The 142,476-nt window shown below is 32.9% G+C and overlaps 17 protein-coding genes and 2 pseudogenes across 23 annotated transcripts in view; 8 read left to right on the top strand and 11 right to left on the bottom strand.

Annotated features, from left to right (window-relative positions):
• The window catches only part of LOC130806279 (60S ribosomal protein L11-2-like), a 7,315-nt gene extending 1,078 nt beyond the window's left edge, over nucleotides 1-6,237 (top strand). Inside the window, exons 2-7 of the mRNA XM_057671287.1 lie at nucleotides 420-490; nucleotides 2,057-2,140; nucleotides 3,710-3,817; nucleotides 3,902-3,942; nucleotides 5,183-5,380; nucleotides 5,805-6,237. Of these exons, the coding sequence (XP_057527270.1) occupies nucleotides 461-490; nucleotides 2,057-2,140; nucleotides 3,710-3,817; nucleotides 3,902-3,942; nucleotides 5,183-5,380; nucleotides 5,805-5,994 (651 nt within the window). The 5' untranslated portion in view covers nucleotides 420-460 and the 3' untranslated portion in view covers nucleotides 5,995-6,237. The remainder of the gene's footprint in view (nucleotides 1-419; nucleotides 491-2,056; nucleotides 2,141-3,709; nucleotides 3,818-3,901; nucleotides 3,943-5,182; nucleotides 5,381-5,804) is intronic.
• A 10,340-nt stretch (nucleotides 6,238-16,577) lies between these two features.
• On the top strand, nucleotides 16,578-22,431 carry LOC130806864 (probable WRKY transcription factor 69). 2 transcript variants are annotated; one of them, XM_057672091.1, is made up of 3 exons: nucleotides 16,578-17,678; nucleotides 18,085-18,228; nucleotides 21,449-22,431. In XM_057672091.1, exons 1-3 carry the CDS (start codon nucleotides 17,518-17,520, stop codon nucleotides 22,041-22,043), a joined length of 900 nt encoding a protein of 299 aa, XP_057528074.1. In that variant the 5' UTR covers nucleotides 16,578-17,517; the 3' UTR covers nucleotides 22,044-22,431. The 2 variants fall into 2 exon arrangements, with proteins under 2 accessions (XP_057528074.1, XP_057528073.1); XM_057672090.1 differs by having other exon boundaries at nucleotides 16,584-17,678; nucleotides 18,082-18,228.
• Nucleotides 22,432-23,345: 914 nt separating this feature from the next.
• Nucleotides 23,346-27,742, bottom strand: LOC130806313 (cleavage and polyadenylation specificity factor subunit 3-I-like; annotated as a pseudogene).
• Nucleotides 27,743-34,024: 6,282 nt separating this feature from the next.
• Nucleotides 34,025-39,297, bottom strand: LOC130805298 (ras-related protein YPT3-like; annotated as a pseudogene).
• A 3,582-nt stretch (nucleotides 39,298-42,879) lies between these two features.
• On the bottom strand, nucleotides 42,880-47,774 carry LOC130805297 (uncharacterized). Of its 3 annotated transcripts, none has more exons than XR_009040181.1 (3): nucleotides 47,309-47,774; nucleotides 46,408-47,096; nucleotides 42,880-46,338 (listed from the first exon to the last, which is right to left on the bottom strand). XR_009040181.1 is itself a non-coding variant. In XM_057669997.1 (2 exons), exon 2 carries the CDS (start codon nucleotides 46,336-46,338, stop codon nucleotides 45,586-45,588), a length of 753 nt encoding a protein of 250 aa, XP_057525980.1. In that variant the 5' UTR covers nucleotides 46,408-47,096; the 3' UTR covers nucleotides 42,880-45,585. The 3 variants fall into 3 exon arrangements, 1 of the variants encoding a protein (XP_057525980.1); XR_009040180.1 differs by having other exon boundaries at nucleotides 46,408-47,064; nucleotides 47,309-47,767; XM_057669997.1 differs by lacking the exon at nucleotides 47,309-47,774.
• LOC130805780 (uncharacterized) lies at nucleotides 43,592-45,344 on the top strand. Its single transcript, XM_057670566.1, has 5 exons — nucleotides 43,592-43,909; nucleotides 43,979-44,562; nucleotides 44,629-44,679; nucleotides 44,759-44,942; nucleotides 45,030-45,344. Exons 1-5 carry the CDS (start codon nucleotides 43,592-43,594, stop codon nucleotides 45,342-45,344), a joined length of 1,452 nt encoding a protein of 483 aa, XP_057526549.1.
• A 4,428-nt stretch (nucleotides 47,775-52,202) lies between the features above and the next one.
• On the top strand, nucleotides 52,203-57,541 carry LOC130803207 (probable alpha,alpha-trehalose-phosphate synthase [UDP-forming] 7). Of its 3 annotated transcripts, none has more exons than XM_057667379.1 (4): nucleotides 52,203-52,613; nucleotides 53,215-55,264; nucleotides 56,198-56,471; nucleotides 57,231-57,541. In XM_057667379.1, the coding sequence occupies exons 2-4, from the start codon at nucleotides 53,277-53,279 to the stop codon at nucleotides 57,513-57,515; spliced, it is 2,547 nt and encodes an 848-aa protein (XP_057523362.1). In that variant the 5' UTR covers nucleotides 52,203-52,613; nucleotides 53,215-53,276; the 3' UTR covers nucleotides 57,516-57,541. The 3 variants fall into 3 exon arrangements, with proteins under 3 accessions (XP_057523362.1, XP_057523377.1, XP_057523368.1); XM_057667394.1 differs by having other exon boundaries at nucleotides 52,309-52,405; XM_057667385.1 differs by having other exon boundaries at nucleotides 52,312-55,264.
• Nucleotides 57,542-64,538: 6,997 nt separating this feature from the next.
• Nucleotides 64,539-67,161, bottom strand: LOC130803228 (pentatricopeptide repeat-containing protein At2g41080-like). The gene is given in 2 exon segments (XM_057667405.1): nucleotides 64,539-65,092; nucleotides 65,094-67,161. Coding segments are annotated over 2 exon segments (2,007 nt in total). The 5' UTR covers nucleotides 66,878-67,161; the 3' UTR covers nucleotides 64,539-64,869.
• A 1,604-nt stretch (nucleotides 67,162-68,765) lies between these two features.
• Nucleotides 68,766-76,672, bottom strand: LOC130807047 (protein SYM1). 2 transcript variants are annotated; one of them, XM_057672328.1, is made up of 7 exons: nucleotides 75,878-76,672; nucleotides 74,533-74,688; nucleotides 73,591-73,723; nucleotides 73,443-73,482; nucleotides 70,273-72,965; nucleotides 70,114-70,193; nucleotides 68,766-69,604 (listed from the first exon to the last, which is right to left on the bottom strand). In XM_057672328.1, exons 1-5 carry the CDS (start codon nucleotides 76,154-76,156, stop codon nucleotides 72,878-72,880), a joined length of 696 nt encoding a protein of 231 aa, XP_057528311.1. In that variant the 5' UTR covers nucleotides 76,157-76,672; the 3' UTR covers nucleotides 68,766-69,604; nucleotides 70,114-70,193; nucleotides 70,273-72,877. The 2 variants fall into 2 exon arrangements, with proteins under 2 accessions (XP_057528311.1, XP_057528310.1); XM_057672327.1 differs by lacking the exons at nucleotides 73,443-73,482; nucleotides 73,591-73,723; nucleotides 74,533-74,688; nucleotides 75,878-76,672 and having other exon boundaries at nucleotides 70,273-70,982.
• Nucleotides 76,673-76,809: 137 nt separating this feature from the next.
• LOC130807046 (vacuolar protein sorting-associated protein 41 homolog) lies at nucleotides 76,810-89,874 on the bottom strand. Its single transcript, XM_057672326.1, has 19 exons — nucleotides 89,498-89,874; nucleotides 87,397-87,666; nucleotides 87,125-87,304; nucleotides 86,296-86,556; nucleotides 84,833-84,965; nucleotides 84,518-84,608; nucleotides 83,259-83,361; nucleotides 81,758-81,861; nucleotides 81,589-81,682; nucleotides 81,350-81,505; nucleotides 81,192-81,254; nucleotides 81,003-81,068; nucleotides 80,580-80,780; nucleotides 79,618-79,695; nucleotides 79,418-79,537; nucleotides 79,151-79,231; nucleotides 78,965-79,050; nucleotides 77,581-77,662; nucleotides 76,810-77,484 (listed from the first exon to the last, which is right to left on the bottom strand). Exons 1-19 carry the CDS (start codon nucleotides 89,753-89,755, stop codon nucleotides 77,062-77,064), a joined length of 2,850 nt encoding a protein of 949 aa, XP_057528309.1. The 5' UTR covers nucleotides 89,756-89,874; the 3' UTR covers nucleotides 76,810-77,061.
• A 1,934-nt stretch (nucleotides 89,875-91,808) lies between these two features.
• Nucleotides 91,809-93,480, top strand: LOC130805781 (uncharacterized). The gene is made up of 3 exons (XM_057670567.1): nucleotides 91,809-91,892; nucleotides 92,454-93,139; nucleotides 93,327-93,480. Exons 2-3 carry the CDS (start codon nucleotides 92,457-92,459, stop codon nucleotides 93,478-93,480), a joined length of 837 nt encoding a protein of 278 aa, XP_057526550.1. The 5' UTR covers nucleotides 91,809-91,892; nucleotides 92,454-92,456.
• A 229-nt stretch (nucleotides 93,481-93,709) lies between these two features.
• On the top strand, nucleotides 93,710-94,591 carry LOC130806830 (uncharacterized). The gene is made up of 3 exons (XM_057672048.1): nucleotides 93,710-93,827; nucleotides 93,915-94,334; nucleotides 94,411-94,591. Exons 1-3 carry the CDS (start codon nucleotides 93,720-93,722, stop codon nucleotides 94,564-94,566), a joined length of 684 nt encoding a protein of 227 aa, XP_057528031.1. The 5' UTR covers nucleotides 93,710-93,719; the 3' UTR covers nucleotides 94,567-94,591.
• Nucleotides 94,582-98,164, bottom strand: LOC130805782 (PKS-NRPS hybrid synthetase cheA-like). Its single transcript, XM_057670568.1, has 4 exons — nucleotides 97,900-98,164; nucleotides 96,566-97,517; nucleotides 95,419-96,483; nucleotides 94,582-95,341 (listed from the first exon to the last, which is right to left on the bottom strand). Exons 1-4 carry the CDS (start codon nucleotides 97,930-97,932, stop codon nucleotides 94,668-94,670), a joined length of 2,724 nt encoding a protein of 907 aa, XP_057526551.1. The 5' UTR covers nucleotides 97,933-98,164; the 3' UTR covers nucleotides 94,582-94,667.
• A 361-nt stretch (nucleotides 98,165-98,525) lies between these two features.
• LOC130805783 (acyltransferase GLAUCE-like) lies at nucleotides 98,526-101,759 on the bottom strand. Its single transcript, XM_057670569.1, has 2 exons — nucleotides 101,313-101,759; nucleotides 98,526-99,884 (listed from the first exon to the last, which is right to left on the bottom strand). Exons 1-2 carry the CDS (start codon nucleotides 101,757-101,759, stop codon nucleotides 98,826-98,828), a joined length of 1,506 nt encoding a protein of 501 aa, XP_057526552.1. The 3' UTR covers nucleotides 98,526-98,825.
• Nucleotides 101,760-106,940: 5,181 nt separating this feature from the next.
• On the bottom strand, nucleotides 106,941-108,092 carry LOC130805916 (uncharacterized). Its single transcript, XM_057670754.1, has one exon. It carries the CDS (start codon nucleotides 107,892-107,894, stop codon nucleotides 107,058-107,060), a length of 837 nt encoding a protein of 278 aa, XP_057526737.1. The 5' UTR covers nucleotides 107,895-108,092; the 3' UTR covers nucleotides 106,941-107,057.
• Nucleotides 108,093-115,436: 7,344 nt separating this feature from the next.
• Nucleotides 115,437-117,495, top strand: LOC130806147 (uncharacterized). Its single transcript, XM_057671095.1, has 2 exons — nucleotides 115,437-115,728; nucleotides 116,449-117,495. The coding sequence occupies exons 1-2, from the start codon at nucleotides 115,451-115,453 to the stop codon at nucleotides 116,858-116,860; spliced, it is 690 nt and encodes a 229-aa protein (XP_057527078.1). The 5' UTR covers nucleotides 115,437-115,450; the 3' UTR covers nucleotides 116,861-117,495.
• Nucleotides 117,496-120,179: 2,684 nt separating this feature from the next.
• On the top strand, nucleotides 120,180-121,449 carry LOC130805956 (RING-H2 finger protein ATL57-like). Its single transcript, XM_057670817.1, has one exon. It carries the CDS (start codon nucleotides 120,454-120,456, stop codon nucleotides 121,300-121,302), a length of 849 nt encoding a protein of 282 aa, XP_057526800.1. The 5' UTR covers nucleotides 120,180-120,453; the 3' UTR covers nucleotides 121,303-121,449.
• A 3,782-nt stretch (nucleotides 121,450-125,231) lies between these two features.
• Nucleotides 125,232-131,628, bottom strand: LOC130806343 (3-isopropylmalate dehydrogenase, chloroplastic-like). The gene is made up of 11 exons (XM_057671373.1): nucleotides 131,334-131,628; nucleotides 129,855-129,984; nucleotides 129,633-129,744; nucleotides 129,275-129,350; nucleotides 129,086-129,174; nucleotides 128,139-128,225; nucleotides 127,275-127,391; nucleotides 127,053-127,160; nucleotides 126,901-126,954; nucleotides 126,673-126,825; nucleotides 125,232-125,798 (listed from the first exon to the last, which is right to left on the bottom strand). Exons 1-11 carry the CDS (start codon nucleotides 131,563-131,565, stop codon nucleotides 125,724-125,726), a joined length of 1,233 nt encoding a protein of 410 aa, XP_057527356.1. The 5' UTR covers nucleotides 131,566-131,628; the 3' UTR covers nucleotides 125,232-125,723.
• Nucleotides 131,629-132,649: 1,021 nt separating this feature from the next.
• Nucleotides 132,650-134,993, bottom strand: LOC130806283 (cytochrome P450 71A1-like). The gene is made up of 3 exons (XM_057671293.1): nucleotides 134,394-134,993; nucleotides 133,608-133,917; nucleotides 132,650-133,344 (listed from the first exon to the last, which is right to left on the bottom strand). Exons 1-3 carry the CDS (start codon nucleotides 134,963-134,965, stop codon nucleotides 132,736-132,738), a joined length of 1,491 nt encoding a protein of 496 aa, XP_057527276.1. The 5' UTR covers nucleotides 134,966-134,993; the 3' UTR covers nucleotides 132,650-132,735.
• Nucleotides 134,994-142,476: the final 7,483 nt, after the last annotated feature.

Consider the following 142,476-nt stretch of genomic DNA (forward strand, 5'->3'; position numbering starts at 1 on the left):
CTCACCTAGTCCTTCTTTCCCTCAGCCTACCTTGTAATCCAACATATATACCCAATACAAATTAAGTCATAGAGTGAGAATAAATACACAAGTTTTGTATGGAAGAAATTGTATAATAACTTTGTTTTTGTGAAAAGCTGCAATGAGGTGACAACTAATTTTGTCCATGGACGAGGTAGAAGTTTGGTTTCTTTTCTTCCTTGGAAAATATAGGTATCATTAGTTCATTTTTTTCATGTGAAATCTTGTTCATGCATTGCGAAACTGTTAATGTTAATACAATATACATTTATGTTCTATTATTGCTTGAGAAGTCCGTGCAATGTGTAGTCCCACTAGAATAGTACGATGTTGTGAAGGTTGTCAACTTCAAAATCATTATTCAGACAGTTTCTCACTGGACCTTTGATTTATTGCAGATCACCATGGGCCACCTAAGGTAAACCACTGGCAAGAACCAATGAATCCTGGTAGCTGGAAGGAAGAACAAGTAAGTTTTCAATATGGATCATTATTTATTGTTTTGTGTAGACATGTTACAGAGCCTGCTTTGGTGATCTGTTCATATTGAATTGTAATGATTTTAGAAACTATTTTATATTCTATGATGTTGGTTTCTTTTCTATTGTAGACTGTTTGATACGCAAATATGTGATTGAGTCTACATCTGTTAGCTATAAGCTTTCTTCAAAAACAAAATGTGGCATCAATATGTGTACATTTTGGAGAGTAAATATGTTGCTGCATAAACAGGCACGGTGCAATGGCTGGTGAGGTGTTCAAATGAAAGGGATAGGTTGAAGATTGGGTTTGGAGCATGCTTACATTTTCGGGACCTTGTAGAACTTTTTGTGTTGGATCTTGAATACCTCGTTATTTGATCAAATACCCCTGCACGAATGTCTGCTCATCACTTCCAATAAGTAGCCATAAACTATTCTTGGGACTTTTATGTGAATATGTGATCGCCTGATCGTTATACCAATTGCCATCTATTAATAATATTCTGATTAGGCTGACAGATTGTTTGTAAGATGTTATGTACAAAAAATATTGATGTTTCCTACTTCCTGCCATGATGCTTTCTTCTTTCATGTCACCAGTTTAGGCCCAAATTCCTCTTATAATCTTTTAAAAGAACTTTTTTGATAATCTAAGATAGTTCTGTTTCCATTTTTAAAAGCAATTGCCGTTTATTATGTGAAGGGTGTAAGTATTGCTGACCAAGAAGCGTTTACTATGTTGGATGTAGCATGATGCTGCATCGATATGCACCTAACAGTCTCAAAAGTGAAGTTGTGTGGTTTAAGGATGCCGAAGATTTGAATATTACCGTCATAGACATGCCTAAGTTGCACAATTTGGTGTTTTAAGTTGTGTTCAGTTTCACAAGATTAGCTGTTTTTGGCATACAAATACAATCCAATTGGTAGAGATGATTTGGATATAAAAGAAATGGAAGTGCAATGAAAAAGTAGACCTTCCTATGTTTGGTTAAAACAAAAGTTATATTAGACATCCATTCCAAAAGAAAACAAAGGGAGTAAGGGGAGAGGAAGTGTAATTTGATTTTGATTTTTTGGCAACAACTTTAATTTGCTTGCATCTCATTTCATTGTCAAAAAGAATTTGTGAACATGGTAGGTCAATTTCACAGACTAATGATATATTTGACATTTCATTGAATTTTTTGATGACTATTTGGTCGAGCATTCTTCCAAAGGGAACAACACATGGAACTGCCAAAAATGAAAAATGAGAACATCAAATAGCAACGTTGGGAGTATACTAGATATCAAACGTTTAATTTTGATATATAGCCCAAAGGGCTATGAGCTTCCAGTTATATATGCTTATCTTATATGACCATGGGTCAGAATTCAAGCTGAAATCTTGTATGTCTGCTGGAGAAAGTTTTTGATTGGTTTTTAGTTTTTTTACCATATCTTTTGGTTGATAAGGTTTTTGTTTTCTCCTCAATCACTTTTCTATTGCTAATTAGCATTTAGTTATTAGACTAAAGAGGAGCTACTAACTCGAGAATATGTTTATGTAGTTTGTTATCGTCTCCCTCTCTGGATGGGGTTTGCTTATATTTGGAGGCTACAAGTTCTTTGCTGGGGGAAAAGACAAGAAAGAGGTATTTATATCTTTAATCTATATAGTCTACAAGGAAACTTGGCAGAATTATAAGAACCATCTTGGCCTATTATGCTGGCACGTCAAACATCTTTTTCATTGCATAAAGGAAACTTGAAAATTTTGAAATGACTATGTAGAGCAGAACCCCTTTCATCTCTATATAATATTAGTAACGTTGGTACATTACTATATGGGATTAGCCCAGCAAATTAGTCATTATTTGTATTGAGTAAGTTAGACTTGCAGCTTCAATATAACACTTTATGAATAACTTATCAGTTATCACCAAGTAATTAAGTATAATTTATCTCAAGAAGGAGAAGAAAATTTTGTAAATCATGAAAGACAGTTGCTATCAAGGGTCTGTAGGAAACATCTTTGTTTTTACAAGGGTAAAGTTGTGTTTTTGTGTACATCTAACCTTGCTTAGGTGCAAGCCTAGGTGGAAGCCACAAAATAATATTCGGGTAAATAAATGTTAGATGAAAGATAACTCAAGTTTTTTACTACTTTTTAAAAAAATGAACACAAATTATGTGTTTCTTTTTGGTTTTGTTCCTAGCAATAACTACTATCTGGCTAACTGTTTTTGCTTTTCTTTTGTTTTTACCGATAGTATATTTCAATATGTAATAGTTTTTAATCACTAAATTATCATATACTATAACTCAATTAAAGCAGAAAGATACGCTTTTTCCTTTTTTAAATAGTAATAAAGTAAAAAAATTAGACAAGTAAATTTCATTTATCATGTAAGCCAATATTAATCAATAAAGTTGTTCCATTTGGAGGGGCTCTACTAATAATGACATTTAAAATTTGAACTATTCTTGTGAGAGACTATCTTTTGGTGAGACGACGTCAAATAAGAAGTCTATATTCTCATAATATATATGAGATGTGCTATTCAACTCATGTATGAAGTACATCTTTTTGTGAGACCGTCTCATACAACAATTTGTGAAACAACTAGTCTCTTGAGAGACGTATCTCAAGCCCAATCCGTTAAAGATTAATGTCTACTTACCGTATTCTTAATGCCTACTTACATTATCTTTAATGCGTACTTAGCGTATTTTTAATGCATACTTTTAACATCTTAAATGTCTACTTACATTATTCTTAATTTCTACTTACAATATTTTAAAATATATATGATGGGTCGGTCCAATTAGAGACGATCTCTCACGAGAATTTGTATTTGTAAAATCCATTTACAAAAAAAATGGGCCACGCCGATATAAACAAAGTAGAGAACTCAAAGAAATGATTGATACAAAGTCCAATATCACGTACCAGCCCAAAAAAAAAAAAAAACGAAACCCACCTTCTCACACCCACATGAAACCCTAGATTGCGCATTGCTTCACATTAGGGTTTTTTATTCTCCTTGGCTAACCTCACTCTCTCCCCCTCTTTACGGTCGGCTGCAACCTCAAACTCACAAAAATGGTGGATCTTCAATCCAAACATTTTCAATTTCTCAATTAGATTTGATTTTCTTGGTTTATTGCTATTATTATTGGGGTTTATTTTAATAATTTGTGTTTGTAATTGAAAAATGCAGGCACCAGAGAAGAAGTTATCGAATCGCATGAGAGACATCAAGGTGCAGAAGCTTGTCCTTAGTATCTCTGTTGGTGAGAGTGGTGATCGTCTTACTAGAGCTGCTAAGGTATATTTTTTCAAATCATTTCACCTAAATTTGAGTCTTTTACTTTTCAGTCTATGATTCGATTTGTGGGTTTTGATGTTAAAGGTGTTGGAGCAACTCAGTGGCCAAACCCCTGTTTACTCCAAAGTTAAGAATGTTATGTAGATTATGGTTTATAATAATTCCGTTTTGATTTGAACAAATGCTAGATTGGACATATTGTTATTTGAGGGTTATGATTGATTTGTTGCGTTTGTTGGATTTATTTATATGTTGGTTGTCTTGGAGTTCAGCCTATAATTAATAAATTAATTGGAAATGGGCTGAGCTTAATAAAGTCAATCACTTAGATTTTAAGTTTAATTGTACCAGGAATCAGAATCACCCATTCGTTGCAGAGCTCTGTTCTTCAATGATTTAGTTCTTGAAGATAGTTTACCCGTAGTTGACAATTGGTACTTGGATTATTATAAAACTATTATAAATTTTGTGGGTAAGTTAATAACTAGCAGTACATATTTGGGGATGCAATTTGGAGATGTTTTTGTAGTTAAGACTAAACTACTAATGATTCTATGTATGAAACTGCAGCATTTGATTGAAAGTAAAGATCTGGAAAGTTTTTTCAGAATCAGTATTGTTTGTTTTCGTTCATTCACTTGGCACTAAAATGATTAATTGAATGATTACTTGTGTAGTAGAAAGGTATGTTAGTGCTGTTTGCTATCTTTTTTTATAGTGTTTTCCACTCATGTTTATGTTTTCAAGTATGTTTTGATCTTTAGTTTAGAAACTATTTGTTAATATGAGTATCGATTTGCTTTGAGTTGTTAAGTTCTAGGTGGTCATTCTTGACAAGCTTATTTGTGTAAAAAGCATGTTGATGTATTCTATGTAGCTGTAGTAGTCTATAGTTTACCGTTCTCATTTACTTGTGTAGTTGTGTTTAGTTGTGTTTGAGTACAAATTGTGATTGTTAGTGATGCCTGTTTTTTACTTTTTAAAGTTCTATAAATGAATTCCCCATCTCACTTGACTACACCTGTGTTTTTTTGCTTTCCCTCTATACTAGTACTTTTAGCAATCAATTATAATTTGTTTATAGCATTTGCATCACATTGTCAAAATAAGGCTGCATCATATTTTATCTGCCAAGTTGATTAGATCTTTAAAACTAGTAAGCTGATACAATCTGCAACTTAAGGTGTAAAAACTGTGTTTGAGGTTGGACTATGGATATTTCATAGTTATAGCAAATATTTGGCATGCACTTTATGTATACCCGTTTCCAAATCATCGTGACTGCAATCAAAACCACAATTCTGAAATCTGAACTTTGAATATGTTGATGTGCAATTTATCGATCATGGTTTGTTTATGATCTACAGCCAGGTACACTGTCCGATCATTCGGTATCAGACATAATGAAAAAATTGCTTGCTACGTGACCGTCAGAGGAGAGAAGGCAATGCAACTTCTTGAAAGTGGCTTGAAGGTCAAGGAATACGAATTGCTTAGGAGGAACTTCAGTGACACTGGATGTTTTGGCTTTGGTATCCAAGAGCATATTGATCTTGGAATTAAGTAAGTAGTTTTTTGTTATGGGTATAATATCTTCTGCTTATATCGATTTTCGAGTGTTTTTTTGATTGGTCATTCTTAATCCTGTTTAATCATGCTGTACAAATCATAATAACAGTGTTAGCTTTGGCCTTCGAGACTGTAGCTTTTGATTGCGATAATTGCTGATGTGTCACATAGCTGTGGTTTCCGTACTTGTATCGCATGACAAAATATAGCTACTACTTACTAGTGGGTATAATGAATGTTGTTTATGATCAAATCTTGTAATTATGTTACATTGTTATGAATGTTATTGCAAATTTGGATAATTACAGCACACGTTGTGACCTTGTAATTGTTTTACTCGTGTGCGATCATTCGTTTGTCTTAATAATATTTGCCGACTTAGTCTAAGTTTCTGATTGTTTTGTTTTCCTCGCATCAGATATGATCCATCTACTGGTATTTATGGGATGGACTTCTACGTTGTGCTTGAGCTCCCTGGTTACCGTGTTGCTCGTCGCAGAACCCGTGTTGGAATTCAGCACAGGGTCACTAAGGAAGATGCCATGAAATGGTTCCAGGTGAAATACGAGGGAGCTGTTTTGAACTATGCCCAAAATATCGATTCTTAAAAAAATGTTTATTATATTTCGCATTTAAATTTTATGTTTTTACCCACTTAGAAATTATTAGCACAAAGATCTTACAGTAAATTTTAAGAAATATTACAAGAATAATATATTGGACTAACCTTATATCATTAGCATTCTAACCATGATACGGAGATCTATTTTTTTTTCCTGTAATTTGGTGAATTTTTGAGTGTTGTAGCAAAATTTATGAGTTATAACCTATTATTATTTTGTTTGTTTTTATTATTTGAGTAACTACTGCACATGTTTGTCTTTGGGAAAACACTTTAAATTTTAAGAAAAAAGTTTGCACAATATATTTAGCTATTTTATATCGATAAATTTGTGATCTTTTGGGTAATCCGGCCGACCTGACCTGACTTGACCAATCTAATAGTTTCAGAGTATATCTTAATCCCATTAAGATTGATACAATTAAACTCAAAAGGTTTCATATTTGTTTGTGCTCGACAACAATCTCAATGAGATAGAGGAGTAACAACTATTATCAATCAATATTATTTCACTTACATAAAGAATATGATGAAATAAAATTGTTTTTAATTCATTTTAATGCATATTTTTACGATATCAATTTTTATAAATGTCTAGTTTTATATGCAACTAAAAATATAAATAATCAACAACTTAATTGAATGACATAAAAATATAAAATATACTCTATCAATTAATTTCAATGTAAGGAAGCGAATGAAAGTATGAAACAAAGTACGAGGATCACTCAAATGAAAATGAAAAAGAAGCTTATGCAATTCTTGTCAATGAAAATGATTTTAGGGTAGAACATTGTTTGGTCTAAAACTCTAAAGTGCAAATTAAATTGAATTATACTGTAATTTTAGTATTTGGTCTACTCTACGGTATAAAAGATTTGGTTTGATTTTTCAAAATCAATTACGGTTTTCGGTCTGTCTCGATTTTTTTTAATTTTTTAGATTAGACCAGACTGCAAACCATTTTATGATTCAAAACTATAGTTTTTGTTTTAAATAATTCGCTATCTTGAATGATGTTGCAATGAACGAACTACAAATTATTTATTTGGTGATTGTAGGCATGAAATATTTGTATAATCACATCTATATATTTAGAAAAATATAAAATCAAAAAATCGTAAACCAGACCAGACCGTTGACCAAAGCGTTGTAGAACGGTCTGATCCAGTTCGATTTGATCTGGTTTGAAAAAAAGTTTTAATCAAAATTTTTTATTTAGTCTAATATTAATATCAGATCAAACCAAATTAGACTCCATGCATCTCTAATCTTTCCATAGCAATTAGCAAATATGATACAGAATGTATGATAATGATGAATTGAGCATAGAAATGTAAGTGTACCTCCACTTATTACTTATTATAGGAAGCGAAGGGACCGGCTCTCGCTCCGTTCTTTGCGGCAAAAACGTTCACGTCGGACTGCTATTGCCCATTAGGAGAGATCTTGTCTAGAACTAAAATCTCCTCCATCTTATAAAATAATTTAAATATGTTTTTATTTTTTATTAATTTTTTTAAATATTTTTTTTACTCTTTTGTTACTATTTTCCCTATTTTTTACATCCTATATTTTCATTCTCTTTAATGTGTAAGAGTATTTTTATTTTTAATTTTATGCTTTCCTTAAAAATTGTTTCCTTCTATTTTTTATTAAGTTAATGCATAATCTATGATTGTAAATTTAGGTGCACATCACACTTTAAGAGAATTTTTATACATGTTTGGTTATGTACGGACAAGATGGTGTCAAAAACAAAATTATTAATGTCAATGATATAAACAAAAAAATTTAAACTCATCAACATTTTAACTACGATAATTATCCACGTCGATCACTGAGTTTTTATATTCTGAAAGCGAAGCATAATATCATCATAAAATAGGGAAGTATTATTTTGAAACTAAAAAAATATGTACACTAAAGTTTGAACTTGTGTCAATGCTATTAAATAGAAAGCTCAATCCAACTTAACTAGCACACATCTATAGATCATAATTTTATACATAATTTAAATATTGTCGGTTGACAGCATTGATTTACAATATATCCACCCCTGTTTATGGGGATCACTTCAATGTAATTACAAAAAAGGTTATGAGCATATGCAAAATGTCCAACCGCACATGACCTCCTAAATTCAAAGGCCTTAAATTTAATTTACATTAATTTTGCTTTAATTTAATTTAGAAGTGTTTATATCTCAAAATTCAAAATCAATCTCTAATAAATATGTTTCTATTTAAGTTTGAAGAATTTGAGTTTTGAAAAAAATATAACATATAGATCTCGTGCAACGCCAATGGTAGATGATATCTTGCTCAGTTCTTATTGATGTTTGTACACTTGAGGTGCTCGTTCTAATCAATCGAGCAAATGAAAGAAATGGGAATAAGTTGAAGAAGAGACCCGATGCTCGTTCGAGCACTTGAGGTGCTCATTCGAGCAAGCTTAGTCTGATGCTTGTATTTAAAAAAATATTACTTTGAATTAATATATATGTTTACGAAAACATATTTGGTGACAATGAATGAGTGCCACTTACTGTATAAGCAATGGGCATTGGCTTTCATTTTTTGTCGATTGATCAATACATAAAAAATATACATAAATATTAATCTTGTAATTTTAAATTCAAGATTCTAACAATTTTTCGAATTATGTTTTTGATTTCCTTATACGCTTAGAACTCATACTGTTTGTGCAACATTCTTTGTGTTGAGATCACTGCGTGAAAGTTTGTATCTTTTGGTGCATTTTATTGCAGTTATTAATATAAAAACCAATTTAGTTATGGATTGGGATTAGAGGTGATTAAATTCAATATGGACCAATCTAAACAAACCTACATAATAAAAAATTATGAAATAATGTGTCAAGTTTAACATGATTTACCGGAAAGAGGAAACTTCATAAGTATAAAGTTATGGATCGGGATTAGAAATAAATAAACAAACCTACATAAAAAATTAAAAGTCCAAACTGATCAAAAAATTTCGTAAGTTCAACTCAAACAAGCCAAAATGACATCAGTTTTTAATATGCAGAATCTGAAAAGCTACGGTTAAAATTTCTTATTTTTTCATTATATTTTATCTATAAAAGATTTCCATTTGATTGAACAATTCTTTTTACTAACAAAATATGACTATAATATAAAAGGACCAATTCATACAATAAAAAATATTGACAAATTAAACTGAAAAATAGAAGAAATCATTTTCTTGAAGATTTGTGATCTTACAATATCAAAATGTCTTCATCAGGTAAACAAGAGAACAAGTCATTCATAGAAGCATTATATATTTGAGTTGGGCTTAAATGAAGAGAATTGGTCATGCTAAAGAATGAGTACATTATTTTGTCACATTGGAATAATAATACATACCTCCTCTATCTCACAAAATTTGTCCTATCCATTTTTTTAATTTATTCCATTAAATTTATATTTTTTACTTTTTGATTATAGCTCACGTTATTTTTTAGTTTTCATCTATATATATAATTTATTTTTTATCTCATCAATATATTTCTTTTATTTTACAATATACTCTCTCTGTTTCTTTTTAAATGTCTCATTTGTTTTTGGGTTACTATTCATCAATCGCTTTTAATTTGTATTTTATTCTTAATCCACGCATTAAAACATAGTTTAATAAATGAAATCTTGTTTGATTCGTCTCAACATACGGTTTATTAATATATGATTTTATAATTTTAAATTATACACATTTATTATTATTGACAATAGTGCAAAAAGCAAATGAAATATTTAAAATAAAACAGAAGAAGTAATATTATTAATTTAGATAATTTTTAAAATTTTAAATTTAACAGGACAGAGAAAATATTAAAAAAAAATTAATAGGTTAGTTTAAAAAAATGGTGACCAACCAAAAATTAATATTAGTTGAGGATTTATTAATATGGTTTTATTTAAGTATAAGTTAGAGAAGAAGATGCTTGCAATCAGAAAGAATACAGTGGTATTGGTTTCCCCACCACTTACATCATTGGATAAGCTTCATTATTTCGGACTTATTTTATTTTATACATTTAATCCATCTCTTAAAATAATCTTTGTTTTTTCAGTTCCCTCCGTTTCCTATTTCATTAGACTTAAGAAAAATTGAATTTTTTAAATAGTGGTTATTTTATTTTGTTGAATAATAAAGTTAATAGAGAAAAAGTAAAGATCATCAATATTAAAAAATATTAAAATAAACTTAGTGAATAAAAATTTAGAAACTATATTTATTGAAAAAAATGTTTAAAAGTGTTGAAAATAAGTTAGTGAAAAATATATGACACTATAGTCATTAATAAATACAGAAAATTAGGATAAATAGGATTAATTATATTAAAATTGTGATATAAATATTAGATTATGTAGGGTAACAATAAATAGAACGACTCAAAATGACAAATGAGAATATTATTTATGAACGGAGAAAGAACTTTCTAGTAGATTTCTAGTAGAGTGACAATCTTAGTAGTTCATGGTTTTATTATACTTGCTAAGTTTCACTTTTTACACGGTTTATGTATTATTTTAATCATTTATAATATGAATTACGTATAATTAAAAGTTATAAAATGATAAATATATAGTTTTTTTTCATATTATTCGCAATATATAAAATAAACTTGAACGATAAACAACACAAAAACATCCAATTTCGTATGTAAAATACTCACACTAGAAATCATGCTCTTTATATCGACTTGTCCTGCAGTTAGGCTTTCTCATACAAGAGTTGCTTTTGTTTTAAACAACATGGGGTAGAGTCTAAGTCTGACTTAAAAGAAATTTATGCTTGAAATTGTCACATTTAAATTCCTAAACAATAAAAATATTATCACAGAAGTTAATGACAGATTACCAATGATATTAGTATAAATTATAAAATCCTAGCTAGCTTACATGATTGGTTGTTTTAGTACTAATTTTAAAGCCAAAATAATACTTTATTAATTTCAATTTCTTTGTTACACTTTTCGATAAAAACTCTTGCAGTTTTAATTAAAGCGTAGTAACAAAATAAAACAAAAAAAATCGTATTTTACTATATCGATATATTGTTAGTTGTCATTAATAAACCTAGACCAACCAAAATAAGTTATATCAGCAAATACAAATATACGTTAGTAAAAAAATATTAATGACCTTTTATTATTTTTAAATCGTCAAATAGGTTAAATTTTCAAACTTTGAGCACATGAATATTATTAAGCTGGTAAAGATCCAACAAAAAATATTACTAGGGGAGGAACTACATCTTCTTGTTAACACAATTGAAAATACAATACAAATTATAAGCATATGAAAACGTTTTTTCAGTGATATTTGTTCCTTAACAATTCAAAGAAAAGAATAAATTTCAAAAATAGATACAAACAATCTCACTGCACACTTATTGCTTAATATGTAGTATTAATGAATATGTGTTTATAAAGAATAAAGAAAACATAACATGAGCTTGCAATATTTTCATTAATTTCATGTGTTAGGGAAAAAAATAAAAGGGTATATTTTTTCTTGTGACTTGTGCACAAAATATATGACTATTTATAAATCACATGCTTTCATCCCATCTTTTTATGCCCATCAATTGTGCAAAAGATCACTTGAAAATGAAACTACAAAAACATATGAAACAAAGCGTTGTAGTGCATACAAACGCACAATTAGATGGAAGTTTTTAAACGAGCACTGTATTACTCCTGAATTTTCAACCCCATAAACAAAACTAAAATTATAAAGGACGGATGGAAATTCAAGTGTTACATAAAAAGAAAAGAAAAATAATTTAAATAAACGTTAAAGATTAACTTTACGGAAAAGGTGAGTAAAAATTTCGACAGCAAGTCTACTAAAATTGAGGATGTGATAATGATCAGTAAATAAATAGCACAACTAACTAATCTAAGGCCTCAATGCCTCCCAAAAAATGTCACGACGGAATGAATCATCGTTGATTCCTCAAAACATCAACTCCAATACGGATCGTGATTCCAGTATCAATGCATCGGTTTGACGACTACAAAAGAAGTATTCTTACGATCATACATTCAAAAAAAAACTACACAGCGGAACTATAAACCATACAAGGAGTCTCGTGGCTCCCTGCAAAGGAATTATACAACCTAAAAACTTTACAAGCAATATAAGAGCTACAAAACATCAGGCTACTTCTATAACAACTGCTACGATCTTATTCCACTTTTTCCCCAGTATAATGCAAAAGAAGCTCCCATACATGTTATGTCAAACTATGATCCTCCTGCTGTTCAACATGATGACCATAGCCAAATGTATCATAGCAGGAACATCATAGAGAGTCATGAACAGAAAACAAGGAACAAACACATACACGTCAGTAATCAATGAACTTACAACAATTAGAATCATAGAACAGGGGATAGACGACGACATAGCACAACAATAAAGATCCTACTCATCTGTCTAAACACTTCTATTTACTCACGATTTCTCATTCAAACTTCAAATCCCTAGAAGTATATTCAAAAGTAGTGGATCTTTAATCTATTAATGGCATAGTGGCACGGCCAAGGGCGTTATCGGTCATCGGGCCCCCATGGCTAAGTATCAGCTCATACCCCCTCCAGCTAACCCTTTCAGGTCCTATCTTCGGGAAAAACTAACACATTGGGGCACCAATCCAGTGAAGAGGCCACCATATTGGGGTTTGCAAGGCCTGCATGGTAACACCTCGGTCAAGGGGCGGTACCGGTCCTTTGACGCCCAATGACAAAAGTATGCTCATACCCGCGGTACGGTGATCCCGTCGGATCTCACCTAGGGGACTACTAAATCAACTGGACATAAATCCAGTTGAGTCACGCCGACTAATCATAATCAAGGCTCAGTAACTAGGGAATCACTTCGATACCACACTCAACCATAATGTGTTCTTTACTATTTAGGAATTTGTTCTCATAGGCTTCTAATGCTTTCATTCTACTTGCCTATACCTCTATTATGACCTTTCGGTGGCATAGTTTACTTTCTGGCGCTCTATAATTCTAATACAATGCATATAATCACGAAATGTTGATAATACTTTGAAACAATGAATATGATAGTTAATTATTGCGTGTACGTACTTGCAAGCATCACTGCATGACCAAAAGTCACAAAAATCACCCAATTAAAGTTCTACCTTCCTCTTATGAAATGGGAACCTATACAAGTTTGAAGTAGAACTAATAAGCCTACTTTTCTCCATTTAAGAGGGACTAAAAGCTAAAACAAGCTATCATTCACCTATTTTCAGTAACTTTCAATTGTTCTAATACACACTTAATCAATTCACGTTACTCAATCTACACTTATTCATAAGTTATGACATTAACTCAACAATTAAATAAGCTTTCACATTCGCTACACCAACAATCATATAAGCTTTAACAACAATAAAGTGTACGTTATGACCATTTCTTTAAACTAATGAGACTCAAGTTATAAAACCACATCACCATGTAATTTCATAGACTACTAACACTTACTCGTATCACGAAACATTAATGGTAACTTATAATTTGGCTACAATTGTACCTTTTACAACAACTGACGAATTAACCATGTCAAACATCCTTAACATGCCAACAATCACTCTAATAACTACGATTATACCACAATTAACTAACAATAATACTTAATATTATAAACAATATCACCATCATCTTTATAAAGCAAGTGACAATTCACAACCACTTTTAGTGACTAATAATCTTAACCATTTATAAATACTATTATCACCATTCACAATATAATTACATATTCAAAGTTTATACCATTCTATTTAATTTTACCAAACATTTTCAACCCAAAAGTAGTACCATCATCATCTTTTTCATTCATACTTCAAACTCTAATTAATAATTATATTCAAATCATCAATCAAACTCTTACCCATAATAAATTAAAATTTAATGTACATAACACAAAATCAACATCAAACTTATAAACTTACCAAAATTCCAATTAGAAACTAAAAACTTAATTAGGGAGAAAAAAAATAGCTTACAAAGGTGAAACTACTAAAGGGGTGAAGAACAAGTGGTTGATGTGGTGGTGTTGACCCAAGGACCGTGTGGGATGGTGGAGGAACCACCACGTGCGGTTGCTGTTCTTGCTGGCGGCACACAAAGCAGTCGGCTGCTGCGGAGGGGAAAAAAAGCACGCTGCTGCTTTGGGCGGCTCATGGAGAACGGATGGTGTGGTGGCTACTCGTTGGGAGGCACAACCGTGGCTGGTAATGGTAAGGGCGAACCGATTTCACAGGGAGAAGAGGAAGAAAGAGAAAAGAGAGAAGGGAGAAGGGTTGAGCCGTTTTTTTTTTTTTTGTTTGTGAGGAGTAAGGAGTGGTCTCACGTAAAACCCTAGCTCATCTTTTATTAGGGTGAATCTTCTAACAAGGCCCTACTAAGACAACCCACCTTTATGTGCCTACAATTAAAAAAAAATAAATTAATTCGAATCTCTTTATTTTAGTAATCGCAAATCTATTTTTGATATTATATGTTAATATTTAAATTCTTATATGAAAGATATTTATTAAAACTAATTTAAAAATAATTTAAAATAATTATAAAATCTCCAAATGTTATTAAAATATTAAATATTGACGTTATAAAAATCTTGGGGTGTTAAAAGCATACCCTCCAGAATAATAACCAAAAATTTTTGCCTCGTGAAAAATCTAATTAAGTGCTCAAACGAGCACTAGGTGATCAAACGAGCGCCCTAATGCTCGAACGAGCAAACAAGCACAACTATTCTGACCTAGTTTTCGTTTTGTAACTTCTTTGATTATTTAAAGCACTTGGACACTTAAACATGTTCCACTAATTGTTGTAATACCCTAGATTTAGCTTAAGAAGGATTGATAGATTACTTATATCAACAAGGTGCATTTTCTTTTCATGGAAGCCCTTTTGTTAGAACCCCACAGTTAAACGTACTTAGTGGGGAGCAATTTTAGGATGGGGGACCTCTTGGGAAGTTTTCCTAAGTGCACACAAGTGAGGGCAAAGTGCGCTGGAAAGACTTGTGTTGGTCTGTGAGGCCAATCTACAGTCTCCATGAGTAGTTACCGACGGTCGGAGGGGCCAGAGTGTTACAAACGATATAAAAGCAACCCTGCGACCGTGGTTGATTGTATTCAGTGCACCTAGCGGGGGAAAAGATCCTGAAATTACGGTCTAACGAGGACGTTGTATTCCTAAGTGGGGGTGAGTGTAATACCCCAAATTTAGCTTGAAAAAGGATTGATAGACTACTCATATCAACAAGGTGCATCTTCTTTTCCTGGAAGCCCATTTGCTAAGAACTCCAAAGTTAAGCGTGCTTGGTGGGGAGCAACCTTAGGATGGGTGATTTCTTGGAAAGTTTTCCTAGGTGCTCACGGGTGAGGCCAAAGTGCGCTGGAAAGATTTTTGTTGGTCTGTGAGGCCAGTCTACAGTCTCTATGAGTAGTCACCGGCGGTCCGAAGAGCCGGAGTGTTACAATTGTAGTGTTTAGGATAATCCTAACATACTCTAATGACTTAAATAAGTAATATCTTTTTTAAGTTCTACGGTGCATCCTTAGAAGAATAGAGAAAACACAAAATAAGAATTGTCTTGAATTAATGACATGTTTGGTATGTTGTAATAAACGGTGGTAATGAGAATAAAAACTATTGTAATTATGGTTGAAATATCTCTTGGCTATTTTGATGGTCATATTTGTCCAACTTTAATCATCTCATTTTTCTTCATAAAATTTATTCCAATGCATTACCATTATGAGAGGTGGTATTAAATGGTAATAAAAATTTATAAACATAGAACTTTGGATGAAATTTTACATTATAAATTATTCTCATTACCACTATTTACTACCACTAATCAAATGAGCCGTAAAAATACTACACAAGGTTATAAAATAAAACAAATAACTCAAAATATGAATAAAATTTTCTCGGTAGTTTCGTGTTTTAATTCAACAAAAAAAATATCTTAAATTCAAATCGAAATATATATTTATGATTCTAAATTCACTACTAAACATGATCAAACATAGAACATCAAAACATAATTATAACATTAAGTACAAGAGGGAATAAAATTTGTTCATAATATATTATAACATTTAGTACAAGAGGGAAAATAATTTTTTTTTAGATCAAATAATTGGTATATAAGTATGAAAAATAGAATAAAAATATAGGGGCTATGATCTAACTTCTAAGTCCATAATTCCTCAAATTAATCAATGATTTACTTGATTCCTCCACGATGAGAGCAACAACAACCCTTTAGTTGAATATTGAATGAAAAAACTTTTAAATAAACCAACAGCCTAAGAATATGTCTACTTCTCAACTATATGTCAGCCAATTTAACATTTAAATATAACAATTAAATAAAAAAATAAAATGTCCAAAATTATCTAAAAAGCTGTCATAAAAAGATGAATAACAAATATTTAAATGATACTGGTTAAATCATTTCTATTGAATTAATCTCTATATATATATATATATTTAGTGAGTTAAAGTCATTATTTATAATTTTAAAGTGATAAATTAGATAAATAAACTAATTATATAGATTTGTCTTATGATGAAACGATCATATAAGACAAGCTCAAGATAAGTTAATTAATAAATTCATTCAACAACCACGCAACGCCAAAGCTTTTTATCCCGAAAGATTAAATTCAACTTCATGAATCAATAAATCAATTTCGGTGGTTCGTTGTCCATATAAACTCGTTTTCTCTATTCACTTTGATTTTCTACAATTTTAATATGTTTGTCTGAATCTTTGATATTTTTTTACTCTTGCTCGCGAGGTTATTTTCTTAGTTAATTAATATTTTTTTCATTTTGAAATATTCAGTACCTTTTTGTAATCGACTATTCTTGTGAGAGACCGTCTCTCAGAGAGACGACCTCAAAACATAAAGCTTAGATTCTTATTTTCTCTTTAAGTTGTATTAATTGGACTATTTAGCCTATATATATAATGCGTCTCTCATAATAATTTGTGTATTGTAATATGTTGTATAAATATATGTCGCTATCAATAACAAGTATAAGATGTAGTAAGTGATTAATGAAAAACTATCATATGATTGCGTATTTGCTCGCACGACTCAAAATAATTAAAAAATTGAACAATTGCCAATCTGTAAACATGACCACTAACCTTAGCTTATTTATAATAATAATTATTATAACATAATTAATTGATTAATTAATTAAACCTTCTCTTTTTTTTCTATCTCCCACCATCTCCATGAACTCTCACCTTTATACACTTCCTCATATGATATAAATCTTCTTCATTCTCCCTTTTTTTTTTTGTATTTTTAACCCAGAAATATCATACCTTTACTTTTAAGGACACCCCTTTTATTATTTTAGGAGCACCAAATATTTTTTTTTTGGTATTATTGGCTTTTTTGGGTGATCCAAATATTTATAATTAACCATGGTTATGCAAAATAAACATCATAAGAGTAGAGTAAGTTCATATCTTACTAATGAACAAGATGATCCTCAAACCTCATCGGAAAATGCACTCGATTCGCCACTTTCCGGTGACGAAATAAGAACCACCGCTGCCGCCGCCGCCCCTTCTCCGAAGAAAAGGTTAGTTCAAAAATATAATATTTGTTTTTTATGGGTTGATTAGCTCGTCATAATTCCTCTGTGTTTTGTCATGCAAAACACGAGGGAATTAATGGCCAGCTTATCAACCCACCTCATAATAAGTTCTTCTCTATAAAATAATTAAATTAAAACTTAAATATAGCAAATAAAAGACAAAAAATATTCAAAAACTTTTGATATTTTTAAAAGTGAATCTAAAAATCGAGTTTGATTCTTTTATCCTTTTCGCTCTTATCTGTGTGTAATTATCCTTATCCTGAAAAAAATAAACCCAAAAAATTTAGGGTTATTTTTACAATTTATATTAATTTTTTTTTTTATAAATTATATTTTGGAAATGAGAAATATAATTAATTAATGATGAAATTGGTGGGGAGAACAGCAGAAAAGGTGTACAGAAAAGAGTTGTATCAGTTCCCATAGGAGATAGTGATGGATCAAGAAATAAAAGTGAAGCATATCCACCGTCTGATTCATGGGCTTGGAGAAAATACGGCCAAAAACCCATTAAGGGTTCTCCATATCCAAGGTGTGTATCATTTTATGGTGCTCTCTGCTGTACTGGACCAAATCTCTTTTTCTTTCACCTATAAATGTCAATTAAATTTTTAAACAGTGGAAAAAATATATAAATGCGACGAGTATAATATAATAAGTAGATGAGAATTAAAAAAAAAAACTAAATAATGATCAAAAATAATAAAATAAAATAAAATGATTTCAAAAAAAATAAAAAATAAAATTACAACAACAGATTAAAAAGATAATGAGACAAATTTCGTAAAATAGATAGTATTAAGATCTTTTTCATTACTTTTCTATTATTCATGCTAGAATTTTTACACCTACTTTAGAATAAAAAATAAATTGATAAAATCATCCATATTAAAATTCCATCAAACAATTTTAGCTATTAAATTGAGTAAAAAATCCTCAATTATATTTTAAATAATGAAAAAGATCCTAACTCAAACAGATAAATAGGATGTCGTATTTTAGAGTAGAATAGAGGTGGGTTTGCTAATCTACGCCCTCCCAATGGAGTGGTTGGAAACTAATCATGGGAGATTGTCACGTTCCTTTTCATGTGCGTGTATTGCTCGCTTAATTTTCTTTTGAACAATTGTCTAATTTTAAAAATAGCGTTATATTCGAGGTGTATGATAAATCACATTTTTATTATATTGATATTGAGTATTAAATTATAAAAAATTATCTCTTGGTAAAATATATCTCTAATTTTAATTTATAATAACCTTAATAGAATTACAATATTTTTATATGTTTTAAAAAACTTTTTACAAATATTTTCATTGTCTCTTAAGATTTATACCATTTATATTAAAATTCTTGAGATCTAATTTTATTTCTATTATAAGTCGGTTCCATTAAAAATAAAATTTAAAAATCATTTGTAAATAATTTTACATTGTTCATTAAAACATAAGAATATGATAGTTGAGAGAACATAAGAATATTGTATAACATGTTGCGTATGCCGTTTTGTCTATTGAAATGATAGGATTATAAAATATTGCTTCAAATGTATAAAACCATAATCCATAGGTTATCCAAGGGTTAAGGAAAATTAATAAATAAAAATCCTTGAGATAAATTATGAGAATTGGTAAAATTAAAATACGAAATAGTGAGAATATGATAAATGATAAAGAAGAAAATAATCCTATAATAAACGCAGACATTTTTAAATGAAAAAAAAAAGATAAATGAAAAGATAAAAAGGGAAGTAGCTACCTAATGGCCACAATGAACTTGTTAATATATCTATTTTAGATTGATTTATTGAATTTGTTATATTTTTTTATTAACATATTTTCTTTATAAATTTTATCTACATAGTCAATTTCTCTTTAAATTGTTTATGTATATCTATTTTCCATCTTATTCTTCCATCAACAAAAATCAAAATTTTATAAGCTACATTTCTTCAAAATTACTAATGTATCGAAACATAAAAGTATTCTACAAATTTAAGCCACCAAAAATAAGAAATAAATAGAATCAATTACTTCAATATGCTTTAGGTAGTAATTTTTATTTAACTGGAATAATTATTCAAAACACTAGTAATATAAGTATGAAATAAACATTAAAAAAAATAACTTACAAAAAAATACTCAACCACTAAATACTACCTGAAAAATTACTTTACCTAATAATCTAATTATGTATTACAAGTATCATTTAACTCTATAAAATACCAAGAACTATTCAAAAAACTATGGCATATATATATATATATATATATATATATATATTCAGTCAGGATTATTTTTTATCCTATTTTTCTACAAAAGAAAAAAAATTTACTTTTTGATATAAAAAATTTATAAATGACTTATTTGGCAGATGATTGTTAATTGAAATTGTTGGCTAGAGGTTAAAGCTATTGGTTGGTTTGATCAATTGAAAGTTTTGACTGATTTACTAATTGTCAAGTCAGTTATGGAGATGTTTATTACTCCCTTCATTCCGCTGAAAATGTTTCATTTACTTTTTAATAATATTCACTCATTACTCTTAATTTGTATTTTTATTCTTCATCTAAAAACATAGTCAAATGAGATCTTGTTGATTCATCTCAATGCAAAGATTATTAATATTCATTTTTTATAATATTTCGTTATGTATAATAAGTTAATAACGGATATTAAGCATTGAATAAGTGCATTAGATATTGTGAAAAAGTAAATGTTGATTTTTTACTATTTTTTAGGTGGTCAAATGAGACCACATGTGAAAGAAAAAAATGTAGTGTTTTTAAATTTTAATAGAGGTAAAGTGAGATTAGTAAGTGTAAAGGTGTGAAAAATTAAATTTAGTAAGGATAAATTGATAAAGTTAACTTATCAAAAATAAAAATAAAACATTTAGAGTGACTTAATTCAATAAACAAATGAGACATTTACGTTGAATTTCAGTGAGTATGAAATATTTGCAACCTTCTAAGTCAAATATTCATAATTCTTCCATTTCAAATTACTTGTAGCATTTAGAATTATTACAATATTCATTTATTATTTTTAATTTGCAATTAGTTTTTAATCTATAAATTAAAATATGGTCAAGTGAAATCTTGTTTGATTTGTCTCAATGCAAAGATTATTAATATTTAATTTTTATAATTTTTTATTATATATAATTTAAAATATTAAAAATTAAATTATTACATTAAACTGTATGAAAAAGCAAACTACTTAAAGTATTGTGTATTCTGCAAACATTAATGTACTTCTATCAAATCAATTACTTGATATGCCCAATGCCGACCGTTATCCTAAAAGCTAGGAAAAACAACATTCAAGCATCACACGCGCGGTTATGCAAATCTCTAGATTATTATTTTTTTTTTAATTTCTTTAAAGCAAATTTGATGATTTGATATTTACTCAATTTTGTAATCGAATTCAATTCAATTCGACTTTAAAAATTAGTTTATAATTATGTAAAATGTAACATGAATACAAGATCAGACTTTAAACGAACCTAAAATCAATCCGATAATCCGAATAAACACCTCTATAATTTCTTTTCAATGTACCACAAATAAATTCATAAAAGTATAGCATTAATTCATCATGATTTATGAATGTACCCCCAATTACTAATTGATAAATAAAATATATATGTAATTGGTGAATTAGATTCCACTATTTATTGATATTTACAAAACAATGTGCTTATTATGATGCAATTTTTCTTATATTTATGAATTTTGTTTAATTCAGGGGATATTATCGATGTAGTAGCTCTAAAGGATGCCCGGCTAGAAAACAAGTCGAAAGAAGTCGTTTGGATCCCTCTATGCTAATCATCACCTATGCTTGTGAACACAACCATTCAATCCCTACAACCAAGTACCACTACCATCACCACCATAACAACCACCATCAATCATTAGAATCCACCCCGAATGTTGCCTCTCCGACAACTTCTCCACCACCAACAAGCCCTCCTAATTGTGCCACCCAACCAAGCTCTGTCGAGGATGATGGTGACGACGAACCATCACCGTCTCCATCATCCCCATTACATGTTAACCCATTTGGTGATCCACCAAAATTAGAGTTTGTTGGGGACACATTGATGCTAGGAAATTTGGGGGTTGAGTATAATTGGATTTCTGATTTGTCATTTGATACACCTGCTCTTGTTGGACCTAAATGTGAAGATATTGAATTAGCAACATTTTCTATGAAGGAGGAAGATGAATCGTTATTTGGAGATTTAGACGAGCTTCCAGAATGCTCTTTAGTTTTTCGTCGCGATCATAGAAAAATCGAAAGGTGTACAAATGCTACTCCGATATGTGGTAGTACGTAATTTATAGAAAAATGTTGATTTTAAAACCTTTCCTTTTTGTTTTTTTACTGCTTTCTCCGAATCAAAATAATTGATATGCTTTCAAATATTATAGAGAAATGAGTTTTAACAAAATTTAAAATTATATGGCATCGACCATTTTAAAGCCGAGAAAATAATAGTTGATTTCTAACATATTTATTTTTCTTTTTAAAATTATGGTGATTGTTTATTTATTCATCACCACAAAGATGTGTTGTCATATACTAGAAAGAGTTAAAGAATTCACAAATTATTTTCTTCTCTTGATTGTTGATTTAGAATTTTGGTTGATGAACATACAAGTTTTTTCTTGTAATCTTTTGTGAATTAGACTTTTGAAATAAGAACTAGTTATATTTTTATCAAATTATCATCTAATGTTAATATTTTGTTCACCATAAACAAGCATCGATGTAAACGAAAAGCAGACTCCAAATTAGAGAAATACGATTTACACTTAGAAATTACTAAGATAGCGCAAGAAGAATTTCTATTTCGTATAGTCAAAAAAAAGATTATTCTTCTCTATCGAAAAAAACATTTTCTTCGAATTAAAAAATACAAAGTAATATATTATTTAAATTATTTAAATTGATTGAGACTTAAAACTAGACATATACAAACTTCATAAATAGTCTCAAATCTAACAAAATAATGGCAATGGAATTACACCTTTGCATAGTAATTCTTTCAATTTCCCTATCAATTCTAATTAAGAAAGATCGAAACAAATAAGCAAATTTAACAAAATAAAAAATTGAGATTCGAATAAACTTAATTCCACAAATAAGTGTCTTTATGTCCGAGTCTATGGTTAGGTATGTTCGCAGTTACCAACAGCGAACAGAAAAATTAGTCAAGAAAAGTCAAAATTGTTCGTTCGCAGTTAATAACTACGAATAAAGGGAGACAATGTCATAACGTTAGAGGGACAAAAAAATGGAAATCATGTTTGTTGCAATTACTAACTGGGAACAAACCATTTTTTTGTTATTTTTGCCCCTTCTAACGGTATAACATTGTCTCCCTTTTGTTCGCATTTATTAATTGCAAACAAATAATTTTGACTTTTTTGACCAATTTTTTTATTCGCTGTTAATAACTACGAACATACCTAACCTTAGCCTCGAACATGAAGACGCTTATTTTTAAAATTAAGTTTAACCAAAGCTCACTTTTCTTTTTTTTTTTTATTAAATTGCTTATTTATTTCAAATTTTCTCTAATTAATTCGTCAAGTCAATTTGATTAGATGATTAATCAAGTCAATAGTTCATAGGGTATGTGTACCATCATCATCAATTAATCATTGTCATACTCAGTATACACCGCTCGTTAAAGCTATAATTGAAATACAACATACCATGGTATGAGTTAATCATCAATTTAGAGACACATATACAATAAAGACACTAAATTTAACTAGATTACACTATACGTATCCAAACCAAGATAATACTTGTATTTAGTAGTGATTATTGACTATGCAGCAGGAAGAGAAATTGGGTTAACAGCACAATGGATACGTTTGAATGCTGTCCTTACTCTTTCCTCGAGCCCTTCATTTTCACACTCAACATCTCCACTCTGTTTGTCGAGATAAGCTACATTCGCATCAACCGTAATGACCAATCTCCCGTCTTCACCTACCTTCACATCTCCGAACAGCGATACCAGAAGCGCATGCATGGCTTTCTCCACCTTTCGATGATTTTCTTCTTCGGTTTCTAGAGACTCCGATTCAATCACCTTTGGCATATCCTTGGTTATATTTAGAACCATCACCACTATAGAATCCAAAACCATGTCACTAATTGGATCAGATTTCCAATGTAGCGATACGTGCTTTTCAGATTTTTGCTTTACAGTAACTGAATCCTGCACTACGAGTGCAGGAATATCAGAATCTTTATCGACTACATATTCAACTTTATTGTACATTTGTTTGAGTCGATGCATCAAAACAACAAAACCACCGGAGTAAGGAATTGTAATCCGTTGGTTCACATTATTTGTGCAGAATTGTGAGAAGACTTGAAGATCTTGTGGGGCCATGATCTGGTAAGTGAAACCTTTTTTAACTAATAACCCACTTACAGTGTCACCAACTACCGGGGGGGGGGGGGGGTTCAGCGAGCCTTCCGATTGTTTTAGCCATTTTTTCAGACGTGAAATACATCTCCACAGACTGACAGTTCTTCGGAGAGAAAATTCTTGTGTTCCCGTCAGAAAACATGCTGATCAGGTTCTGATTTAGCCTTTCCATTTCATTAGCTGTGCCATGGACGAGTATAATGTTAGGGGGTTTAATCTCCAAGAGGAAAGCACTCGTTTGAGCAGAATCAGCGTGGGCAGAGAAGGATATGTAATGCACCTGCATGTTGAGCGGAGCCATGAGACCGTTCATCAGGGTAACTTCCTTTGGTTCATTTATGATCGTTTTTGCTAGCTTCCCATCAATTACATATCCAGGAAGGATACATGCATTTTTCTTGTCAGAACACCACTTATCGAAAAGCTATCTCGACAGCCCACTTTGAAGACCACCGGGGCTTGCCATCACTACTGACGGACCAACATCATCGAAGTTGTCAATGCTCTTTAGTGGAGATATGTGCTTGAAGTCGAAGGGAGTGGAGGTAGCAAATTGACTACGAATTCTATCATTCATAGAGTTTATGTAGGTCTGATACACAGCCATACATCGTTTCGTAAGAGGAGAAGCATAGTATATGGGGATGTTGTGAAGTTCAGGGTGATTCGACCAATACTCATCGAGAATTAGTAATAGTTCCTGGGCACGACCAAGCGCATACGCTGGAATAAGGACTCGACCCCCTTGGGTAACAGTTGAGTGAATGACATCAGTGAAGCACTTCTCTCTAACGTGCCTAGGCTGATGAAGTTGGATTCCATAAGTGGATTCAATTATACATATATCAGGAGACAGAGGAATCTCAGCAGAATGTAAATGCCTGTCTTCTTCTCGGGAATAGTCTCTGGTATAAAGCACTCTTACTCCAGCAATGTCCACCATGAACATGGCTGCACCAAGGACATGACCAGCAGTATAACACCAGAAACGAATTCCATTTACTTCTACAGTTTGATGGAAATCAACAACCTATGGATGATAGAAACAGATATTAAAAAAACAACCTATGGATGATTGTAACATTTATTAAAAAACAAACACAAAAACTTGTATGAGGCCGCCTCACGCGTGCGACCAAAAAAAATTTATACTTGCCGAATTCAAGCCTTAAAACACCCATTTCAAGACTTAAAAAGCCAAATCTAACACTTAAAACCCTTACGCCAAGCCTCAAGCTTCCTTCTCCAAAGGCTTAATTTAATTTTTTAGCTATCGACTTCAACCCTTAAAACACCAATTCCACCAATTAAAATTCCAATTCTAACTTTTAAAATCCCTACTTCAACCCTTAATTTTATATTTTACTTGCCTACTCCAACTGTAAAAAAGTTTGTCAAATTCAAGACTTAAAATGCCTATTTCAAGGTCCAAAATGTCCAATTCAAACTTTAAAATGACAACTTTAATATTATGGGCTGGACCTATAAGTGTTCGCACGTACGCAGCCGTCTCACGGGAAGGAAGTATTAAAAACTAGTAGACCGTTTGTTTTTAAGATGACTAAGATCTCTATTCTCTGCCATGTAGAATGCAATGTGACAGTTGCAATAAAGATAGTGAAGACGAAAAACGATAACTTTTAGAGCAAAATAAATTCCAATCATCATATTTTTCGAAGATTTTTATTAATTATATGGCTGGATTAGTGTTTAGGAAAACTTTTGTTTTGATTTTGATCAAAATAACAGATTACTCTCTAGAGATACTGTCAATTCAAGAACTAAATCCTCCAAAGAGAATTCTTATGCATTGATGGGTGAAGACCCAAGTGATAAATTTGTTAACGCACTTGTACACAACAAGACCCGTTAAGAGGAGAGCTGACTGCTCATAAACCCGATCATCCTAAAACCAATTGGTCTTAGGAGAAGCTTGGAGAAGTTGAAATTGACTCATTCTACCCAATTTAAAACTTCACTAAGTGAGCATGTTCAAGGGATAACTGAGAATGACGGATTGGTTGAATTTGATGTGGGAAGATACCCAAATGATGGAGACATTGTATATAAGAGGATGGTGCAAAGAGATGGCCAGAACACACAATGCAGAGCTGATTGAACGAGCAGACATACTGCTCGGACAAGTAGTGTGGAAGGCAGCAGAGCTTGTTAATCGAACGAGCAATACCAGTACTCGAACGATCAGTCTTGTGAGGGAGCTAGCAAAGTGAAACGAGCAGGTTTAAGAAAAGTATGGGGAGGCTAGTGAAAGCTGCTCGGACAAGGATGAAGCTTGCTCAAAGGAGCACATGAGGTGCTTGAACAAGCAACTCTCGTGCTCAAACAAGCAAAGAGTTTCAAACCTCGTTTTTGGAAATTTGCATGCATATGACTTCGGGGAAGAGTATTGGGGGAGACACACATCTTCATCTAGGTAGTTGAACCATAGATAGATAGGGGACTGGGGAGGGCATGGGTTCTTTGGTTAGTGGTTGAGAAATTTAGCCTTACCAATTACCTCAGACAGAGCAAGCCACAAACGAGGCACCCAAAAAGCCAAAGAGCACAAACCAACCACAAGAACAAAGGCAATATAAAAAATACCCTAAACAAAACAGCCAAAAGGCCTACATGCTATCCATTCAAAGACACAGAAGAACAAATGCAAGCTTGCACACAATATCTTCATTACAGAACTCAAAACATAAACTAAATTAAGAGGCAAGGATATGAGGAAAGAGATGTCGGCATAATATAACGATTCCTTTACACTTTGAATAGATGACAAACCTCAATCCTTTCCATGGAGTGAAGTATATCTTGCTCATCAAACAACATATCTTCAACTGAAACCTTGCTGACTTCAACATAATCAGACAAAAGTAATCGGTAAATAGCTTTAGTAGCATGAGTCATGAAAACTCTGCCTTTGAATGTTGTCTGATAAGAAATCCAGAAAAAAGAAATCAATACGAGCAAGTGGTCATCTATAGTTAAAACATTGCATTTTTTAGAGCATGAACCTTTTCCAAGAAATCTGGAAGAGATACAGTATGATCCAAGTGAAAGCTGCAGGCATAGAGCAACATCATTGAGAATGACGTAAATCAATGATAAAGCACCTCAAATCAAGAAACAACCACATGAGTTGGAGTAAACATAAAAGGAATTTGTTTACAAATGCCCAAATGCTACCACTAGAAATAAAGTAACTGCAGAATAGACGAAGAAAATATTGTGTAACTAGAAGAACATCGATTGTTGAAGGGTCAATCTCATCAAAGTAAGGCAAAGCAGCCATGCCAGAATATGCGGGGTGGATTCCACAATCAAACTGGGAATGATAAATGGAAGTTCTTAAGATCCATAAGAAAAGGCAAAGACACTTTAATTTCATTGGTGATACTAGGACAAAACTGTGAAAATGTGCATACCAATACAGTCTTCCCCTTGTAGGACATATAAACACAAGATCGACCCACTTCATTGCCAGCACCTAACGGAGTAATGGAAAGTTGATCCCCTCCTTTTGTGACCGAAGCATCTCTTCTCTTCAGTGACGATGGTTGACCAGTTGAAGCCATATATGAACGTAAACAAATCCTTTAAAAGCAAACAGGTGGTCTCTTAAACAATGGATTTTCAAAATTATCATATGATAAAACATAAAAAAAAATGTTTAAACATTCCGTTCAAAATCAATACGAACCAGGGACAGGCAAAGTGACAAAATCTTTAATAATGCCTCTCAGCTCTCTATACAGAAAACGAGCGACAACTGAGGTGTGTTTTTGGTCTTGTGATACAGGAGCATTCGACTTATTCAAAACCAAATCAATGGCCAACCTTTTTAGTGTATGGATATGGTTTATATTAAATTTCAAGTAAACTTTTGGGCAATTTCATGTTCATAACCTTAAAATAAAAGATTCTAAGTTGATCCAGGATTTTGACGTGCTTAACTTGGGATCACAAATAATATCATGGTAAAAAATCATTAAGGGCGGCGCATTGTTAGTCCAAAAATCAGCTATTTTATTTTTGTGTTTTATTTAAGTTTATGTAATATAAGAGCAAGAAAAAACAAGGCTACATACATGCATGCTGATTGAAAATTTTGAACATAGGGGCTGAATTTTTATTTTTCTTAAAATCAGCAAAATACATTGTATTAAGTTAGCTTAAGGGGGCTGAATTATTCTTCTTAGAATCAGCAAAAACATTGTATTAAGTTAATGTAGGGGCTGAATTTTCTTTCAAAAAATCAGCACATACATTGCTTTTATTATGAAGACTTTTTGGTGCATAAAACTTTGTTCATTCATGTATGCGTTGGCCAAAAATAGGTGATGTATCTAAGGCTTTTAGATTCTTGTATTAGAGCTATAAATAGGAGTCTTGATGTAATGTTAAATTCAAAATGTTTTTAAGCCTATTATGAACTTTGAGTTTATTTCTCTTGTTCATCTTTTTATGTCCAAAGAATCAAAATTTTCATTAATACTTTGAGTTTGTCTTGAGTGTTAATCTAGTTTAGATTGAGTGTGTTCTTGTCTTTAGCTTAAATCTCATTTCATTGAGTTCGTCTTGTGAGTTGGTTCTTAAAATTTTGTCCCTTTTCTTTCTATTCAAAATATAATTTATCTAAGTATTTTCTCTTGATCACACTAACGGTGAGCTCCTTCGATCAAGCATCAAAAAGGGCATTGGCAGGCTGTATAGTGTCACATAATTCACTAATCTTCTCGTGATTCGGAAATCGTAGAAAGCGAATTATGGTTAGTTTTGGGCTATTTTTGAGCCATTTTGAGTGAATCATGAATTCAAAAAACAAATTGGCTAGCGAATTATGTTATACTCTACTTTGAATACACTCTACTGCGAATTCAAACGAGCAAGGTGACAGCAAGCCACGAGGTGGGCAGCAAATTGGAACTTTGAGGTACCAAGTGCTTGAAAGGGAACCATATATGTTTAAATGAGCACTTTGATAGAGCAAAGAGAAATTTAGTGCCGGCATGGAAAACAAAACAGAATGTACAGGAATGCATAGGTAAATCTAGCATGGGTGAGCCTAGTGAAGGTGTGCCTGATTTTGCTCAGACGTGGGAAGGGGGGCTTGAATGAGCACTCTTTGGATTTATGTGTATTGTACGCATTCTGACTTTGGGGAACTTAAGGAATGATTATATGTACACCTAATAAAGCACACCGATCTCCAAGCGAAATTCTAGAGTAGATTGAGAAGGAAACACCACCTTTGAGGGGAAGAGCTCTTGTTGAAGATTTCTCAATTGTTGTAGAGTGAAGGTAGCTCAAGCGAAAGGATTGTTGAAGCTAAGATTGAGTATCCAAAAACATGTGACGGAGTGCACTAACACTATGTTTAGATAACATTTTTTGGAAGCAAAGAAAAGGGAGGGGAGATTGGTGTGTTTTCCTTCCAAGTATTTTCTATGTTAAAATGATTTGTTTTGTAATAAATGTGAAGGATGTCTTCCTTCCAATTTCCCCCCTCCCCCCTCTAGTTCCCTCCCTTTCCTATTGTTGGTATTTAAATGAGAGAAATGAAAATTCTCCATTTTCCTCCCTTCCCTATTGTTATCTAAATGAGGGAAATGCAATCCCTCCATATCCCTCTCCTTCCATTCTCTTTATTTCCTCCTATCCAAACATAGTGTATAAGAGAGTAAAACAGAGAGCTAAGAATGTTTGTACTTAAATGTGTGAGCAAACACCATTGAAGGTGTTTGAGCTTATAAGGCAAACATTTACAAAGTGTTTATATGCGTTGTATTTAGTTGTAATTGAGGGTAATTACATTTAACAAAAACAATTTGATGATTGAAACCATACGTCTTCCCTATTTCTTTTAGATAGAATATGTTTTGTTGTTTGCTCATGAACACATTGCCATTGCTTATTCAATCATGGGATTGCAACCCATGTACACAAGCTATACAAAGATTGTTTACATAAATACACAAATCATAGAATATTAAATTATACCAAATATTCATAATATGCTAATACACCTCCCTTATTTTGATAGGGCTAAAGATTTATACTTCTTTGGTTTTAAAATATACTCCCTCCTATTCCTGCTACTAGTCTCATTTACTTATTGGTTAATATTCACTTATCACTCTAAATTTGTATTTTATTCTTAATTTATAAGTTCAAATATATTCAAGTGAAATCTTCTTTTATTCATCTCAATACAAGGATAATTAATATTAATTTTCATAATTTATAATTATGCACAATTAGAGATATTAGGGTTAAAATATTATCTCGGCGAGTATTAAAAAGGTAAACAAGACTTCTAGGAAAAATAAAAGGAGAAATGAACTACACTAAAATGCCCCATTAAATCATGTGAACCGAAAGAACCTCTTCATCATCACTGTATAGCAATGGTAAGGTTGCTTACATCTGAACCCAAATCCAAATCCAAATTGTAAATCCAAATCCAAATACAAACCCAAACACCACCGTGGGAGCCACTTAATGGAGGTAATGGAATGTTGATATCATTCATAATATGCTAATATACACCAAAACAAAAGCACAGTGGTAATCCTAACCAACAAACAGAACTTTTGAGCAAATTTCAAGGGAAGTGTTGAGTCTTAACTATACAGCAATAATTACAGAGCACAAATAGAAGTATTTAATATCATCAAAATTCACAATAAACTATAATATTCAGATTATAATGAAAACCCTATGTAAAATACATACTTGGGGGATAAAAAACTTCAAAAAAACGGTTAAATTGAGCAAATATAATGAATTTTTAAGGGCTGATTAAGAAAAAGACAAGTAGGAACAGAAAAGAGAAGAGGTTACCAGAATAATCAAGTCCAGAAATGGCTAACTACAAGCTGATCATTTCCGACCTTTGACATTCCAGTAATCGTCTGGCTGCCGTTTGCCGTTTGCCGTCTGCCGTCTGCCGTCTGTCGTCTGTCGTCTGTCGTCTACCGTCTGCCGTCTGCCGTCTGTCGTCTGTCGTCTACCGTCTGCCGTCTGTCGTCTGTCGTCTACCGTCTGCCGTCTGCCGTCTGCCGATAACTTATCTACTGACTCGAGTCGTTCAACAAACATCCAAATTTACTTTTTGAAAGTGTATGCCCATTTCAAATTGACTAATGGAAAAATTACTAAATAATTGTACTCCCTCCCTGTTTTTTTTTTTTGAAAAATTACCATAGTAATTCAACTTTTTTACGATTTTTCTATAATAATCTCACCTGTTAATTAATTATAAATAATTTCAATTGTTGAGGTACTTACCAAATAAATATTGTTCATTAATATTTTATCTGTTTTTAGAGGTAAACTTAAAAAAAAAGATAAAATAAAATTACAAAAATATTAACAAAAAAAATCAAATAACAACCATCCATCCACCCCACCCCGACCACCCAACCTCAGCCGATTTCCTACTCCGGCCGGCCACCACAATCCCTCCCCACCCTCCCTGCCATCCACCCCTCCCCATGCCTTACCTTTGCTGCTTTATGTTGTGTATATGTGCACTAGTTTTCATTACCTCCTCCGCTCTAGCCATCTTTTCTCCTTCACTCCCCAACTACTACCAACCCTCCCCCTCCCCCTCCCCCTCCCCCTCCCCCTCCCCCTCCCCCTCCTCCCCTTCTCCACTCCCTCTCACCACAGTCACTAATTTCCCTCTCCTCTGCTACCCAATTTCTGAAAATCTTCTCACTTCTCCTTCTCCTAACCCGCAAACAACCGGCCATTACCTTCACCTAGCCGTCATTAACCCAACACCTCTCGAACCACCACCTAGCTAAGTCAAATCCTAATTTTTTTGATTAAAATCTAAAAATTAGGTGGGGATGTAGATAGAGTTTTGCGATTTTGTGGGTGGGTAAAATTATGCGGTTGTGTGCCACTAAAAGAAAAGGGTTGTGGTGGTGGTGTTGGCGGCTGTGTAGTGGTGTCTCCGATGAGAGGGAGATGGTGGCAGTGGGGCTGAGTTGTTAAGGGGTTTAATTTTTTTAAAATTTTTTGTAATATGTTTGTAATTTATCTTTCGTTTTATATTCAAAATGACTTGCTAGGAGCAGGTCACCCGAGCGTACCCAAGACCAAAACCCTCCTAAGTTCGGATTATTCATGGTTAATCGATAGGTGGGATTATTGTAGGAAACTCGGGAAAAGATTGAATTACTTAGGGTAATTTTCCATTTTTTTTTTCTTCCCATTTGAAATAAGTGAAGAACCATGAAAAGTAAAATGAATAATAATATTTTATTAAAAGACATTACTAATTGAAATAAATAATATTCAGCTGGTCTTGGCCGAGATCGTCTCAAATGAGACCAAGGGTGAGCCGGTCCAATTCGTGTATTTATCAACCTTATATGCTTTCTCTCGTTTTTTTCCATTTTTTAGGCATTTTTCAATTTTAATCTTAAAGGTATCAATTTTAACCTTAAAGGGTATCAATTTCAACTTAAAGTAAACTTTAAACAGATCAATTAACATAAAAAATTTCAATTTTGAGCTATTTGTGATCAATTTTGATGTTAAATTGATCAATTTCTACCTAAATATGGTTCTGTTTTACAATTTAAGAACGAGGTTAATAAAATGGTATTTCTTTATCATTCTATGGATGAATTTTAAACAACGAATGAATAGTTAATAATACTATCAATAATAGTGTTAAAATATTGTACAATACAAGTACTTTTATTTAATGCACCATGATGGTTCTAATGGAACATAAGAGTACTTGTACTCTTTAATCATCGATCAATAATAGTGATATTACTCTTTCCGCAACACGTTTATATATATTTGTAAATAGTTCAAATTAAATATGTTCATAGTTAAATTATGACACATAAATTGACAATTGATGTTTTATGATCTAACTCAATTTTGAACGTATAAGCTTCAATTATCGTTTTCAAAATAAGTATTTCAAAGTCTATAAAGATATTGTATAGATTTTAGTTCAAATTGAATATGTTAATAGTTAAATTATTACATATACTTTGACAACGATATTTTATAATCTAACTCAATTTTGAACTTCTAATCTTCAATTGTCATTTTACCAGTCAACCATTATATTTAACGGTTAACTGAAGGAAAATGTTAAATGGTACTCTTTAGAAAAGAAAAAATTTTGTTAGGTATTTTTTGACAAAACTTTTTTTATTAGGTACTTTTTGAAAAAAAATAATTTATTAGGTATTTTTTTTACACTTTTTCCATAATATTAATATAGTTCAAAATTAAATAGAAGAAATATTTAATAAAAAGAGAAAATAGTTGTATTGAGGAGAAAAGTTTTATTGTATGAAAAAAATCAAGTAATTTTTTAGCATTAAAAATTTATAAAAAATATGATGACTTTTAGAAAAATATATCAGACAAATGAGATTAATTTTATCCATAAAGTTGCTCCAAATAAAAAAAATTCATAATGAAAAGAATTTTGTAAAATTTTTTTTTAAGGAAATTGAGAAGAAATAAGAACGAAGAGAATATATTAAGAAATTGATAATTTATTTAAGCTTTTGATGATTTTAATTCGTTGAAAATTGATATGATATTAAGAATTTAGGTTACGGATTTAAATCTCATCTATTTTTTTAAAATGTCTTCAATTTCAAGTTCATGAAAATTTGTTACATTCGCGAAAAAGTAGAATACATCTTTAACGCCAACTATCAAATTAAGTTTTCAGTTGAAGTGAATTATATGTATACAAGTTTCCAATAACGTTCAATTAAGTTTGTGATTAAAGTTGTCTCAAGTTCTCTATAATAATTGTAACATAAGTTAAGCCATGTATTTGACATTCATCAATATTTCGTTGCAGCTAAAGATTTGTAGTTCTTTGGTTTCGGATTATAATGAACCATATTAAAACGACTCATTAAAACCAAGTGCACTTTGTGGATGATGCTTTCTACCAAATGTCAATGGGAAAAAACCACGCACTCTGTTATCATTACCACGAGTAAAATTGCGTACATCCGACCCTCAAAATCTACTTTCGATCAGAGTCTGTTAATTCACAAAGTAATGAAACTTTGTTTTGACGTATTGTTTTCCAACCAACAGCCAGCACACATAAGGGATTGTGGTATGATAAACTTAGCAATAAGGGATGCAAAATTCTTTTGAAACAAGTGTTACAGAGATCTGCATCATCTAAAGAATCCCAAATATAGCTATAAAACAATTTTGAAGCCAAATCTTGCAGAAAAAATATTTGCAATTCGCTTCTAGTAATATGTGTAAACGTCTAGGGGTTACTACTAATCTACTACTATATCGGTACATAGACGATGAAGACGCCTACTTATCTTTCTGTTTTGTCGAGGGAAGGGGTGGCGGGTCACTGTTCCTGCTGAACTTCGACCTGTAAAAAACTTTCCTGGGAAAGCAAAAAGTTATAGCAAAGACGACTAACTATAATCTTCAACTAGTTAGTTTGAGCAGCAACCTATGTTCTTCCAAGTTGAGCCCTCGTTTTTTAAGTTTATACTTTCTCCCTGGGACGGTACAGCCGATGAAGAGGCATCACCAGCCTCGACTGCCTTCTTGCACACAATACGACGAATCTGAGCAAGAACCTCGGTAAATGCAAGTTCAACATCGGTTGCTTCAAGAGCGGAAGTCTCCATGAAGAAGAGTCCTTCCTGCTCCGCAAAAGCCTTTCCGTCGTCTATAGAAATGGCCACAAGATGCCGAAGATCTGACTTGTTACCAATGAGCATGACTACCATATTCGGATCCGTGTGTTCTCGGAGCTCTCTGAGCCACCTTATAGAATTCTCAAATGTAGCTTTTCGGGTAATATCATACACGAGCAAAGCACCAACAGCTCCTTTGTAGTAGGCACTCGTGATGGCACGGTACCTATACACAAATTGGAATAATGATCTACAATCAACAGGAGAATACACAAATGGGAAAGAAAAGTACTTGGTGAGCTTTCATCAGGGATGATCACGGGTCCAGGACCCTATTGAATCTGCCCCAGATTCGTCCCCTTTTTAAAGGTCTGGATCTTATTTTTTGAAACCCATCGGATCCGGATACAGGTACATACCCAAAATTCTCACTCTACAACCTCCTTTTTATGATTCCCATTATACTGTCCACGTAGGATCGAAAAGTAATTTCTTTTCTCACAGTGTCGACAAATCAATTTAATGAACTATTTAATGAGCTGTATACATTGCCAATGATTCAACAAGCACTCACAACATCGGCGAGTCTTAGCTGACTAAAAATACAGGATTTTACCCTTCTTCATTTCTCCGTTTCGATCTCTTCGTTTTCCATCTCAAATTCTCTCCCAAAATTCACCCCTCCTCCATCAATTTCTCCCATTCTCAGAGACTATTCAAGGATCCATGCACAGTGGATCGACCTATGGTTTCAGATCGAGGGGCTGGTTGTTCACCATATACCACCAACAGGTGATCTAGGCAGCTACTTTAGGTAGTATCAAATGTATCACTCAGCTACTCATCACACTTCTCGAGCAGGCGGCTCCTTCTAGTTACCAGCTGACTCAAAACACTATACTGGTATGTTTCCTTTTTATGTCATTTGATTATGCGTTTGTATATTTATTTAACGCCATTTTTATTTAGCACAGACATAGGTTATGGCTGTGGCTGAGTTCCATAGGAGGCTGCCACAAGACCTGAGTACAGTCCTAAGACCTGAGGTTGCACTTACTGTGGCACAGGAGTGCATGAGTGGCGCTTCTGCCTCCTTGGCCATACGGATGGTGCCTCAAGATTGTGTGCCATCTGCTTAAACTATCTCAAAATGTGCTTCAAACTACTATAAAAGGAAAATACAAACATAATACCATGATAAAACAGCAAGCCAAGACTGTGCTAGATGTTTCAAGGCCTATATGAACAGACATCCTTTGAAACAATCAACATATTAAAAATCAGTTGATAATTCCCTTCACGAGCTACATACGCACACGTGCAAAGCAATTGCTAGTACGGGCAGAGTGCAGACATGAAAACAGGATGAGTTAGCTTATCTTAGCACAAAACTGCTGATTTCATACTGGTGGGCAAAGAGTAATTTCATACTGGTTACAGAGCATGCGTGAATATAATTAGTTATGGGACGATTGTGCCAGAAATCAGAGGACACACAAGGTGGGCTCAGGTGTACCAGCTACCACGTACGTAACAATGGTGGGCAAGAAATGCAAGTGAATAGAAACAGCAAATGATTGACAAAGTATCTAATAGAAGACCTGAAGCTGTTTGTAACCTATAAGCTCAAATAAGATCGAGGGCAAAAACAAGCCATAAATGAGAACAGTTGAACACCTTCCTTCGGCTCTTTCAAAGTCGCAGTTAAAAGATCCAAGCAAGAAAGTATTCACTATGTACTTTATTCAGCGTAGATTTCTTTCAGACCTTGTCACCGATCAAGTTTCTAATATATCCACTAAAAAGCAAATCTGCAAAGTACTAGAATGCCTTCCCTAGCCCAACATAACGCAAAAAAGGTCGGATTGCATAGTATTGATCGAGTTGCAAACGTTGTCAAATTTATCGACCAATACCACCCATTGTAAAGGTGTGAAAGACTGCATTTTGGGCTGCCTCAATGCATATCTCATTGTATCAAGTATCAACTGTTATTTTAGCAAGCCGGCAACTGCATCAGCCATCACCCTTGTTGTCGCACCACGGTACCGTTATTGAAATCGCAGCTAAAATTGCACTTTTGCACTATGCGTCCCAATTATACCCGACATTCAACACTCGTGTAATATGGAAATCAATTAGGTGAGTAAAACTTTAGAAGCAAAATCATTTATGTGGGAGTTTGCATCTTATTTTTTAACTTCACATAAAATAAAGGGAAGATACCCCTAACAATCAACTGAAAAGTAAAAGTGAAGAGCACACACCACAAATGAAACTCTAGACATCCATCAATGGGTCACTGGTCACCCCACATCACATATTGTAATACTGATATACCCTAACACCTATTTTAATCTTGCATTTTTTTTCACAAAGCCCTCTCAAATAATACGATTGAGTTATTTGAGAGTTCCTTTCAACATTCACTACCCCAAGAAAATGTCAAATTAAACTTGTTTTCCATGCACTTGAATCTCTACCCCTTCATAAAAAGCACTCAAAACTCAGAAGTCAATCAACCAGTCTTTCGTAAATTGGTAATCAAAACGTTTTAAGTCACAAAGGAGAGGAAAAAATGCACATTTAACGATTTCCTAACGACATTTGTATAACACAAGGAACATCGAAATGTAGTTCATATTTGTTTCTCAAAAACATTAGTTCAAGACTCCAGGTTTAAGGTATGGTTGCATCTACAGTCAATAAACGGAAAAACAAAGGAAGTGAAAAGAAGACAAAGGACCTAAGGTGAATCCAAATAGAGAAACTTCAATCATTTCAATTTGTTTTGAAACAATAAAAATATATATCACGTAAATTCAAAGATAAAAGAATATTGCGAGATCCCTATCTCATTGCCTTAGCCGACCATGCTAAATGAATCGTTTCTCTTAAGAGTATAAGGAGCACTTCGAAGAATCTCTGACGCTCGACGCTTGAGCAAACAAGAATACAGGGACTGCCAATAATAGATAGTAATGCTCATAGAAGCTCCTGTTGTCACCTTTTGTCAATGCTATGGCATTCTGTAGTTGTGTTAGTTAAGGTTAGAAATAAAGGCCAAACAAATTTCGAAAAGATGAACATATCCCCCTAAGAGCAGTGGTCAAAATGCAGAGAAACACAACACAAAATAGTCTTTTATTAATTCTTCCCCAACATTTTGCACCATCCTTGCACAAGGGACTAGTGGTGTTATTCTTCTCAATACCATTCCAAATTTACAACATGTCTACAAGTGACATAAGAACCTCCAATGATTGCTCCATGAGAACCAAAACAAACCCCAGAACACGACTAAGGCAAACAATTATTCATTTCAGTCAGCAAAACCGATAAAGTTAGAGTATATAAGATATCCTACGGCTTCAACTATTAGCTTAAGCTTTTGGATTAGTTGGTTCCTTGACATTGTATCATAGCCAACATGGCATAAGGGTTACGGATTCAAATTTCATCCTACCCTCATTACAAATGAAATATTCAGCACCATGTATGCGCGGAGGGCATGTGTTGCATTGTGTGAGGAGGCATGATAGAGTATACTTCCTTCGTTCTGAAATACTCGCTACATAATCGTTTCTTACACTATTCATCGTTCAAGCTTATTTTATGTATTACGGCTAATGTGTAAGGAAAAAATATAGTCAAGTGGGGTCATGTTTGAATTGTCTAAACCAATACTTTCATAATATTAAGTTTTTATAACTTTTAGATATGTATAGTTGCATATATAAAAGATCAAAATAACACATTGGATTAAGTAAAAAGTCAAATATAGCAAGTATAGTGGAACGGAGGAAGTAAGATATTTTGAAGCTTCAATCACCAACTCAAGCTTTTAGCATAGTTGATTCTTGACAATAACTCAGTAATAAGAGTAATCATTATATCAAAATGTTGATGTAGTCAGCAATGAAGGCACTAATGAAATGTTATTGTAGTTAGCAATGAAGGCAATAACAAAAAGGTACACCACCAAACAATCATTAATCACAAATTGTAATCACACTTTCGTCATCCAATTTTCAGCCCAATAAAGAAACACCCATTTCATAAAACATAACACCAAAAAACTTTTACAAAGAATTCTCAACAAAAATCCATCTTAAACTACTCCCAAATCAAAGTAAATAAATTAATAAGCCAAGCAAGATATATACATATATAGAAAGAGAAAGAACAATAAAAAGTACCTCTCTTAACCAGCAGTATCCCAAATCTGCGCTTTGATAACCTTCCCTTCAATACTCAAACTATGAGTAGCAAATTCAACCCCAATAGTAGACTTAGGCATGCTTGGATTGGGGTAAATATTTAAGGCGTGAAAAAAAGTTAAAAGTGAGAAAATAAAGTTAATAAATGAGAAATTAGTGAAATTTAGTTGTTGTAGAGGTGGAAAAATGGTTGCAAAGTGATGAAAAACGAAAAAAAACTTTCAATTTTGTGGCCTAAGGGAGGGTGGGGAATATATTACCTCTATAATAATGGAAGTATTTTTTTTCCTTTATTATTTTTATTTCATATTCATTTTACCTTCTTCACTGTTATTGGGTCAACCAACCCTTCTCTGATGAGCCAAGCCATGAAGCCCAATAAGCCAGATAACCAATCAAATTACCGGAGGGCCCACCCTGAAGGATAGAATTACCGAAATGCCCCTGGTCAGTTCTCCAAGGTCATTTATTGCCTTATAAATACCCAAATTTATGACCATTTAAGGTAGGTGATCTCTCTAAAAAAAACATCACCAACTTATATTCATTTCTCGTTTCATAATACCGACCACTGACTAGAGCGTCGGAGGAGCTTTCCGGGAAACTCCCCCCGGACAAGTAACTCTGTTCGTTTTGCAGGTCACCCTCCGAATTGGACTCACATCACTCGGATCTTTCAACAGCTGAGTTCATCGTAAGTTTGTCAAATCAAATTGACTCAAGAAGAGGGAGAAACATTTGGCGCCGTCTGTGGGGACTTCGATAAATACACCTAACAATTTAACTCGGATAGAAAAGCCATGAATTCGAAGCGCAACACTCGAGCGAATACGCGGTAGTCGGAACACCATTCGGTCCATAATCAGGAGTCGAGTCCGAAGAATGTCCCACCGCCGAACTTCATCACTCGGCAAGATCTGGACGCTTTTGCTGCTACTATTACCACTCGTTTTCAGGAATCATTACAGCAGGCAGTTCGAACCCTGTCGAATATTCTGCAACCCCAGCAGCCCAGCGTTCGACACTCTGCTCGCCGACAAACAGAACAAGTCCCTACTTTCAACCAACAGAATCAAGACTTTTGGATCGAGGATGTGGCAGAGAGCCAGGAGTCCCCTCACCAAGGGACGATGGGGAGTTAGCCTCCAAGGAGTTCTCCTGCACCAGATCCTAACCGGATCCCTATAGAGATAACTGACCAGGACCCTAACCGGGCTCCTAAAAGTTCAAGATTTGATGTCCGCCACATTATCAACAGAAGAAAGTTGAAAGGGCAAGACGCAAGGACTTACCTCAACTCAAAGAGGGAGGGAAAAGAGATACTAGATGAATCTTATCACAAACCCCTTTGGCAAGGAAAGCATATGAGGGGGGGACCCTATTCTGCCCTCGTCATTTTCAAAACGCCGCTGTCACCGCGAATCCTGTCCGTTCCTAACCTAAACAAGGTCAAGGTACCGGCCATCAAACCTTTTGATGGGTCGGATGATCCTGAAGAACACATCGCATCGTACCGCGTCCACATGGCGGTTAGTACGACATGCGAAGCCATGTTATGCAAGTTTTTTCCTACTACCCTTTCGGGACTAGCCCTCAACTGGTACACGGCCCTACCCCCAGGGAGTGTTGACGGTTTCGCAATGTTGGAGTCCCTTTTCCTCGACCATTTTGTTGCTGCCAAAAGGCAAAGAAAATTCAACCTCTATTTGATGTTTGTGATACAAAGGGAAGGGGAATCCGTTACATCCTACATTCAGAGGTTTCACGAGGAAGTCCTATCAATACCAGGAGCTAATGATGCAACCACGGTCCCTGCCCTAATGAATGGCGTCTGAACGCCAAAGCTGAAATGGAAACTCTTGGAACACGACCTTTTCCACCTACACGGAAGCGATGGAGATAGTTCAGAGATTTATCCGTGCGCCTGACATCTGCACACCCCTAGATTCCAAGAAGAAAAAGGATAAGGCGAGACTACGGGAAAGAGAGGTTTCGCTCGCCGATGGGGCCTTCTCGGGGCGAAGGCAGGAGACCAACACAAACACAAGCTTATCCGACTTATGAAGCCAGAGAAAGTGGAGAATCCCGTTTCAATAGGAGTCAGAAGGACATGTTCTATTCTGTCAGAGAACAGTTGCCCATCCCTCCTAAGGTGTCAACATCTCGAAATAGAAGGAATATGGATTTGTGGTGCGAATATCACCTAGAGCACGACCACACTCTATCTCAATGCCGTGAACTAAAGAAAATTCTCGACAGGTTGGCCGATGAAGGAAAGTTAGATGGGTATTTAAAACGTGACAACAACCGACCACGAGGTCGGCGAGAAGATAATCGTCAAAGTAAAAGGAGATCGAGTGGAAATGATCAACAATCCGAGACCACTGAAGGTATAATTCATATGATATCAGGGGGATATTCAGAATACTATCCCAGTAATCGTTCAATCAAAGATAGCGTTCATACTCTGAAATCTATGACCGCCGAAGACAAGCGAGCAGTAGACGGACCAAAGATGATAATTCGGGGAAACCAGTCATCCAATTCAACATCCTCACTCGGACCCCATTGTACTCACCATCAAGGTGGGTCTGATGAACGTTCGGAGGGTCCTGATAGACACCGGCAACACGGCAGATCTGATTACTATGGATTGCTTGAAACAGCTCAAATACGACCCAGAACACTTAGAAAAGCTAGAACATCCGCTGATCGATTTGGTGGGAGTAGGGTCTGCCCGTCCGGTACTATAGTCCTGCCAGTAAGATTTGGAGAGAAGGGAAATGGCCGAACCTTGCCGGTTCGCTTCACTGTGGTAGATATCCCTTTCACTTACAATATTATCATGGGTCTTCCCCTAATCAACAAAGTCAAAGTCGTTATATCCACGCACCAGTTGCTGATCCAGTATGAAAAGGACGACGGCGAGGTTGGAATTTTGTATGGGAATCAGAAGATCTCAAGAGAATGTCAGGTCAATTCGCTTAAGATGAGAATTGAGAGCAGTGACTTCGAAAACGAAAGTCGGAAGAGAAAGGCAGAGCAGGTGGAGTCGATCTTGCATGTGATCGATGATGATACCCGTAAAACGACTCAACCCGAGCCTGTAGAAGGATATGAAGAAGTTGCAATCTGGGGTGCAGAAAAGATACGTCTTGGCAAGAACTTAGTCGGACCCCTGAGGGAGGACCTACCAGGAGGTGTTTGCCTACTCCGTCGAAGAAATGCCTGGAATACCAGCCGAGGTAGCCTCCCATCACCTCGACATCAAACCTGGCTATAAGCCAGTTAAGCAGAAGTTACAACATCAAGGTGCTGAGAGAGCACGAGCCGCCAAAAAAGAGGTTGACCGGCTGCTGAAGGCGGGATTCATCAAAGAATGCAAGTACTCGGACTGGTTAGCTAATGTGGTCCTCGTGAAGAAGCCATCCGGAAAGTGGAGAATTTGTGTGGACTTCACGGATTTGAACAAAGCCTGCCCGAAAGATGATTATCCACTACCCAAGATAGATAAATTGGTTGACTCTACTGCCGGCCACGCGCTGTTGAGTTTTATGGACACCAACGCCGGATACCACCAAATCCCGCTAGCCGTGGGAGACAGGCCGCACACCGCCTTTATCACCCCGACGAGGGTCTATTGCTATATGGTAATGCCTTTCGGCCTAAAAAATGCGGGGGCAACTTACCAACGGATGGTTAATAAGATATTTAAGGACCAAATCGGCCGGAATTTGGAAGTGTACGTTGATGACATGATAACCAAGAGCAAAAGGGTCGAGGATCATGTCGAACACCTACTTGAGACGTTTGAAACCCTCCTCACCTACAGAATGCGCCTTAATCCGGAGAAATATATTTTTGGGGTCACCGGCGGGAAATGCCTCGGCTTCCTCGTTGATAAAAGAGGCATCGAGGCTAACCCGGACAAGATACAAGCCATCTTGGCAATGAAGTCTCCTAGAACTATCAAGGAGGTGCAACGCCTCACCGGCTGCATCGCAGCTTTAAGCCGTTTTATGTCAAAATCAGCTGACCGTTGTTCAACATTCTTTCGCGTTTTGAAGCAAACCAATTTCAAATGGGATGAAGAGGCCGAAAAAGCTTTTATTGAGCTGAAGAGATTCCTTGCCGAAGTCCCTAAGCTCGTTTCACCCTTGCCGGACGAAACCTTGTATCTCTATATATCCGTCTCGGACTATTCGTTGAGTGCGCTACTGGTGGCGGAAAGACACAAACAGCAATGTCCCATTTATTACATCAGCCACGCTTTCCACGGCTCCGAGTCCCGCTATAGTCCAGTTGAAAAATCACTTTTCGCTTTAGTCATGGCCAGTCGGAAGCTTAAGCCATACTTCTAGTCGCACCCATTGTTGTGCGAACCTCTCAGCCATTGAGAAAGCTGCTAGAAGGAAAAAATCAATCGGCCCGTGTTGCGGACTGGGCCAATCAAATGGCCGACTACGGAATTGAATATGAACCTAGAACAGCCATCAAGGCGCAAGCTCTGGCAGACTTCATCGCATAGATGATAGGATCAATGGAAGAAATCCGCTCGGAAGAAGCATGGATATTATACGTGGATGGATCCTCTAGCCGGACCTGTTCAGGTGCAGGGCTATTAATTATGTCTCCTAACGGTGCTAGGCTCGAACATGCGGTACGATTCAACTTCATGGCCACCAACAATGAAGCCGAATACGAAGCTCTGCTGTTAGGATTAGGAATATGCCTCGCATCCGGTTCGAAAAAAGTTATCGCACACACCTATTCGCAGTTGATCGTCGGACATGTGAATGGCGATTATGAAGCAAAAGATGATAGCATGAAGATGTACCTCGTCAAGGTACGGGAAGCAGTAGCAAAATTCGACTCGGTTGCAATTCTCCATATACCTAGATCTGAGAATGCATAGGCCGATGCCCTATCAAGATTGGCAAGTTCGGCCATAAGTGACGAGCCACAGAATATAATTTGGGAAGTACTACCAAGCCCTAGCATCAACGCCTTCATCGAGGGAGTGAATCAGACTGATTCTTGGATGGATCCTTACATAGTGTTTCTGAGAGACGGACAGCTACAAGAGGACCCTGAGCTAGGGCCGATCATCATGAAAAAGGCGAAATGGTTCGAGTGGTATGATGGAGCGCTGTATAAGATGTCTTACACTCACCCCCTCCTCAAGTGCGTAACCCCGACCGAGGGGAATTACATTCTACGCGAGATACATGAAGGAGCGTGTGAGACACATCAAGGGATACGGACCCTGATCGTGAAGACTCTGAGGAATGGGTACTATTGGCCCAGTCTCAAGGCCGACGCTGAAAAGTTAGTCAAGACTTGTGAAAAGTGCCATTTTTTTGGAGAAGTGCCTCGCCGACCCACCAATTATCCACCAATTATCTTTCCTCGATGTAAGCCGTTCTCCCCTTCGACTGGTGGGGAATTGACCTTCTCGGTCCTTTCCCACCGGCCAGCGGACAGCGAAGATATGTCCTGGTTGCCGTAGACTACTTCACAAAGTATTTTGAGGCTGAGGCCCTTAGCACAATATAATATAAACAGGTATGCCAGTTCATATGGAGGAATATCATCACTAGGTATGGCGTCCCACAAGTCATAATCTCCGACAATGGCCGCAATTCAACAGCGCCGAGACCAAATAATATTGCGGCCGTTTTAACATACAAATCAGGTTCACGTCGGTCTCCCGCCCCCAGACGAATGGGCAAGTAGAGTTCGAAAATAAAATAATACTCAATGGCATTAAGAAAAAGCTAGAAGGGAGCCGTGATAATTGGGTAGAAGAGCTACCCGGAGTGCTCTGGGCCAGTCGAACAACTATCAAAGAAGCCACTAGTCATACACCTTTCTCTCTGGTATTTGGAACCGAAGCAGTCCTCCGGGTTTAAGTTGGCATCCCCTCTACCCGAGTAACTTATTACGATCAATACAACAATGATCAGGATAAGCCGATCAACCTCGACCTACTCCCGGAAACAAGAGGGAACGCCCTCCTCAGAGCCATCGCACAAAAACAAAGAATGACGAGGCAATTTAACAGAAGAGTAAAACCAAGGGAGTTTCTAGCCGGTGACTTCGTGCTCAGAAAAATCGAGGCCACGGGGAAGATTATGGAAAAGGGAAAACTCGGAAGGACATGGGACGGACCTTTCAAGATCGCCCGAGTACTTAGGTGGGGAACTTACGAGTTAGAAGACAACGGCAAACCCCTGCCCAGGTCATGGAATACGGATCACTTGAAGAAATTCTATGTTTAAGTTCAAGTAATCAAGTGTTTAATTTTTAGCGACTGACTTCTTTGTCTACCTATCCGGACCCTATGTTGCTAAGTAAGTCAAAAGCAACGATGAAAATTTCAAACCAGAATTCGGCAAAGCATGGAACAAAACAGGCATTAACCTGACATAAATTGTCATGTAAATAGGCCGTGGCCGAAAAAATTGTTTTTAAAATGGGTACAAGAGGACCGTAGTCCACCAATCTAACAACCTAAACAAATCATTCAGAAAATAACTCCTCCATGCTAAACAGCGGCTCCAACTGCTCCTCATCGAGGGCCAACCCCTCACCCCCAGAAGCTGCCGGCGAAGCCGGGGAATCCGAAGAGGGGGGGAGCAAGGGAACGGCGGCGATAGGAGAAGAGGATGGGGTTGCCGGCCTTGAGGGGATAGAGATGTCATAATGAGCAAAGTCGACATCTCTAAACCTAGCCTCAACCTCCCCTGCAAGCACCTTCTCCCATGCCTCCCTGTCAGCGGCATCTTCTTCATCAGGCCCCACCTCTTCAATCTCTTTCAGCTTCTCGGTGGCCTGATGAATTGCCCTATCGTATTCGGCATCGGTGGCGCTGAAGAAGGTCTCCCAATCAGGAGTTGCCCCTAATTTCTCATGAGCATATTCAAACATCAGCTCCTTCACCCGCATGCCTTGACTGACAGTGTTGGCCCCCAGCCGGGCCACGAACTGCTTGCTCTCGCCGGTCTCCATCCACTCCTTGGCGATTTTCTTCTTCAGAGACAGTTGCTTCTCGCGAACAAGCACGGCCTCCTTTAGAAACCGGCACTTCTCGCGCATGCCCTCGAGGGAGTGGTGGAGGCTTTTGTTCTCTCGGGTCAGGTTCATAATCTGATCGTTTTTCACGATCAACTTCCCGTTTAGCTCGTGGATCCTCTTCTTAGCTGCTCGAAGATCGACATACATTACCTCTAACCCGAGGGCAGTAGTGATCTCGTACTGCATCCCAATATTCATCTACAAAACAGTTCAAAAATAAAAATAATTCGAACATGTGGAATTTTATGACAAAATTAGAGCAAGTACCTCCGCTTGGAGGGCAAGCAGCTCGTTAACCCTCGTTTTAGCAGGAACCGAGGCCAGCTGGGCAAGATCCTTGTCGCCCACCAGCTAACCTATCGCCCTCCTCCACCTCACCCTCAACTCTTTGGTCGAGAGATGGAGAAGGCAGAGTCAGAGCTGAATACCACGCCAATATCCGGACATGTTATTTCATATTCTAATGGAACATCTTTAACACATCAATGTTAGATTACACATTAATGTTAGATTGCGTGCGTACAACTAAACAAGAAACTAAAAGCAGCCAAGAGGCAGCTGATTACTAAGCCTCAAATGTAGTATAACAATGACTCACAAAATGAACATGATTCTATAACTGAATATTTAACACCTAAACATGTCAATTTGCAGACACAGTTGAACCAAAACAAAAAAATATTCATATAGTTCCATCATAATTTTGCTGAACATACTTATTTAGTGATTACATTATTGCACAAAATGCCGCATAATTTCTAAACCCTAACATTAAACTACAACATTAAGATAATTCAGAAAAAATAACACATTACTAATCATCGCAGCAGGAGTCAAAGACGAGAAGCAAACATTCCGGAAGAATCGAGAGATGCTATACGGCGAAGAATAGATTTGATGTAGTACATACGATTAGAACGAACGCTGTGGATTCCAAAACCAAAGACCTGAATTAACTGATTGCAAAACATACTTGTTCAATTTATTGCACAAAATGTTGCATAAACCCTAAACCCTAACATCCAACTTCAAAATTCAATCAGAAACCAAAATGTAAAATTCATAGTTCATTATCCTTTTGCAAAACATACTTAATCAATGATATAATTGCATAAACCCTAAAGCCTGACATCACAACTACAAAACTCAAAGAATCAAGAAAACTAACATATTACTGATCATCGCCGAAAAGGAGACGAAGACGCTTGGCGAACATTCCAGAGGAATCGAGAGAAGCTTCATGGCGAAGACTAGATTTAATGTGGTTCATACGATCGGTAAGAGAACGGTGTTCATCTTCAAGTGCAGTAGTATCTTCTTGAAGGTCATGCAGACGGTACTTTTGACCTAGAGAACGCATACTGATAAGAAGAATTCCAGTCATGGCGAAAAATTGGATGAAGTTGTGCTTCCTTTTCATGGCGTTCTTCCAGAAGCTTACTGTTGTTTTCTTCGGAGTTTCTACACCACCGAGTGAAGGAGAGGCCATTGATGGAAAATGGAGGTTTCTGTTAATCTGTTTTGGTTTGTTAATTTCCTCGATTGAGTACGACATTGTAACCTTGTAGGAATTCGAATATAGATATTTGTTTGGTTAGTCCGATCAAAAACCGGATAGTAGAATCCGACTCGAAATTTGTCAATTGGTTTAATTTTTACCCCCTCATTTCCACGTAGTCCTCTTCCCTTCGAGTTTGCAATGCTAATAAACACAAATTTTTAAATGAGACGTTGTCATGTAAGAGTATCTTAAGTCTAGTATGAGATTGAGACCGGTTTGTATAAATAATTTAATTATTAATTAATTATATTAGTGTTAATTGGTGACTTAAATGCATCATTTATGACTATGCACTAGTGTGAACATAGAGATGAAATACACCATTTTTGTAACTGCAATTCAATTTTTAATTATGTATAGTTTTACATAACTTAACCAATTAATAATAAAAAAAAACAATAACATCCAATAATAATAATGAATTATTCATTCATAATTTGTATAAATAATGAAATAAATTGTATCTGCATGCACCTCTATTATATTATTTGACATTTTGCCAATTAATTAATGGTGTGTAGGTGTGAGAAAACCAACTTTGGTATTTGCTAGGAGTCCGATTCATATTATTGATACGTTTTAAAGATTTTATATATAAATAAAATTTAATATTTTGTTTTTGGTATATAAAAAGTTAAATATTATAAAATTTTATTAGATTTGTCTCGATTTATATAATTTTAATATATTGTATTGATAATTTTTTACAAAGTTTAGTTTTAGATATTAAGATTTAATTTTTTAAAAAGTATACAAAAAGTAAAAATATAATCAATATTGTTTTGAAGAAAATGAAGGAAATTAAGAAATAAGAATGATTGAAACTTTACACCAAACATAGATAATGTTGTTGAGACTCCGTAAATTATAACATTGCCTCAAAAATCCTACTCCACTTTAAAATGGCCTACCTCACTTATTCATCTTCTTTTTGAAAATCAAAATTTTAAATAAAGCTCATCATTTAGATACCTTAACTGTAGGCTCATTCTTTAATTTAGCAAATTGGCACTTTGAGTGACCCCTAAACTTATTTTTGTTTTTTGAATTAAAATTGCTATATTTGATATTAATTACTTTTATTTTGTTAATGTATAGGAATATGTAATGGAAAAATTTTAAAAATATAAATAAATTAAAAAATATGTAAATAGATGAATAAAGAAAATAAAAGTTTTATAAGATGCAAAAGAGAAAATATATTATTATTAATTTTTAATCTAGCAAATTGAATAAAATATTATTTCGAAATGAAAAATATAGTAATTGAGTGAAAGAGTGAAAATAAAGCAATTATTTTAAAGTTTGTTTAATAAAAGTGATATTATTAAGTTTTCTTATATTGATTTAAACTTATATTACGTACTCCCTCCGTTCCTTTTTGATCTTCCACATTACTATAATGGGTAGTTTCAAAAGTTCTTCCACTTTAGAATACTTTCTATTTTTAGAAAGTTTTTATCTCACTTTTACCCCTTAAAATCCCCCTTTTCTTTTAATGTACCCATTTTCTTTTATTTATAATTATTTTTTCTCTCATACTTCCAATACAATCATTACTTCACACTACTATTTAATTAAAATAATACCCACTACAACCTCATACTTCCAATACAATTATTACTTCCCACTATTATATAATTAAAATAATACCCACTACCACCAAAGATTCTCTTTTTCTTAATCTTTGTGAAATACCCAAATAGGAAGAACAAATAGGAACGGAGGGAGTAGTATATTCTAGTCTTTTCTGTTTCATCATAAACTTCTACTAGCTATTATTCACGCATTTTTTTATTTGTTCATTTACTTTGTCATTTTTTCAATCAATGAATGGAAATTTTAAAAAGTGTTGAGTCCCTTGCAAATCACAGTCTATGAAACATAATAGCCGAATAAACGAAAAACAAATGTATATACAAATTAAAGAAACTTTTAGAAAAGTAATATTCATAGTCTTACTAGTCTGTATATTAAATTTAAATAACACAATTAATGTAATTTATCCTTTATGGAAAAACTTAGTTAACCCGATAATTAGACTAAACACTATTGATAAACAAATAAATAATAGGAGTATTTATTATTAATAAGTTGAATCCTACAATTTCTATTAATAGATTGGATTATTTATTCGGTATGTAAACAAAAATATAAGTTCATCTCTTATTAAGTATTACATGAAAAATAGCCTAAATTTTTAAAAATTTTATTTTAATGACTAAAAATTGAGAGAATAAGGTTAATCATAAAAAGCCACGGCGATGACAAAGAAAAGGATGTTAAGAATTGGTAACACAAATTAAGAATTAATTAGTGTTATACAAACTACAAAGTACTTCTTTATCAACCATATTTTTTGTTTTAAATTATCTCACTCATTTTATCTCATTTTCTTATTTTTATTATTTTCATTTACTATTAAATAAATTTTGGTTAGAAACTTTTTTCCTTTGTAAATCATTTTTGGCAATTTTTTTTTTATAAAACTCAAAATACTCTTTTTTCTCACTATCTTTAATTAGTCATACTTAATTTGGTTAAAAGTAATTTTTATGAACTTTTGTGCATTACCTAATTTTGACTCACTCCATTGTAGGCCATGAAAAATCAATAATTGGACACCATCATATATTCATAACCATTTACATCTTTGAAGCTTTGACTTAAGGTAACTTTTTTAGTAATTAAATCAGTTTATTTATTATTTCTAGTTATAATTGTAATTTGATGCAAAATTGTATAATTGTGGTTTAATTAGGAATTTGATTGTTAATCGTAGATTATGAATGATTGTGACTTAGTTTGAAATTTGATTGTTAAGTATGGATGATGAATAAAAAATTGTGTAATTCAGGGTCTGCTTTACATTTAAATTATGAATCTAATTGTGGTTTGGATTTATGTTTATTACATATAAAATGACTTTTTCGTGTAAGTATGTAAAGTTGTTAAAATAGATAAATCCACCGAAGAGGTGTAAGTTATGTTTGGAAAATCTAAATCAATATTATGCAAGTTAAACATGAGTTTAAGTAAATTATAACTTCATATATAATGCCTACTTTAATATGTAAAAACACCTACTATTAATAGTTAGAATAGATTGGGTACTTGAATATGTGAAGACCAATTGTAGTAGTTTAAATGCCTAAATATTATTTTACTTGTGTTAATCATATGTTCATCTTACAGAAGATCAGATCAACATAAACATTACCTGCAATTTAGGTTGAAGAAGAAACAATCAAGGGTTTAGGGAAATAAATGATGAAAATAATATTGATAACTAACAAAAGAGTAGTAAAGCATGTATTTGTTTTTAAAATTTTTCACTTTTTTGTTTGTTCGTTTGGTTTAAAAATTTTTACTGGGTTAGCCTAAACGACCATCACTTTGCAAATTTGTGTATTTTTAAAAAAAAATTAAAATTTTAAAAACCTTCTTATTTTTATACATAAAGAAATCACAACCTTACGTAATAGATATTCATTACTTTTAAAATAATTAAAAGGATCATAACTCGCTAAAAACAGCGTAGCAAGTAGAACAAATTCATCCTATCCAAACTAAATTAATATATTTTATATTTCTATAGATACGTAAGACTTGTTTGATAAATGACTACTAGCTAAACTTATTGGTCGAAAGGCTCGAAACTTTTGGCTGATTTGACTAACTAAAAGCATTGACAGATAAGTCAGCTGTTTAAGTTACCCGTTAAGAAGATTTTAGCTAAAAGTTATTTGCTAGTTGTTAGATGTTAATTAGAGTAATAGATCAAAAGCAAAAAACGAATGAAAAACCTAGTATTAATAGTTTTGTTTTTTATTTTAGCTTATAATTAGCTTTTTAGTTAGTTTAAAAACTCTTTTAACAAATATTTTTTTTAGTTCTTTGACTAATATACAAGCCAATAATCAAAAGTCAATTAAAAAACAATTTGACAAATAACCCATATATTTTAATCACAATTTTTTATGTGAGACGATTTCACTGTGAGGCTGCATTCATAAATAAGTTGAATAATTAAAATAATACAATTATGACATATAAACTCTTTATTTTAAAACCATTTTTATTGGAAGATGATTTTTGACAGGAGTAACTCACTTATTTTGGTAAGACAAAATCACATTAAGCATAATTCAATCCAATGTTAAGGAAGCTTACATACATAAATAGGTAGACCAAAACCACATCTAATCCATAAAAGTCAAAATCTCGTACTTTTAGCAACTCACCAACAAAATCAGTCAATTTATTATATTTTCAAAACAAAATCCACGTGTATTCCACTCATTTCCCACAAATCTTAACTGGCCAATTCCTTAACACACGTTCAGCGCGTGCTCACACGTGAGAACATAAACGCGTCAATCTTAGCTGGCAATTACCTTATCCAACTTTTTTTTATAATTCTTGTTATAATTTTAATTATATAAAAAGAAAAAGTCATTTACGTCACCCGCTCTTCATTTATTTTGACCAACCACATCAAATCTTAATTTGGTTGGGTGACGTTAGCAAAGGTGACAGACCGGTAATTGGTTTCCTTCCATCCTTCCTAATATGTTCCCACGTTTTTTCAATTTATTTGCTAATAAATCAAAAAATGAAGAAATATTTATTTATTTATTTATTTCCATTAGTGGTTTTCTTTATTTTTGTAAAGTGGGTTTCAATTTTCAAAGTTCAAACTAGGTGGGTTAAAAGAAAGTTGAAAAGTTAATTCTTTTATTCTCTGAATATTCATGTTCTAAAATTTGCTGTTTTTTTTTTTTGCACATAAATTATAGAGAAAGAAGGAGATTACAAGAAAAGAACAAAACCCTTAATTTTCTATTTGTTTATCAACAATTTTACCCATCTGGGTTTTATTGTAAAGATCCAATTTTTGCGCTTTGATAAGGTTTGTAATTTGTTTTTCATTTAATTTTGGTAATTCCATTTAAAAGATGGGTTCTTGATTTGCTTTTTTTTTTGAATTGCATGTCTATTGAGTGTTGTTCATGTTGGAAATTCAATTTTTTTAAAATTTTTTTTTGATCTATGGTTTAACATATAATCTTGTTGAGAATATATTAGGTTTACCAATTGTTGTTTTCAATTCTTTTTTGGGTAATTGTTTGAGTATTTAAAACCATTGATCAATTTTGGGTTATCCATTTTGGGGTTCTTTGAATTGAATTAGATAATGTGTGGACTGTATTTGTTTGAGCAAGGGTCTATCCGGCCGCAACCTCCTTTGCTAAGGGTATGGTTTGTCGTCTTTCTTCCCTCACCTAACCACAGATTTTACAGTGGGAAATACCGGGTATGATGATATGGATCAGTTTAACATGATTCCCAAGCTAATTCGCTTTTTGAATTTGTCATTCGCTCAAGTTTGCCCAAGAATAGCCCAAAACCGACCATATTCACTTTTTTCGATTCTGATTCAGAAGGAGATGTGGATTGTAATGTTCCAATTATTGCATATAGTTATAAACATATTGGTTATTTTGATGCAGATTGGTGTACATATATTTGAGGGGATTTATTCTATTCTGATTGTTGCAATTGAAGGGTAATAATGATGTCAAAATCATATGCAAATTTGTTAGACTTAATGAATGGGGATATGCCACCCCAAATGAAATGGGAAAATAGGAAGAGGCTAAGTAGAATAATGACAGTACCAGGAAATGTTAGTGAACTTGATACTGAGAGAACTAAAAGTGTTTCATCAGATAATCCATCAACTATTGTTCAAGATAGAATGATAATTGTAGCTAATACATTACCCATAATTGCGAGCCGGGGATTAGATGGTACCGGGTGGATATTTAGTTGGGACGAGGATTCTTTGCTCTTACAACTTAAGGATGGTTTACCTGATGAGATGGAAGTAATATATGTCGGTTCACTTCGAGAAAATGTAGATAAAAGTGAACAAGATAATGTGTCACAAATTCTTTTTAGGAGCTTTAAGTGTGTTCCTACGTTTATCGAACCCGATTTGTTGGATCGGTATTACAATGGGTTTTGTAAGAAGCAGTTGTGGCCACTTTTTCACTATAAGCTTCCATTTTCAGCTGTTAATGGTGAACGGTTTGATAAATTGTTGTGGGAGGATTATGTGTCTGTAAATAGATTGTTTGCACAGAAGGTTATTGAGGTTCTTCAACCCGAGGATGATTATATTTGGATACATGATTATCATTTGATGGCTATGCCTTCTTTTCTTAGAAGGCGTTTTAGTCGAATAAGAATGGGGTTTTTTCTCCATAGCCCTTTTCCGTCTTCTGAGATTTATCGTGCACTTCCTGTTCGAGAGGAAATCATTAGGGCTTTGCTTAATACAGATTTGATTGGTTTCCATACATTTGATTATGCCCGACATTTCCTCTCGTGTTGTAGTCGTATGTTGGGTCTGGAATATGAGTCGAAGAGGGGTTATTTAGGGTTGGAATATCATGGAAGAATTGTTGGTATAAAGATCATGCCTGTCGGGATTCATATGGGTCGGATCAAGTCAGCTATAAGGCTTTCAGATCAGGAGCTGAAGATTGCTGAACTGAAGCATAAATTTGATGGTATGACGGTTTTACTTGGGGCTGACGACATGGATTTGTTCCAAGGAATTGATTTGAAGCTTCTTGCTATGGAGCAGATGCTTAAGAAGCAGCCTAAATGGCGGGGTAAGGCTGTGTTGGTTCAGATTGTAAACCCGGCACAAACCGCAGGAAGCGATATTGAGGAGATCCAGTCCGAAATAGACCAGATTTGTTTGAGGATAAATAAGGAATTTGGACAACCTGGATATGAACCCGTGGTTTTGATTCATCGGCCAGTTTCTTTGACCGAGCGGATTGCTTATTTCACCATTGCAGAATGTGTTGTTGTCACAGCTGTTCGAGACGGTTTAAACCTTACACCGTACGAGTATATAGTGTGCAGAGAGGGGATATCAGACGCAGAGTCTAGCTATAAGAATGTTAGTTTGAAAAAGAGTATGCTTGTGATCTCGGAATTTATCGGGTGCTCTCCTTCTCTTAGTGGAGCTATTCGGATAAATCCATGGGACGTTGAGGCTACCGGCGAGGGCATGAATGAGGCTATCTCGGTAAGAGACTCGGATAAAGAACTGCGTCATGAGAAGCATTACCGATATGTTGAAGCACATAATGTGGCGTATTGGTCAAAAAGCTTTTTGCAAGATTTGGAAAGAACTTGTTCCGAGCATTCTCAGAGAAGATACTGGTGTACTGGTTTCGGTTTTGGGTTTAGGGTTATTTCTATTGATCCTAATTTCCGAAAGCTTTCTATAGATGCTATTGCATCGGCTTATAGAAATTCACAAAATAGGGCGATTCTTTTTGATTATGATGGAACTCTAATGCCTCAAAATTGCCTTAGCAAGATTCCGAGTCTTGAAATTATTAGAATTTTAAGGACTCTATGTGCTGATCCTAGAAATACAGTCTTTATTGTTAGTGGAAGAGGGAAGGATAGCTTGAGTAATTGGTTTTCGTCTTGCGAGAAGCTCGGTATTGCTGCGGAGCATGGCTATTTCTTAAGGTTTGTTTCTTTTCTACCCCATTGTAGTTTCTTGTTTTCCTACTTTTGTGCTTATATTTGGAGACTTGGACCGCATCTATGTAGAGATTGAGTAGAAAGCACAACACTTTTTGAATCTCTAGTGTGGTCGTGGATGGTGGCTACTTAATGAATTGTGTGGATGAGTTTAAAGCAAGTCGTGGGAACATTTTCATGAGGAAATTTAGCAAATTAAGAGGAACAAACAAAAATGAAAAATGTTGCAAACTCAGAGACAAAGGAGCGATAGATAATTGATATCAACCCTATTGCCCTATATATGGAAAATTAGAACACCCTCAACTTAATCTTATCTGGTTTTTCTTTAGATTTTGCTTGTTGTTTCTTTTCCACTCTAGCTCACTTTACTCCTCTCATGTAAGGGCAAATCTAGGCCCACGTAGTCATTCAGTAATTTTTTATTGATATTGTTATGTGTCACATAATAACATAGAAAAATAGTAGATGAGTTGGTTTAACACACATGCAGAGATGACTCTACTAAAGGTTTTGAGATCAAGTCAACTATTCTAATAACTTTGATTTTTGTTTTTTTATCTTTTATTTCGGTCATACTATTCTAGTATCCTGAATTAGCTACGACTTAATGCACAAGGGTATTCAAAATCTCCTTTATTCACGGACGATGCTCTTTGAAAATGGAGACAATTTTAATAGTATTGAAGTTAACACATCCAAGAAAACCGTTACCTTTTCTCGATGTTTATTATGATCTAGATTAACTCACTATTACACTTTGTTGAAGTGAGTTAGGAAAGGGATTCAGAGAAATATAATTTTTTTTGTGAAAGACCACTTTTGGAGGACAGGGATTTGAATGGAAGGGATTTGCAGAGATCAAGTCTGTTAATAACCAATTCATATTAACATATTGTTTTCATTTGTGTGTTTCAGATGGCCCGAGAGTAAGGAATGGGAAACGTGTGGTCAAAGTTCTGACTTTACATGGATGGAGATTACTGAGCCTGTAATGAAGTTGTACACTGACTCGACTGATGGTTCAATAATAGAATACAAGGAGAGTGCTCTTGTTTGGCATTATCAAGATGCAGATCCAGTCTTCGGATCTGCTCAGGCCAAAGAGATGCTAGATCATCTCGAAAGTGTTTTAGCCAATGAACCTGTGGCTGTCAAGAAGGGTGAGCTCATTGTCGAAGTAAAGCCTCAGGTATATACTCTTCATCTTTTGACTTAAGAAGTTTTCTTTTGCTGTGTAATATAGAGCTATGCAAAATAGACCCGACCTACAACCTGATTGTTTGTAGCCCGAGAACTAACACAAAAGGTAATTCATATTGAGTTATCTGAACCGACGCGATATTCAACTGACTTGAATGAAAACTAGTGAGGGTGGATATCCAAACCGAAAGGTAATCTATGTTCGGATAACTAAAACCGACATGAACCGTAATTGTAACTCAAACTTCAAAAGTCAACCAAACCGAATATTTTCAAATCCCGATTGCTGATTCAACTGTTAGTTAGAATAAGACCGACCAATTGAAAAGCTAACTCGAATGGACAACTCATTCTCTAAACAACATAATGTTCGCTACTTGATTTATTGTGATTAAATAATCTCCTTGACTTTAAACCACAAGTATTAATCAATCCACATCCAACTACCGACAAGTTTGTTCATGCGTAACCGATTTTAATTCGAACCGACAAGTTTGTTCATGCGTAACCGATTTTAAATCCCACCGATCCAAATTACTTTTATGTAATGTATGTGAAGTTCATGGACTCTTTGGTTGTATCCTCCTTTATGGGTTTGGGTTGCCGCTTTCTTTCCCTCCATATACCCTGATCACAGCTTTTTATGAGCGGAATACATTAGGTACGATGTGACGATGATGAATGTGTATGAAGTTTTTCTCATGCGTTATTGGTAGATATAATTGTTGTCGATATATTATGATCCCAGGGAGTGACTAAAGGTATGGTTGCGGAGAAAGTGTTCATGTCGATGGGGAAGAAAGGGAAGACAGCCGATTTTGTGCTGTGTATAGGGGATGATAGATCGGACGAGGACATGTTCGAGATAGTGGACACAGCAGTTTCAAGAGACATGTTGTGTTCAAATGCATCAGTGTTTGCTTGTACAGTTGGTCAAAAGCCTAGCAAGGCTCAATTTTTTGTGAATGATACTTCTGAAGTTAGACTTGTGCTTCAATCTCTTGCTGAGTTTTCTGAGCTTTCAAACTCTTAATAAAATTGTCTATACATTTATGTTCCTTTTCTCGGGTTTTCATTTGTTTCCCTTGAGTTCATTGTTCCTTTCATTTTTATTATGCCCGAGTCCGAGAGGCAATGACTGTTAGGTAAAGCTGTTAGCTGGTGCTAAAAGTGTTCGAAACAGTTGATGATTCGATATTTACCCGACTTGAAACCGAACCCGATTTGACTTGACTTCAAAAATGAATTTAAAAATAATGTAAAAATAATCTGGACACAAGATCCAATTTTAAATCGACTTGGAATATTTGACTCGAAATTTTGACCTGAATGAATACCTTTAGCTGGAGTTGTTGGTTGGTTTGACCAACTAAAAGTATTGACTGATAAATTAATTGCGTTTTGGGTGTTGGCTCAAAAATCATATTTTTAGCTAGTAATAGCGGGTTTTACCAATCAACAAAATTAATACTAAACACTTTTTAGCTAATTATTTTATCGAAATAATCGAAATGAAGCTTAATTGTTTGAATTATAGCAAACAATTCTAGAAGAAGTGCAGATAGGAGTGTTGGTGAACAAGAATGAGAATTTGCTTGACAAAATCTACAAGGACAAAATATGTGGATAGGAATATGGATAATGGAATCAAAAGCAAATCTTCAAATATGAGGATGTCACACTGTCATTTCAAAAAAATAAAAGATGCCACTATGTCGTGTCTAATCGGATTTAGGAGTGTTTTTGGATCTTAATTCACACGCGCATCATTAGTTCTCAATAGGGTGTTTATGGGTTGAGTTCAATCAGATTCGATTCTCAGATATATTAAGTGTTGGTGGATCCGTATTAGAATTCAGGCTTTTAGGGTCTGAAAATCAAGTATAAGATTTTATTAGAAAACGTTATATTTGCTCTTCAACTAAAATAAAACTCGATTCTCTAAAAAAAGTTAAATTGATCTTCTTCTCTTTAAATTACAATTATACTGTAACCGCCTTGAATTTATGAAGGCAAACACTAATTGGAATTTAGTATTAATCAAGCGGAAGCTTACTTTTGCCAACACAATTAAGGGGTTACTTAAAGGTCAAACTAATATCCAAGTAAAATGCTTGAACCAAATCAAAGCAATATAACGGAAGTTTTAACTGTCCAAAATATAGAAAAATTACAACCAAATCGAAATAAGTCCAAAGTTTAAATTACATCCTTAAAAGTTAAAATAGTCTAAATCTAAACAACTAAACTAATAGTCTCTCAAATACAATAAAGAGATCTAAACAAAAGGGGAGTCATACTCCAACTCGGGTTCAACTTTCGCTCGCATATCCATTCTCCGTCGAGGTGCCATAGTGGTTACTCTAAAAACAAAACCATTGGAAAAATATATAAAGCATAGCATTAGCAAAAAGGCGGAGTATAAACACACTAGTGTCCGTCAAATAAGTTATTAAAACCTTTTTTATTTGAGTAAATTCATTTTGAAATATGCTTTTTCATTAATAAATCATATTATCATTCAAACTCAGTTCAATGGCTCGTTAGTCATTTCAAATTCTCATTTTTCATCATAAATCATGAGATTTCAATGGATCCAAATCAATATCAAACCCATATCATAAGTTTGCATGGGTACTCTGTGAGTCATTCTGTGACTCGTTTGGTAGTCGGTCTACCGTCCGCAACATGTCTGGCAAGTATAACACAATGATATTGTGAACAATACGCGCTCAGCATTGGTGAGCCGTTTAATCATACACACAACATTTGTTGTGGCATATGTACCCACCATTTAGGCTAAAATATTTTAGTATATAATATATATCTTGTAATTTCAAAAGCATTTAAAAGTCAAAAATATAACTTTTTCCATATGATAAACATTTTTTATTTGCAACATAGCAAAACATACTTTATTTGCAACTTTGCAAAATCAAATCATAATATTTCCCACATGGGTAAAACATGCTTAGCATAATCATATCATCAAACATAACTTTTGTATTATATTGGGGCATCACTAGCATGTATGAAAATGCATCGTAACAAAAAGTGATTAAAGTTCAATACGATTTTTCAAGGAAACCACTAAAATGTTTTGTTTCAATTCTTCTCAAAGTAAATATAACTTAAAAGAGTTTTGAAATTCATTCAACACAACTAGAATATGATTTATAAGTCTATAAAATCATTATGACAGAAGATTTCATAAACACTATTTTCTTAAATACGAGATAGTTTTGCCGGTAATAAAATCGATAATTGATTTACAAAATACATATTAATTATCCAACAAGGACCAAATTAATCAAGTCATTATAATACCTTATTTGTAATGAATTTAGGGTTGTCCCATCAGATTATAATTGGTTATGCGAATTTATAATGATCTTACAATTATTTTCGACAATTTAGGTATTTATATTTAAATGGTGTCTTGAATCCGTAAAATTTATAAACCATCTAAGTTAAACTTATTTTATACTATGAGGCAGTAGACTATTAATATAATTATAAATTTTTAATATAGGTCTATTTTTACTCAAATTTAATTAACAACATTACACCTTTTAATAAATAAACATTTTCTATTAATTTGATAAATTAGTAAATAATTAATAATTTATTTTATAAAATTTTACCAAAGTTTCAAAAGTCATATAACATATTTGTTAGGCCATTTAAACTTATAAAAGTCATGTTTGATGTTTTATTATTTTGCATAGACATTTTATCGATAAATAGAATAAAATAGGTTTAAAATTATTTGAGTCCGAATAAGATATTATATAAATTATATGATGTTTCACAAGCTATTTTAAGGGGTATAAAATTTTAAATAACCATTAAAAATCATGTGGGGTATTTTAATTAATTAATATCGTTATTTTACTGATAAACCAAATAAAATTTATTTAAGTCTATATATGGTCACGAAAATTCATATAATTTTTTGAACATGTATCTAATGCTTATATAAGTATCTCTTGAAATTTTCATGTCTAAAACACATCATTTAGTATTTATTTTATATTTTACCGTTTTCTAACTTACCAATTATTAATAACTGAGTAAAAATTATTAAGGTCCTTAAATGTTAATGAAACATTCCCAAACTTTTACCAATTTTACTTACTATCCACATGAGTATGTGATAAAAATTTCAAGTCCATATATCTTTGTTTGGTAATTATTTTATAGTTTACCAATTTATAATTTACCGTTAACGATTATTCAAAAATCATGAAAAAATTCCAAACTAAATATATTCTAGCCAAATCTTGTTGGAGACATTATAATATATTTTTATTAATTATTTTTGATAATAAAGAGTTTATCTAATACCATGTTTTATAATAAAACTATTTAACACCTTAAAATCCATTAAAATATCAATTTAACGAATAATTTCAACAAAAAGTATTCAAGAGATTTTCTTAACATACTGGAAATTTCTTTTAAAATAAATTTCAAATATTTTCAAAGTTCATATAATCATTTCCATCACAATAACTTTCACAAAGTAGTGTTAAACATGCCTTTAAACATACAACAATTTATAAAATCAACATACATGATGCCCACAATAATAATACATGTAATAAATTATTCCATACTCAAAATTATCATTTTGACATCATTTTTCAAGATTTAAGAACTTCTCTTTGGGAATTTTATTTTTAAAAACAAGTTTATACACAAACTTTCACAACATGTTCTTAAATCCTTTAAAAATCAACCTATGTGACATATCTCGACTCCAAGCCTATATAATTATTCCGTAAGCTCCCACGTAAGCTCTTACGCGTTCTTAGAAATGGTTCTAACTTAGGGTCCTTGCCTTCTCAACTCCAACTCTTCAACTAAACATATTGCATTCATCCAAAAATCAATAAAAACTTTGAGTTTCTAACATGTACTTAACTTTCCTTAGTTGGAGTTGTTAAACTAATTCTTGTGATGATTTTGACATATTTGGAGTATACTTATTATGTTGAGCAACATACTTAATCAAGTCCCATAATTTTACTTTAATCCAAAGTAAAAAAATTTATATGTTTGTTGAAATATAGTAGTATCTTCTTATTTTCAATTATAGCCGATTTTAATAGATTTATAAGTGATGATTTTCTTAATCTTAGAGACAAAATACCCATTTTATAATGATCTTAGTTTATAGAAGGATTCATGTTAAAAAAATATGTTTTACATGAACAAGTTCTAACAAAAAGTAGTGGAAGAAAGAAATGAACATAACTTACTCTATACTTAATGAATTTCTTCAAATTTGGTGTCTATGGAAAGCTCTTGAAATAAAGATAATTTTTATGGAAGATTTGAGTTTATAAACATAAATTTTCAGAAGTTTTAGATGAGTTTTTTTTTAAAGAAGATTTGATGAGAAAAGAAGGTGTTCTAGTTATTGAAAGTTTGAAGGATTCTAGTGTTTGTTCATGGATGAATTTGGGAGCAATGTGTTGGGGTTTATGGCCGAATAATTATTCAGAAATAGAGTGTTTTTGCTTCAAATATTTGCCTCTTGCATGCTTGTAATGATGCGCAAGCTTTGGGTAGAACAAAATGGGTTCTTGGGTAGAGTTTTTAGCTTGTGTATATAAGTATACAAAGGGATATAAGGGGGAGTAGGGACAGCTTTAGCATGACTAGTTGGGGTTGTTTTTTTGGTGATTTTTGTCCATCATTTGATCTATTATAGTGTAGGAAATGTTTATCTAAGATAGTTTAAGGTTTGGGTAAAAATTGTTGTACATGTAAATTGTTATGTAACTTGTACTTCATGTTTAGAAATCAGGTGAAATATTTAATTTACTCCCATCATGGTTATATAATATGCTTGGGTAATAATTAAAATTTTCTCGAACTGTTATGGGTAGTTGCTCAACTTTAAGTTTTACCGCCAAAGTTTACGTTATTTGTTACGATTCATAATCACGTTACAAATTAACAAGTTTCTAATCATTGTAGAAAATTTTCAAATTACTACCTTCATAATATACGAAAAATTAGGCGCTAAAAACGACTAATAAAATCTCATAATAATACGACTGTTTCATATACGAAGTACTTCCTTCGTTTTCATATGTTCTTCTCAAATAGAATTTATAAATTTTAATATAAAACTTGATTATGATTTCTCATCGATCTATATGAAAAAAAATATATTAATGTAGCATTTTGATAAATTCGTCTCAATATATACTTGTTAAATATCAACTTTTTAGATTTTTTAAAAGCTCATTATTAAAATTATTTAATTTTTAAGTTTACATTAAAATTTGCCAAAAAATAACAAATGAAAAGTTGAAAATAGAGGAAGTAATAATATTTCATGATTATATAAAATTTAAAACCCTACTTTTCATAACTGGTCAAATTTTTTTTTTTTGGTCATTTTATTCATTTTAGTCTTCAATTTTATCTTTTTTATTCTCGATTTGTGGGTATGAAGAATCGACCAATGCCAATGATGATTTTTTTATAATCAAAGAAAAGAAAATTTTGATTACAAATTCAAAAACTATCATTTTATGTTTTTTTGGGTGAACAAGTGACGCATCGATGTACATATTTACAAAAATTCTAAATCTAATTATGGATTATCTACTCAAATAAAGATATTTATACAAAAATAATTGCATAAAATCAATATAAAACTAATACTTATCAAAATATCATTAAATGAATGTCTTTGTCTTGGTAAATTTGCTACACGATAGCAAATTTGATTTTCAAAAGGAATAGTTAGTTTGTTGTTAGATTCAAACAAAACAAAAACAATATTCAGATGATATTAAAATTACTAAAAAAATTTGGTTAGGAATTGAATATGTGGTGGAGATCAATTTTAATATGAAAATGTAACACATTAATTGAGATGGGAAGTATATATTTGAACATATACTGTCACGTATAAAATATTACTCCAAAATATAATATATATATATATGGGCAGAATTAGGTGAAAACCATTAAAGTGGTGAAAAATGAAAACGAGATTGAGATATATATATATTGTGACAAAAGATGTGCATACTATCTTATAGGGTGTACATATTTTAGTAAAGGAAAAAGTTTATATTATTTACAAAACTGTCATCTAAATATGTACACATTTTAAGCATGTATGTACACCTTTTAGCAAATGTCCAATTATTTACAAAATTATCACTAGCATATGTACAACATTTAAGCTTTTATGTATATCTGTTTTCAGTTTTCACCATTTAAATTGGTTTTCACATGATCCAAATCATATATATATATATATATATATATATATATATATATATATATATATATATATATATATATATATATATATATATATATATATATATATATACATATATATATATATATATACATATATATATATATATATACATATATATATATATATACATATATACATATATATACATATATACATATATATACATATATACATATATATATATATATACATATATATATATATATATACACATATAGATACATATATACATATAGATACATATATACATATATATACATATATATATATATATATATATATATATATATATATATATATATATATATATATATATATATATATATATATATATACATATATATATATATATATATACATATATAATATATATATATATATATATATATATATATATATATATAAATATATATATATATATATATATATATATATATATATATATATATATATATATATATATATATATATATTCATAGTAGTACATAATTACATATACTATATTCATCGATAAGATGTAACACATCGATATCAAGCTAGATGACTTAAGTGAAGAGTAACATGGTAATGCTATATGATAGAAGTTTTTCGACAAAATTAAAATGAAATTTGATCGAATTGCAATTCAGCCTATCTTGTTGCATGGGACATAATGTTGACTAGTTAAGGAGAAACATAAACATAAGATGAATGTAGCATAGATGCAAATATTAAGATGGATATGTCGACACTAGAATGAATAAAAAATTAGTAATCGGGCTTCGAGAGAAAGACTATGAGTTGCACCATAAAAAACTTGTGAAGTAAGTTAAGATGATTTGGATATGTACAAAGAAAACCCATCGACGTGCATGTGAAAATGGTGGAAAACATCAAAGTTGATGGAATACACTCCATGCTGACAATAAGATAAATTTCGATATGGCCTTCTAAGAACAGCATATCTATGCTAAGTTATAAAGAATTTTCATCTTTTGCAGCTATCCATAAGCTGCCCTCATCAAGAATGTCTACTGTTCTAGAGTAATTTATGAGTAAAACGCGAACAGATTCGCATAAACGATCAATACTTGTTGCCACCGATTACATCTTACCAGTAATCGCGACAAGAACATTCACCATTCTTAAAATGATGGAACCTACTAGTATCGCGCACAATAATCTCCCTGTCCTTAATCTTCGATATGTACTTGATAGCAGTATGGCAATCAGTACAAACACGCAGATTCTTCATCACTCTGATAGGAAAACCCGAAGGTGTGATCATTAACGCAAATGCAATAGCCAACTTCTCGCTGTGCTGAGCCATTGTGTTCCTTTTCGTTTTCATCCATGTCTTGCAAAACCGATTCAGTATGTGGAACATACCCAAGTTTCTTAATGTCTACGATCAGTTCTTTTAGGTACAAGTATATCTCCGATGACCTAGGATGCGACTTAGTTCCCATGGTGAACTGATGAACCTTGTTCTTGAACACGAACCAGCTAAGACCGGGTTCTTTCTTTACCCCACGATCCCTCATCGCTTTTCTCACAATCGAGACTTCATCCCACCTCTTTGCGGCTGACTGAATGTTTGCGAGCAGAACATAGGAAGATGAATCCATTGGATCGAGCTTTAGGATCTCTTCAGCAATACTCTTAGCCATATCGACATTTTTATGGATCTTACAAGCAGATAACAACGTTTTCCATATAACAGCATCGGCTTTTACAGGCATTGATCTTATCATATCTCGTGCTTCCACGAGACAACCAGATCGACCAAGTAGGTCGACAATACACGTGTAATGCTCTATACTAGGTTTTAATCTGTATTTCTTTACCATTAGGTCAAAGTATTCAAGCCCTTCATCCTTTAATCCACAATGACTACAAGCATATAGCAAACACAGGAAAGTTACTTCATTCGCCTCCAATCCTTTACACTCGATTTGCTCGAAAAGTTCAAGGGCTTCATAGCCTTTTCCATGGAACCCGTAAGCAGAAATCATAGAGCTCCACAGGATAATATCTGCATCTTTATGCTGCATAAAAGCTTTGATCGAATCTTCCAAGCATCCGCATCTAGAATACATGCTTATCAATGAACTAACTACAGGGACCGCTAAAGTAGCCTGGCGTTTTATCACTTCAGCGTGTATTTGCTGCCCTTGTCCGAGAGTTGCGAGTTCAGAGCACGAACTAAGGACACTAACAAATGTGATTTTATCGGGGTGAAAACCCGACTTTTTCATCAAATGATACTGCTCTAAAGCACCCTCAGGGTACCCATTTTGAACTCTTCCAGCAATAAGAGTATTGCAAGCCACCATATTATGAATGGACATCCCTTGAATGATTTTCTCTCCCTCATTCAAGCTTTTACACCTCATATACATATTAGCTAATGCACTTCCAACAACCAAGCTCAGATCATGGCCACTTTTTATGGCATAAGCATGTACTTCCCTTCCACAGAACAAAGCTCTCAAACCAGCACAACCTCGAAACACGCTGCTCAATGTAAACTCATCAGGACTAAAACCCAACTGATGCATCCTTGAAAACAAGTCCAATCCTTTCTCATTACACTCATGTTGTATCATCCCTGTAACAATAGCATTCCAAGATGCAACATTTCGTTCAGGCATTTCATCGAACACCTTGTGGGCACTCACTAAATCACCATTACCAACATAACAATTAATCAAAATATTACTAGACATGAAATTTTTCTTTGGCATTACATTGTACAAAACTAAAGCAGTATCTAATTCCCCAAGTTTTCCATACATGTTCATCAAATGATTGTTGGTAAACTTGTCTAAATAACACCCAGAAGTGATTATCAATGAATGAAGTTGTTTTGCCCATGAAAGGGATTTTGTAGAGATACAACCATGAATTAAATGAGAAAAAAGATTCGGGTCTGACCATATTTGAGATTTAAACCTCTCGAAAGCTTCTTTGATGGCTCCCTTTGAGCAAAGATAAGTTATTTCTTTGACGCAAGAGGTGTACAAAGTTTGAGTAGAAAAAGAACAATACCAACTGTAGGATTTTCTGTTAGTCTTCTGGGTAACGGAGCAAAACCATCTCAAATGGAGCTTGTCCATGTAACCAGGTTCATCGTTAACTATTGCTAGTGAAAAATTCTTAGTACCAATTCAAACAAATAATGGCGGATCTTATTATGGAGACCGGTGGGCACCCTAAAAAAGGAAAAGAAGTTAGTATATACAACGTCAGGTACATTGCCCTTAAGCTTGAGCTTCGACGCTAAACAAACAATGGCGGATTTTATTTGAGATTTGGGGATGTTTTAATTTTAGTTTGATTTGTTAATCCGTGGGAAGTGTTGGGTTTTTTTTTTTGTTTTAGTTACTCAAATAAGTTAGCTGTTATTGGTAAAATTATATATTGTTATTTGTTTTTGATTAGAGAAATTTAGATTTATAAGCCAAATGACACTAAAATAACCAACAAAGTTAATTTAAAAAACTTTTAGCCATTTACTAAATATGTTTTGTTTAAGTAAGTCATATTCAAAAGTTAAAAAAAAAAATTAATTTTATCTATCAAATACTCCAAAATAATATATTATATTATCAAATTAAATAAGTAAAAAAAGAAATGTTTATATAACGAGTGAATTATTCCTCATTAGTCATTACATCCATTAAGTTGATTTTGGATTGATACAATTCTCATTTGGGTCAAGTCATAATAATACGAGTCAAATTTTGTAAATCTATTTCTATTAGTCTTGTTTATGGACTATTGAATTTGTCAAGTAATTGTCATGGATGTAAGAAAAGACAAAAACAAATGATGGTAATTACATTTTTGTAAGTTTGGCTATTTTACTCCATCCTACCTCTCATTTAAGCATTATTTTACATTTTGGGTTGTTGATCTCATTTTACATTATTTTTTTATAATAATTTAATATTTTTCTTTCTTTTTGTTTGTTCATTTTACTTTTTGCACGTATTTTTTAGTAAATTTTAAGTCTTAATATCTCTAAGTACGCATTATAAAAAATTATAAAGATTGTATATTAAAAAACTTTACATCAAGACAAATCTAACCAAATCTAATAAAATTTCACATGAATATATTTTATCTTTAATATATACTTTATAGTACTATTTAAATTTCTCTCTCTTAATGTGAACATTCTTAAAGTGGACAAACATAAAAGAACGAAAGGAGTACTATTTTTTTTTAATCTCATTCATAAATTTTTAACTCTTTTAATTTTATCAACACATTTCATTCTTTCTTATCATTTATTACTTCATTAAATATTAACTTTTTCTTAAAAAACACTAATTTTTTCATTAGGACATTAAAGTATTTCTTTAGAGATAATCCAAATAAATTCACTTATGAAATTTCATAAGATTGACACCATCATTCAATAACGCCCTTGTAGATTGCAACAAAAGACTTTATATGAAGAAAAAAAAAATGATATGCCCATTTAAGTTATGTTAATAATATAGAAAGTGAATTAAAATATGTAGATTATAATTAAAGGAAATGATGTAAATTTTTTCATAAATGAAAATTGTAGTTAAATAAAAAAACTAGACTAAAAAAAAGTGTCACAAAGTCATAATCACAAAAGTAATATATTGGTCCATGGATTAATGCTTAGAGGTCCAAGATGTTTATTTAACTAATGATAATGCAAATCAATATTCGACCGCTATGACAAATTAACAATAAATTAAGATTTGAAAATTACAATATCTTTAAAAGTGCTAACTATAATTAATTAATTGTTAGAGTATATAACATATCTTGAAGCCTCAACCATCAACTTACTTTAACATTAATTAATACATTATAAAAGGTGTTTTAGGTGGAAGTTAATCCACATTTTGTTTATGTCCATACCTAGGCTAGGCTCTAACTAGTACTACTATATTGACTTTCTTATATTACCTCTAAATATTATTCCTTTTTATACATAAATACCCAACATATTTGATAGTATACCGTAGAAGTTTTACTTTGACACATTACATAACTTGTATGAAGTACAATAAATTACTCAACCATTGTATAACACATATTCCTTTGTCTCTTATAGTTTGCTACACATTAATTTATAATGTGAGAGCTTTTTAACTACTTGTATATAGCAAACTTAAAATCATTGAGGATCAAGTTGTAATACAATAACTTGCATTCATTGTCGCTAAAACCTCGAAAATGCTATAGAAGTCTAAAGTCCCCAAGGAATAAATTCATCCATAACCCGAATAAGAGAAAACAAATCATCATGAAACTGAACAGGCTGACCAACAGGTCGAAGTTGAACAACCCGCGTGTTGTTGCTTGAATCTAAGTCATTTTGTCTTCTTTCATAAAATGTAGCCCTACAAACCGGACACAATCCATTATCCTTCACCCAAGGTACAATGCATTCTTCATGAAACATATGATTGCAAGGTGTAAGCATTACTTCTTCTCTAGGGTTAAAATCCTCTAAACAAACCGTACAACTTTTTCGATCTTCATCGTTGTGCTTATCAAACGCCTTTGTATTAACTCCTTTGTTAAGGTCTCTATAGTATAGGCTCACTCTTCTTGCAAGGATCTTAGGCATAGGATTGTAGATTTCCTTCTTGAGTTTCTTTAAGGCCATTTCTTGTTCATCTTTCGTTAGCTTTGAGTTATCCGTTTGTGTAGGTACACGGGTGCTTTCTTGATCAATGAATCTAGGTATCAGTTGCGGTTGTGAATGTAAGGGAAACATAGGGCTCACTCCATGCCCCGTGTTGTTGCCAACAACGATGATTCGAGTTGCTGGAAGAGGATCCAAGGGAACACTGAAATGTTTGAAAAACAATAAGGCTTGTATTAGTTCCCTATTAACGACAATAAGCATTGAGGCTGGCTACATGAACCAATAGATCAGTTCTCGTGGTCATCCATATGAATTCCACATAACTCAAAAACGGTAGAAAAAGAACTTTATGACTATCATACTATCTATCTCATCAAAAATTGATCCCCACACATTTTTGCTTCAACAAAACATTTAATATTTCATCTGGGTGTACCATTTGAGTTTGACACACTTTAAATCAATGTGAGAGCTTTTCACAATAAGCGTGTCAAACAAGTATAACATGATTTTCTAGCTAATTCGCTTTTTGAATTTGCAATTCGCTCAAATTTGTCCAAGAATAGCCCAAAACCAATCACAATTCATTTTTTCCGATTTGCGAATCGCGAGAAAATAAGCAAATTATGTGGCAGTATGTAGAACTCAAAGGGATGGAGAGACTACCATAAAAGAAAGCGAAAGCTTCATAATGTCAAAAACTTGACGTACCTTGTCAAACTCGAGGGTCGTAAGATAGGTGGTCTTTCCTCAAACGACCTATATCCAAGTGGTGCACCATTTCTTTGGTTCTGCAATCATACATCAAATAGTGTTTATAAGACTTGTAAAACTTGAAAAAAAGCATAACAAATGAAGAAGTCGCCTTACATATTGAGAATTGTAACGTTGATCCCATCTGAGTAGCCCATCTCTATTACTATTACCCCTGTTCATTGCACCTTAATTTCTCTTATCTTTCAAGCAACACAAATATTGTACTTGGTAGTTCAGTGCAGGAGATTCTTAGCTATTAAAAAGAAACGATTTACTATCCTCGTCTTCTGAAGTGTAGCTATTAAAAAGAAATGGACGATAGTATGATGTCTCTTCAAATTGGTTTTTTTTTTTTTTTTTTTTTAAAAAAAAAATTAGTGTTGTGCAATTTTATTCTAAGTGAAAGTTTATATTCTGAAATAGAAAGATACCCTGTAATGCATTGTGAGTGCAAGAGAAAATGACATTGATGGATGCTCTTTCTGTATCTAAGAGATTGTAACATTGACAGTCGGAGTAAGTACTAAAAAATAAATTACTTGGAATAATTCAATATTTTCATGATTTTCCTACAATAATCTCACCTATTGATTAACCATAAATATCTCAATTTTAAGGGTATTTGCCTAGAGTAAACACGGGTAACTCGATGACCTGCTATAATAGGTAATTCACCGAAAGTAAACTGAAAATTAATATAAAATTAGAGAAAAAAACTTGTTATAAAGAATGACAGAATATGTGTAAATAAGAATTAAAAAACGTAATGGGGACAAACTAATATGAAAAGTGCCTCAATTCAAAGAAAGATTCCAAATCCTTAAGAAGTCATCAGTTCTGACAAATATTATTTATCTCATGTTGATTGATAATCACCAATAGCATACCCAAAGAGAAGGTTCTTTTCATATGTGAAACCAGCAATTCAGAAGAAAGGTATCTATTCCCCTCTCACTCTAATTTTGCAATTTGTAATTTTTCTTTATTACATGGTAGGTTAAGAATAGGAGAAATCTAGGTAAGAATCAAACATACGACATTTACAAAAAAAAAGTGGTCGATCTGATTCTCTAGCAAATGTCTATCACTAATTCTTTATTGTGATCTCACCGTGAGACGACTTCAATTGATTCAGCCTAAATTATTTATAAAAAAACAGTTTCCTATATAAGTGAAAATTCAATTTTCATTGTTTTCTTAATGTTTTTTACTAATGGGCTTTTTATATAGACCCGTGACGGTTAGACGGTGTCATACAAGACGGGCTATCTATTTATTCAAGGACTTTGTAACTCGTAACAAATACTTCCTCCGTTCTTATGAGTTTGCCCCGTACACTACGAAAAGTGCTCACATTTGCTAGAAGGGGTGGCTCAAACTCATGGGTATAAATTTCAGATGAACATGCTCATCATTATCATCTTATCCAGTGTATCCTGTCTATAAAATTATGAGCAAAATTTGAAAAGGAAAGAACGACGACAACTCATACTCATAAAGGAGATCACGGCCAATGAGTCCCTCAACTAAGATGTAACACATGCTAATTCCTTCATTAGTGACTATTCCTATCTTCCATCCTTTGATGGGTCCTGCATATTGAAAATTTAAGGATCTACAACTCTCACAAATCAATAGCATTTACATGTAACTATAATACAAATCATCATTAGTTACTAAACTCAGTCACTTTTTTACTTATTTGTTTATTGGTATTGAATCATAAAATATTTAACAATTTCATGAATTACGATCATAATTGTCTTGCGCTAATTATTTTTCACTTCACAAAATTTATTCAAATCCATTACTAATTAAAGAGTGGTAGTAGATGGTAATAAATAGTTACAAAGAAAACACAAATATAAGAATAAGAGTTTCATTATCATGAGAATGACATAATACTTTCTATGAAAACTTATGCTAAAATTCATTCTCTAGCATCTAATAATGACCATGGTGCAAAAATAGATAAAGGTCGCAGTTGTGGTAACAGACACGACGACATGATAACGGAAACCGTAAATTTTTCAGCCTAAACCCTGAAATATCGCTTGAAAAGGTCTATAATGTGAATTTTTCACACCTTTACGACACGACTCACGAGTAATATCGGTTTGGTAAATTTGAACACCTTTACGATACAGCCAATACGATACATCCTTATTTTTGCATTATTATTATGACCAAGTACCAAATGGAGCCTTCATAATATTAGGGTCATGAAGTATTGTACTATGTTTTACATCTTATATGTCCATATTACTCCATACTATGGTCAAAAGCTGACGGGTATAGTAGAGGTAAATGGAAAGCAAAGTTGAGAACATAACTTGCCAAAGCAATTACAGTCTAAAGCAAAGCAATATCCAAAAGAACCTGGCCTGTCAAACATGAGGAATCCGACCAAAAAGAAGAAATCTATCTCCTATTCTGAAATTGGCTCTATCTCCTATTCTGAAATTGGCTCATGCTTCGAGTTGTGTACCGAAATTATCCAATAACAACAACGAAGAGCGATACTTCTCAACTTGGCTTATTTGAAGCTGTTTAAGTACCTTGTTTCAGGCTTAAGATTCTCAATCTAGAGCAGTCTGTACGATCAGCCGCTAGAAATACAGGAAACTCGTCAGGATATGCAAAGCTGCACCGGTTATAGAAAGCTCCATATGGGTTGCAAAATATTTCTCAGGGCAGGATCATGATCTTGTAAGCAGTGTTACTTGCTCATTGTTGAAGATAGGATAAAGTTCCAGAAGATGGAACCCAATGACATGAAACCCACCCGTGCATGAAGAGGAATAACCCTACAATAATCGACAGGAAATAAATTTGTTCAGTATAAAGACGGGTGTGAAAAAAATGATGAGCAGATTGGGTTTTAAAGAATACAAAAGGAAACTCAAACCACATCGTGAAAGTAAATTGTCAAAGGATATCAAAAAGAATAAAATCAACGTAATCGGGTAGCAGAAAATTTGAATTCTACTCCATAGAAATCTCAACTTATCTGAGAACCCAGTAATTAGCTTTAAAGCTCAGTTACTCGGGCTCTTCACTTTAACTTAAGTACCCATGTCGGATCTTTGAAACTCGGGCATAGGTAGGTCACTTAAAACACTTCAATTTGATTCAGAATTTTGGGGTTTTTTCATGAAATATCGAAGTGCAACACTTGGTTTAAGTATTCGTGTCGGACATGGGTATATGAGTATAAGTAACATAGCTTTGAAGTATATTCTCCCTTGTAGATATTGTAATCATAAGGAAAGAGGAAGTGATACCCGAAGTTTATTGCACTATAGGGAATCCAGAATCTAAATCCTGCAATCAAATACACATCATATATCAGAGTCCAGGTAAGCTGAATAGTATATATCGACCTCAAAACATATCAGCATAGAAGTAAAAGCAATTGGATTAGAAAGTTACCAATTAGTAGTGTAGGAAAGGCATCCCTCTGGTATTTACTAGGTAGCTCAGCCAGCTTCCTTTGCCATAAACTATTCCATGCAAATACAACAGCAATAACTGTTGGACCGAGAATTATTTGATTCAACACAACCTAAACATTGTTCCATTATTAACTTCAGGTTTCGAATGTACAGTGAACCAAATTCAGTCTTTTCAAGAACATCCACAGTTTGGCTAAGGGTAAGGTTTTTAGTGTAACAAAAGAAGGTTTTTCTAAGAAGTTTTGTTTTTCGTTTGTGACAATTGGAAATAATATCTTTGTTATTACTAAGAAGGGTAAGGTTACATTATGTTTGGGTATCATGTTTTTTTTTTTAGATTATGTTTTTAGAGATAATATGACTAAAACAAATCATAAACTTAAAAATTGAACTAAACATTTCAACCCAGCGAACAGGAAATCTAAAAACTAGCGAATCACAAATCTGAATTTGTACAATGAATCAAAGCAAACCGCGAATCAAGTGACAATGTGCTCAACCTCAGTAATGAACAGAATTTCAAATTATAAAATTGAGTTTTCAATTTGTTTGCAAAAGCTATCTTCCTGTTTTTATTTCATTCTTGTGAGTAAAGTACGAATTAATAGGATCGGTGAGCTTAATTATGAGTGAAATAATCAAACAAGCGTGTAGAGCTTGGCACAAATGAACCAAAAAATCTGGTTTTGAGCCACCTTTGTAAGAAGAGTGTTCCATTAGCAAACATCCCTTACTTTATCAATGTTTGTGTTGGTTATTACCCACATAGTGTGCTTACTGAATTAAACAATTTATCAAAGAGAACATGCAAATCCCAGGAACCATTCAAGATAAGAAAATACTATGTTTGAAAGTAGATGAAGAAACAAATCCAAAAAATAACAAAGTAAACAAACAATAAGAACACTTGAAGAAGTACCTTCAATACTAGGTTTTGAACAGTCGGCTGAGGTAAATATTTATCTAGCGTTTGATACCACACATATGATCCTGGGCCATAGAGCAAAAACCCATAAGAAGTCATACGAAGGGCTCGTATCCAGTCATGATCTTGAAGAAGCCTTTGGATAATATCCTGCAGCAACCACAGTCAAAACTTTAAACTAAATTATGACAATGCATAGTGTATATAATATATCACATAAGATATGGCCAAACACCCACAATGAGGTATTGATCAAACATCAGCCTGCATGGCACTCTAGATCACCTTCAATAAAATAAGCAATCCAACAAAAGTATTCTAGCAAATCCCAGGTGCCTTTGTGTGTAAAATAGTTGGGCTTGTATTTTAAACTTCAACCTCATGCTACCATTCTCACAGAAAGGCTTTGATCCATGCATAAAAAGAAACTAAACAAATCACATTTAGCTGCGAGGAAAGTGAAAAAAACAAGCTGAAAATGGCTATCTCACAGTTCCGTGTGAGAGAAGGCGTGTAAGAAGCACATAAGCAGATACCGTATGACCAAGAAACACTAAACATTACTTCAATTATAAGTTAGAGATAAAATTGTATACACTTGCATCATCCTAAACCTTGCCTAAGTGAGGATGTAAATACCTAATAAGTGGAAATACTTTGAGCAAACAAAATGTCCTACTTTCCCTTCTATAAGGCACATTCAAAAACGTCGATAATTAATCTTACATACTATACCACATAGAAACGTCCAGACGGTCACCACCTATGTTTTTCACACTATGATAAATTTTCTATCTCCATAAAGCCATCACAAAATAAGTGAATTCCTCACCAAACAGCTATAGTTGCTCCTATACCAATCCATATCAATTCCTTGATACCTCATAGTCATAGTACAACCCCCTTTAATCTCCCTCTTTCTTTGTAAAGGGTCAATTGCCAAAGTCTATCGTGCTTCAAAATACCTCAATTAGCACACATACATAAAACAAAACTACTAACAATGTGATGGAAAATAGTCATCATAATCTGCAATGTGCATCAGCTCATTACACACCCGTATAAATTCCAGCTTTCGTTATCCATGTCTCCTTTCAACGCATCACAGAAAACATTTAAAGACTACAAAAGGGGAAAATCATTCTTCAAACCAACAATTTGTAGCCAAGTAAATATATATAACAATTAAAGACTACAAAAGGGGGGAAATAATTCTTCAAATCAAGAACTTTTAGCCACTAAAACTACAATTCAGAAGATAATAAAACCCCAAAAAATTGACAGCCAAATTGGCTCAAACTCAAAAAAGGAGAAATGGAGGAGATCAAAACTCAAAAACCTTATGAGAATCATCGGCAAGAGATTCAGATTCTTGGTTGAGAGAAGTCCAACGATGTCGGAGTTGAGCAATTGTGTCACCAGCGAGGGCAAGAGAACCAGCAGTCAGAGCTTGCTTTAATGGGAAATGGAAACCTGTGTTTGGCTTAACTGAAGACTCTGAAGAAGAAGCTTTGTGCTTGCTGTTTCTAGGTTTTCTTCCTCTTTGTCTATGGCGGATATTATTGAAAGGATGGTTGCTCCACCATGAAGATGAACCTCCCAGACCTAAGGCATCCATTGTTTCACTTCTAGTTGATGGAGTAATTTTCTTTCTTAATAAATACTACCTCTAATTTAGTATTAATGTACCAGTTACTTTATACGCTCTATTCAATGCACTTATTCAATGCTTAAAAAGTATTATTAAAAATTATAAAAAGTTGATATGAATAATTTTTACATTAAGACAAATCAAACAAAATCTCATATGGCTAAAATTATATACGTTACGAAAAACAAATCACTACTTGTAGTTGTAGATAGTAGAAAATCAACTATAGTTTTTGTTTTATATCCTCTAAATACTGGGGACAATTTCTCATTTAAGGTCCAGAGTGGCTCTAGACTTTGTTCTGTTAAGGTGATCGCTAGATGACACCATAATTCTTTAAACTAAAGTCCTAATATTTTTTTTTATTTTTTGTTTTCTTTTGTTGTTTATTGTTTTTATCTTTCCACTTGTCCAATAAGGCCAAAATATCCCTCAACTTAAGGAACCATTACAAATGATAAGTATCATGAAAATATTATTTAGCACTCACACTCACTTTACATTTCTAACATGTAATTTATTTGGTGTACCAATATTTGATTCATGGAGATCTCAAAAGAATAAGACTAATAAGACTTATCCTCTCCAACTTATTTTTAATTCTTAAAAATAAAAAGCAATTTATTTCACCTTCACAAATTTGAAGATGATCAAACAAGATCACTACAATAATTGATGCCATTAATAATATTTGACAATATACATTCAAGCTGGATGACCAAAAACCTTGCCTTCACAAGAGCGGCACAACAAGCAAGTGAACAATTCTCTCTTTCTCGCTCGAAAAATGAATCTATCAACCAATGAGAAGACATAAAAACAAGAAAAAGATTATAAAAGATACAACAAAAACACCTCGTCCAACATCGGAGTCATCTTGCTGCATTAGTACACAAAATACACCTCATTCGCAAGGAATCCGATTGACTTTCATCGTTCTCTTCATCATCATCATAATCATCATACCCGAAATCAAGAGAACCATTCCGAGCTTCTTTCTCATCATTAAACGTGTTGAGTGAATCTTTGTAACAAGTCATGTGGTAAGCATGGCAACAAAAGAAAATGACAACCGATACACTTTGGATAGAAAAAGGATCAAAACACATGCAACATCTGCCTCCAGCCCGAGTCTTGGACTTCAAGTCCATGTTTCTCAGACTTGGTGCTTTTGTTAGGGAATCTGCCATCCTCTTATCATCTCTCTTTGTTCTTGCTTCATCTTCTTCGTTGCTTAAATAAATCGCATGTCTTGCTTCCTTGTAATATTTAACCAAAAGATTGACTATATCGGCCTGTTCCCCATCAAAGTAAGAGTAATTTCATAACGTTGGAAATACAATATAAACAATTAACCAGCATTATCAAAGTCCATTGAATTGAAAGATTACCTTTAAGATATCATTACAACCATGTCTAAGTGAAGTTTCTGTCCTATAGTCGGTAATGATTTTGACCAAACGATCCCTAAGCCTGAAATTTGTCATGAAACCTTGGTGAAAAGCAAAAAAATAATGACCCCAAAGAAAAGAATCACAGTAAACAGTGAGCTTTTTTAAAGCAAAGGTATAATAAACTTCAATCTCAAATCCACGAGTTGAAACAAAAAAATGAAAACCTAAGAATTTACACGTGTATAACTATTTTAACAAGATGTTAATTCTATTTTTGGTAGAACAGTTTTTACATGACTACTAAAAAGTAAAAACCATAGAAATCCAAAACTTCACTAGGAAATAGCGGTCTTATTTTTATCATCTGAATTCTTGCTGTACAAAAGGCAAGCTACATCAACCATTAACAAAACCTCTTAAGCAGCACATGTAACATTTATTGCACAAAACGAAAAATAAAATAACATTTACAAAAACTGCGCAAAAATCCCATGGTTTTTCTCGATGACGATTCCCACAACGCACCATATTATCAAAGAGTCAAAGGAACAACTATCTCCAGTCTTTTGTAGCATAATCGTATCAACTTTGAATTTTCACAATCATTTAAGAAAAAGCATACAATTAAACTCGGTATTTTAAGGATAAGTTCCCCAAATAGACTACAGTGCATTATTGCTATTGTAGTGATGTGGATGCAGTTGTCATAATGCCAAATATCGGACCCACAAAACGACCCAAATGCGTTTTTTTACACCTTTACAATGCAACCAACGCGATGCGATGCAGGCTTGCTTTTTCACTATGCACAAGATTGGGAAATTAGAGGGATGGGGGCAAGGGGAGAAGGCAAAAGCAAAAACCTGAAAGAGGATTACATTCCAACATCTACACTTTACATTGCGTTTGGATAATAGTCCAAGGGGGAAATGAAGGGAAGGGAAGGGAAGGAAAGGGGAAGGGGAAGGGAGGGAAGGGAAAGGAAGGAGAGGCTATAAAAAAGGAGCCCCTCTTGTTTGTTTAGGATGTGAGGAGAGGAAAATAAAGAGAGAAGATAGTCAATACAACATTTCCTTCCAAATCTTTCACGTTTACAGAGATTTAAGGATTAACAAAGTTAAGGGAGTATATCCCTTCCTTCCAAATCCTTTCCCTCTAACATCATTATCCAAAAACGGAAAATATATCCCTCCAAGTCCCTCCATACAAACAAAGGTGTTAGAGGAAAAGCGGCAGATGGAGCTCTATAAAGACAAACAGGAATTGGCACAAAATGCAGTCTGCAAACAGTCACACTAATAAAGACAATCTAATTTCGGTAATCTAACAATAAGGGGCAACTCTATATGCAGCTATACCACAAGGATAGGAGAATACTGACCGAGGTATCTCCAGTCCATCAGGAACAACATTTACAATATGAAGAGGATCAAGGTTGCCAACAGTGTGCTCCAGCAACATCCCAACCTGAAAACAGGAAAAAGGATGAATGTGACAAAATAGAGAAGACAATTTTCATCATGAAAGCATCAGTGGACATAGTTTTTAGAATACAACACAAACATACCATTTCAGGCCTTTGGGTAGATTGCTTGATCAATTCTTCCCATATTTCATCATCATTCTGCATACTTGCAAATTCTAAAGCCTGCAAGTGTGAACAGCAATCCTCCTCATTTATTACCAAAAAGATACTCAAACAGAAAACCATACACAACCATGTTGTCACACACCACAAAAATATGAATATATAAACAGCTTAGTCAATAAATAACAGGGAAACTATATTATATGGTGGAAGGAAATTAATAAAGTAATGACGGAAGGAAATTACCTCTTTTATATCACCTAATTCATTAATGATAACACCAAGGGCTTGTTTTGCATTTCCCATTCTTCCAAGAATGAATGCTTGCTCTTTCACTAGGCCTTTTCTCACACAAATTTCATATGCCTGCATTCAAGAAGTCATTACTTTGCATTTCATGATGAAGTAAATCCAAATTTAAGATAGTAGCTCAAAGAATCAGCTACCTTCTCCAGAGTATAATGTTGACTGCTACGAAGAAAAGGAAGTAGCATCTTTAAATCATAATCTGCACATAGCTCCACCTATTAGCAAAAATTGAGAAACCATAAGAGCAGGCATTCAACAACTCAATTAAATTACACGCTGCTACTACCAGCTCATACTTGAAAGCTTAATTCAACAATTGAAAGTTTGGAACGCAATGGTGAACTGCACTTATAAACAGGCGAGATTCGATAGTGGGCACTGGCCGCTAAAGAACATGAAAAATTATAGACTCACTGCTGCAAACTAATACCCATTGATTTTCAACAATAGTGGAAAATGTAAAAGATGAAATCTTAAGTCTCGTGAATGGGAGCATATAAAAGGCTGTGAACTGATAGGTAAACTGAAACAAAGACCACAGAAAATATAACAGCTAAAGTATGCAGCTGATAGATAAATTCTAAAAATAATATCGAAATGAAGAGAACTAAAAGCTGATGGAGAAACTAAGAAATGAAAATAACTCTTCACAATTTTCTCAGGATCAATTTTGACCTGAGAAATACAAATACAGAAAAGAGGAGAGCTGAAACCTTAAATATAAGCTTCAGAATGAATTAATTATATGGTTATATCGTGCGAATTACATTGGAGTTTGGGAATCAGGTTGAATGAGAAAAGAGAAGAAGGAATTAGAGGGAATGAAATCCTAGATAATTAGTACAAAGACAATATTAGGGAGAAGATAATCATCACAGAAGAACTGAATTCTTTTGTATTTGAACTATAAACTTAGGTTAAAAGTTTAAACCATAACTTAGGTTAAAAATCAAGGGCGGCAAAGGTTTGAACTTTTGACCTCGTAATTATTAAAGAATTAACTTTACCGCCAAAAAAACTATTATTATGAGTTTTAAAGTTGTCATTATATACATGTTATATTAGTAATTAGGAACAGGTTTCATGATCTCCATGATACCTGCATGTCATGAAAATCCCTTCCTGCATGGGGGCTGGCCTCGAACAAAGTATGCAAATACAGATACAAAAAGTATCTGAAATCACATTTATCACCAGCCTTTGAAAGCTGCGACACTACATCATATGGGGTAATCAAATCCCTTTGCTGTGTCAGCAAGGAGGTGGCACGTTTGGTATCAAGCATCATCAGCTGGACAACCTGTTATGTATAAAGAAAACATTTCAGAGAGAAAAATGCAAATGGCCAAGGAAACATGGTTACCACTTACCAAAACAACATAAATTATGTGCAAAAATTTCTTCAAATTAAGTACAAAGCATTTAAAATAAAACATTACAATTCAACACCAAAAGACAATCTAGAAACAAAGTACACCACCGACTCAAATCAAAATCCAAACTCAGGAGAACACTGCAGTACCTTTTCACGAACAGCAGCATGCAGATTATGCCTCTCAATGAAGTCAAAAACATCAGGTTTCAAAAGCTGTAGAAGTGACGAACCAGAAAAAAGTTGCAGAAGCAATAAGCGTTATAGTGGATAATACAAAATTACATGTTAACATATCTTCTGATAAGCTTGAACTAATGTTGAAATCAACATACTTACATCAGCAAAGAATGAAAATGCTTTCTCATTTTGCCCAGTTCTCACATATAACTCTGCCAGTGCCTGAAGTATCCAAGATAGTCGATAAAAGAACACTAACATACCATAAATAAAAAGCACATCATTAAAAAAAAAAGAAAAGAGAATGAGTATATTACGTCTTTCAGATCGTCAGTCATCAAAGAAGCTCTGAGCTGGGGCTCTATCTCTGACAAGACTGTCATGGGAGAATAAACTGACCGTGGCCAAGACTTCACCGCTGATAAGAAATCCTTGTGGTATACAGGATTTGTTGCAAGAGCCACAAGTGCAAGCTGGATCATGACAGAGATGAAAGACACGAGTTTGAGTATATCACGATTGATCAAATTTGTAACTTGATTTATGGTAAACGAACCTCGTATAAAGCATCACTGAGTTTAGGGTTCTCTGTTGGCAAGTAACGGGATAAAACTGGCAGTTGACGAAGCTGAGCAAAATGGATAATCCATCTATTAAAAGAAACCAATCCTCAGTAACAAAGGAGAAAAAAATCAGTTCAATACCATGAACCAGAGTAATTATACCTTTCCCATGCAGAAGCAGACCCCCGGAGCAGTTTGGGACACAAAGCCGCAGCTTCATCAAATCTTTTCTCAGCAAGTAAATGTTCAAGATACCTTGATCCCACCTGTGTATAGCAACATAAATAACGATCCTATACAGAACTGACAAGAACTAAAAATCTATAAAAAGTTGCTAAAGAAGTCAAGCTTTCAAACTCAAAATTGTGGCAATTTCAATGATATATTATATGTTTTTTTTAATGTAAGGGGCAATCAGGCTCTTGCATGAAACAGAAATATATTTATATAAACTCATAAGAATCAGTCTTACTATTGCAAGAAACAGACACCTTTTCCACGCATTGGTATCAACATATCAAGATATCAGGTATTAAGACAATCAATTGAACCAAATAAGAGATATGGAAGGATAAGATTAAGAGAAAATTTCGACAATAAGCTTCTATAGCTAACTATGAGTTTATGTCATTGATTGTAAGTAGTGTAGTGGTTTAATCTAGCAAATCACACATTAATGCATGAAAACTTGACAAGAAAGAGATTAATCTGGAAAGGGGAAGGCATAAGCCGTACAATTGCTAAAGATATAGAATTTACAAGTAACAAGAAATCTTTCATTGCAAAAGTAGAGTGGTCCTATGGTAAGATTTGGAGTCTTAAACCAATGCTAACTTCCTAAAACATGGTGGGATAGATGGAAAGAAATAAATTTTTCTTATTAACAATACATAAATTCTAGTCGAAATGTAGCCTTTAGGAAAATAAAAACTTAAATTAAAAAAACACCCTACTAAACTTGATGCACTAATTGTCTCAATAGAGCCTCTAAACTTGTGGTATTCCACCTTCCAAGGTGAATATCAAGATTCAAGAAATATGCTCAACATTAATCACAATATTCAATACTACTACTGTTTTTTAAATAGGCACTGAAACCATTTATGTGAGTGCGTTTTATGGGAAGTGTAGCTGTTAAAAACGAAGGATAATACTTGGCAAGCACAAATACAAAAAGATAGGTGTGTTAGCATTGATGGAATAACAAAATGAAACACCTTTAGAAACAAAAAATATAGAATGCATTTAAGCTACTAACATTCTTAAAGGGAAGAAGTTGTGATGGGAAGTAAGGGACAGGCCTGGAGAACCTAGGAAAGTGGGATAAGGGAAGCACAAGAATTGGATCAGAGAGCACCATTGGTGTAGAGAAAGAACCCAGGATAGACTATGTGTTTTTTCTTATTGTTTATTTTTTAAGAAGATTTGGGGGAAATGAGAGGCCACTCAATTCAAAAGTATGATTGTTAAATCTTGGCATTTCAGTAACTGAGGGAAGGGATATAGACGAGGGAGAGCACAAAAAATCCTTATATTATCAAAGCCAAGATTTCTTCACAACAGAAAACTAGCTTTCAAGATAGGTGTAGGGCAATTAAGACCAATGGGCAAAGTGTGTCCATTCGTGTTGAATGTGGATACTAACTCGATAAAGAAAACTAACCTCTTCAAAAAGTTCTTTCCGTCCCTGTGTTGCTTCAACTTCAGCTAGAGCTTTGTCATACCATCCATGTTCAAGAAGCCAATTGATGTGATCTTCAGCATCCCTGATCAATCACAGTTTCATATCAACCAAAATTAAAGCTTATACCAAGTTATGGAGAAGCAGAACAAAATGATTTTTTATCGAGAACCCCTTGATAGGGTTCCTCAGAATTAGATTTCAATGGCAAAAACTATCTGGCCTCTATACTCCAAGAGAAAGTTCCATGCAGTCTGGAAATAATATAGTCAAAGACAACGATTGTCTATAAACCTAAAGCCTGCAAGTGCCTAGTTACCTAAAAGTTGAAACATGAAAGACATTAAATATGACATTGTGACTTTTCACATGCTCACAGACTAGCATAAATGTCCAAACTAGTTTGTATTATCTTATTCGTGCATCTGTAGCTTTTCAAATGTACAAAGTCAAATCACTCGCAAATACATTTGTTTGAAGGAAATAACTAAGAGTTAACAGATATTTATGTTTCTGAGTAATTACAATGAAGACTTTCATTGTATAATTTAGAGCTTACAAGCAAAAATCATCAAAACAATCACCTCATTAAACAGCTGTGACACTATTAGATAGTAAGGGTAAGTGTATATCTAGGAAATAATCATATTAAACAGCTCATTCCCAGCATTACATTGCCCCAATACCATGAATATAGTTCCCACTAATTTGAGGTAAGGGAGAGGTCAAATGTACGCAATTACCCCTTTATTAAAACAAAAAGGTAGTTTCCGATTGACCCACAACTTTAAAACTCTACCTCCGTTTCATATATGTAAGAAATGCACAAATTTTGTGAGACATTTCACTTAATTCTATTATAATCTGAAACCTAGAACCCCTAGTCTTCTGATTGCATCAGAAATGGACATATTAAACAGCTCATTGATTTGCTAAGATTATACATTTTCAAACCCAAAGTAATCCAACTTAAATATAACTCAAAAAATAGAGGGTAAATAATGCAAAAAACAAAACCAATAACAGTTAAAGTCAGATGATGATTGAGACATCATTTCCATCATCTTCGTCAGTGTCTTTAAACAGTAAGAAGACAAAGACAACAAGATAAACAGCAAGAGAACCACTTCCAATCAAATTTAACCTCAATTTTTAAAAACAAAAAGAGATATGAGGGGATGACGTGAACTGTCGTGAAGGGTTGTAAACAGAGGGGAGCAGGTGGAACAAGAAAAACTCACCTTGGTTTAGCAATTACAATGTCTTTTGGGGATACCACATAATATAGAGGTTCATCACCTACTGCCCATCGACCATTGTTATAGTTACTTCCTGCATCAATTACATATCTCAGAATTCTAAGTAGAGTGATAAGTGGAAGTCTATTCAAAATAAAAGGTGAGTCCCATCCCACACCTAACAATGTCCATCCACCAATTATCCCTTTTTTCCCCTCCCTCATCCACCAACACACAAAAACTCACATTCACAAAACAAAAGAACAAAATATAAAACACTAAAAAAAATATTGGAGAAAAGGAGAAAATAAACTAAACCTGAGAGGGGAGTGTGGGAAAGAGAATAATCTTTTGCTTTGTAATGTTCAAAACCATTGACAGGTAAAGCATCAGTTGCTAGCTCATCATTAGTCCATGTAACAATGCGTACTTCTGGTCTTTGTGCATTAGCCTACTTAAGAGCCAACACATAAAGCATTTTAGTCATCACTATCCAAGATCACTTACCAAATATTAAACATATAAAGTTTTAGATAGCCAGTGTCAAATCTATAAAATTGTATGCTCAATTACATACAGCACTAGAGAGCAATAGAACACAGAATTTATCCATGTCATTTTGACAAACATTCCCTTAGCAATAAGCAGCCAAACTACTATATAGTAAGTGATCATTAATCTGAAAGTTCAAGTAAAACAATTCCTCATTATGTGTTTGGTTGGAAAAAATAGAGGGAGAGAAGACATCATTAGAAACCCCCTCTTCCCATTTCCTCCTAAGTCCTAAGAAATGAGCGGTGAGCAATAAAAACATCATGACCCAAAATGCAACACTGTGCAAGAGAGCATCATCACTAACACCTGCTACCACCACTATTTCTCAACCACCATGATTGATAACCTACTCGCCAGTCACCTACCATGAGATTAACCACCACAATCATCGAGTCATTCACACCACCTCGGTCTTCCTGCTGTTTAAATTAGGCCAGAGATTCTAGATATGAGAACTTTGGGGCATAGTCGATCATGACAGAGTTGAAATACCGAATTTTAATCATCTAGAGTACTTCGTGATTTGTGCCAAACTCTTAGGCTTAGTATTGGCTGGTGTGTAACATGAAGAGAACACAAAGGGGGAACATAGTAGAGACAGACGGTCATTATTTTCAGTAGGACAGAGTCATTTTTGTTGGTGGTCAGTGGAAGGATATGATAATTGTGGTTGTATAAATGGTTTGAAGTTCTTGTTTAAGAGTGACATCATAGTTACCCCAGTCATTAGCAATGAGGAAGAAATTCCAAAAAATGGGAAACTTAATTCATCAGGAGGATGTTGCAAATCAAGACAGGAGAAATTCGAAATTGGAAAAAGAGCCTCATAAAATTACAATAAAGGAGTCTTTGCAACTTGAAGAAACCTTATAGAAAAACTTGATACCAAGGAAAATTTGTAAATGGAATGAGAATTTTTATAACTAGAGGAGACATATTCATTTCATGTAGCTTAGACCCCACAGAAATACCAATAACTTAAATTGGGACTCCTGCTGAGCACACGGGGAGATGAGTTACTGCACTGAAATAATCTATTAACATTTATCAGTTATCATGTATAACCGTGAATCGGAAGTGAAGATTAGCATGATATCAACTTAAGAAAATGTTACTTGTTAAAATGACTTTATGAACGGAAGATTTCAAACAGAAAACAAACATCTACAAAGTACAAGATTAGACACTCAAAATTCCTTAGACCCATAATCATCATAAAGAAGTACCTGCCGCAATGGAGTTGTACTACTAAAATCCTTTTCTCCATCTTCGTCTCCAGGGATATAGGCAAGAATAGCCAAACAGTCACCAAATGGAGCAACACCTGAAATGTAATAGTTTGTCTGGAACGAGGCAACAATATCCACCTGCCTCATGTTTGACATCGGAACAGGCTTATATGATCCATTGACTCCTCCATGCTGAAAGCCTTTTAGTGAAGCAATTTTTACAGATGTGCCCCAGCCAATAATCAGAAGTGTATCATCCTGAATTCAACTAAATTAAGTAAGAAAAAGCATGAAGTCAAAAGGTGGGACACATATAACAGGCCTTTAATATACATAGGAAGAAGTTCAAGTGAGAACCATCCTTATATGAGAACCGTGAGAACCAATCTGCCTAATAAAAAAGTGTTACTTTTTTACTACAAAGGTGTTACTTTTAGACAAAAAAGTGTTACTTTTTTTTGAAAAAAAAATGATACTTTTAGGCAAATAAATGTTACTTTAAAAAAAAATTCTGAAAAAAACTCACAAAAAGGTTTTACTTTTTATATAAAAAGGTGTTACTTTTCCAAAAAATGTGTTACTTTGTATTTATATTTTTTTCTGAAAGTAATACTTTTTTGCTAAAAAGTACCAGATTTTTCTAAAAGCAAAAGTAACATTTTTTTTTTTTTGCAAAAGTAACACATTTTTATCGGAGATTTTGGTTCTCACGGTTCTCATAAAGCTTGGTTCTCACTGGAACTTGACCCAATATATACATACCAAAATGTTCAAAAGGCAAGTATTAACTCTTAAAATGATAAACGTAAGGTACAAACATTACAACCTGCCACACCAAGTGTGGAAGCAAGAGCTCAGGGTGTGGACTTCCTCGTGGTCTCTCAATAAAAGTCACACGCTGGTCACTCGCAGCATCATAAACCTTCACACCAAGATCATTAGCCCAAGAAATGAGACTCGTCCTCCATGCCACTGCATGTATTGGACCCTCACCGGAGTGCAGTACCTGCAAGCATTGTACATCAATAGTCACAAAGACAGCACGATGTACTAAAGCATCTAATTTAACTATCATAACATAAAAAAACAGTTTTCAACCTGCTCTTGATATCCAAACCACTTCTTGGTGTAAAATACTAATTGACCAGCTAATCCACCAGCCACGAATCTTCTTAACGACTTTCTTGCATAATCAGGATCAAGAGCTATTGCCTTCATTGGTCTATGATACTCAAATTTGCGTTTTTCATCAGTGAAGAGACTGCTTATAACAACTGATCCATCATCTGAGCAACTTCCTAAAAATTCGCCATCTATGTCAAAGCTGAGGTCATTTACTGCAGCCTTGTGAGCACGGATTTCTTTCACCTATAAAATTAAATCATATATTTTCAGGTGAATACTTCTTCTAGGATAAAAAATCGAACTATCTACAAGCAAGATGATTCGAATAATAACAAAACAATGAAAAACCTCTACACATAAACAAATGATGATAATTGAATAGGAAATTCAAAGGTAGAAGCTAAGTGTGAAATGTTGGAGGTACCTGGTTTTACATGCATTTTTTATAAACTTAACACCCTCCACCTACACTCCTCAAAACATTAAAAACGAAAAGACGAGGGAGGGTGATTTTCTGACTCTTTCTTTTGGACCAACTTTAGACCTTTAGAAAAGCTATAAACCCCTCAACTCCCCCCTCTCTCTCTCTCCAAACAATAAAACAAAAAGGAGAGGGAGGGTCATTGTTTTACTCTTTGTTTGGAAACTTTAGACCTTTGGAAAGGACATAACAAATGGAATCAAACGAGTCACCAACTTCAGTTCTAACTAAACAAAAATTATCATATTCAGCTTTGTCCATCATTTGTTATTTTGTAAAGCATCAAATTATTCTTACATTTTGAGATTAAGGGTCTAATAAAATTACCATCACAAAAATGATATGCTACACAGGTCAACTCACAACCCCCACCCCCACCCACCACCCCCCCCCCCCCCCCCCCCCCTGGCAACAACCCCTCTAGATATTGTGGTAACTTTCATGATACTGCTAAATTTGAATAATGGTTTACTATGTGAGCACAAAAAATCAATAAGGAACTAATCAGTATCATAAAGTTAATGAAGTAAAACTTAAATATGGTAGAGTTGGTGGTCATCTTTAAGAACAACCTTTCTTTTTTCTGTTGGAATAGGAGGGTATGTAGGCCATGAAATTTTCATCAACGCAAGCAGAATATGGGCCTATAGCTTAACACAGCTGAGGTATGCGCACTAGAAAGTAAATCTAAAGTCACGAACAGATCACATGCTCCTGAATCAGCTTGGTAACATTTGGCATATAAAGTCAGACATTATCTTTTCTTATAACCTTTATTTTTAAGGAAAAACCATTAGAAGTAGAAGCACAATTAAGTAATACTTCAAACAGGGGTAAATTAGAAAAAATACAAAATTGTTATACCACTTAATTTTTACGAGTTCTGGGATAATTGAATTTTTTGGAGCAGATAAACTGAAATAAAGAAGCAGTTAAAAAGCGTGCCAGGAAGATTGAAGATGGCCTTCAAGGTAGGAGCCAAAAAGGACACTAAAGATCAAGATTTGTAAGTTGAGATGGAAGAAAATCAAAATAAAGGGAGAAAAAATTAATATGGAAGACCACCAAGCTATTGCTTCATGTAGCTCAAGTCACCCTAATCTTTTGCCTTTTGGCATTGTTGTCCTAGATAAAATGAAATACATAAATTTCTTCTTTTGGTGCCAACCAACTAACAATGTTTCTGAAGAAGAATAATAGTAGCAGTATAACATGTATTACCACTTAATAGTCAAACAATTAACAACTACCAACACTCATTAATCAATATACATCACTCTCACATAACAACACAATAATAATCATATCAATAAACTTCCGTCTTTTGCATACAATCATACCTTTTGGGAAACAACCTATATTCCATCCCAAATCAATTGCAAAGGTTATAGTTATTTTTGAACAAGTAACCACCAATTTCCGAAAAAAAAAAAAGAAAATCATCAGATAATTACGAAATTCGGATAATAACTTAACATATAACTCTCACAAGCAATACAAAATTCACAAAACATAAATCGGAGTATCTAAAGTATCACATCGAAATTCAAAATTGAACAAAATTAACGATGTTAAGGAGGGAAAATCAAAAACCTGATTGCCGAGAAAATCGAGAAGGTGAAGAGAACCAGAGAGAGTACCAAGCGCGATCATACGTTCAGAAACAGCAATACAAGTAGCGGCATCAGTAGATAACAATGAAGATAAACTTCCTCCCATTCTTTGGTACTTTAATTTCGGCTCATCTTCTTCTTCTTCTTCTGATACATCGTCTTCTTCTTCTTCTTCTTCCTCATCCCTTTCATCATCACCATCGACGCCATTTTCTGAAGGAAATGGAGACATTTGCATCACAATTGAGAGTTATGGAGATTGAGATTGAGATTGAGATTGATGATACTGGAAGAAAAAAGAGAAACCTGAGAGAGAGAAAAAGGAATTTGAACAAATATTGTAATTTGTATTAGACCATCATCTCATTATGTCAACTTTAATGTTTTCTTTTTTCTTTCAAAAAAATATTAATGTATTTTTTTTAAGTATCTAATAATTCATTGATAAAAAATGTCATATGACATTGTAATAATCGATCAAGTACGTAATAATTTTAATCAAATAAAATTCTATATTGAAAAAGTCATGATTATTATGAAGGAGATTTAATATTGAAATATTCTCTCTATTACACCGTTATTTGATGTCTTTAGATTTGGTGTATCTTTGAAATCACGATAAGTTTGATATTATTAACTGTATTAGCAGAACTAACACATGTGATAATGTCATATAATTTTTTACCATCAAATTGATAACAAGATTCCAAACTCTAGAATTTAAAACTCAATATATGGGTAGATCGAATTCAGTAAAGGGATAAAATAACTATATCTAATGTATTAAATATTAAATAATTTTAATTTATATATTTTTAATTTTTAATTATCTTATTCATTACATCAGCAAAAATTGTATGAGACGGCACAAGTTCATATAATTTAAGTGATTACTTTAATATTATAAAGAGTGATCACTTTTGTGAATGATTACTTTAAGGTTAAAAGTGATCATTACTAGACAATAATTTTACATTGAGACAGCTCAATAAATCCACCTCTTTTCTTGAATCTTATCATACATTTAACCTCCTCTTCAATTCCGTACATAAAATTCAAACCCTTTGCATTCATTGCTAAATAGTCATATTTTTCTTAAAAATAATTATTTTTTTAATACTTAATTAAAAAAAGGGAACAATATATTTTAAAATTAAAATTGTCTAGTAATAACACCGTCTTAAGTGAGAATTTGTTGGTTTTGGTAATTTTTGATGTCAACGTAAAGACGCTTAAGTGTAAGCTTGATGTGAAATTTTGGAAAGTTGGTGAGTGTTTTGTTATTTAAATAAAAAGTAAGTGTATTATGTGGAGTTAATTTGCTATCCAACAAAAGAGTTAGGGAATGTAATTATGTATTTATGTATGAACAGTTCTTTTAGTTAGTGATAATAAATGGCGGTAATAAAATAATTTATAATGTAAAATTTTATCAAAAGTTTCATATCATTTTTATAGTAATGAAACTTTGATAACAAAAAAGTTTTTTTGTTTACAAATTTTCATTTCCACCTAATACCACTTCTCCCAATGGTAATGCATTGGAATGAATCTTATGGAGAAAATGAGATGATCGAAGTTGGACAAGTATGACCATCAAGGTAACCAAGAGATTTTTCAACCAAAATTACACTTGTTTTTCATTCCCATTACTACCGTTTATTACCGCCTACCAAACGGACCATAAATATAAGTGGCATGGGAGAATGTTGTTATATGGGGAGTTTATTTGCTAAACAACAAGAGTTTAGGTGCTCTAATTCTTCAAGAAGTCTTTTATGAGACAGTCTTACAATAAGACGGCTGTATATAATCAACTTATTTCTCTAACTATTAAATTTTAATTGTTAATAATCAATTTAAGATTATAAGTAATCAATTTAAAATTATAACTAACCAATTTAAGACTTTAAGAGTGATTACTTTAAAACTGTTAGTTATCACTTTAAAGTTATAATTAATAACTTTAAAGATTACATGTGATCATTTTATAAATATAAAAATTAATCACTTTAAAATTACAAGTCATCATTAAAATTATAATTAGTGACTTTAAAATGTTAATAATTTATTCTCTTCATATCTCATTTCTTATTAATGTAACCCTTTGGAGACGTGGTGGTCTTTTACACATTGAAGATCCCATTTCTTATTTGTCGCCACCAATTTCATTTTATCGCCACCCCCATGAATGAAATTACGACTTTACCCCTGAAATTTAAAAAATTACGAAAATGCCACTAAGCTTATATCTTATATAAAAACACTTCAAATCCACTCAATAACACTTTCATCACTTCCATAAAATCAAATTCTTCACATAAAATTAAGCGGAGCTAAAACTTTGGAATCGAAATCGTCAACAAAAATTCGAGGTAAGTTTTTTTTAAATCAATCGAAGCAAAAAAAAAAAAAAATTTTGGATTCGGCCCAGTCGCACAAAACGTGCGACTGTACAGTCGCACGTTTTGTGCGACTGGGCCAAAACCAAATTTTTTTTTTTTTTTTTTTTTTTTAAAATTTTTGAAAGAGTTTGTTGTTAGTTAATGTTATTTAGTAAATGTTGTAATAATATGTATTATGATAATGTTGTTGTAAGAAGTAGTTATTGATTTACGTATTCGAAAAAGAAAAAAACAAAAATTAAAACCGGTCGCACGAACCGGTCGCACAAAATGTGCGACTGTACAGTCGCACATTTTGTGCGACCGGTTCGTGCGACCGGTTTTAATTTTTTTTTTTTTTTTTTTTTTTTTATTGTAATGAATTTGTTTAGTGTAATTAATTTATTAAATTTGAGTTGTTTAAATATTTATGAATATAATAATTGTTTAATTATTTGTAAATGTGAAATATTTTACGTGTTGCTTGTTTTTAATTTATTTGATTTTAAGTAATTTAAAATGTTGTCTTAATTTAAATTATAAAAATTCTAGTAAATGGCTGGAAATCAAGGTAAAGGAAAAGGGTTTTTTAGAGGTTTATTAAGCGGCAATAGATCTAGGCCTACTTTACTGAGAGGTGATCCCCATGAGAGGGGGGTTACGGGATCTGCAAGGCGAGCAAGGCAAGAACAAGCGGCCATACATAGTCAGGCCCAACGTTCAAGTACCCTAGAGCAAGTGCGTAGTCGCTTTGAGCGCCAAAGTAGCCTACATAGTCATACGGTCGGCTCAGGTGACGATGATACTGATTACGACGAGTCTCTTAGTCGGGAAGAGTCTCTTGGTCAGGATGAGTCTGCATGTCATCCTGTTGATTGGACGATCGTAAGAGGCCATGCTGTTAAGTTCAAGAGTAGAGGGCAGGGCTCGAGTGGCACTTCTGATCAGGCAGGAGTAAGCCAGGCTGAGGATGCGGCTCCACGGGGGAGGAGGCGATCGCAGTCCGCGGACACGGACTGGTTAATCACATCAGCCCAGCCCGGGGGCCCTGTTGATACTACTTTAATACCCAGCTACGGTGGGCACGTAGCAAAGGCTATATTTGAGGGATCGGAGCGCACCCCTCCGATTTTGGAATGTCGTGCTCGGAAGAAAACGTTGGACTCAATCATTAGACTTCAGGACATGTCTGATGAATTGTACAGAGTGTTACCTGGTACTCCCCTTGGTCGGCTGCCGTATATAATGCACCAGCACATCGACAGTGCTCTCATTACGGCATTTGTGGAAAGGTGGCAGCCTGACACCAACACCTTCCACATGCCGTGGGGGGAGATGACCATAATGTTGCACGACGTGCAACGCATCTTGGGAATTGGCATTGACGGTTCACTTCCCGTGCAACCGTCTGATAATGAATGGCAGCTTGGCCTGGCCGGCCTTTTTGGTATGCCATTGTCGGAGCTGCGTGCGAAGGGGCACTTCACAAGCGGCAGCATTAATGTTGGTGCACTGTTGCAGCTATGCCACCGTTCTCAGTCTATGGATACTCAACGTACCGCCTACTACATGGCTATAGTAGGTTCCACGTTGCTCGTGGATAAGACTAGAGTCGGGATGCGTCCTCACCCTGTTGTTACTGTTACCGCTGATGAGGCTGATATTGCTTGGGGTGCAGTGACGCTTGCTCACATGTATCGCCAACTGGGTATGGCGACAAGGACTGGGTGCAAGACTATTGCTGGTTGCCTGACACTGTTGCAGACATGGATTTACGAGTACTTCCCAGCCTTCCGCACCCATCCGCGTCAAGCTGACATGCCGAACAAGACAAGGGCAGAGATGTGGTCCCCGCCGAAGCCAATCCGCGAGCTGAGCAGACTGATAGACTGTAGGAGCATACTGGATGCCATGACAGAGGCACAGGTTTTGTACATGACTTCAAACTTAATTGTTTAACTTGTCAAGGGCAGAGATGTTATGTTGATTATGTATTATATTCATTGTGAGCAGGTGGAGTGGACTCCGTACTTGACTTATGATAGGTCTTTATTGAACGAGCACCCACGTACCTCGTATATCGGTGGTATCACCTGTTTCGATATCGTGGAGGTCTATTTGCCTGAGAGGACAGTGAGGCAGCTCGGTTTTGCACAGGAGATTCCCCCGGCTCCGCTGAGACCTACCCAAGCTCTGCGACCAGCACAGGGCTCCTACTCAGTTACATTCGCTTCTTCCTGTATGTTTACGGAGATGTGGAGTAGGTTCCCTTACTGTGCCCGCGTAGTGGAGCAGGCACAGCGTCGCGCATCGGTTCCATCAGAGGCTGCCCCGGATTACGTGGACTGGTTTAGAGTGTCTTCCCACTGTTTTCTCATCCCAGGTGAAGGACCTGCTGCTGCGTTTGGTGCTGCTGATAACAGAGTCGAATATGTTAGTATTCCTAATTATGTATTTTATTTTTATGTTTCATAACATGTATTGACTTTGCAATTGTCTGGTTTTACAGTTTGCTGCTGAATTTCCAACTCGACTTGCACCATTGCTCAGGATGCCAGCTATTGCTCAAATGACGCCTCGGGAAAGAGATGCTGCTGATATGTATTTAGAGGATCTTAGAGAGTTGTTTTCCGAATGGCAAGAGTGTAGAGGGCGCAGCCCCTAATAGACATTTACCTGTTTTGTAATGCATGAACAATTGTTGTATTTAATCTTTATGTATGAACAACTTTTTAATCGTTTGAACAATTGAATTATATATAAACACTATGGAGAATCTAAATTCACCGCGTCTCCGGCGGTGTTATTATGCTGTTGTCGTTGTATGTTGCACATTCTACTCCAAAGTGATATCCTATTACGATATTGTCTTTCTAAATCTGCACATGAATTGTTAGCTGCTCTCCAATTTTGTTGGACTGGCGGCAGTGGAGATGAATCATCGTTCATTAAAAGCTGAACATAATGATTCCCGTTTACCCAAAGAATATGTATAAGTTTATTTACGCCATGCATTCCCCCTGTTCTTCTTAAAGGAAGCACTAAACAATTGTACATTGGATGACCATCCGCAGAGCCATAATACGCAATTGCTATGTTTAAAAATGTTGCTGCAGAATACAGTGTTGTCGCTTCCAACCAGTGATCGTACGGAGCAGGTCCTTTATTGTGGGCACCAACTCTGAATATAGCTTCCTCCACCGAATCTGCTGATAAATATAAGCGTGCATATTGTTCTCTATGCGTTTCCATTTCCAAACTCATTGCACGTCGTAACAGAGGCCATGCTTCCTCACCCCCTAACTCTGTGGCGGCAATAGCTCTAAATCCACAATTACCGTCACCTATAACATCAATCCAATCAAACAGATATGGCGGAAGAATAAATGGAATGTGATCTGGCCACGGAAAAAGTGAAAAATCACGACCTGCTGCACCATCTGAATAAATAACAATATATCATTACGCCAATATTGATATAAAACATATAAGATTAAATGAAAAGAAATAAGAGTACCTGATAAGTTGAAACTGAAGTTAATTCCAACTGACGATTGATGCGACCGGCTGCTTGATCTACCACTGGATCTCCCGCGTGATGATGATCTTGATCCGCGACCCCTTGAGGACGATCTACTGTACTCAAACGCACTTTTGTTTCTCCTCAAGGTTCTGCTTGTCATTGGTCTTCCTTTCCTCGGTGGACTTGCTTCGGGCTCAGGTATGTCGTCACCATCGGGGTGCAGCTCATGTTCAAGTACCTGAGAGACGCGTCGTAGTACTGAGGGGTCGGATTTTAAAACTTCATCCACCAACGATTGAAAGTACTCTTTATCATCGGCGTTTGCGTGCCGTACTTCTTCGTTTGCGTCTTCTTTTGCATCTAAATACTTTAACGTTTTCCAAAACGGATGTATATCGTCCAAGTACAAAGCACCATTAGACCTGATAGACAAGTAACAGTAACACGCGCATGGTAATCCGTGGGTTTTTTGAATGACACAACCGCATTTTTCTAAAAGACAACTGCCCAGGGTTAGCATCCAGTTGTGCTCCATCATCAATAGTTCCAAGGCAAATATAGAAACATGACGATACAACGGTCGTAGAAAATTTAGTCGCGACGTTCTTGAAATGGAATTCTTAGATTCCTCAAGAGCTTGTCTTATTTTTGATTGTTGATTCGTAATTTGTGCGTGCGCCCTTTTAAACAGCGTATCGAATGAGCTATTACCGCTACCCAAGTAGTACTTGAAGGAAGAGTGTTGACTTTCAACTCTACTGGTAGTCTGGTTACCCAAGTGCAAACAATCATTCGTCCACGCACGCACAAATTTCTCTTTGTGAGGAATCCATGTTCCTGCCAAATATTGCACGACTCTCCGGTTCCTAGTCGACCAAGTGGACACAATCCCTTCCCATTTGTTTTCAAAATCGGCGATCGTCATACTGTTAACCAAGGGGTTCCATTTTGTTTGCCTGAATAACTGGCCCTGTTGATTTTTCTTGCCGCCACACAATTTATCGACCATGTTCTCCACGTCATTGCCAATATGCCATACGCATAATAGATGTCGTACATCTGCATTAAACATAAATTTAAAATTAATTCAGAAATATATAATACATAGATCGACGATAATTAATAATTAAAACATGTTTACCTGGAAAGACAGCATGAATAGCTGCAGACAAACCCTCATCCCGATCCGTTACGATTACATCCGGCGTCTGCACTGTCCCGTAAATATCCCTCAACCTCTCCAACACCCAAGAATAAGACACAGCCGCCTCATCTCGCATCAAACATAATGCAACCAAGAAATTATGATTCGTTGGCGTCATTCCAATGATTTCGCAAAGGGGCCACTTTTGCTTATTCGTTTTGTACGTTGTGTCTATCAACACAACATGGGGCCACGAACGTAGCATCTGGATAGAAGTTGGATTCGCAATCAATAATCTAGTCAACTGATCCTCACTATCCAAGTCCCTCCAAACTACATAATTATGCTCCGTGGCCATATACAGACAGTGTTGAAGAGGAGTCCTACCATCCATCTCTTCTCTCCTCATTGACTGTCTCTCATTGTAAATTTGATTCATACTAGCATAAAAACGAGGAAAATTTCTTCTAATTGAAGACATTATAAATGCTGGTTGCATGCCAGTTGCACTTAGATCTCGTATGTGCTGCCTGATATCCACAGTCATCCTATTTACTCTTATTTGACCATCTATGTACATGAAGAACGGATGGTTATGTATTCCTTTTTCACCAGGAAACACTCTAACCGTCCAAGGTCTTTCCTTTGGGTTACGACTAGTTCCTAAAATCATAAATTTACACCCACAACCCCTACTTTTGGAACCTGGTCGGGGAGCATTGTCTAAGTTATGCAAATCAACACTTCTTTTATCGTAACGGTGACATCTTAAGTACAGACTCACTCTAAAACGCCCTTCTTTTTTTTTATATGAAGCACGTGTAAATTGAAATCCAATTGTTAGTGCTATCTCATTAGCCCAAGTATGTAAATCATCTACAGAATCAAATTCTCTATCGGTAACAAATCTATCAGAATAATCTATATTATCTCCTAAATTTTCAAAGTCCTGCAAATAATAATTATAATAACATTATCATAATATATCAAAATAATAATAACTTAAAAAATAATTATTTCTACAAAATAATTATAATAAAATACCATTATTATAGCACAACAATAGATTAAAATAAAATAATTTAATTAAACAAAATAAATTTTATAATTCGAAGTTAAAAAAAAAATAAATAGAAGTCGCACAAAACGTTTTGTGCGACTTCTATTTATTTATTTATTTTTTTATTCAAATACAAAAAAAAAAAAAAAAAAAAAAAAATTATGAAGCAGTCGCACGAACCAGTCGCACGTTTTGTGCGACTGGTTTGTGCGACTACGTTCCTATTTTTTTTTTTTTTTTTTTGCAAAAATCGAACCGATTAATTACTTACCGGATCGTTATCATGCACGTCTTGGTATGCCATTGATGTTCGATCTAGAGTTCTAGCTTGTTTAACTTTACGTATTGTTTTTAGAGAGTTTTTAGAGAGAAGGTATCGTGTTTGAATTCGAATATACTACCATAAAGCCTCTGAAAATTCAATATATATATAATTCCGATAATAATGTCATTAAGCGATAACAATGTTATTAAGTGCCATTTACATTTCTTAAACATTTTTTAACTTAAGTGGCATTTTTGTAATTTTTTTTAATCTAGGGGTAATATGGTAATTTTGTTAGAAGGGGGGGTGGCGATAAAATGAAAAAGGTGGCGACAAATAATAATTCCCTTGAAGATACTCTCACTCAATACATTCTCGAGGCATAGACTTATTCTCGATGCACCAACAATCTAAATTACGTCTTTTCAGTACTTTCTTATTCTTTGATGTAGTTTTGTAACACTTTAACGGATAGTCAATCATTAATAATCTTGTATTGCTTTTAATTTCATGTTCTTGTATTTAATTATATTCCCTCAATTATTTTTTCAATTTCAAAATTCCAATCAAGACAATGTACCATTGATTTTGATAATAACAATTTCTCTAAAATCTAATTCATACACAAGAAAGAAAATGATTAATAACCTTGAAGTATATATTTCATAATGTAGGTTTTACATTTGGAATTAATACATAAATAAACATCATTTTTTCAAAGGAAATAAAAAAACGCAATTAAATAAAGTATATAATTCATAAATTAAAAATATTATTTTCAAATCGATCTATCTTTTCAAGCTCGAAGGTTATATATCCAAGCATTAATAACCCCACCTTGTTCTTTATATTGTCCAACACTCATCTGTTCCTTCGAGTTTGCTTTATAAACCAACGGCACATCCATCATTTCTCATAATAAAACATAAAAATCAAAAATCAAAAATATAATTTTCAAATCGATCCATCTTCTCAGGCTCGAGGGTTATCCAAGCATTAACACCCCCATGTTCTTTACATGGCTCATCACCCATCTGTCTCCTCGAGTTTGCTTCACCCATCTGTCCCCTCGAGTTTGCTTCACCTATCTGTTCCCTCGAGTTTGCCTCACCCATCTGTCCCCTCGAATTTGCTTCACCTATCTGTTCCCTCGAATTTGCCTCACCCATCTGTCCCCTCGAATTTGCTTCAGAAAGCAACAACACAAACTCATCATTCCCAGCAACAATAGGACTCACATGTTGTGGCACCCCAAATCCAAAATCAAGATCCCCAAACGGAAGTTTACACCAAGCTGACACATAAAAATTCCCATTTTGTGTAGCAGGAATTCCTTTATAAATCTCTAACCAATCAATCACACTTCTCACATACTCTTGTGTAACCCTTTCTTTACCATTTTTTATCAATTCAACACCATATGAAACATCATTTTCAATCAAATCCATCACTTTTGAACTTGCAAATGCAGTAATTACAGCATTTCCCACAAACCCATCTTGTAAAGGGGGTGAAATTTTTGACCTAATATCAACAGCAAACAATACAGTTGAAACTTGTTCTAAATCATTGAACATAACTTTTGTTCTTTGTTTCCAAATATGGGCTACTAAAACTTCGAAGGTAGAACACTTTGTGGGTGTTTTAGATTTAAGGGTATTTATCATTTTTTTATTAAAATTAAAAAGTTTTTGGGAATATTTTTTTTTGAAGATTAATGGGGATGGGGATGATTCAAATGAAGTGGTAAATGTAGTTGGTATAGAAGAAATTTTGGGTAACATTATGTATTCTTGATGGGGAAAGGTTACAATTGGGGGATTTCTAGCTTTGATAAAGGTTCTATCAAGGTATAAAGATGGGATTTTTAAGGTACCATCTTTACATATTGAAGCAAGATTAAGGAACATGTGACTAGCTGCTTTTCCATCTAGGGTTACATGGTTTGTTAGGAATCCAACTGCAAATCCTCCACACTTGAATCTTGTTACCTGTTAAATATAAGATTTTGAAAATAATTAACAATTAACTCCCCAGACTCTAATCGTAGTTTCCTATGAGCGGGATACACTAGAATGATGACGATGACTCTTTTTTACCTTATTATATTCAATGCTATTAACCGACTCCACCTAAGATGGGGTTTGAAGTCGGATGTATGCAACCTTACTCAACTGGTTATAAGTGATAACATTAACAAATAAGTTGTTTTCGGTTGATATATTGTAGCAAACATCATGTGCTTTTTTACGTTATTATATTCAAATCATATTAACTGACTCCATCTAGGGTGGGTTTGGGGGTTGAATGTACGCAATCGTATCCATCTGGTTATTAGTGATTACAATAACAAAAAAGATGTTTCCGATTGATGCTTTGTAACAAACATCATATGCAATTTGACATAGATAAGAAGTGTGAATGATTTAATAAGTCATTTTACTTTAGTTTATTAAGCTTAAATATATGAAAAATCAAATTCTAACACAAAATTTTTTTATAAAACTTTAAATGTAAATATTAGGCTAAACTAGTGAAGCTTTTTTTCATTTTGTGAAATTATTCATATACTAATTGCTAACGAACTTACACAACCAAAAGTTAAACGTGATAATTGTAGCCCTAGAGTATGTTAAATAGAATATGTTTGGCAAATTGTTATTGGTTGTTTTGTGATCTGTCAAACTAACTATTTAAATAGTTGTTATGAAGATATTTGGTAAAAATAAGTTGATATTTGTTGACTGTTTAATAAAGTAAAAATCGAGCTAAAACCCAAAAGTCAATAAAGCTACTCATTGGCTTATTTATTTTGCTTATAACAAGCCAAATTCTCAATTGGCTTCAAAGCCAATTGGCAAACAATATTATTTGGCTGTTTGAAAAACTAAAAAGCCTAGAGATAACTAAAAAGTCAATTAAAAATTCATTTGCTAAACACGCTCATACTCTATTACTCCATCATGTCACTTAACACAAGTGTTATTTGGGCTAAACTATGGGTATAACACATTTACTCATCACCCGCTATGCTAACACTATGACAACTAACCACCTCAATCAAAAGTTTACGCTAATGATTGTAGCCTCCACTTTCGAGGAGGTTTTTGGTATACAACTCAAAATATGGAATTAAGAGTTATCTTAGTAACCTCCACTCGAATTAGTAGGAGGCTTTTGGAAAAACAGCCCGTCTTATATGAGATCGTGTCACAGTGAGACAAACTTAAAACAAAAAGCTCATAAAGCGTACGTTTCACGATAAGACCGTCTGATACAAGAATTTATATTTGGGAAAAATGTCCTAAAACAAATTCGTGCGGTTAAAACCAAGGCGGTTAGTATCATACTAATGTCCAGTGGGCCCAACATATGATTAACAACATTATTAAAGGTGAAGCAAAATAAAGCATACATACCTGGATAGTCAACAAGCTAGTTTCATCCAAACCCTTATACAAAGCTTGACGATGAATAAAATGACCAAAAGAAGCATTAGGAAGAGAAAGATTTCCAAGATCAACCAATTCAAGTTTTGATTTTGCACCCACAAATAAAACTCCAGCATTATTACATAATATTTCTAACCTTTTATTTTCAGAATTAAAATAAAGTCTACCAGCCATAAAATAATATGGAATAAGAAGTTCACATATTGCCTTCTTAATTCTTTCATTTATATCACACGTTAATAATTTTTTTTCTTTTTCAACTTGAAAGAAAAATAAAGTTTCAACTGGAAAACTCACTGCTTGATCAATATTTGATAAAAACATTTTATGAGGAAATGGATGTTTGGGAGATATTAATGTTACTACTTTTTCTTTTTCTATATCTTCATCACTTACTATCATAGTGGGCTCCATAATTATATATTAAATTTTACGTAATTTTAATTTAGTTATGAAATTTAATTAGCTAAAGGTTCATATATTTATATATAAATTTATGTATATGATCATGTGATTATAACAAAAATAATGTCTAAAATATTGGAGAAAAGATTGGTGAAGAAATTAATGCATGATATAAGTATATGATTTTAAAAATAATAGCATTCATGATTCATGGATCCTATATTATGGGAATGAAGTAGTTATTTCTATCTATTTTAATGGGTATAGATGATTCATCAACACTTATGGCATGACAAATTATACATAAATATATATATATATATATATGCATTTATAATGATCAAACATTTTATTACTAAATTTTTACAACATATATAGTAGTAGTATGATATTTTTCTAGGACATTTTATATATAAAAAAATTTTTTATATATTGAGCAAACTATGAATTTTTAAGTTATTTATTCGTAGAAGGTTATAATTAAATGAATTATATGTATGACAATGAGTTGAACTAGGATCGACCACGTTGGTGTGCATCAAAGTTGGATTGTAATATTCCTTGACCTATACTTCCACCTAACTACCTATATGGAATTTTTGGACCTATAGTAGAGATCATTTTCCTAATCAAATTCTTTTTTTTTTCAAATAATATCAAATAGAAAAATTTACTTTTAGAAATTATATATCCAGATGGTTCTTTTTTAAAAATTTTATTTTAGATTTTTTGTTAATATAGACTTATAGTTAATAATTCGCCTAGGGTTCAATAATTCTTAATGACGATCCAGGACCTGTGGTAGATGTTAGTCCTCTAATCAAACTCTGTTTCTTTGGCAAATATTCCCTCCTATTCAGCTTAGGAGTCCAATTTGACTTTTCACGGATTTTAAGGAGAGTCAAAATGGGACCCTAAGGGTAGGAAAGAGAGTGGTATTATGGGTTTTTAATTGTAAGGATTAAGGAATTATTGATTCCCACCAATTTCAAGCACTTTCTAGCCCAATTTAAAAGCTGATTTTTTGGCACCAAAAGGTTGAAATTTTTTTTCAGTGCACGGCCAAAATTACATCGATCATCTAATTACGTCCGAAATTACATAATTAAATCCTACGTTTACAATAATTTTTGGAAATTACATAAATTTCTCAAAAGTACTAAAGAAAATTAAATACATCAGTTACGGTATCTCAGATAGCCTTCTCAATTCTTCAACAGCTTCAGTGTAGTTGCAGTCGTTACTGATCATGTAAGTGCAATTTTTTTTGCGATCATTGACTTCAGATTTTCCAAATTATCAAAAATGACGCATTAATAATTTCTTAAATAGCCACCAAATTATAAACAACCAAATTTTCAAATTGAAAAAATTCATCACATTACCCATATTTATTTGAAACCCCAAATTAAAATGTCCAAAAGTAAGGAAATCAGAAACTGCCACCAGTGCAATAAAAGAAAATTGGTGTCTGGCGCCATTAATTCAACCAAAATTTCAAAGCACACAGCAATCAAACTAGGAGGGGCATAAATTGAGATTAATGGGTATTAGGCGCCAAAAATAAATTGTAAAACAACAAAAAAAATCAATCATTACATGAAAAAACAGAAACAATAAATAGACAATGACAATGGTCATTTATTACACATTCATCTAAAAAAATGGCTCCTTCAAAAAACTTAAGTACATAACAAAGAACACAAATAATGCAGAAGCTGTTGTCTGCATTAAATAAGAAGGGCAAACCAGTGCTAGGCACAATCAATGCACTTGCGACTGAGTTTCAAGTGTGTAGGAAAACAATCACACGTTTGTGGAGTGAAGTGAAGAAGCAGATCAGAAATAACAACACAGTGATTAACCTCAACAGCAAGAGAGTGGGCAGAGAAGCAGCAAACAAAATCAAATTCGATGAAGAAAAGTTTAAGGTCATAAGAAAGCACACAAACGCAATCAAACCGACTTTGAATGAAAACCACAAGTTACACAGGTTAAGCTTTGCATTATCTAAATGTGAATATGATGAACAAAATGATGCATTCAAGTTTAAGCCATATACTAACGTTGTTCACATAGATGAAAAACACTTCTATCTAACCCGAGAGACATAAAGTTATTATCTAGCTCCGGGTGAAGTAGAACCACATAGAGAGTGTCAATCAAAGAGGTTCATTCCAAAAATCATGTTTATGTGTGCTGTTGCAAAGCCAATATTTACAACTGATGGTGATGTTTTTTTGATGGTAAGATAGGCATTTGGCCATTTATTACACAGGAGCCACAAAAAGAAGCTCCAAGAACAGGAAAAGGGGGGAGTTGGAAACAAAACCAATACAATCAATCACGAAAGAGCATATTAGAGCAATACTTATAAAAAATGTGCAGCCAACCATAAGAGCAAAATGGCCTGAAGGATTCTTAAAGCATATTTACATTCAACAAGACAATGCCAAACCACATATAACACATAATGACAGAGAATTTTTAGAAGAGGCAATGAAAGGTGGATTTTATATGTAATTAGTGCAACAACCTCCAAATTCCCCTGACATGAACGTACTAGATCTAGGTTTTTTTAGATCAATTCAAGATTTGCAATATCAAAAAGCTGCTTACAATGTAACAAAATTAGTTAGGGTTGTCAATAATGCATTTCAGAATCTAAGTCCACAATGTTTAAGGTTTGTATTCATCACTTTACAAGCTTGTATGATAGAGGTCATGAAAAGATAAGGGGGATTTGACTATCACATTCCTCACATGAACAAAACAAAGGCAGCAAGGGAAGGGACTTTACCAGATTACCTAAGTATTGAAAAACAACTGGTTGTTGATTCACTTCAACATTTATTCACAAAGCTAAGTACAGATAAAATGAATCAGCTTGTGGAACTGATTGGCTATGCAGGGGGATTGATCAAGGGGATTGGAATGTAGAATTATCAGAAAACAGCAACAACCAATTTCAACAGGAGAAACAGAAACCAGCATATGAACAACAGAACAGCAACCAACATAATTTTTTGGGACACACAGTAAATCAACAACAACACAGAACAACAGCCAACACAACCTTAACCAACACAGCAACATGTTTCAAATGTAAATTCCTTTTAACTTTGGACGTATTTTTGGGATCTTTAACATGGGATGTTTCAGATGCAAACAACAAAAATTTTATGTTGTTTTCAATGAAACATTTGTATTCAAATATTCATTAATGAAAAAATTGGTTGTTTTAAGACTCTCAGGTAAACTTATTTAATTTTTTGAAATCATTGAGTGGAAAATCGAACATCTTTGTGCTTAAAACGTTGGAAAACAATCCAAACCCCGTTTGTTCGATTTTATGGTGGCTAAAAAATGCTCTCACTTACAAATCACAGAGCAATGAAATAAAATGCATACAAAAACATTTAAATTAAAAATCATCATCAGTCAAAATCAACATGCACCAACACGAACAAAAACTCACTTGAGAAAGGACCAAGCTTATCAAGCCAATCTTCTTCTTCACAATCAGTATTCGAAAAAACAGCATCAATGGAAGAATATTCACGATCAGGATACATATCAGGCTCAGGTGTGTAAATGGGTTCACCTTCAGAGTCAAGTTCTCTTCCCCACTTAGGATCAGTCTCAACAGAATTTGAGTCATCATAGTAATCAAAAGACTCTTCCTCAAACGATTTTAGTCCAGATCTAGGGTTTCCATCATCGAACCCTTAAACTCTATCTTAGAAGGCAATTTGTAAGGGGATTTGGGGATTCTCAGAAGTAAAGAAGTACGCAAGTTAGGGTTTTTCATGGGTGAGTTGATTGTCGAGTTAGGGTTCTTCAGGGGGGATTTAAAAGGTGAACTGGAGTTTGCCATGAGAACAACATGAAAGAAATTAAGGAATAAGGTGAAGCTTCAACCTAGATCTAGGGTTATCAGAGAACAACACGAAAGAAATTAAGGAAAACGGTGAAGCTTCAACCCAGATCTAGGGTTATCAGAGAACAACACGAAAGAAATTAAGGAAGACGGTGAAGCTTCAACCCAGAATTAGGGTTATCAGAGAACAACACGAAAGAAATTAAGGAAGAAGGTGAAACTTCAACCCAGAATAAGAGTTATCAGAGAACAACACGAAAGAACTTAAGGAAGAAGGTGAAGCTTCAACCCAGAATTAGGGTTCTTAAACGAGTAGAATACGAAAACAACAAGGGGAATGGGGATGGGTAGGGTTTTAGGGTTAAAAAGGGAGGGAGTGTTTAAATGGGTGGGTATGTTAATTAGGATTTAGATATGTTGATTAATTAGAAGGGAGGAAAATTAGTATGGGTAATAGAGGGTATAATTGAAAATAGGATAAAATTACTAAGGGCATAAAAGTCAAAAATCCATACCAAAAATAAAAATGGGACAATTAAGGTGACTTGACCATAAAAGGAAATGGGACACATAAACTGAATAGGAGGGAGTAATATCTATAAATGATAGTAGCTTTTGGTAAGTTAAATTCATAGGAACACAACACTTTTTTATTAGTCCTTGACCAATATGAATTTGATATAATTTAGGGGCTATTGAGTTTATTTCTTTCTATTAGAATGTATCCCTCTAATTCACTAGTAATGCACAATTAGAGATATTAAGGATTAAATAAGCATTGTATAGAGTACATAAAGCAAATATGACATAGTAATGAATTGGAGGGAGTATATACTATTCCGACACTTTAACCATTAATTTTAGTTTTTAGTTTAATTTATTCTTTAACATGGTATAAAAAATCAATATAGTAAGAGGTCACAAATTTAAATATCAATCACCCATTATTTAAAGTGTAATATTCAACCCCACTTAACTTTTGATTAGACAAAAATTAAGCTTTGACTTAGCGCCTCAAACAGTCTTGGCCCCTCAAGAAGGGAAAGGGTGGCGCAAACAGTCTTAGCGCCTCTAAGTGTATAATAAAAGTATATTGTCTCTGTTTCATTATAATTGTTATATTTGATTTTCTACACAATTTATATGAGAGTATCTAAGAATAAATATTGTAATTCTAATGAGTCGAAGGGAGTACTTAATTAACGTTTACACTTTAATCATTATTTGGGACAATAATGATTATTTATTATCAAGCTATCATTTCATTAATATTTTGTGAAATCAAAATAATGCAAGTATTATAAAATATAGATTCTTAATTGCAAACCTCATATACAACTTAGCAAAAATTAGGAGCGTAAGAAAACAATTTGCATTGTAATGCAAATTCTTACAAACAAGAAAATCAACAAAGAAAGTTGAGAGAATTACAAAATCTTATCCCTAACCTTATCCTTATTATCTTCCATACCCATTTTCAATTCCTTTTTCTTTTTATAAGTTTGAGAATGAAAATTAATAAATAAATACAAAAGTGAGGCATTAAAAACCGCATTAAAACACCAACCCAAAAACCCAGAACATTTTGTACCACTAAAATGGTAATACAACATAACCCCAGAAATACAAAAACTAAATACAAACTGTATAATCTGACAGTCGGTCACCAATCTCTTCCATGACGGACGAATCCCAACCGCGCACATGAAATAATACCCATACATCACAGTATGTACACTCGTATTCGTCACCAACGCAATTGGGAACAATGATTGTGACGTGTAAAGCCAAATGTAGCACATAATCAGAACCATTGAGTGGTGGTACACGTGTAAGAACGAGAGCCGTTTGATGCTTTTACTGAGGATGATAAGCAGTGTGTCTATGAATTCAAGGATTTTGGATAAGTAGAAGATGTAAGCCCAGAAGAAGACGGGTCCACGTGGCGGAGTTTGATTGGCTGGGAAACAGAAGATCCAGTGTGGTGAAGGTGTTTGGGATAGGGTGGAGAGAGTGCATCCAACGGCCATTGTGAGGGAGAGGAGGAGGATGATGAGATTATGGAGGGCTGAGATTGAGCGGAGGAGAAGGGGAGGAAGAGGGGGGAGAGAGGAGTGAGAGAGGAGGAAAGTGAGGAAGAGATATGAAAGGATGGTGAAGCTGAGGAATTGGGGAGAAGAAAATGGTGTTGTTTGGGGATTCCATTGGAAATTTGAGATTGTTGAGTGATTTACTAACCAATATTTGATTGATTCTATCAACATTTTTGATGATTAATGATTGATGATGGATGATGATGATGAAGAAGATGATGATGTTCTTGGGTTTGGTCTTTTAATTTTTGTAGTGGGTAGATAATTTATGAAGTTTTTGTTTTGAAATGTTGGATTGATGTGGATGAATCATGGCCATAGAGAAATTGTATAGAATACTCCTTTCACTTAGTGAATGTCTTATTTGCCTTATGACACATTTTTTATAAATATGAGTTAGATCTAATTTTTAATTTATTAAAATTTAATTAAAAAAATTATTTTTATTTAGTTAACTATTTTATAAGTTTAACTTTAAACTGTTTGTATGGGTTCATCTCACATTGAGACGGTCTCATACAAGACTTGCTACTTGCTTTTTATACTTTTGTCAAATGCACAACTACTCAATCCATAATAAATTGTGTATAATGATATTACTAATCTTCACATTAAAACGAATTAGATAATATCTCATTTAACTATATACTTTATACTTTAATGTATATAGAGATTTTGTGGCGATTGGAGCACGTACCACTTTCGTTAAATAAAATTTTAAATTCGATTCTCGTTTAATTCTCATCATCTCTCAACCTAACTTGTAATTTAAAAAATGGGTATGATTCTACTAGTTTGTAGGATTCGTGTAAAATATTTCCAGTGTTCCAATATACTATTTATAGTTTTTACATTCACGTAACTAAAAATATAAATGATTTAAATCTTGTATCAGGTTGTGCAAAATTCTAATTGCATTTAAATAGGACGAAGGAAGTACTTGTTACATAAAGGTTTACTACTATTCATTATTTAAGCTAATTTTATAACTGCGACTAATATTTTAAAAATATATTCAAATAAGATTTTATTTGAATCGTCTGATCGGATACTTTCCTAATATAATCAAGTTTAATTTGGTTTTTGCATTGAATTGATTGTAGTACTATTTGATGTTCATATAAAGAACCAATAGCTAATTCAAAGCTTAGAACCCGATTGTATAAGGTTTTCAATAGGAAAAATTACCGTGAATAATACAACCTTTTATGAATATTCCTACAATAATACGAAATTTTGATTAACCATGAATAATATCACCTTAGGGGGGTTTTTTTCTAGAATAACACCAACTTTAGTTTATTAATTAATTTACCAATTTTTTTGGTTATATAATCTCTTATAGTTTAATTTTTAGCATGTTAGGGATATTCTAGGAAAATACTTCCTAAATTAATTTTATTCAAGATTAATTAAAAATCTATATTATTATAAGAAAATAAGCAAAAAAATATATTATTCCTGATAATTTTTTCTTTTAATATTAGTAGCAATCTAAAATCTAATGAGATTGCACTAATAGCAAAAAACGTATCTGCTGCGTGTCATTTGCTGCGGTTTTTTATATACGCAGCAATAAAAAGGAAAAAGAATTAGAAAAAAAAAACCAATCAAATGCTGCGGTTTTTCTCTAGCCCGCAGCATTTAATACTTGGCACACTTAAATGCTGCAATTTTCTTCTTGCCCGCAGCATTTAATACTTTCAAAAACGTGCCTTATAACGTACTCTTCTGTTTCATGCATTAAACATAATACGTTCATTTTCTTCAAAAAACGCGACCACAGTTTCTTCAAACCCTGTTCTTTATCATCTTAGTTCTTGCTCTTCTTCATCATTCTTGCTCTTAACGTTATACCCATCTTCATGCTACTACTGTTCTCGTAAAACCCACACGAAGAATTTTCATAAAACACTCTAACGGCTGCTACTGTTTCATCTTCTTCTTCACGCTGCTACATCTTGGTTCATAAACGCACGGCATATTTATTACTTCTTTTTACTCGAAAAACACTCAAAAAACCCATTGAAACCTATTGAAACCCACAACATTTTCTTGTTCACTGCTATTTCTTATTCATAAACCCACGGCTGTAACTGTTCATAAATTCGAAATTTCAGACTTTGGTCTTGTTCATCTTCAAAACCCACGAAATTAAGGTATTTTTTCACTTTTTAATTTGTTAAGCATTTAAGTTTTGCAAGATATTCATGAAAACACTCGAAAATTAGGGCAACTGTTTGTATATTATTTTTGTTTCTCTATTTTTCGTTGTAGATAACATAGCCCACGAAATCAAGTTTATTATATTTATTTTACTGATTTGCAAGTTCATATCTTTATTGTTTAACATATAATTTAGTAATTTAGTGCTAAAGATATCATTTTATTTGTGAATTTTACATTATTCAAGTTTATGTTATTAGTTTGTTAAATATTTGTGTAATTTGTTAAAAATGTGGTTTGTTGTTATACTTATGTCTTTAACTATTAGAATTAGAATATGATTTTATTTACAATGTAGTGCTTAATATTGAAGTATGAAGTATAGAATTAAAATGTGAAGTATGTATATTTAGGGATAAGTAGATTTGGTATAAATAAGTATATATTTTAAGGTTAAATATGTTTGTTATAAATAAGTATATATGTTAAAAGTTGTGTATTAATTTTTTTTTGAATTAATTAAATCACACTAATTAGGATGACAAAAGATCGTTCTTGGATGTATGGAAGCATTGAATCGTCATAATTTACTGATGGCGTATTAGAATTTTGTAGTATTGCGGTTGAACATCAAGTTAGGACGGGGGAGTTGGTTTTTATTGCCCATGTGTCACTTGTGGCAATGTATCAAAGGTAGATAGTGTTGATATCCTTAGGGAGCACATACTTCAACGTGGGTTTAGGCCTCAATATCATGTTTGGGTTTGGCATGGTGAGGAGGGAGTTTACAAAGAGAAAAGTGTTGTTGAGAACGTCAATAATGTGGCTGATGCCAATGAGGATGTAGTAGATCATGTTGATGGGTATGAGACAGATGAAGAGAATGTCGATGAGGATGTGGATCGTGTTGATGAGATGATGGAGGGAGTCGAGGATGAGTTAGGAAAACGTCCTCGTGTTTTTGACTTGTTGACAGAGGCTTCTCAAAAGTCTTTGTACCCTAGATGTACAAAGTTCACCAAACTAACAGCAGTGTTAACAATTTTCAACATTAAATCAAAGTTCAATTGGAGTGACGCTAGTTTCACAATGTTATTAGAAGTGTTAGGTAAGATGCTTCCTGAGGGAAATAAACTTTCAAAGTCGACATATTATGCCAAAAAGCTCATGTGTCCTTTCGGCTTAGAGTACCAGAAGATTCATGCGTGTCCGAATGATTGTGTATTGTATCGGAATGAAAACGAGAACTTAGAAGAGTGTCCTAGGTGTGGCTTATCGCGCTACAAGCGTAAAGGGGCTCGCGATGCTAAAGGCCCCCAGCTAAGGTATTGTGGTATCTTCCAATAATACCTAGATTAGAGCGCTTGTTTTCTATAAAAAAAGATGCGTTAAATTTGAGGTGGCATGCAGATAGGGTGAAGAAAGGTCACTTGCTCACTAATCCATCTGATTCTCCGGAGTGGAAGAGTATTGATAGGTTGCATAAGACTTTTGGGGATGAGGTTCGTAATTTAAGGCTCGGACTGTGTACCGATGGAATGAACCCATTCGGCAATCTTAGTTCTCAACATAGTACTTGGCCGGTACTGTTAGTGATCTATAATTTTCCACCTTGGTTGTGTTTGAAGCGTAAATACATTATGCTTTCGCATCTTATCTCAGGTCCTAAACAACCTGGCAATGACATAGATGTATATCTTGCACCTCTCGTTGAGGATTTGAGAAAGATGTGGGATGAAGGCGTTTCCGTGTTTGATGCATATGCTAATGAGGAGTTCACCTTGAGTGCAATGCTTTTATGCACCGTTAATGATTTTTCGGCATATGGCAACTTATCGGGGTATAAGAACAAAGGGAAGAAAGCATGCCCAATATGTATCGATGACATGGAATCCACGTGGATTCCTAAGTGCAAACACGTATTCATGCACCATCGAAAGTTCGTCCCACGAGATCACCAATATCGTAAGAAGAAGAATATGTTCAACGAGGAGGTTGAGGACCGTGTAGCTCGTCGACCATTGACCGGTTATGAGGTTTATGAATAGGTTAAGGGAGTTGAGACTGTATTTGGTAAAATAGGCAAGTACAAGGGGGTGAAGACCGATTATGGAAAAAAGAATCAATCTTTTGGAAGCTTCCATATAGAGAAAAATGTATGCGATGCCATACTTGGGACTCTCATGAACATTCCGGGTAAGACAAAGGATGTTAGGGCCGTGTGAGATTGGTTTGAATGTAAGGGTCTTCGTCCGGAGTTGTGTGCACATGCTAAGGTGAGTAAGAAAAGAAATAGAGCTGATGAAGTTGGTGGCAATAACAAGGGAAAGGGCGGTAAGAAGAAGATGAGTAATGACAAAGTTTATTTGCCTCCAGCTTACTACACATTGTCCAAAGCAGAGAAGCGGACATTTTGTGAGTCTTTGTATTGAATTAAGGTTCCGTCTGGGTACTCATCCAACATGATGAGATTTGTGACCCTAAATGGTGAGCTGAAGTTGGGAAGCATGAAAGTAGCTCAAACTTGGTTTGTTTTGCACGAAACTTGGCACACAACACTATTTGGTATATATTATTGCGTTGAAGTGTTTAGAATTGAAAATAATAGTCATATGCTAGAAATTACGTACTAAGTTGCGATTTTATAGGTTTTTAAGCTTTTTTTGGACTTTCGCGCATAAAGTAGCTCAAACTTGGTTTGTTTTGCACGAAACTTGGCACACAACACTATTTGGTATATATTATTGCGTTGAAGTGTTTATAATTGAAAATAATAGTTATATGCTAGAAATTACGTGCTAAGTTGCAATTTTATGGGTTTTTAAGCTTTTTTGGCACTAACATCTATTTTCTCTTAGTGCTTTCGACAAGCTGATAATACCGTTGATTGCGGCTACTATACTCTCAAATACATGGACGGTATCTTACAATCCGTGAAAGAGGTTGGAGTCGAAAACACTGACGCCATAAGTATTTGTTACGTTCTTAAATTATAATATATATATTTACTATTGGTAAAATCTAATAATGTTTATGTATCATTTAATTTAATATTATATTATAGGTTTTATACGACATTCCAAGGGAAACACACCCTTTGAGAGATGGAGAACTGCGCCAATTGAAAGAGAAGATTGCCGCGTATGTTGCTAATTTTTGTTCTTGGTAAATAATGTAATTAGTTTAGATTTAGGACTTTGATTTGTATATGTATATATTATTATATATACGATCGGGAGTTTATTGGTGATAATTGGTGATTATCATTGGATTATTAGATTAATCATTGTTTACATTGTACATTATTGGATTATTTATTAGTATTAAACGAAAAAAGCAAAAAAAAAACAAAAAAAAATATAAATGTTGCGGGCCTCCTTAAAACCGCAGTATATAGTGACTATATGCTGCGGTTTTAAGGAGGCTCGCAGCATATAGTGTATGACTATAGTGCACTTTTCTGCTGCGGTTTTAAACCGCAGCATTTAAAATAGGCCATCTGCTGCTATCACTAATGCTTGGAGCCAAAACCGCAATATATTATGGCCAAAAAACCGCAGCAAATAAGGTTTCTTCCACTACTGTTGCTAACGTTGATGATTAGACTTTAGAAAAAAATTAACCATTATAGTGAATGCTTCCAATAACGACACTTTATTGCTTCTCCATATTTAAATCTTCTATTGAACTGGTTTTATCTCTGAATGGATAGATTAGTTAATAGTAAGAGTTTGATAATCATGTCGATCATATTATCTAGCTAGTATTGATAAGAATTGAGATTCAATTTCACACTAGACAATTACAAGTATTAATTCAACAACAAAGAGAAGAGTATATGTCATAATATTCTAAGAAATTCAAATACTTTTTTCGTTTTGAAATATTTGCTACATTACGATTATTGACTTTATTCATTGTTAAGCTTATTTTGTCTATTACGGCTAATGAGAACGAAAAAATATGATCAAATGGGATCTTGTTAGAATCATATAATTGCATACTTTGATAATAGTAACTTTTTATAATTTTTAGATGTGCATTGTTCAATATACAAATGATCAAAACAACACATTGAATTGTGTAAAAAGTCAAATATAACAAGTATAATTGAACCGAGGAAGCATATGTTAAAGAATCAACTAAACAAAAGTTTAATCCGATGGATGAGGTCTTGGAATATGTTATATACTAATACGCCCCTTTACATGAGAGCCGATAGAAGTGTAGATGTAGGCATGCAACACAGACAGTCCTCGTTACCTTTCATCACTCTCTTGAAATCAATTCTACTTACTTTCATTTGTAATACCTACGTTCCTTAAATCTTGTGCCATTTGACTTTTCACATCCCCTAATGCAAATCTTTAATCATTTTCAATTGTTAATATCCCTATTTATGTTTATCGCAAAAATTATGAAAGCTACAAATTAATATATTTTAGATCGAGAGAATTCAAATAAAATCTCATATGACTATGCTTCAACTTATAGATTAACGACAATATAAGAATCAAATTTTGCTGATGATAGTGCACGATGGTCAAATGAAGCAAAATTTAAATATCAGAGGAAGTATATATTAATTTTGGGAAATTACTCATGGTGACCTTGAATTTTTGGCTTTTACACAAATTTTTTTAAATCCGCATTGTAATCTTGAGCTTTCACGTTTTTCACGTAATAGACAAAATATTAACAGCCCGTTTGGTTAGTGGTATTAAATGGTGGTAATGGGAATGATTTATAGTGTAAAATTCAATCAAAAGTTCCATATCATTCCCATGGTAATGAAACTTCGATCACAAAAGAGTTTTTTTGTTTACAAATTTCCATTATCACCTAATACCATCTCTCCCAATGGTAATGCATTGGAATAATTTTTATGAAGAAAATGAGATAATTGAAGTTGGACAAGCATTACCATCTAGGTAGCCAAGAGTTTTTTCAACCAAAATTACACTAGTTTTTCAACCAAAAGTACTCATCATGGTGACCCTGAATTTTTGGCTTTTACACAAACTTTTTTAAATCCGCGTCATCTTGAGCTTTCACGTTTTTCACGTAATAGACAAAATATTAAGTACTCATTGCAACTGAATTTCGAAATATATGGTCAATTAGGGTGATCACGATGTTTGTTTTTTGAAAAAAATGTCATTACGTTGGATAAAAATAGTATAAAGTTAACAAAAAAACTTTTCTTTTATCTACCACATGAAGAAGTTGAAAAATTAATATCACCACGCCAATTCAAAATAATATTTATCCACCATGCTGTAAAGCCAAAAGTTCAACATTACCACATCACATTTCCCTTTAATTTTTATTTCTTCCTAAATAGTTATAAATTGAAATTTACAGTGTTTTACTTACAAGTTACAAAGTGACTCATCCAAAAAGTACAGATATCCCCTCTTTTACATTTACCCCACGTATCAACAGAACTTGACACGTGTTCCCCACGTGGCGTTCTCTACAACACCCTTCCAATTGTACTTATTCACTCCTTCATTCCACTCACTTTTTCCCTCCATTATTTCCAAACAAAACCCACAAAAATGGCTCCAAAAAAATCAGCAAGGAAAGTGGTAAAAACAACCAAAATAGTAGAAGAAACAGTTGAAGTAGTTTCAATTCCCGGGTCACAATCTCAACAAAACCCGACCCAAATCCAACCCGAATTAATATCCGAACGAAAGGAGGAACAATCTTCTGTAACAACCAAATCAATCCCTATACAAGAATCTGATCTTGATCAAGATGAAGAAGAAACAGAAACCCAAGATCAAGATCAGCCTGATTTAAGTACACCACCAAGAAAAGAGGCCCCACCAAGGCAAGCAAAACCCAAACCCAAGCCCAGGGCCAGCTCTTTACAAGAGCAACATATGGCTCAGGGCCTTGTTATCTTTTGGGGCTTAAATTTTTTAAATATTTGATTTTTATTGAGAAATTTCATGTTAGTAACTCTTAATTTTTGATTTTTTATATGGTAGATAAATTTTTGACTTTTTAATACGATGGATAAACTTTTTAAATCCGTATGATGAATTTAAGCTTTTATTTGTTTATGCCGTAGACAAAATATTTTTGTTAGATTTTTTAGTTGAAATAAGTATTCATTTCAAATATATTTCGAAAAAATGCATCATATATGAGTAATTGAGACGATTGTTTGTAATCATCACAAAAATTTAACAAAAATCTTAATTTGTTGTCTACCTAATTGAAATGTTAAAAGCTTGGGTGGGATTATTACGTGTCAATATGAAATTTCTCATATTTATTTATTTTTATGTATATTCAAAAAAGTTATCATATATTTACATATGAAAAATATAATATAATAAATGTCTTTGATTTTATATAATTAATGGTTATTGGTTACCTTAGTAAATACTCCACAATTTAGTATTTTTCATCGATAATTATTAACTAAGTAACAATATTTTATTTTGTTATATTTTTAGATTAATTCATAAAATTAGTATTTTATCAATTGTCACAATGTTCGTATTTTAAAAACTCAAATGTTTTATGCTTTGTTTTGGCTCAGGGCGTCAGATCAAATGTCGAAGACGAGCAAGCCCAAGCCCAAGCCGAAGCCCAAAAATGAAGGCGGATTCGATAAGAAGATGAGAAAGAGATCAAAAAGAGGAAAGGGGGAAGGAGGAGGAGGAGAAGGGTATAAAAGATATGTGTTTAAGGTATTAAAACAAGTACACCCAGGAATGGGGATTAGTTTTGGAGCAATGATTGTGATTAATAATTTTATGAATGATATGTTTGAAAGGATTGCTGAAGAAAGTTGCAGATTAAATAAACAAAATAAGAAGATGACTATGTCTGCTAGAGAAATACAAGGTGCCGTTAAGTTGGTTTTGCCTGGTGAACTCTGTAAGCATGCTGTTGCTGAAGGTTCTAAGGCTGTCACTAATTATGTTAACTTTGGTTCTAACAAAAAATAATTAATATTTTAAATTTAACAGGACTGCTGGAGTTTAGTTTTAATTAGAATTTGCTTAATTAGGATTATAATTATTGTATTAGTGCTTAATTCAGCTAGTTTTAACTTTGTAATTGCTACTGAATGTTGATTTTCTTGATAAATGTAGGGTTTTTTATTTAATTTTAAGATATTGATTGTGTTTTACAATTAGGCTGTGTGGTTATTTAGAATTGATTGTGGGAGAATCATCTTAGTAAAACCTCAATAATTATACTATTTAATTACTATTTACTAATTATTTTTAATTCATATTTTAATTTTAAATTATAAGTTAAAATATGGTCAAATGAAATCTTATTTTATTTTTCTATTGATATAAATTTTTTATAATTTTTAATTATACAAGAGATACTAACGGTTAAAATGTTATTTTGACAAGTACGGAAAAGCAACTGGAACAATTAGGTTGAATAAGAGGGAGTAGTACGTTAATAGTTACTAAATTTTAATAATGCTAAAAATATCATACATGGGATGAGATGGTAATTAAGTATGACATAGGTTTTGCATAATAACACACAAAAGGACACAAAAAGTACCCTTTAAATTGGGGAATTGGAGGCCAGAGGACGTACACATTTGAGAATTACTCATCAGTTCAACTGTTTTTGGTTTATAAATCCCAATTGAAAATATAGTTGAAAGGTAGATGACTCTCGTCTTAATGGGACAAATGTTGACGCATTTGGGCTAAAATGCTTTGGGTGGGTCCCATCCATTCATTTGATCACGACTTCTTTTTTCATGGTGCTCCTAGAAGTTTCTTTTCCTAATTTGAGAATTAATCTTGATTGATTGAATTTGTCGTAATTAGAGATGTTTAAACCAGAATTTCATTTGACTTGACTTAAAAATTAATTTATAATTATATGAAAACCAACATGGACACAACCCGATGATTCGAATAAACACCAATTTATAAGTTGAGCAAATTGACTCCAACACTATTTACTAAGCAAATTGACTTTTATATTTTCGGTAATTTATAAATTAAAAATAGTCATATAAAACCTTATTTAAATTGTCTCAATTTAAAGTTTATTAATTTCTAATTGCTATAATTTTTTAATATGTATAATTAGAAATATTAAAAAAAAATTATGGGATCTGCAAAAGCAAATGGTGCAAACTAATTAAAAACAATGGAGGAAATATGTAGTAGGAGAAATAAGTTGTGTTGGACTCTTATATTTGCATCCATGTCCAATTAACTTTACCTATAATTAATGTTTTTTGTATTATATGTTGTGTAAGTTTAATATGTATTTAATTACAGTATTTTATTGTAGTCATAAGACTACACTCCTCACTTTCACTATGCATAATCACACTCTTTAACTCATGCTTTTTAAATCTAATATTGATAGACATTATTTTACTATGCACGCCACGAAATCATACAAAATGGCTTCTTATATGATTGTATGTTGCATAATTCAATAATATTTGAGTTTTAATCAAACAATACTAAGTTAATCCAAACTTAACGATGACTCAAAAGATAGATTTATACTCCTTCAATCTCATAGAAATTGCTATGGATCAAATTTATGGTGCAATCCGGCGAGTAAATACATAAAAAACTTCTTCGAAAGATCAATCCCGAATCGACTCTTTTTGCTGCATTCTCCTTTATGGGTATGGGTTGTCATCTTCCTTCCATCCCTATACCCTACTCAAAGTCTAAACGGGATACACTGAGTATTGATGATAATGATGAATCCCATAAAAATTACAATAATTTTCCTTATAGTCCATGTAAAACTTGTTAAAGTTTTATTTTAATTATGGTTCACCCTTTTCTTTAAATTTCATTTACAAATTTAACTTTTATTTTTATCTCATCCTCACAATCTTTTAATTTTCATTTAAACATATTTAATTATGCATTAATCCTTGTGTCCCAAGGGTTTGCCATGCTTTTTCTTCATAGATTTTACTATATTTTTATGCTTCCTATGCTTTTATTTATTTTTTCCATTCACTTTATGCTCAAATTCAAATGCAAATTTAAAAGTCAAATAATTTTAATTGTGGGTTTTTAAAAATTCTAAATGTTTATATATTTAGACGAATCTATCAAGATTTCAAATGAATATTTTTTTTATATATATCAATGAGAAATCATAGTCAAAGTTTATTATTAAAATTCGTTAAAATTCTAATAGAAAAAGATATGATAAAAATAGGGAAGTACTAAGGTATTCTTTTTATTTAAAAAAAAAATCGATATAATTTATGGAACAAAAGGGACTATGATGTAAGTAGATAATCATGCAATAGTCTGCAGTAATACTATTGTTTTTTAGAATAAAGACAAAGACACAAACTTCCGGAGATATAGAAAAATCTCATTTTTCAATTTAAAATTCATTTGTGGTCTGTTCAATCATACTCTATCAGCTTTTGACATAAAAATTAACAAATTAATATAACGAATTACAATAATAAAGCATATTTAGAAAAAAAAAACATAGTGAATAAAAATAATAAATTTATACTTAAAAATAAAATCGAACAAATTCAGTAAAAGTAAAATAAAAAATTGAATAACTTATATAAGATGGAAGATTATACCTTACCATTATTATTATACTTTTACAATTATATAATAATTGCAATACTTTTTTTTTTTAATCGTTTCATAATACTTATAACTAGTACTATATACTATAATATAATAAAATATATCATAAAACAACTATAAATTAGCAATTACTCTTTAACACTTTTGTACTAATTGTTGATACTGGTGTCAAACTAGAATGGTGCCAATATTATCACTCGGAGATACAAGCTTATACCTTTCTCGGTTATGAAATATTCGCTACATAATTATTTTTAATATTATTTATTATTTAAATTTATTTTATATATTGCGGTTAGTGTGTTATAAAAATATAGTCAATTGAGATCTTATTTGAATCGTCTAATCACATGCTTTTATAATATTAAGTAATTATAATTTTTAAAAGTGTATACTTCAATTTATAAATTATTGAAATAACACATTGAATTGCATAAAAAGTCAACACAAATTCTTGTATGAGAAGGTATTGTCGTGAGACATGCCTTATACTTGGATTAAATAGCCTAATAATTGAAACTTTAGCTAATAAGCTTTTTGCTTTAAGATCGCCTCACCGTAAAAAGGTCTCTTGTAAAACGACCTAAAAAGTCAAATATAACGAGTATAAATATAAACATTGATTAAATATTGTGAAGATTCCTACACAGAAGTGAACCAGAAGTTCTGAAAACATTCACGTATAATCCAGACTCATTAAACACATGGGTCCCACTCTCTTACTCCCTACACGCCCTTCTTATTCTTATACTCTACCCACTTTATTCACCATTACTTCCTCACTCAATCTCCATTTTCTCCATTCTAATCCTAAACCCACCATTAATAAACACCCTTCATTTCCTTTCTACATTTCATCAATATCCCTATCTCCATTTTGTCTCAATTAAAGTATATATTAATTTTGCATGTAAAAGTTTTCAAAATAAACAAACCGATATTTCATAAATCATCAAATCAAACCAATGACAACCCACTATAGAAAATTACTATTACCACTTCAAGATCATAACCCAACAATATTTTCATCAAAAAATAATTACCCATCATCAAACTCTCAAGAAACTGAAAACCCAGCAAATTATTCATCTTCTTCTTCATCTTGTTGTTATAATAATTTAAAACTAAATCCTCCATTTGATTCAGCAATGGCGCTTACTGTTTTAGTACTTTTAACGGCTCTTTTTTTCATGGGTTTTTTCTCCATTTATATTCGTCGTTTCGCCGATGAATCTTCTGTCGACCCGAACCGAAGACGTCGGAGCTCCGATTCTGCTCCGACTGTTACGACGTCGTATTTGTCGAGTTTAAAAGGTTCATCAAAAGGGGTGGATCCATCGGTGGTGAATTCCTTGCCGGTACATGCTTATTTCCCTGGGGATGCGAAACAGGGGATAATTGATGAGACAGAGTGTGCCATTTGTTTGAGTGAGTTTGAGGAGAAAGAATGGGTGAAGGAAATACCATATTGTGGTCACGTGTTTCATGTTGGTTGTATTGACACGTGGCTAGCAAGTCACGTGACATGTCCGCTTTGTAGGACGGCGAAATTGTTGATGGTGGAGGAGGAAGAAAAGGTGGAAGTGGTGGTGGAAGGACAGGTGGCGGAAGGAGGAGAGAGGGGATTGGGTGTAGGTGAGGTGCAGGGAGATGATGTGGAGACTCGTGGAGAGATGAGATTGGTGGTGGATGGTGGTGACACGTGGAATGAAGAGGGAAGAGTAGTGGGAGCCACAAGTGAAAGGAGAAGTAGTAGTAGTAGTTGTGTTTGGTTTGGTGAGAGAGTGAGCTTGCATCGATCATTTAGTTTTTGATATTAATCAAAAATAGTGTGTTTGTTTTTTTTTTTTGTTAATTTATATTAAAATTATTTTTTTTCTTTTTATTGGTTACAAAAGCATAGAAATGTTTGTATATAGAATTAATTAAAGATAATGAGATTTCTATTTGTTTCCACTAAACTTGAAAATACATTAGTAAAAATATTAAAAAATTTAAAATTTGACGTTTCAAGATAAGATCATTTCTATTGGGTTGATATATATAAAATAATATATTAAATTGATTAATTATAATTTTAAAATAATCAATTAATAAAATTGATAACTAAACCGAGACGATATCAAACAAAACGAATTATAACAACATACTCCTACTACAATTATTCAATTATCTATAACAACATACTCCTACTACAATAGTATTTCTTTTTATTATCTCTCAAGATTGTACTAAATAATGTATATTTTATTTATATATGATGATTAAAAAAATAATTTTTCTATCTATTTATTTTTGCTGCACATGTATCTCTCACAACAATAATAAAATTATAGAAAGTTATTTACTTTGAAGAATCAACTTACAAATTAATTGTAACTTCAAATACTTTTAAGAGAAGAGTACACATTGTAGCAGGATTATATAAGGTGCCATTAGCAAAATTTAGATAATAATTATCTAACATTTAATAAATCATATGCATATCACAATATGAAGTATGAGAGAATTAAACGAATGACAATCTTAGAGTACCAGAAGATTATATAATTATTGTCCAATCTTATTGATTAAATATTATCCACTAGAATTAAATATATATTAATTACAATAGTATCATAGTTATTCTCTCAAGAATATTTTCTTATTATTTGTTGAAAATGTCTAAGACATAATTTTTTCCAATATACATAAAAAAAAATTAAAAATAATCACAACTTAGAAGTCAAAGTACTTCTATCAATTAGAAGTATAAATTATTAACTTTGGGACTGGTCAATATCAGAAGCTTGAATTCCATTGGATTTGGATAGTTCTAGCTAGACTAATGATAGCTAAAACAATATAATAAAACGTAGAAATACGAGGCTATATTATGTAAAATGATCAATGTTTAATAATATCATTTGAGAATATAATTTATGATTATTGGGTATGTTGAACGAATAAAGTTAATAGAGAAAAGGTGGAGATGGTAAGCAGTAAAAAATATATAAAATAAAATTAATAGAAAAAGAAGGATACCACAAATATTTAAAAATATTAAAATCAAATTAGTGAGAAATATATAAAAATCATAAACATTAAAAAATATTAAAATTAGTATAATAATGCTAATTATGTCCAAAAAATATGATATTATATATATATATATATATATATATATATATATATATATATATATATATATATATATATATATATATATATATATATATATATATATATATATATATATATATATAAGTTTCTTTAGGAAAAGTGGGGAATAACAAATTGAAATATCTTAAAATAAAAAATAAGAACATCAAACGGATTAGTAGTTATTACATTATATTCATCTCAAAGAGCAATATTATGTGCAAGTTATCAATATCATATAAAAGTTAAAAAAAGGTTAAGTTAAAGAAAATGAATAATTAACACACAACTAAAAGCCATGTGAGCAAGAATATTTAGAAGAACCTTCCACTAATAATTCTACTCTATGTCTCATCGATTTTACAATATTTTTCATTTTGTTTTATTTATGAATAAGATTTGATATATTTCTATTTTTAAATCTCAATTTCTTATAAATTACATTTTTTTTTATCCACTCTTACTTATTTTCTTGATTTGCTGAAATCATGATACCAAATACTAGTGTTTTTTTGATCAAAATACTTCAACTTGTATAAAGTTGACTTTAGATCATTTTCCATTATTAATTTTCATAATTCCTTGCCCTTAATTTCACAATTAATCACTAATTATATATAAACCAACCTAATTAATCACATTATGATGAACTCTAATTTTAAAAACTCAAAAAATAAATTATCATGTCTTTTATTAAAAAAACAGCATGTATTTGCTTTTGCCTAATGTTCTTATTCACTATAATAGCTTTACCAATAATCTTAATAGTTTTCAATCTAGGCAAAGGCCCATCATTCACCCTAGAACAAGCCGCCATAACTCAATTCAACCTAACATTAGACGATCATCTCATCGCATTCTTCAATGTCAAACTCAGAGCAGAAAATCGGTACGTAAGAAGTAAGATCAAGTACTCGCAAATCCGTGTCGGGATCTACAAAAGCGGCCAGAAACTTGCCGAAGATGGGATTGATAGTTTCAGTCAGAGGAAAAGGAATGTGAAATTGATTGAATCTGAAATTGTTGCGCTTAATTTGAAACTCCAGAAAGCTTCGGCGTTCGATATTAGATATGAAAGTGGTCTTGGTTATTTGGATTTTGATGTTTATGTGAATGCGAATGTTAATAGGGAATTACGTTGGGGTGATCTATCGGTTAATTGTAATGCGATTGTTAATATTACTGATTCTTCTGCTGTTAGGTCGAATCAAAAAGACGATAAAGATAATCAGGGGTTTAGGTTTCCTGTAAAATGTAGTGTTGATGTAGATTATTGCGACCATGATAACAATTGCTAAAACTATTTTTATTTCTCGTCCAATCGTCTGTAATTTCGCATGCGTGTTGAGAATCTAATTTGATCGGGACGGTTTTGGGTTAGTTAATTGGATTGATAATTAAACTCAAACTTGATCTTTTACTTGATTTATAAAAGATCAGATTGACCTGATTTCATTTCCGATAATCAATTAAGAGTTTTTTGTTTTCAAATTTGATTTCTTACATTGACTATGTATTATTTTTTAGACCTTAATTTTAAATTTTTAGTTTATAAGTATTTTTTTTATTTTGTATTCCCTTCTTTATTAAAAAGTTGTCATTTGTCATTTTGCGGTATTCCATTTTGTTGTTCTTATAAAAAATCTTTCGATTTATTTTACAAATTTTGGATAAAAATAACCTTATTCATCATCATTTTAATATTTTAATAATGTTTATGTTTCAATATATCTTCCACTAGCTTCATTTTAACATTCTAATATTCCTTATAATCCCCACATGTTTTCCACTAATTTTATAAAAATATTTTTTATTAGTTGTAATTCCTATATTTTTTTCACTAATTTTTTTTAATATTTTTAATTCCCACTTTTCTTCTTTTAAATTTATTATTCAATAAAATAATATCTATTATCTAAAACATTCTATTTTTCTTAATACCCGTGAACATTCTTTGAGAACTTCATTAGGAAACAGAGGGAGTATTTATTATGAATAAAGGAAAATATAAATAAATAAAATTCATGATATACCGAATAGCGATACATTTAACTTAAAAATTAACTTATTTAATTAAATGAGTTATATAAGTTTATTTCAGATTTACAATTTTGACTACAGTCAAACCTATTTAATAATCATAGTAAATTGAATCAACCCATTTAATTAATTGGCTTAAAAATCTCATAACTAAACTCACTTATTTCGACTTAAATTCAATCAAATTGGCAAGTTGGATCAACTTAACTTACATAATATCTAGATTAAGCTATAATTGTAAAATAATACTTCAACCTAGTGCTACAACTGCAGTCAGCAGGCACATATATTGATGTTTGAAGTTTATTTTTACATAATAATCCTCTCAGTAAAAAAAACTGTGAGAAGCATGTTATTAATTACTGATAACCAAAAGGATTGTTGGTTAATAGTTCTACCAACGAATAAATATCGGCACAATTAAATGAGCATGGAGTACGAAGAAATCGAATATTAGACATTTGAAGGGTTTTTGTGAGTTGCATATCCTCTAGGCAACTCTAATAGTATTTAAAATAAACCCGACGATTTAATATTTATCCGATCTTGTAATTGAACTGATTTTACCCGACTTCAAAATGAATTTAAAATTATACAACAATCAATGTGGACACGAAACCTGATTTTAAATCGACCCAAAATGTACACTTGATCTGAAATCAACCCAATGATGCGTATAAATACCTCTTGAGATTTCATATCAACAAACAAAACGAAAAAACAATGTGGATCTATTCGGACTAAACTAAGCTGAATTTACCTTTATCGGAACTAAAAGTTGAATTTAATTGAAGATATCCTTGACATACCCCACAAAATTTATTCCCAAACAAAAATTGTGCATGATTGTAAATTTGTACAGATTTCCGGTGTGACAAAAAGGGTCCTTACAAGAGTTTCCCTTAGAAAGTAGGGAAAAAATGTGATTCTACGTCCTCAACAATCAGGAAGTAATAGAGATTTTGAACCAGAAATTCCACACAAATTTTGAGCCTTCATACTTCGAGTTGGTGCTCGGATATATGCCTCTATCATTTATTATATCATTACGTACTCAAACAGCTGCAGAAACTTGAGACTCTACTGATTTAATCACTTCTTCACCCATCTCCTTGCACCCAACAAGTTTCTGTACGAAATAATGGGGGTTTATAACCGTCATAAATTATGAAAGAAGAAAACATGATTCGGCCAAAACACCGAATTCGATGCACGTTTACTCAAACTAATAAATTGTAGGTGATATGAATTCTAACGGGCTACTCGACAAAGAACGAACAAGGCTAGGAATAGGCCATCGTGCAAGTTGGAAGGGTTCAATTTGTCAGGCACACTGATTTCTTAGTTTGTGGTTCGCTGATTCGCTCACAACGAAACGGGGAGATGTCACTCATAGATTAGCAAAAGCAAATCTCACACACTCTTCTAAAACCATTGACAACAAAAAAGGATTGAACTTAAACTGATCATACTTGAAATAATCTAGCCCACACTAGCTTGTACTAGAAATTATATCTAAACCACAGAAAAACAGGTCTAAGACCCAAATTTCTTGATTTTGGAATTTGGGGTAAGGGCATTGTAACACCCCGGCCCCTCGAATCGCCCGTGACTACTCATAGAGACCGTAGACTGGCCCCACAGATCAACACAAGTCTTTCCAGCGCACTTTGGCTTCACTCGAGCGCACCTAGGAAAACTTTCCAAGAGGTCACCCATCCTAAGATTACTCCCCACCAAGCACGCTTAACTGCGCAGTTCTTAGCAAGTGGGCTCCCATGAAAAAAAGATGCACGTTGATATGAGTAGTCTGAGGTATCACAGCCATGGCAAAAACCCACAAATGGCATAATCATTGAGTTATTTTTTCGGAAGGTCTGAAAAATGCTGTCAAAACTCTAAAATAGACGGAAACAGGCTATGCTTAATCAGGTGATGGTAAACAAGCAGAGACACAGCAGAATACCAGAGTAACATAATACGTTAAGATAGAGAGCACATACGTTTCCAGCTGAGTATATGTCGCCAGTTCGAAAACCCCTATTTAGTGTGTCCATAACAGCTGTCTCGATTATTTCTGAGGCCTTACTTTCGCCAAGACCATATCGCAAAAGCATTGCCGCACTCAAGATGGTTGCCAATGGATTGGCCTTGTCCTTCATATGCAGATAAGACATGATCAGTTTGCTTTATACTATGAGAGATAAGATTCAATTTTCTAGAAGACCAACCTGCCCGGCAATGTCAGGAGCAGAACCGTGTATAGGTTCAAAAAGCCCGGGTCCCTGCATAGAGCATTGAACGAAAATATTGGTCAAAGAAAATGAGGATTTAATATCAGCAATAGAAGCATGGATTGAAATTAAACGGAGCATCTGAATACCGATTGTCCAATGCTTGCAGAAGGAAGCATTCCGATACTCCCACTAATCATTGATGCCTCGTCAGATAATATGTCACCGAAAATGTTGTTGGTTAAAATGGTGTCAAACTGTGCAAGTGAACAATCGATCCCCATTTATGTTAAAATTTTATTCGTCAATTCGCAGGAAATTAAATAAAATTCACCAATTTTGGGACAGGGAGTGATAGAACACATAAGGACCTGTTTAGGATCACGAATAAGTTGCATAGCAGCATTATCAATGTACATATGCGAGAGCTCAACGTCCGGGTACTCTGCTGCCAATTCCGTAACTCTTCTTCTCCAAAGCATAGATGCCTGGCTAAATTGTTTAAGCAATGAGGCTTCTTTTTTGGCAAACAAAAATTTTATTATTTACCAAAGAAACGATACAATACATAACGATTCAAAAGGGAGGAATCCAAATCAACCGCCCATACATTGCAATGAGGCTTAATTTACAACAAAAAATAACTCTCTAACATTGGACATCAGACGCATAAAATCACCACAACAAGCCACATATGACCTAGAAGATAAGCTTGATGTAATCATGCACTGGAATCTCCAAATGTCATGAACTAGGAGTAAAAAGAAAATTCAATCCATATGCTGCATGTCATATAATAGAACTATGTACTCCAAACCACATGGTGATAGTCTTTAACACTTGAGGAACAAAGTCTTAGTACAACTGGCAAGCTTATCAAAGTAGATAAGGTCTCAGTAGAAAAACCAGATCAATCAAGATTCGATTCAAGATGCAAAGCTAACAGCACAATGTGTTAAAAACCATAATGCTTCGAAAGATGCCCACAAACGTAACATTCTTTGAATTTTGTGCAATGTAAAAAATGTCTAATAGTAGTTAGAACATCTACACAGGCTTATCCACATGACTGACAACATGCAATTCATAGTATTTACTTTTTACCAGTCTGAAGTTGCTAAAGCACCCAAATCCACTGTTGTGTTTCCATAAATAAAATCTTGAAAAAGGATCTTGAAAGTGTTGGCATACACTTCAAAATTAATGAATTTTCATTAGTTATATATAACACAAACCTCTAAAACATTGGCTTTATCAACAGAGCAGAGCTTCCCTCGCCTCTTTCGTGCAGTCTCAAAAGCAACACGAGCAATACGGTCAATCTGTAAAATCATAAATCAGGTTCACGAAAGTGGATAAAAGATTATATTAAAGATAAATAAATAAGTTTAAGTGGGGGAATCAGGGAAAAAGAATTTGATGATTGAGTTTTCATTTCATGAAGATAAATGTGTAGACATGTAGTTGGTTCATTTTTATGAGCTCTAATATTTTATTCATACGGTTGAGTAAAACAAAACGGAATCATTGCAACATTATGAAATGGGCCAACACTATGCTGATAACTTAGGAGAAGACAACTCAATCATACCAGTCTTACATCTCTTCCTTTTTTAGTTTTCAAAATATCACTATCATGTTTCTGTGAATTTTTTTTGTACAAGTTGATTAAAAGTGGATCCTTGGTTTGCACAATCATGATAAACTCGTTCATAGAGAAACACATATATAAATAATGAATTGCTACTGAATTAGAGACATCTTATGACCTACAATTCTAATAGTGAAGAAAGGTACAAGAAAAAGTGCTAAATGAAATTGCACGGACGCAAGATGTTCAAGTGGGACAACTCATGGACATTTTGTAGATTGTGGCATGAAATGACCCGATTATTAAAATTTCTCCTCAATGCTGTTTTAAGAATTTTTGGTTATAAGACTTGCATCATTCTTTCCAGAGGTGAGAGCTTTGAGATTAATTGCAATCTCTACGGAAAACAATCAAAAAGGCATTTTTACACCGTATTTTATCACCTATGAATTTCCTCTAACATATGCAATGAGTCTATTTAGCTTATGTGGAACAACTTTAAACATCATTGAACCTAGTTCTGAAATAAGAGATATGTTTAAGGTATCATCTCAAACACATCAAAAAAGCATTGGCAAGTAAAAACGGTACCTGAGAAACAGAGTAGACCTCTGTATTGAAACCAACCTCCTCCCCGTTTTCATCTTTAGTAATACCCCTAGGCTCCCCAAAATAGATACCTGGATAAATACAAAAGCTTAAGAAGAAAAATAAAACTCCAACCATATATAGCGCTAACATGAAGCTTTTTGAAAATGACTTCAGTGTCACGGAACAGACCAGCAGTAAGCTCCCTCACCACCATCAGATCAACACCTTCAGCTACCTCTCTTTTTAATGTTGTACTATCAATCAACTGAAATCCAGTAGACGAATAAGAAGATTTCAATATTTAGTGATTCTGAACCAATGAAATCTATGAATTTGACTTGAAAATAATAATGACCGTGCAACATCCGTTAAGATCACTGATTAAAAATTTAACCACAAAATGAACTTATCCAGATTCCAGAGAATGTCATGTCGGAACAAAGCTAATTATACTTTCAGAAATATTCATAGGAAAAAGATCAAGTAATTCAAAAGATAGTAAACTGTAAGAAGATTCCGAATGAATCAAAAGCCAAATAAACAGAACCTGAGGTAAGACAGTTGCAGGCCTCAAATTTGCAAACACGTCAAGCCCTGCTCGAAGCTGAAGCAAGCCAGTCTCTGGCTTCAACTTCTTTTCAAGGTGGTCCCACTTGTACCTAATTTCCAGAAGGGACTGAATGAACCATTCGTATCTACTTTTGAAAAAACAATCGAGAGGGAGGGCAAAAGGAAAAATGAAAAACTATATAAGCACTAAGAGTGTTACCCTCCAATAGCTCCAAGAAGTACAGCATCAGATTGTTTTGCAGCATTAAGGGTCTCCTCTGGCAAAGGGACTCCAGTGAGATCCAGAGCAGAGCCACCAACAGGCATCTCTTGGTACTTGATCTCAATTCCTAACAATATTAAAACAACAATAACCACAGATTGAAGTATAGAAAATCACAAATGACAAACAGAAAAGCAGAAAAAAACACTTAGATGACAATGTTCCAATATTCTACTCTCAATACTATGAGCTCAAAAGCCATTTCTTTTCCCTCTTTAGTTGTCAATATGAGTATCTTGAAACCAAATTAACTTGATTTTAATTTCATATAAAATTTTAATGGAACAACGACAATGACACCCATATACCATTATTTAACTTCATATCTAGGATAAAAATCTAGCAATGGAATATTGATTTAAGTGAGTTACAAGTCTTTTAACTTTTGAATTTACATACTATTATACGCCACTTTGCTATGATGCATTGTTATGTTGAGTTTACAAAATCCGATTTTAGGTTAAGTGTTGTGCGCCAATGAAGCAAAGATCGAAACACAATAACGAAAGCAATAAAGATTCAAGCAAACAATAAAGGAATCACACCAAGAAATTAACATGGTTCACTATCAACGTGATAGCTATATCCATCGGCACCGAGAATAAACTTTCACTATAAACTGGGAGATTACAGAAGCCACAACAATGACTCTCCAAACTTTTTCTCTCTTAGTTTTCCTCACTTTGTGTTGCATGCATCACCTAACCCTAAGAACAAGAGGGGTCTATTACAAGGGAAAGGCTACCTACATCTGACTCTGTCAAATCTCGTCTAGGCAAGAGCCAATTCATGGTATCGACTGTCGAGTAATAGAACATTGTTATCTCCTTTTTCGCCTCTTCAACTAGTTCTCAACGTCCTTTCCTCCTCTCTACCTTCTCTTGAGCCTTTCTCCTAATATCCTCAAGCAACAACCCACCACAAAATACCCATTAAGTAAATCCTTTGTGGATTCACATAGCGTCAAGCAACAACCCACCGCAAAATATCCTACTCTAACTCTAACTATTCCTTCCAAATCTCTTTATGGCCTCTTCTATAGCTACCACTTTCATTTTGGTTCAGCAGATCACTTTCACTCTCAAAATTCCTTTATTCTTCAGCTGAGTTCAGTCCTATCGGAGAGGCCATATCCTTTATTCCCGAATTTACTGACACATAATCAGATTATGCATAATTATTCATCCACATCAATGCACCTTCATTTCAAACATTATCAACAAAAGAGTAACAACAAGAAAGCACAAAACTATTCTAAAACAAAAAAAAAAAAAAAAAAAAAAAGAACAATTCTTAAACTTAACAATTAAAGACAACGATGAAGCACAAAAACCAGAATCATGATCCATTAAATTAACAATAAAAGAACTAAAATCAATGAATTAGTTAATTTATGGCGTAGATAAAGGGATAAACCTTGAATGGAAGCAGCAATTTGAAGGACATCTTTGGTAACAGATATAATTTCAGGTCCAATGCCATCACCAGGAAGAAGAGTGATATTGTAGCTCTTTTTAGTGGGTGTTGCAGCAGCAGAACAACGCACTATAGAACTTTTAGTCTGGGAAAATGGGAAGGTTAAAGCTTGTTGAAGCTGAAAGTTAGATTTTAATGGCGCCGCCAAATGAAATGGTAAGTTGGCTGCCATTGTTGGAGAATAATGAAGGGTGAAGAGGGATGGGGTGCGATTAGAATTGGGGTATTCTCTAATTTAATTACTCCCTGCTGTTTATTTTACATGTGTCATTTACTTTTTGTTATTATTTATTAATTTCTTTTAATTTGTATTTTATTTTTAATTTATAAATTAAAATATAATTAAATATTAATTTTTTATAATTTTTAATTAAGTATATTTAGAGATATAGGACATGTTACATCGGTAAATGTGAAAAAAATAAATAGGATAAGTAAAATGAATAGGAGGAAATATTATGAAAATTACTATGAGTGTTTAGCACAAGGAAATAGGACATGCTAGACTTTAATATAAGACTTTTAATTAGACTTGGAAAAAAAGATATAAAAATAAAAATCTTAGCTAAAATACCACCCTTCTCCAAGACATTTTTTTTTTGGAACTTTCTCATTTTTCTAGTTTCATTCTCTACTCTCATTTCCTTTAAACTAACAAAAGACTTGAATTTTTTTTTTTTTTCTGGGAATTTCCTTCTTCAAATCCCACATGCCAAGCATTCCCTTCTCTAATCTATCTGTTCTCATTCCCTTTCTCACCATAAAATAAATTCATATAATTAGTTTATTTCTCTAATAATCATTTTATATCTATACTTATAAATGATCCGCTTAAAATTATGAAAAGCAATCACTTTAAAATTGTAAGTGATCACTTAAGGGTTATAATTGATCACCTTAAAATTGTAAATGAATTCTTTAAGAATATCGTTAATCATTTAAAACCGTAAGTATACATTTGGCACATCAAACCCGGAGAAAATTTTAGTACATGCAAGCCTAACTTTAATTGCTTAATAGAAGAGTTGCAACAAACAACAAATAGGTATGTGAATTAAATGTATTTATGTAACACCCAAATTTTCTCATTACGGGAAGAAATTCGGGTGTTACAATTTATTTTTATTTCAATTATATAAATACATCAAGAAATTGATCATTGCAATTTATTTTTTTCAACTACATAAAGACATTAGGAAATTAATCATTGAAATTTAAAAAAGTACAAATAAGAAAATGAAAGAAAATAGGGCAAATATTACATCCATTTTTAAATGATTCATGAAAACTATATAAGTTGATGCTTATGTGTCTCTAAATCTATGTTTCAATAGTATGCTCTTCACAAAGACTTGTTTGCTATAAGACAAAGTGGATTTTTCTTGTGCATAGTTATTCCAAGTTGCACATCGGTATCAATGTCTTCCTTATTTAAACCCATTGGTAATTTCCAATTAAAAAAGTGTAGCAAATTAGCAAGCACAAGTTCAAGGTTAACTACTCCAAAATTTATACCAGGGCAAATTCTTTTACCAGCCCCAAAAGGAATCATATCAAAATCTAGTCCTAAAAAATTTTGTGAACTTCCCAAAAATCTTTCTGGAATAAATAAATTTGGATCGGTCCAAGATTCAGGGTTTCTTCCAAGAGCCCATAAATTAATCGATATTGTTGTTTTGGGTAAAATATCATATCCATCGATGGTACTTCTTTTTATTGATTCTCGTGGAATTAGTAGCGGAAGTGGTGGATGCATTCGAAATGTTTCTTTCAACACCGCCTTAAAGTATTGAAGATTCACAAGTTCATCTTCTTCAATGTAACTTTTGTTTTGACTTACACTCCTAATCTCTTTTTGGACTTTCTCCATTGCACTAGGGTTTCTCATTAGTTCTGTTATTACCCACACTATCATAGCTGCTGTTGTATCAGTTCCACCTATAAAAAGATCCTGTAACATAAATAGTTTTTTATTTATTAAGATATTTTATTTCTCTTAAAACAAAAAAATACTTAATAATGAACAACTCGTCTTGTATGAGACAATCTCACAATGAGACAGACCCATATAATTAGTCTATTTATCTAATTGCTCTTTAAAATTATAACTGATCACTTTAATAGACTAAATATACATTTGTCAGCCCAGTAAAGATAGTTTCACCATGAGATCGTCTCATTTAAAAAATTTTGAATAATGAATGATTAAATTACCATTAAAGTTGCTTTGATGTGTTCCATAGTGAGCTCAAATGCAAAGGAACCCTCATTCTTAAGCCTAAGTAGAATATCAATGATATCCTCTTGATGAGATTTAGGCTTATTAAGATGATCTTCAATGACTTTTTCATAAAACTCATCCATTTTCTTGAAAGTCTTCTCAAGTCTTGAATATTGTCCTGTTATCTTATCAACCCAACCAAGAGATGGGAAATGATCAGCAAAGAAGAACCCTGCAAATAAGGCTTGAGCCTCACTTAAAAGGCCATGAAAGTTGCTCCTTGTCCCATCCTCATTTTCATACCTATATATACATCCATTCATCATATTTTTAGTTCATATATATACATAAATATAGTTTGATAATCCATATTTTTTAGTAAAAAACTTAAAATTATTTCATTTTACTTGTAATACTTTAAAATTTATTTTTATAGCGTATATAATATTTTACGAGGTTTTAAGTTTTAACTATCAGTTTAAGTTTTTTGTTGATTTGTCACTTGACATGATATTAGAAGCCAGTGTGAGAATAAGTCACAGATTTGAATCTCATTCACTTTTTATTTCAAAGTACAATATTTAGCGTCATGTATATTGAGAGCATGATATGTCGTTGCAACATTTGATAGTGTATCACTTAACAACCTTACTATAAATATTAGGAGTTAAAAATATATATTGATATGCATGTTTAGAAAAATATCACAAGTATAAATAAGCGAATTAAGAAACTAAAAAGCATAGGTATATTATATTACGCTATACAGTTATACGTACCTTTTGCCAAAAGCAACTCTGCTTATGTTAGAGTTTGTAAAGTTTGTAGCCAAATCACTCAAATTGACAATTTCAGAATTATAAGAGAGATCTGAAATCTTATGAATAATCCTTGATACTTCTTCTCGTCGAATCGAAGCAAAAGATTGAACTACTTTTGAATTCAAAAGATGAACAACAAACATTTTCTTCATTTCTATATAATTCTCATTATAAGGAGAAAAAAACACTCCTAAACCATTATAACTAAACATTCTTGCACTAACCGGTAAAAACCTGTTATAGTAGTTATTATCTTGTGCTAGCAAAAAACTTTTGGCAATACGAGGAGATTGAATCATGACCATTGTTCGTTGCCCAAGTTGCAAACTCATGATCGGGCCATAAATTTTGGCTAGTTTCGAGAAGAAAACATGGGCAGGTTTCGAGGGATCAAATTGATGAAGATTTCCAATAAACGGAAGCTTTTTTGGTCCTGGTGGAAAACGATATTGTTTATTTTTTCTTTGTTTATTAGACAGAATAAGAAAGAAAATAATAGAAAATATTGCAATTAAAATGATGAATAGCATTGTGTAAGTCTTGACTTAACTAAATCAATCAATGGTAAAAATAATTTGTGAATGTTGCAAGAGAAATGTGTGTATATATATAGCCTAGGCAAATGCTTATGGACTTATGGGTTATGAACCATTCATTCAACTACATTGGGAACTTGATTTTTAACACTTGCATCAGCTTCTCTATGTTTTTTTGACTTGTATGAGTAAGTGTTTATGGGCGCTGACTTTTTATTATCTAATTACATGAAAAAACAATATTTAGCTTTGACTATGCTTGCATAAAGGTGAAGTCATGCTAAAGCAAGCAACAAATTTCCATATAAACATAAATTAAAAGGTATAAAAATTATGAATTTCATTATATATATGAAGAAGAATATTATAATTTCACTATTATATATGAAGAAGAATAAGTTTGAGTGGATAAATCTATGCTATTGTGAACCAATGCAAGTTTAGAAATGATAATAAAGATTATTTGGTGGTGAATATTAAGACGTTTATTAAGATTTATAGTCTGATATATTTAATTTTTATGGTTAAGTTTTAGTATATATACTTTAAAGATTTAAGAAGAAATAGTTGTAAAGTCATGTGAAGCAGAAATAGAAGCATTGGAATTAAGTATTTAACTTAGTGGTATGAACGGGAAATATTTTCCTCCTTTTTTAAAATAAGGGTTTTCATCTTTTGTTTTCTTTATCTTTTCCATATCAATATATTCTTTATCCTTCATCTCCTTTTAAATTGACCTTTACTTACCTTTATTTGAATAAATTGACATATATTTCCTCTTTAAATAATTGTCATAATACAAGCGTGCCCTTATTAGTAGTTGAAACATAATTTATAAAGTTTTATGTTATTCCTCGTTGATGATAAAATCTCATTTGTTTTATTTTATTAAAATATTCGTAAAAATAATTTAAATGAAATTAAAATAAATGAAGTTTAGAAATCTTGACTTCTATTTTCCTAGGTTTGTTTTGGCGACGTGCTCTTGGTCTCAGGTCTCATGGAATATTTTATTTATTCATTCATTTTTCCTGGCCGAGCAGATTCCTAAGAACGTACTAATGCGTATTATTACTTCAACTATCAAACAAAAATTTATTTGAGAAAACTTAGTTGATCTGATATATAAATTATTTACTATTAAAAAATAAATAAAATACTTTATTTGTTCTGTGAAAATTGCCCCATTGGCTATTAGTGAAAAAATTATGAAAATTAAATAAAATGATATTTTATGAAATGAGAGTAACATGTGAATGAAATGAAAAGTAAGTTAAATGTGTGTATTATAACTAAAAAAGCATGTGGATCATTGTCACAAACTAAAAACAAAAAGTAAGCAAATTTTGTTGTTGATAATTTAAAAATTACTATTTATTCATCTTTAATAATTTTTTTTCCATTAAATTTATCTCATTTTTATTTTTTAACATGAATCCGATCATTTTTTTACCCTTTATATGGGATGGACGAGTATTTGTCAGGTCCTCTAATTTGGTCAATTTGAAAGACTTACCTCAATGTTGATGTAATTCTTGGAAATTGGTTGGGACCTCCAATTTGTAAAAGTATTCTACTCTTCGTCTCACTTACTTTTTGTTAATTATCATTTTAGTCTGTTTACCTCATTTTGTATTTTTTTTTATAATGATTTAATATTTTCTTTTAATCTCATTTATATATTTTAACTTTCTTTTAATTTCATCTATATTATTTATTTTTTATTATTAATTATTATCAATATCCACTTTTTTTTAAAATAACATTTTATTTCTCTTTGATCCAATACAAATAAAACGGAATAGTATTTGTTTAGTCAATGAACCATTGGAATTAATCCTCTCTCCCTAAATCATTGTTAGGGATTGAACCTTTTTTAGTTGACTTATTTAATCAGATGAAATATTTAACTTTTTGTTGATTTATATGTTATTAGATAAGTCGAATGTTTGAGGAGATGTTTGGTGAAAAACACTTATCAAACATGATTTTTGACTTAATGATTAACAAAAAGCTAAAAGTCAAAAGTCAATCAAAAAATCATTTACCAAATACTTTTTTGTGTAGCACGCTAATAAGTCAAAATACCAAGAAATTGATGTTCAAATTAGGGGTGAAGTCATGATTTCAATTTTGAAAGCTAAATAGCGGAAATATAACAATAAAAATAATGTCAAAGTCTTGATCTCAAATGATTGGAGTCGACTACATAAATTAATAGCCGATATACTTATAAAGAAGGAAAAATTACCATGAATATTATAACCTTTCATTAATTCCTTATAACAATACCAACTTTTGATTAACCATGAATAACAAACTTACGGGGATTTTATTCTAGAATAATACCAATTTTTGTTTATTAGCTAAGTTATCAATTTTTTTGTCATATAATCTCCTGTAGTTTGATTTTTATCATGTTAGGGATATTCTAGTGGAACACCATTCTAAATTGGTATTATTCACGGTTATTCAAAAATTAGTATTATTGTAGGAAAATAAGTAAAAAATTGTATTATTCCTGCTAATTTTTCCTACAAAAAACTATAGTCAGATGATCAATATAAATATACAATTAAAAAAATTATTATCAAATGATGGATACACAAACAAAAATAATGACCGATACCAGCAAAATAGTTCTACAAAAACAAGTTAAATGTCTATGGTTGCAAAGATGTCGACAAGTGTTGCATAAGAGTTTTGAAAAGTAAAAATTGTACTCCTACTAAATTAATTTTCAGAAAGGTATTACACGATAATAATTTGAACGACAAATTTCGAACTTTTTTTCCACTACTTAATTGTTGCATTTAGATGATTTTATGATATTTAATTAATCGTTATATCATATAAGAGTATTATAAATTAATATTAAAAATATAAGTGTGTACATTTGGACTGAGCCTCTTTAGGTTATTTAGGCGTCCCTCTTGTAATATTGTTGGATATATCATATAAGAGTATTATAAATTCAGTTTATGCAACAATTTGTATTGTTATTTTGATGTATTTTTTCTTGGTTAATGAGTTAACTGAGCAAATTTATGATTAGTCTCATTGAGAAAATAATTAGTTGGTTAATTATCACTTAAAATTATTCCCCCAATAATCTATATTCAATTTCATTTCATTTAGAATCTTAATATGACGAAAACCTCTTTGATATTTCAGACACTCATTTCTAATTACTAATAACATCTTGAGATTTAGGTTTTCTCGCAGTTAAAGCATGTATCGTTTTTTACAAAATTCGAGAAAAAATATCAAATTATGTTCAATTCTCTTTGCCCCTTTTCTTACTTTTGCCTTTCCCCAACCTACTTTGTATCAAAATGAAATAATAGTATAAAAAAAATATCATCTTCCTTGGTAAAAAAATGGAATTTAGAATTCAACAAAAATTAGTTTATGCCAATCTCTTTTATGCCATTTGTAACTACATTCGCCGGCCATAGAGGAATACAAACTACAACATACATATCATTGTATTTTCATTATGGGGTGGGTCAAATATGTACAACTATCTTGAATGGCATAATATTACTCTCTCTATCCGTTCTTCATTCGGGTCATCAAGATAATTTTAAGTCAAATATTTCAGATTGGTTCAAAATCAAGTCTTGTATCTACATTATATAATTTTAAATTTATATTAATGTCAGGTCAAGTTGGGTTCGGTTACAAGGTCGGGTGAATATCGAGTCATCGGGTCTGTTTTGAACACCTCACAATACCATTTACTAGAAAGATAAAAGTCGATTATGATATGTTTGTGTGTCTTTTCGTTATGTGTCGCTGATCATCCTCTTTACATGCACATATCTATTTGGGGATAAATTAAGTGCGTGCATTTCCATATATTCTCACTTTAGAAGGGGCACGAGTATAATTAGTCTGCTACCTTTCTCTCTAAGCCTAACTTATACAGAATAATAAGTTAATGACTATAACTATAATTATAACTATAAAAATAAATTATAAATAAAAATAAAAATATAGCAAATTCCATAAAAATATCAAAGTAGTAAAACCGTTGAACAGATAGAGTATACATGTTTTATACTATGTTTGATTCGGATGATAAAAAGTCAAACTTATGAAAGCTACACGTCTAAATAAATGCCCCACTTAATACAAGTCAAAGTAACACTCATGCATGCCATGCTAATGCACTAAGGATTGGATCCTACTGTTATATTTATCACTTTAATTCCCAAAATCACATGTAAATCCATAAAATAATTAAACCATAGATCATAGAAACATACCTTGCGAATCCATAAGATTGTATGCGGAAGCCCTAATGGTATTACTTCTTTAGGGTTTGCTTGTTATAACTTCCACCACTATGTTTTTCTTTATGTGAAAAATCAAAATGATACTTTTCAAAAAATATCCCCTTTTAACACTATAATGATGGGTATATATAGTATTAAGAGTTCTTTAAGTCTAATGGGCCACAACCCCATTATAACTTAATGGGCTATATTTATAAACACGTGGTGGGGCCATAACCGCTTATAAAATACTTTAGCATAATATCTCTAATTTGTCCCGATCACCAAAAATAAAGATATTATTATGGTATCTACACAATATTATTTTCACGACATTATTGCCTTTAAGCCTATTTAATCTTTAATATACCACTATATTATTGGCTATACTAATGACGATCCACACATTATTATTTAACATGTGTGACCCATATTACAAAGACCTTACACCTACAATCAATCATCGTCGATTAGTGGTGAAATTATAGTTGTTAGAAATTTAATTGTCTAATTAGTAATATAAATTAGTAATGTTCGATAAAAATAGGAATTATGGTAGTTGTTCAAATATGATTTGTTAAGAAAAGTGTGGTGAAAATATTATAATTATGAAACAATATAAGTTGTAATGTTCAGAAAACGAATAGTATGTACTATTAAAACAATAAATAAAATCTTACAATAAACTTATTTTCTATATATATATCATTTTTTAAATCTTAAAATTTATTTTATCTATATTTTTCAACAAATTATAATCAAACAATACTAATCTATACAACTAATTAAACGGCTAAATATCTAATAAATACAACTATCTAAAAGGTTGACGAATACCCCCATTGATACAATGCAACTACCTTTCGCATGACAAACTCTTAATGATTTACTTCTTTATTATCATAAATAAATAAATTAAATATTTTTTATTTCTTTGAATTTGCTATAAACTAACACAATCACTTGAATTTATATTAAATAATAAATTCAAAGCAACAGAGAAATTAATTCTCAATTAGTACACGAAAATAGATGTGAAATTTATTTCATAATAAACACTTCTATTCAACATATAATAGTTGTATATGTTTGACATGCCCAATAATTGAATGTTGTTCGTTTATATTGAGCATTCCTTGATGGTTCGCTAAATATCTTATCTAGTTTTGCATATTTATTAATTAATTATTTTAATTTTAAATATTTTAAATCGTACTTAACTAATATAATAAGTTGATATTAATAAAAATTACATTAAAATAAATTAAATAAAATTTTATTTGATTATATTTTAACTTTGAAAATAAATACAAACTAAAAATTTACAATAATTAATAGTACGAAAAATAAATCCGACATTTGAAAAAGTTAGTTTGTGTACTTTGTAGTTTGGCATAAATAACACCGTCAAGATATTAAAATATAGTCTAATATAGCAATTACGAATTCCATTTGTTTCGATCACAAACATATAAAATGTTATTATTTCTATATTTGGGGATACGTAAAATTAATTAAATACTTGTAACTGATGTGACAATTTCATAATTTACATTTCCAACCAATTGCAATTATTTTAGAATAGAGATAATATGTACGTCTCTGTATCGTGCAATCAGATAATTAATAATAATTTAGTAATAGCTATTAGCCTAAGAGTCAATTAAACAAAATTAATGTATTTAATGTTACTGAGCATGATCATAGTTTTTTGAGCGGAATAATATAATAAATAATTTTTAAAGGACCAACATGAGCTATCTTTGTTGAATGTTTTGGATTTGGTCATGGTCTTGAGTCCCTCGTATCCTCCCTTACCTATATGTTGAATTTACTACTCCATATATAATTTCTACACTTAAGTGCTCCAAGACATAGTTTCTTTATGGTTGTATTAAGATTAGTTTCAAGTTTTTCTTTCCTTGAAATACATTAGTTTAAGATGATAAATGTGACCTACAATTTGAAAAATCACTCTAAATTTTTGTGTTATTATTTCATACTTAGAACTTTTTTATCAGCAAAATAATTTTATTTCATTAGTGCACCTTTAAGTTATGATTATAAATTTATAATGTATAATCTAGTCATTGCTCATAAAGTTCTTGGTATCGTGACAAGACACGGCAATGTGGCTCATCCATATTTTAAAATAAAGGAGAATATTCAAATTATCAATAAAATGCGGATAATTGATGAATGAGGAATGAGGATGAATATTTTATTGACTGACTAGACAAATACTCTCTTTGTCCTACAAAATTTATTCTACTTTTATTAGTTTGTTCATTAAATTTGACTCATTTTTATTTTTTGTTATATTATACATTTTCTCTTTAATTTCTATGTAGATAATCTTAAGTTACATCACATATTTCTCTCACTATCTCGTAATATTTATTTTTTATTTTTTTTCTTGATTTTTCATGCAAATGACCGCAAATTAGGGGGGACTCCATTTTCTTTTACTTATCAAAATTAGAGGACTAAAACAAGTCTTAATAAGAACATAAAAATGAGATAAGTCTTCCAATTTGCAGGCTTGAATCAACCTTTATTTAATCAAATAAAGTACTGCAATTAGGAAAATAAAGACAACTATTGGTAATAGGAAATGGACATTCTAAGGTGTGGATGGGGACTTTTTTTGGACCTTAATTTCAAAATTAGGTCTAGATGTTGACTTTAATATTAAAAATATAGAAAATGAGATCCTGATTCTAACTCATACGTTCATACCTTAAAAAATTTTTACATATGGATTTTGAGAGTTTTATATTGATTCTTGAGTAGAGGGACTCTTTTGGCCGTGTAATTTTTTATGGGTATAAGTTGTCGTCGTCTTTTCCTTCTAAGATTATGTTCATAGTTTTTCTATGAGCGGGATACATTGTGGGTATGAGTTGCTGTCGTCCTTCCCTTCTCAGATCCTGTCCATAATTTTTCTATGAGCGGGATACATTGGGTAGGATGATGATGATGATGATTTTGAGAGTTTGAAATTTAGATTTTTAAATTTTTTATTATATTTTCTATTAGTTTTGAATTCAGATATGGATTTTTGAATTTTCTAAAATAAATTGCATAGGATCCGCAATAGGATCTTAACAATTTGAACTCTTGCCCTTCTTTATAGTTAATGATTTTTTTAATTAATAGTAAATGTCACGACTTTAAATTATGTTGCAAATAAATCATTGATATAGGGATTCTAGTTTTCACTAC

The sequence above is a fragment of the Amaranthus tricolor genome, chromosome 2, assembly GCF_026212465.1.
Source record: "Amaranthus tricolor cultivar Red isolate AtriRed21 chromosome 2, ASM2621246v1, whole genome shotgun sequence".
In the NCBI taxonomy this organism is placed as follows: Eukaryota; Viridiplantae; Streptophyta; class Magnoliopsida; order Caryophyllales; family Amaranthaceae; genus Amaranthus; species Amaranthus tricolor.

What these genes read in the sequence shown, in the direction of transcription:
- LOC130806864 (XM_057672090.1), top strand. Translation starts at nt 17,518, where the DNA reads ATGGTTATGCAAAATAAACATCATAAGAGTAGAGTAAGTTCATATCTT. An exon ending in GCCCCTTCTCCGAAGAAAAG is followed by an intron (nt 17,679 to 18,081) that starts GTTAGTTCAAAA and finishes TGGGGAGAACAG; the next exon opens with CAGAAAAGGTGTACAGAAAA. An exon ending in AAGGGTTCTCCATATCCAAG is followed by an intron (nt 18,229 to 21,448) that starts GTGTGTATCATT and finishes TGTTTAATTCAG; the next exon opens with GGGATATTATCGATGTAGTA.
- LOC130805780 (XM_057670566.1), top strand. Translation starts at nt 43,592, where the DNA reads ATGATAGGATCAATGGAAGAAATCCGCTCGGAAGAAGCATGGATATTA. An exon ending in TGAAGATGTACCTCGTCAAG is followed by an intron (nt 43,910 to 43,978) that starts GTACGGGAAGCA and finishes GAGAATGCATAG; the next exon opens with GCCGATGCCCTATCAAGATT. An exon ending in GACAGCGAAGATATGTCCTG is followed by an intron (nt 44,563 to 44,628) that starts GTTGCCGTAGAC and finishes TAATATAAACAG; the next exon opens with GTATGCCAGTTCATATGGAG.
- LOC130805297 (XM_057669997.1), bottom strand. Translation starts at nt 46,338, where the DNA reads ATGAATATTGGGATGCAGTACGAGATCACTACTGCCCTCGGGTTAGAG.
- LOC130803207 (XM_057667379.1), top strand. Translation starts at nt 53,277, where the DNA reads ATGATGTCAAAATCATATGCAAATTTGTTAGACTTAATGAATGGGGAT. An exon ending in GAGCATGGCTATTTCTTAAG is followed by an intron (nt 55,265 to 56,197) that starts GTTTGTTTCTTT and finishes TGTGTGTTTCAG; the next exon opens with ATGGCCCGAGAGTAAGGAAT. An exon ending in TTGTCGAAGTAAAGCCTCAG is followed by an intron (nt 56,472 to 57,230) that starts GTATATACTCTT and finishes TTATGATCCCAG; the next exon opens with GGAGTGACTAAAGGTATGGT.
- LOC130807047 (XM_057672327.1), bottom strand. Translation starts at nt 70,338, where the DNA reads ATGAACAGGGGTAATAGTAATAGAGATGGGCTACTCAGATGGGATCAA. An exon ending in AACGTTACAATTCTCAATAT is followed by an intron (nt 70,194 to 70,272) that starts GTAAGGCGACTT and finishes GTATGATTGCAG; the next exon opens with AACCAAAGAAATGGTGCACC. An exon ending in CGACCCTCGAGTTTGACAAG is followed by an intron (nt 69,605 to 70,113) that starts GTACGTCAAGTT and finishes CAAACATTTCAG; the next exon opens with TGTTCCCTTGGATCCTCTTC.
- LOC130807046 (XM_057672326.1), bottom strand. Translation starts at nt 89,755, where the DNA reads ATGCAAATGTCTCCATTTCCTTCAGAAAATGGCGTCGATGGTGATGAT. An exon ending in GGGATTTTCATGACATGCAG is followed by an intron (nt 79,696 to 80,579) that starts GTATCATGGAGA and finishes TTTTGCTAATAG; the next exon opens with GTGGAGCTATGTGCAGATTA. An exon ending in AACATTATACTCTGGAGAAG is followed by an intron (nt 79,538 to 79,617) that starts GTAGCTGATTCT and finishes TCTTGAATGCAG; the next exon opens with GCATATGAAATTTGTGTGAG.
- LOC130805781 (XM_057670567.1), top strand. Translation starts at nt 92,457, where the DNA reads ATGGCTGGAAATCAAGGTAAAGGAAAAGGGTTTTTTAGAGGTTTATTA. An exon ending in ACTCCCCTTGGTCGGCTGCC is followed by an intron (nt 93,140 to 93,326) that starts GTATATAATGCA and finishes AATGAATGGCAG; the next exon opens with CTTGGCCTGGCCGGCCTTTT.
- LOC130806830 (XM_057672048.1), top strand. Translation starts at nt 93,720, where the DNA reads ATGCCGAACAAGACAAGGGCAGAGATGTGGTCCCCGCCGAAGCCAATC. An exon ending in ATGCCATGACAGAGGCACAG is followed by an intron (nt 93,828 to 93,914) that starts GTTTTGTACATG and finishes CATTGTGAGCAG; the next exon opens with GTGGAGTGGACTCCGTACTT. An exon ending in CTGATAACAGAGTCGAATAT is followed by an intron (nt 94,335 to 94,410) that starts GTTAGTATTCCT and finishes CTGGTTTTACAG; the next exon opens with TTTGCTGCTGAATTTCCAAC.
- LOC130805782 (XM_057670568.1), bottom strand. Translation starts at nt 97,932, where the DNA reads ATGGCATACCAAGACGTGCATGATAACGATCCG. An exon ending in ACGTGCATGATAACGATCCG is followed by an intron (nt 97,518 to 97,899) that starts GTAAGTAATTAA and finishes TATTATTTGCAG; the next exon opens with GACTTTGAAAATTTAGGAGA. An exon ending in CTTCAGTTTCAACTTATCAG is followed by an intron (nt 95,342 to 95,418) that starts GTACTCTTATTT and finishes TTATTTATTCAG; the next exon opens with ATGGTGCAGCAGGTCGTGAT.
- LOC130805783 (XM_057670569.1), bottom strand. Translation starts at nt 101,759, where the DNA reads ATGGAGCCCACTATGATAGTAAGTGATGAAGATATAGAAAAAGAAAAA. An exon ending in CTAGCTTGTTGACTATCCAG is followed by an intron (nt 99,885 to 101,312) that starts GTATGTATGCTT and finishes TATATTTAACAG; the next exon opens with GTAACAAGATTCAAGTGTGG.
- LOC130805916 (XM_057670754.1), bottom strand. Translation starts at nt 107,894, where the DNA reads ATGTTGATAGAATCAATCAAATATTGGTTAGTAAATCACTCAACAATC.
- LOC130806147 (XM_057671095.1), top strand. Translation starts at nt 115,451, where the DNA reads ATGGCTCCAAAAAAATCAGCAAGGAAAGTGGTAAAAACAACCAAAATA. An exon ending in AGAAAAGAGGCCCCACCAAG is followed by an intron (nt 115,729 to 116,448) that starts GCAAGCAAAACC and finishes GTTTTGGCTCAG; the next exon opens with GGCGTCAGATCAAATGTCGA.
- LOC130805956 (XM_057670817.1), top strand. Translation starts at nt 120,454, where the DNA reads ATGACAACCCACTATAGAAAATTACTATTACCACTTCAAGATCATAAC.
- LOC130806343 (XM_057671373.1), bottom strand. Translation starts at nt 131,565, where the DNA reads ATGGCAGCCAACTTACCATTTCATTTGGCGGCGCCATTAAAATCTAAC. An exon ending in AATTGCTGCTTCCATTCAAG is followed by an intron (nt 129,985 to 131,333) that starts GTTTATCCCTTT and finishes TAATATTGTTAG; the next exon opens with GAATTGAGATCAAGTACCAA. An exon ending in CTCCTGACATTGCCGGGCAG is followed by an intron (nt 126,826 to 126,900) that starts GTTGGTCTTCTA and finishes CTGCATATGAAG; the next exon opens with GACAAGGCCAATCCATTGGC.
- LOC130806283 (XM_057671293.1), bottom strand. Translation starts at nt 134,965, where the DNA reads ATGCTATTCATCATTTTAATTGCAATATTTTCTATTATTTTCTTTCTT. An exon ending in AGAGTTGCTTTTGGCAAAAG is followed by an intron (nt 133,918 to 134,393) that starts GTACGTATAACT and finishes ATGTATATATAG; the next exon opens with GTATGAAAATGAGGATGGGA. An exon ending in ACATCAAAGCAACTTTAATG is followed by an intron (nt 133,345 to 133,607) that starts GTAATTTAATCA and finishes TTTATGTTACAG; the next exon opens with GATCTTTTTATAGGTGGAAC.